This window comes from Ornithorhynchus anatinus, chromosome 11 (genome assembly GCF_004115215.2).
Source record: "Ornithorhynchus anatinus isolate Pmale09 chromosome 11, mOrnAna1.pri.v4, whole genome shotgun sequence".
Classification (NCBI taxonomy): Eukaryota; Metazoa; Chordata; class Mammalia; order Monotremata; family Ornithorhynchidae; genus Ornithorhynchus; species Ornithorhynchus anatinus.
This window is the reverse complement of record NC_041738.1, coordinates 14,940,607-15,063,918: the sequence shown is the minus strand read 5'-3', so window position 1 is coordinate 15,063,918 and position 123,312 is coordinate 14,940,607. Positions and strand designations below refer to the sequence as shown.

Genomic DNA, 123,312 nt, shown 5'->3' with positions numbered 1-123,312 from the left:
TGGTAGTCAGAGGCCATGGGTTCTAATCCCAGTTCCACCATTTGTCAGTTGTGTGACTTTGGGCAAGTTGTTTAACTTCCCTGTGCCTCAGTTGCCTCATCTGTAAAACGGGGATTAAGACTGTGAGCCCCATGTGGGCTGATTACCTTGTACCCAGTGCTTAGAACAGTGTTTGGCACAGAGTAAACGTTTAATAAATACCATTATTATTATTATTTATTGTTCATTCATTCAATCATATTTATTGAGGGCTTACTATGTGCAGAGCACTGATTTAAGTGCTTTGGAAAATACAATATAACAATAAACAGTGACATTCCCTGCACACTATGACCTTACAGTCTAGACGAGGGGAGACAGACATCTATACAAACAAGTAAAATTAGATATATACTTAAGTGCTGAGGGGTTGTGAGGGGGGAAGAGCAAAGGAAACAAGTCAGGGAGATGCAGAAGGGAGTTAGAGATGAGGAAAAGAGATTAGTCTCGGAGGGCCTTTCGGAGGAGATGTGCCTTCAATAAGGCTTTGAAGAGGGGGATAGTAATTATCTGTCGGATTTGAGAAGGGAGGGCATTCCTGGCCAGAGGCAGGACATGGGCTAGGGGTCGGCGGCAAGAGAGGTGAGACCGAGGCACGGTGGGAAGTTTGTCTCTATCTGTTGCCGACTTGTTCATCCCAAGCGCTTAGTACAGTGCTCTGCACATAGTAAGCGCTCAATAAATACTATTGAAAGGAGAGAAGTGTGTGGGCTGGGTTGTAGGAGAGAGGTGAGGTGAGATAGGAGGGGCCAAGGTGATGGAGAGCTTTAAAGCCAGTGGTGAGGACTGTTTGTTTGATGCGGAGGTGGATGGGCAACCACTGGGAGTTTTTTGAGGAGTGGGATGACATGTCCTGAACGTTTCTGTAGAAAAATGATCTGGGCAGCAGAGTGAAATATGGACTGGAGTGGGGAGAGACAGTAGGCTGGGAGGTCAGTAAGGAGGCTGATGCAGTAATCTTGGTGGGATAGGATGAGTGATTGTATTAACATGGAAGCAGTTTGGATGGAGAAGAAAGGGCAGATTTGAGAATTTGAGGAGGAGGGACGTGGGTGAGGAGTTGATGGCAAGATAGATGAGATCGAGGTACAGTGAGAAGGTTAGCGTTAGAGGGGCAAAGTATATGGGTTGTGTTGTAGTAGCAGAGTAGTGAGGTGAGGTAGGAGAGGGCAAGGTGAACGGGTGCTTCAAAGACAATGGTGAGGAGTTTTTGTTTGATGAGGAGTTGGATGGACAACCACTGGAGTTTCTTGAGGAATGGGGAAATGTGTCCTGAACATTGCTGTAGAAAAATGATCCAGATGGGCAGCAGCCCCCTTGCACTTAGTCTAGATAAAACCACTGAGGCACTCTCCCTGGCCCCGAGTGGCAGAGCCTCCCCAGCTCCTCTGAGGGAGACAGAGTTACCCCATTTCCAGTATCAAGGCACCCAGTCTCTTGGGCCCTCCCCAGTTGCAGACAGTTGGTTAGATTGAGGCCGCGGGGGGGGGGGTCTCTGAAATACCGTCAACACCGTCAAAATTCCCTGGGTGCGGAGCACTGTCTAGAGTATTTGCATACCCAGCATAAGACACATCCCTGGTCTCAAGGAGTTTAGGAGACGCAGCATGGCATAGTGGATAGAGCATGGACCAGGGAATCAGAAGGACATGGGTTCTTATCCTGGCTCTGCCACTTGTTTGCTGTGTGACCTTGGGCAAGTCACTTCACTTCTCTGAGCTTCAGATACCTCATCTATAAAATGGGGATTGAGATTATGAGGGATTCATTCATTCAATAGCATTTAGTGAGCGGTTACTGTGTGCACCTCTTGTGTCAACCTGATTGGTTTGTATCCAGCGCTTAGTACAGTGCCTGCCTCACAGTAAGCGCTTAACAAATACCACTATGATTATTATTATTACAGTATAATGTGTAACTATGGCATTGGGGGGCCTGTGTAACTATGGAAGAAGCAGCATGGCTTAGTGGAAAGAGCACGGACTTGGGAGTCAGAAGGTCGTGGGTTCTAATTCCGGCTCCGCCACTTGACTGCTGTACGACCTTGGGGAAGTCACTTAACTTCTCTATGCCTCAGTTACCTCATCTGTAAAAATGGAGATTAAAAAATGTGTGCCCCACGTGGGACAATCTGATTACCCTGTATCTACCCCAGCGCTTAGAACAGTTCTCACTACATAGTAAGTGCTTAATAAATACCATAATTATTATTATTACAGCAGTGGGTGTCTGCTCCCGGGAGCCTGGCTTAGTGTAAAGAGTGCAGGCCTGGGAGTCGGAGGACGTGGGTTCTAATCCTGACTCTGCCACTTGTCTGCTGTGTGACCTTGGGCAAGTCACTTCACTGCTCTGGGCCTCAGTTACCTCATCTGTAAAAAAGGGGATTAAAAAATGTGAGCCCCACGTCAATCTGATTACCCTGTATCTACCCCAGCACTTAGTGCTCACTACATAGTAAGTGCTTAACAAATACCATAATTATTATTATTATGGCAGTGGGGGCCTTCTCCCGGCAGAGAAGCAGCGTGGCTCAGTGGAAAGAGCCCGGGCTTTGGAGTCAGAGGTCATGAGTTCAAATCCCGGCTCTGCCACTTGCCAGCTGACTGTGGGCAAGTCGCTTCACTTCTCTGTGCCTCAGTTACCTCATCTGTAAAATGGGGATGAAGTCTGTGAGCCCCACGTGGGACAACCTGATTCCTCTGTGACTACACCAGCGCTTAGAACAGTGCTCTGCACATAGTAAGCGCTTAACAAATACCATCATTATTATTATTAGCATGACGTAGTGGATAGAGCGTGGGCCTGGGAGTCAGGAGGATGTGGGTTTTAAACCCTGCTCTGCTGTGTGACCTTGGGCAAGTTACTTCCTGCTCTGGGCCTCAGTCACCCCCATCGGTAAAGCGGGGACTGAGACTGTGAGTCCCACGCGGAGGAGGGGCTGTGTCCAACACGATCTGCTTGGATCCGTCCCAGCGTTTAGTACAGTGACCGGCACGGAGTAAGCGCTTAAGAAATACCGTAATTATTATGATATTTCCCCCCCACCCCTGCGCTTTCCTCCTCCACGACGGCCTCGACTAGGCCCGTCCTTCCCTCACTCCCTTCCCGCCCTCGGCCCTCCTTCCCTCGCGCCTGCGCGCTGCGCCCTCGGCCCTCCTCCCCTCGCGCCTGCGCGCTGCGCCCGCGGCCCTCCTCCCCTCGCGCCTGCGCCCTGCCCCCGCGGCCGGTTCGTTTTCCTCCGGCCGGGGCGGGGACCAGCATGGCGGAGGTGAGGAGGGGACGGGAAGGGGAATTGAGGTGAGGAGGGGGCGGGAAGACAGTTCCTTCGGACGCCGCGACCCTGGAGTCTTTCCCGCCGGCGTCTCGGGCGACCCCCCAAGATCGCCCTCACACCCCTTCCGGCTCCATTGGTCCCCCCCCAACCTGCCGGAGGGGCTGGGACGATCGCCCCCTGCCGGCGGCGGCGGGCGGAGCAGCGGCCGCCCCCCCCCCCCCCCCGCCCAGATTGGGGCCCTCGGCCCGTCCTGGGATTTTGGGGGGCCGTTGAGCCCCCCCAAAGAGCCGCCTGCGGGTGTCGCTCAGCAGGTGGAGGCGCTGATGAAGGCTTCGGTGCTGATGAGGAACCCCCAGCGGGTGCGGGACACCATCGCCTCGCTCCGGAGCGGGGGTGTTGACAAGCTGCAGGTGTGTCCTTGGGCCTCTGTGTTCGTGTGTGTGATGTCCTCAGGACGGGGTGACAGTGTGACAGGGCCTGTGCCTCCGCCACACAACGCCCCCCCCCCCCGAAACATAATAATGATGACATTTGTTAAACGCTTACTATGCGCAAAGCACTGTTCTAAGCGCTGGATGCAAGGTGATGGGGTTGTCCCACGTGGGGCTCCCAGTCTTCATCCCCATTTTACAGAAGAGGGAACTGAGGCTCAGAGAAGTGAAGTGACTTGCCCAAGGTCACACAGCTGACAAGTGGTGGAACCGGGATTAATAATAATGTTGGGATTTGTTAAGCGCTGGGGGGATACAAGGTGATCAGGTTGTCCCACATGGGGCTCACAGTCTTCATCCCCATTTTACAGAGGAGGGAACTGAGGCTCAGTGAAGTGACTTGCCCAAGATTACACAGCTGACAAGTGGTGGAGCCAGGATTAATAATAATAATGTTGGTATTTAAGTGCTTACTTAAGCGCTGGGGTAGATACAGGGCAATCAGGTTGTCCCACGTGAGACTCTCAGTTAATCCCCATTTTACAGATGAGGGAACTGAGGCACAGAGAAGTTAAGTGACTTGCCCTAGATCACACAGAAGACAAGTTTGTAGAGCCGGGATTAGAACCCACACCCTCTGACTCCCAAGCCCATGCCCTTTCTGCTGAGCCACACATTTGACAATAGTAGTAATAATCATGGTGACAGTTAAGTGCTTGCTCTGTGCCGAGCACTGTACTGAGCACTGGGGTAGATACAGTGCAGTCAGATCCGAGGCAGAACCTGTCTCACATAGGGCTTAGATTCCAAGTAGGAGGGATAACAGGTATTTAATACAGCTCCTAAAAAGTCATATTGACAACTCGTAGCCATGATGAAAGGAGCTAGGTTTATCGCTCTTATCCTAATGAGAGTATCGGAAAAGAATTTCACGGCAGCAGTAAAAGGACTTTCACCTAGGCTAGTTGTGCGTTCCAAATCCTTGACTCTGTCTTTGCTGAACAGTGCTTGGAGTTCGTCTTGTCATTTTAACTAAAGAAACATCTTGGTTTGAGGCCTAGGGAGTCCTCTGGAGTTTGAACTGAAGGATTAGAAGTCAGAAGGCATGGCCAGTGCATTACAAAGTCCAAACAGCAAACCTTCCTGTGGCCAAAAATGTCTCCATAGTCCTGCAGGCCTAAGCTTGCAAGAAATTAGGTCAATTTAGGCAGGGTGGTGGTTTGGGAGTTGGGGGCAGGAGCAGAGGAGAAGGATAGAAATGAAGAAGAGTTGAAATTTACAGTTTGGCCTCCTCTCTTGCCACCACCATCCTCTGCTGTGGTGAGAGTAGTCGATGCTGTTGATGCCTGCCTACTTGTTTTGTTTTGTTGTCTGTCTCCCCCTTCTAGACTTTGAGCCTGTTACTGGGTAGGGATTGTCTCTATTTGTTTTGAATTGTACTCTCTAGGTGTTTAATACAGTGCTCTGCACACTGTAAGTGCTCAATAAATACGATTGAATGATGAATGAATGAATCCCTGTTTTACAGGTGAGGAAACTGAGGCATAGAGAAGTGAAGTGACTTGCCCGAGGTCACACAGCGGGCAAGTTGACAGGGTGGGATTAGAACCCAGGTCCTCTGACTTCCAGGCCTGGGCACTTTCCACTAGGCCAAGCTGCTTCCCAATAAGAGTAAGAGATATGGCAGAGTGTATGGTCTAATGGGGCGACAGGCCGAGCTGGGATTTATATTCATTCAGTCATTTATTGAGCGCTTACTGTGTGCAGAGCACTGAACTAACTGCTTGGGAGAGTACAATATAGCAATAAACAGACTCATTCCCTGCCCACAAAGAGCTTATAATCCAGGTACAGCAAAAACTTGTCTTCACTGTCTTAAATACCATTATTATCATTATTATGATTATTATTCATGGCACCTCAAATATATCCTTTCCAGCTACTCCGATGCTTGTGCTTGTGCACATTCCAAGCTCACCTAGCTGTGCCTCCATCCCAGCTCTTCAAAACACTCAATACTATGGATTAAGCAGCAACTGAGTGGAGAGCACTGTGTTAAGTAAGCTCTGGGGAGAATATAATAGAATTCACAGTCACGATCCCTGATCTCAAGGAGCATGCAATCAAGCATGGAAGATAGCCACTAAAGTTACAGATAGGAGGAAGTATTAGAGTATAATGAAATGAAAATTAGATGTATGGGGGAGGGTTTAATAGCCCAGGGCTTAAGTGGCCCAGAAGTGCTATAGAGGCAGGTGTGAGGAGATAAGAGATTAATCGGGGAAAACTTCCAGAGAGATGTGATTTTAGAGGAGGCTTGCCAGATGAGAAAGGGGAGGGCGCTCCAAGCAGAAAGGCTTATGTGAGCAAGAGGTCAGTGGCAGGAGAGATGAGAAAGAAGCACAGTGAGCAGGTCGACTTGAGAAGAATGAAATGTTCAAGCCGGGATGTGCCAGGAGAAGTAGGAGGGAGAGAACTGATTGAGTGGCATAAAACCGATGGTCAGGAATCTCCGCTTGATGTGGAGGGGAATGGGCAGTCATTCTAGACTGTAAGCTCGTTGTGGGCAGGGAACGTGCCTACCAACTTGGTTATATTGTACTCCCTCAAGTGCTTAGTACAGTGCTCTGCACACAGTAAGTGCTTCCCGTATTGACTGGAAGTTTTAGGGGGATAGGGAAATAGGTGCAGAACAATATTTAAAAAAAATGATCCAGACAACAGAAGGGTTCCCACTCTGTCATCTCCCCCACTTTCTCTCCTTTCTATGTCACTTATGCACCATGTCACCTATGTAGTTGTACCCCTTAGCCCCTTGATATTCACCCCACCCTCAGCCCCACAGCATTTACCTACATATTCGTAATTTATTTTAATGTCTGTTCCCCCCCCAGCGTGTAAGCCCCTTGTAGACAGGTCTGCCAACTCTGTTGTATTGTACTCGCCCAAGCGGTTAGTACAGAGCTCTGCCCATAATAAGCATTCAGTAAATACCAACGAAGATGATGATGCTGTGCACGCACTAAACACTCAATTCTATTGATTGATTGGACTGTAAGCTCATTGTGGGCAGGGACTGTGTCTACAACTCTTACAGTATATTCTCCCAAGTGTGTGGTACAGTGCTCTGCTCACAGTAAGCGCTCAATAAATACAATTGATTTGACTGATTGGCCTGGAAAGGGGAGAGACCGAGGCAGGGCAGTCAGTGAGGAAGCTGATATAACAGCGAAATCAGAATATGAGAGAGGAGTGCCTGGGCCAGCAGGATGCCTACAAACTCCTTAAGGGCAAGAATTGGATCTACTATTCTATGTACTGTACTCTCCGGAACACTTAGCACAGTATTTTGCGCACAGTAGGCATTCAATAAATACCATTGACTGATTGGATTGGAAAGGGGAGAGACTGAGGCAGGGCAGTCAGTGAGTAAGCTGCGTGGCTCAGTGGAAAGAGCACGGGCTTTGGAGTCAGGGCTCATGAGTTCGAATCCCAGCTCTGCCACTTGTCGGCTGTGTGACTGTGGGCAAGTCACTTAACTTCTCTGTGCCTCAGTTCCCTCATCTGTAAAATGGGGATTAAGACTGTGAGCCCCACGTGGGACAACCTGATTCTCCTATGTCTACCCCAGCGCTTAGAACAGTGCTCGGCACATAGTAAGCGCTTAACAAGTACCAAAAAAAAGCTGCTATAACAGTGAAGCCAGGATATGAGTAGTCTCAGGACCAGCAGGGTGGCAAGCAGCATGGCTTAGTGGAAAGAGCATGAGCTTGGGAGTCAGAGGTTGTGCGTTCTACGGCTCTGCTACCCATCAGCTGTGTGGTTTTGGGCAAGTCATTTAACTTCTCTGGGCCTTACCTCATCTGTAAAATGGGAATTAAGACTGTGGGTCCCACATGAGACAACCTGATAACCTTCTATCTACCTCAGCACTTAGAACAGTGCTTGGTACATAGTAAGTGCTTAACAAATACCATCATCATCATTATTATTATATAAACTCCATAAGGGCAAAAATTGTATCTCCTTCTTTATGAACTGTATTCTCCCAAGTGCTTAGTACAGTTCCCTGCTCATAGTAAGTGCTCAGTACATACCCTTGATTGATCGTCTAATGGATGGAGAGGAAGTGTCAGATTACAGAAATATAGAGGAAGAACTGATGGGATTTCCTAACAGACTGAATATGGGGGTTGAAAGAGAAGTTGGGGTCAAAGATAATGCTGAAGTTCCAGGTTTGAGAGATGGGAAGATGGCAGTATCATCAACTCTGATGGGAAAGTTAGGAGGAGGAAAGGACATGGGAAGGAAGATGAATTCAGTTTCGGGCCTGTTAATCTTGAGGTACTTAGGTGACATACATATGGAAGTTCCCTGGAGGCAGGAGGAAATGTAAAATTGTGGAGAAGAATGAGGTCAATTTGGGAGTCCTCTGCCTAGAGGTGGGGGTGTTGAAGCTATGGGAGTGGATGAGCTGCCCAAGAAAACAAACGTAGATGGAGAAGAGAAGGAACCCCAGAACTGAGGCTGGAGGGGCTTCCTCAGTGAGAGGGGTGGGAGGTAGAGGAAGGGTCAGCCCAAGAGATCGAGAGGTAGAAGGAAAACCAGGAAAGAACTCGTTCAGAAAATACGCATTCGATTGTTTCCCCAAGTAAACCGAAGGATCCCCAGCACTGACGGCAGTGGAGAATTTAAAGAGTTGAGTGGGGTCTTTTAAATTTGTCAAGAAGATCATTGGTGGCTTTGGAGAGAAGTTTAGGAGTTGGAAGAGAGGAGAAACAAGGTTTTAGAGGGTCAAGAAGGGAAATGAAAGAGAGGAAGTGGAGGCGGAATGTGTTTACAACCTAGTCATGGAGTTTGGTCAGGAAGGGGAGGAGGGTGATGGGGTAATGGCAGTGGAATTTAGAGAAGTTTGTTTTTAGGACAGGGGAAACCTGGGAATGTTTAAAAGAGAGAGGAAGAGGCCACTAGAGTGTGAGTGGTTGAAGGTGGCCATCAGTGAGGGAAGAAGAATGGGTGCAGGTGGTTTTAGAGGGGAAGCAGGGGTGGGGTCAGAGGCCCAGATGGACAAGGTGGATTTTGAAAGCAGGGGAGAGATCTTCTCTTGAGAGACATCAGAGAATTAGAGACTAGACGAGTCGGGTGGGAAGGATCTGGAGAAGTGAAAGGGGGAATTTTGGTGGGGAGGTCACGCCTGTGGATTTCCATTTTTTCTACAAAGTAGTCGGCACGGTGAGCAGTTAGACGGGGCAGAGGTGCGGACAGTGGGCATAGGAGTTGAAGGAGAAGTAGCGTTGCTGAGAAGAGGAGGGGGCAGAGTTTTAGCAGGTGAGGATGAATGTGAAACTAGAGTCCTGGAAGACTCCTAAAGCAAAGCGAGGTAGCATGACCTAGAAGAAAGAACCCAGGACAGGGAATCCTAGTCAGCCAGTAATTCATTCATATTTATTGAGCGCTTATTGTGTGCAGAGCACGGTACTAAGTGCTTGAAAGAGTGCATTGTAACAGAAATGTTCCCAGCCTACACTGAGCTTATAGTCTAAAGGGGGAGAAAGGCATTAATATAAATAAATTACAAATTTGTACATATCTGTACTGTGGGGCTGGGAGTCAGTCAATGGTAGTTATTGAGCGCTTACTGTGTGCAGAGCACTGTAGTAAGCACTTGGGAGGGTACAATACAATAATATAACACATTCCCCACTCACAAGGAGCTTTTAGTCTAGTGGGGGAGAGAGACACCAATGTAAATAACTAAATTACAGATATGTACATAAGTGCTGTGGGGCTGGGGTAGGGGGGATGAGTTAAGGGAGCAAGTCAGAAGGGAGTTGAAGAAAAGGAAAAGAGGGCATAGTCAGGGAAGGCCTCCTGAAGGAGATGTCTCTACAATAAGACTTTGAAGGCAGGGAGAGTAGGTATGTGGCGGATTTGAGGAAGGAAGACATTCTAGGCCAGAGGCAGGTTGTGGGCGAGAGGTCTGCGGCAGGATAGACGGGATCGAGGTACAGCCAGGAAGCAGGTTAACATTAGAGGAGCGAAGTGTGTGGGCTGAGTTGTAGTAGAAGAGTAGCGAGTTGAGGCAGGAAGGGGTGAAGTGAGTGCTTTAAAGTTAATGGTGAGGAGTTTCTGTTTGATGCGGAGGTAGAGGGGTAACTACCTGAGTTTCTTGAGGAGTGGGGAGACACGGCCTGAGCGTTTCTGTTGAAAAACGATCTGGGGAACAGTGAAGTATGGGGTGAGACAGGAAGCTGGGAGGTCAAAAAGGAGGCTGATACAGTAATCAAGGCAGGATGGGATAAGTGATTGGATTAGCATGGTAGCCTTGGATGGAGAGGATAGGGCAGATCAAAGGACTCGGGCTCTCATCCTGACTCTGCCATTTGCCTTCTGTCTGCCGGCAAGACACTTCACTTCTCTGGATCTTAGTGCCCTCATTGCAAAATCAGGTTGAATACCTGTTCTCCCTCCCCCTTAGACTATGAGCCCCATATGGGTCAGGGACTGTGTCAGATGTGATTGTATCTAACTCAGTGCTTAGCAGGGTGTTTGGGACATAGCACTTAACAGATGCCATCATTATGATTATTATTGTTATGACAGGTAGAGTTATGTGATTTTAATGGGGAAGGGTTTCCTAGTAGGGAAAGTTGTTAGTGAGGTGGGCGAATAGAGAGCAAGTAAAGCCGAGCCCAAGGAGAACTTGGGAAGAGCCACGAGGGCAAGATGGGGAGAGGTGGGGGCCGGGGAGGGAGTGGAAAGGAAAGGTAGGGAAGACAGCTGGGAGGGGGAAGGGAGAAGCCTGAAGCTGCGGGGTGGGAGTCCCTGTTTACTGTGGAGGAAAATGGAGCCATCCGCAGGGAACCCAGTTGGAGGGGCCATGGCCAGATTGAAGGGGGCATAGCCAGATTGAAGGGGGCCGTGTCTGAAGAAAAGTCTGAACCCAAGTACAGTTGATCTCAGTTGTTGTGGGGCAGGGAACTGGTTTCCAGCCCCAGGCAGGAGAGGCCGGGAGAGGGTAGAGAGTTGCCACATGACACTTTTCTCTTTATTCATTCATATTTATTGAGCCCTTACTGTGTGCAGAGCACTGTTCTAAGTGCTTGGGAGAGTACAATATAACAATAAACAGGCACATTCCCTGCCCAGAGCGAGCTTACAGTCTAGAGGAGGAGACAGACATTAATATAAATTATACATATGGGACTGGGATAGGGGATGAATAAAGGGAGCAAGTCAGGGTGATGCAGAAGGGAGAGGGAGAAGAGAAAAGGAGGGCTTAGTCCGGGAAATTCTCTTGGAAGAGTTTGTGCCTTCAATAAAGTTTTGAAGGTGGGGAGAGTAATTGTTGGCTGCTGATGATCCCCAGGTGATCTCTGATTTCGACATGACCCTGAGCCGGTTTGGATTCCGCGGCCGGCGATGTCCCACGTCCCACAGTAAGGAGCGGGTGGGTGGGCAGTGGTGGTGGGCAGCGGTGGGCAACTGGTAGGGGGCAGGGGGCAGGGAAGGGTAGCTGCTCCTTTATGTTTCCAGATATCCTGGACACCAGCAAGGTCGTCAGCGAGGTTTGCCAGCAACAGGTGGGTCTGCCAGGGGTCAGAGGGCTGGAGGGGGTCAATTGGGGCTGGACACCGTCTATGGAGGGACATTGTGGACAGCAGCCTGGGCCTTTGTGTCCACCTTCAACTCACCATCTGCCTCTCCTCTATGGGCCTCTGATCTCGTCCTTTCTCATCTCCTCAAAACACTTGCATCCCCCTCTCCCTCCCTCCGGCATCTGGCAGACCATAGCTCTCCCCATCTTCAAAGCCCGACTAAAAATCATATCTCCTCTAAAAAGTCTTCCCTGACTAACCTTTCATTTCCCCACCCTATTTGCCTGCCTCTCTGCATCAGCTATGCACTGGGTCTATACTCCTTAAGTTTGTGTCAGCCCCAGCTCCACAGGACTTATACACAAATTCTTATATTCTGCCATTTCCCCTGTTGTATTTTTCTTGTAATATCTGTCTTCCATACTGTAAGCGCCATGGGGGAAGTGATCAACTCTATTGGACTGTACTCTCTCCAGACAAGGGAACATGTCTACCAAGTTGGTTGTCCTGTAGCCCCCAAGTGCTTAGTAGAGTGTTCTGCACATAGTAAGCACTCAGTAAATACCATTGATTTACTTGCTAACCTGACCTCCCTGCCTTCTGTTTCTCCCCACTCCAGTCCATACTACACTCTGCTGCCCAGATCATTTTTCTACAAAAACATTCAGGCCACGTTTCCCTACTTCTCAAGAACCCCCAGTGGTTGCCCATCCACTTCTGTGTCAAACAGAAACTTCTTACTTTCAGCTTTAAAGCACTCGACCACCTTGCCTCCTCTTACCTCACCTCGCTACTCTCCTACTACATCCCAGCCTGCACACTTTGCTCCTCTAATGCCAACCTCCTCAATGTACCTCGATCTCATCTATCTCACCGCCGACCTCTCACCCATGTCCTGCTACTGGTCTGGAACGCCCTCCCTCTTCTTATCCGCCTAACAGTGACTCTCCTCAGCTTCAAAGCCTTTTTGAAGGCACATCTCCTCCCAGAGGCCTTCCCTGACTAAGCCCTCCTTTCCTCTTCTCCCACTCCCTTCTGCGTCACCTTGACTAACTCCCATTATTCATCCCCCACTCCCAATTGTATTTATTGAGTACTTATTATGTGCAGAGCACTGTACCAAGCGTTTGGGAGAGGACAGTATGCCAGAGTAGGTAGAAACATTCCCTGCTCCCTGCCCACAACAAGTTTACAGACTAGAGGATTACCGGGGGTCGGATTGGGCATGTGCTGCCCTCTACCCGCCCCAGTCCCTGAATGGAGCAGGCTGGGCCAGCCGGGGTCTCCCCCTCTCTGCGGCCCAGCTGCCAGCTTCGGAGTGGGTCTCGCCTTGTGAGACCCCGCTGCTGACCCGACCCGGCCTCCCACCACCACACCCTATCCTCGACCCGCCTCCTCTGTCCCGGGAGGTGGCAGCGGCCGTCACCCCTTGCACCTCATTTATGTCCATATCCATGATTTATTTGTTTATATTAATGTCTGTCTCCCCCTCTAAACTGTAAGCCCGTTGTGGGCAGGGAATGTCTGTTATATTGTACTCTCCCAAGTGCTTAGTACAGTGTTCTGCACACTGTAAGCTCTCAGTTAATACAGTTGACAGAATGACTGGCTGACTGACCACTACATTTCTTTGTGGTTTTCTCCTGTCTCCGGCTAGTCCTTCTCAGTCTCTTTCACTGGCTCCTCCTCCTCCTCCTCTTTCTCCTCCTCCTCCTCCTTTCACCCCCTAACTGGTCCTTCAATGGTTTGTCCACTCCTCTCCACATTGAGCAGAAACTCCTGTCCATTGGCATAAAAGCCTCCCGCTACAACTCAGCTCTTTGTTCCACCCCAATCAGCCTCTTCACTGGGCCTGGTTTCCGTCCCTTCTGCTTTCAGTCTCTTGTTCAAGTCCTTACTCCTGTCCGGAGCTCCTTCCCCCCATCAGATCGTGCTATCTACAGCCTCAGAGTTCTTCTGAAGTGCCATCTCTTCCAGGAAGCCTACCCCAATAAATTCTCCTCCTCAGGTCATATCCTACAACCACCTTTGCCTCAACACTCCTTGGCCAGTTACATCTCTCTGTTTTCACATCTACATGTAGCGCTTTTGTGCGTAGTGACTTATGTTTAGTACCATTTGAGCGAGCACGTGTTCACCCACATCTCCTTTCTCTTCTTCCTACAAATTGCTTTGTGTCTTTTTTTTCCCCCTCTACTAACCTAGAGGGCCTACCTGAGGGCAGGGTTCGCATCCTCTGATTCTGTAGTTCCCCCCAAGTGTTTGGCGCAGTGCTCTGCCCACATTCGATGTCCGGTAAATACTGTCAGCCATTTAGTTGAGCCAGCAGAGTGTGGGCCTCAGATCCCTATTTGTGCAGTGGGGCTGGAGTCGGCGAGTGGGTGGACCCAGGTGGTTAGAGCTCCATCTTGGTTGGGTAAGGGGGAGGGAGGGTCCTTCCCTACATCCTGGCCTCGCCGGTCAGCTCTCGGCCTCAGGGACCAAGGTTTCCCCTCTCGCTCTCCATCTATTCGCTATTTCTCTCTGTCTCCACGATCATCCCAGCTGAAGGACCTGCTCCACTTCTACTACCCCATTGAGATTGACCCCAACCGCACTGTGGATGAGAAACTACCTCTCATGGTGGATTGGTGAGCACCCGTGGGGGCCCCGGGGGACAAATGAGGCGGCTTCCCTGTGGGTCACCCAGCTGCAGAGGGTCACCTTCGCGCAGAGGGTCCCCACCCCCATCCAACCTAGCCCATCATGGGAGCTTGCAGGGAGGCTGATTTGGGGTGTGGTCTGGGCCAGGTGGACCAAGGCCCACGGCCTGCTGTGCCAGCAGAAGATCCAGCAGTGCCAGCTCGCCCAGATCGTCCGTGACTCAGATGTGATGCTCAGGTAGCTGTGGCTGGGGTAGGGAGGCAGCCGGGGGGGAGATGGGGCAGGGAGTTCTGCAGGGGCCCTGCCCCGACCCTCTTGATAAGTTGTGGGTGGGGTGGCTCGGGCAGGTAACCAACGGTGGCAGTTGTTGAGGCTCTGCCTTGCAGGGAGGGCTTCGAGACCTTCTTCAACACACTGCACCTCAGCCACGTGCCCCTGTTCATCTTCTCCGCCGGGGTGGGCGACATCGTGGAGGAGATAACCCGGCAGGCCGGGGTCCTCCATCCCAACGTGCAAGTGGTCTCCAACTTCATGGACTTTGATGAAGACGTGAGCCATCAGGGAGGGGCGGGAGGCCTCTGGTGTCGCCCAGCATGGGGGTTTAAGGGTAGGGACGGGGTAGGCTGAAAGGCTGAGGAGGAACAGGGAGGGAGGCTGGGGGGGCATCCTGACTATGGGGTGCAGAGGGCCGGTGCAAGTCTGTCCTGGGAGTGTGGGGGCAAGAAGCTGGTCAAGGGGGGTGGACTGGAGGCTCGGCAGTCTGGCACACCTCTTGGCCCAAAGACCCAATTGGGTCTCCTCTCAGGCTCTCAGCTCTTCAAGCCACTGGGAAGCTGTCCAATCTAGTTGGAGACTTGGGGGGAGCGAGCCTGCAATTGGGCCGGCCAGGCTCAGCTTGCCCGTCACGTCCCACCCACCCTGGCGGTCTAGGGCATTCTATGGAGGTTCAAGGATCCGCTCATCCACACATACAACAAGAACAGCTCGGTGCTAGAAGGCTCGTCAGCACAGCTCCAGGCCCGACCCAACGTCATCCTGCTAGGCGACTCCATGGGGGACCTGACCATGGCAGACAGTGTCCCGGGTCTGAGCATCCTGCTCAAGATAGGCTTCCTGAATGACAAGGTGGGCCTGACAGGGGTTGGGTGGATGGGCAGGTGGGCATTCTGTAGAATCCTCCCCACAGCAGGGCTGCTCTTTCCCTGACCCCCATGGCCGGCGGCAGGATTTGGTTGGTGGGTCCCTCTGATCTGCCCTTCTGCGGGTTGGCACCGGGTATTTGAGTGTTGTGGTCTGGAAGAGTGTGGGGGTGTGGGGTGCTGGGGCAGCAGAAGGGTCAGCAGGTCTCAGCCCCCAGGTCGCAGAAGGGTCAGCAGATCTCAGCCCCCAGGTCCCTGACTTGAGTGCCTCCCACAGGTGGAGGAGCAGCGGGAACGGTACCTGGACGCTTATGACATCGTGTTGGAGAAGGATGAGACGCTGGACGTGGTCATCGGTATCCTGCAACACATACTGCCCGGGAACCGGCCATCCCCGCGGGGCCCGGCTGGTGAGGCTGTCCCCCCTAGCGAGGGGCCGCTCTAGGTGCCCTCTCGACTGGCCACTCACAGCCCCGGTCCAGTCGTTCCGCCCCCTGTGCTGTGCCCCGGACCAGATTTTGAGGGTGCAGGTGACAGTCCAGGACCCATCACCCCTGGTGCCCTGGTGGTGCGATATAGGGGCGTGTGAGCTGGGCAAAGCCTGGAGCAGCCTGGCTCCTTGGGGACTGGCCCTCAGCTGCCACTCAGACTCACCCCCGGCCCTGGGGAGCCAGGCCCAGCTTGGCGGGACCAACTGGATTTGCTCCAGCCACAGAGGGCAACTCTGGGGGGTTGACACAAGATCCTGTGGCTGGTGTGGTCCAGCAGTCCCCGCTGGGGAGGATTAAAGAACTCAGCTGGGAGCAGCTATGGAGAGACTCCAGATTTCCATGTGTTTGTCCCCATCTATGCGTCCCCCCTGCATCCCCCCCCGTGATTTCATGCCCCCTCTTCCACAAAATCCACTGGTCCAGGCCTGAAGGTTCGCTTGTTTATTTGGGGTGAAGAGTGGCAGGCGCCTGCCGGGCTCTTCCCTCTGGAGCAGCATCTCCCTCCCTCCCCCTCAGGATCAACAAGACCGAGCCACCCACCCAAATTTGGGAGGGTCTCTGCCCTGGCCCCTGGGCCTGCTCAGCTGCCAGGCCCAGGGCGGGCAGACGGGGCTGCTGTTGCTGTTTAAATAATACCCTGCCGTCCCTGCACTATCCCCCCCAGCTCAGAGCATCCCTGGGCCCAAGCCCACCCAAGGGCCGGCCTGAACTGGGCCAGAGGCTGGACGGGGCAGTGCATGGCCCCAGGAGGTAGATGAGTGGCAACCGGGCTGGGAGGTGGGGGGATGCTGAGTGGGAGGCATTTGGTAAGGGGTCTCGGGTAGGGGAGCTGCCAGTCATTCTTCTCTTCCCCCAGAACACTTCCTGCTCCATCTCTCTCTTAAACCGCTTGAGAAAAGGAGATGGGGGTGGGCTCACTGGGTTCGGACCCTTGCTGGAATGAAAACTCTAATGGTCCATAAGACAGCCTTACAGATAAATACCAGCCCCCAGACTGGGGAAACGCAGCATTCTCTTGTGGCCCGGCTGGGACTGCCCTACCCCCGGGCCGGCAGCCAGCTGCACGGTCATTCCCCAGCCGCCGTTGCCCGCGCTCCCCTATCAGAGCTCCTCGTGGGTCCTCTCCTGGTCCTCATCCGATTTGAGCTTCAGCTCCGCGCTGGTGATCGTGCCGTCCTGGTTGCGGTCCTGGTTGCGGAACATGTCGCCGATGGTCTTGTCCGGGTCCTGCCCTGGTAGGAGGCGCCCCTTGCCCTCTGCCACCTGAGCCTTGATGAATGTGGAGAACTAGGGGGAGAGGTGGATGGAGAGCATTTATAATTCTGGGGGATCCCTCAGGATGCCCCAGCTGGAGTTGGGGGAGATGAGAGACACGAGGGCTGGCCTGTCTACACCCGGGTCACTCACCTCCTCCAGAGGGATCTGGCCATCCTGGTCTCGGTCCATGTCCTGGTAGAGGCTGCCGGGAGGGTCCCCGTGCCAGACAAACAGGTAGCCCTCTGGGAGCCCTTCCTCCAATGTCACCAATTCCACCTCGAACAGCAGCACGGCGCTACCGGGAACGCCCCGGGCTGGGATTGGGGAGAGGGTGGAGGTTGTGGTCACAGGCATTGAGAAGGGTTTCTGGGTTTGGGGTGTCACCTTCACCCCCATCCCCAACACCTCTTTCATGTCCCTGCCGGCCAGGCCTCGCATGACGGGGCGCTGGTGGGGGCCCCAGGGATGGAAGGGGGGAGGGTGAGTCCTCACCGCCGTGCTCGCCGTGGCCCAGGTGCGGGGGGATGACAAGGCGCCGCTGTTCCCCCACGCACATGCCCTGCAGCCCCGTGTTCAGCCCTTCGATCACCGTGTTGGCCCCCAGCGTCGCCTCCTGGGGCTGCCCGTAGTCATGTCTGAGGACAGAGAGCGAGTCTGCCAATTCTATAGTATTGTACTTTCCCAAGTGCTTAGTACAGTGCTCTGCACACAGTAAGCACTTAATACATACCATTGATTGATGGGGGCTGTTCTGGAAAGAGGGTCCCGCCCCACCCACCATTCAGAAAGCCCTCCAGGGTCCACAGGCTGGTCCACCCCTCTGGTTCACCTGAGCCTCATGTGCGTGATGGCTGCCTGTTTGACCACATAATAATAGTAATAATAATAATGGTATTTGTTGAGCACTTACTCTTCATTCATTCATTCAATCATATTTAGCGCTTACTGTGTGCAGAGCACTGTACTAAGTGCTTCGAATGTGCAATTTGGCAACAGATAGAGACAATCCCTACTATGTGCCACGAACTGTACTCAACACTGGGGTGGCTACAAGCAAATTGGGTTGGACACACTCCCTGTCCCAGGTGGGGCTCATAGTCTCAATCCCCATTTTCCAGATGAGGTAACTGAGGCACAGAGAAGTGAAGTGACTTGCCTAGGTCACACAGCAGACAAATGGCGGAGCTGGGATTAGAATCCATGACCTGACTTCCAGGCCTGTGCTCTATCCACTACACCCCTGCTGCTTCGCATGGGCAGAGCCTGCAGGTCTGCCCTAAGGCGGGGGTCAGGCCCGGCTCTCCCCGGGGGCCCCCGTCAGCTATGTAGGGGATGAGGTGGGCGCAGAACCCAGCAGTGTGTACGGTGGTCAGAGTTGCTGTTTAACAGACCGGCCCCCAACCTGGTGTCCCGTGGTTCCCCCTTGCAGCTGACCCACCCCAGTGCAAGTAGTGGAAGGCTGGCCCTCCCAGCCTGACCCTGGGGGGCACTCACGAAGAAAAGAGCCGGGTGCCATCCATCAGGGAGCAGTTATAGTGATAGCGTACATAATCCCTCAGCCTGGAGGTCTCATTGCAGCTCTCGGGCCGGACCAGGGTCTGCACCTCCACCGGGTCCGCGGGGTTGTGGAAGTCGATGACGTGGACGTCGAAGACGAGGACAGCTGAGCCCGGGATCTTGTCGCCTGAGGCCAGTGAACTTGTTGAGTTTGGGGACAGAGAGGATCCCAGCCTGTCCCCCCTCCCCATGACAGGTTGGAGCAGGGGGCCCAGGTGCCGCCTCCCTCTTCCTCCATCTCAGCTCTGCTGGAAATGCCCCTTGCGGTTAGCTCCCAGCCCTCAATCCCTGTCCTCTCTCCCTTTTTCAGGTTTCTTAAGAATCAAAAGACAAATGAGTGTTCTCCGCTACTGGCCTGAGCCAGCAACCGCTTGCAAAGCTGCTTTAAATGCTTCCTGCTCCCCACTTCTGAGGGAGGAAGCAGGGGGTTCCCACAGCTCCTATACCTTGTGGTCTGGAGATGCTAAGTGGTCCAAGGGAGCTCCAGGGTCCCCTTCCCTCCAGTCAAAGACATAGCAACTCCCACCTCTCCCCAACCTGGAGCCCGGGCCCCGGGATCAGGCCTGCTGAGGTCACGGAGCCTGGCGGTGTGTTCTATCCCATCCCAGGGGGAAGGCTGTGCCCCAAATGTCCTTAGTCTCTTTGGAAGTCATACTAGCCCAGACTTGGGTCCTCTTGGGGGTCAGCATCCTAGCAGGGGAGCTCCGAAAGGGGGACTTGGGGAGGACCCCGGGACCGATGCCCCAATTTGGGTGCTGCTGTCGGCCGCCTGGCTGGCCCAGCCCTACCTGCCCCGTTCTCTCCGTAGGCCAGGTGTGGGGGCACAGTGATTCGCCTCTTCTCCCCGATGCACACTCCCTGCAGGCCCTGGTCCATGCCCGGGATGATGTAGCCCTGCCCGATGTACGTGTTGTACGTGTGGTTGCGTGAGTAGCTGCGGAGGCATACGGAGGAGGATTGGGGCCAGGGTTGAGAGGAGGGGACGGGGGAGCCCTCCTGGCTACTTACCCGGTGGACCAGCCAGGACCCTGCCCTTCCCCACCCCAGAGTTCCAGCCCTTATTCATGATAATCACCATAGTATTTGTTACGAGCTCGCTATCTGCTAAGCGCTGGAGTAGATACAAGACAATCAGATCGGAAACAATCCCTGCCCCACATGGGGTTCACAGTCTCAAGGAGAGGGAGCACAGGCATTTCACCCCTACTTTGCAGATGAGGAAACTGAGGGACCAAGAAGTAAAGTGACTCTCCCAAGGTCACTCAACCAGCAGGCAAGGGGTGGAGCCAGGATTCGGTCCTGGGCTCTTTCCGCTAAGCCACGCTGTTTCTAAGCCAGAGCTGCTGATTCTGCCATCGTCAGGGAAGACAGGCTTGATTGGCATCCATCTCCAACCCCCAGCCCTCCTTTCCCTCTCGGCCCAGAACCCACCCACGCCCCGGTGGCCCGCAGACCTGGAGTCGAAGAGCGTGCCATCCAGGAGGGAGCCGTTGTAGTGGTAGCGGATGAAGTCGCCCGCTACAGCCGTGCGCCCACATTCAGGGGGCTGCACCAGCGTCTCCAGCTGCACCCCATCCTTGGGGTTGTGGAGGTCGACCAGCAGGACGTGGAATACGAGCGAGGCCTGTGGGGGGATCGCTGTCCCTGGGAGATGGGAAAGATGGGGGTGGCTAGTATGACTGGGCGGCGGGAGGGCAGGGGGAAGGACACCCAGGTGTGGAGGCCACCCCAACACCCCAGTGACTTTGGCTCTGCCCCCACAGGAGACTCTGGGCCCTTCTCCCCTGCCCCGGTAGACCCAGGCTCTGCTCCTTCCCCCCAGTGACCCCAACCATCCAGAGGACCCATCCTCAGCTGAGCCCTCACCATAGCCTTTCTCTCCATACGCCAGGAATGGGGGGATGATTATCTTCCGCCGTTCGCCCGCGCAGGTGCCCAACAGCCCCTGGTCCATGCCCTTGATGAGCCAGCCGGAGCCGATGTAGGTGTCATACGTGCTCCCCTTACTGTAGCTGCACAGACCCGAGACCCAAGATGAGGAGCTGGCCAGATGCCTGATTTCTCTCCTGGCCCTGCTAAGCAGGCGGTACCCTCCCTCCTTTCCCCAAGGGCTTCCAGGCCAGGCTCTAGGAAGGATGCCAAGTCTGACACTTTCGGAGAGCTCCGGTGCCATCGCTCTAGGAAGACTTTCTTACCACGCGGGCTCCGGATGCTGGCTGGGCTCTAAGGGGAGATGTCTCGGGGGCGGTGAGTGGGACCCCGCTGCTTTGTTAGGTTTAGTTGGCCAAAAATTCAGCCGCCTCTCAATGATCCTGAAGGTTGGTAGCCAGGCTTGTGGACAATCCAGGCCCTTGAGCTTTTCCGCTCTCCCGCTCGCCACCAGAGAGGGAGCAGGATTAGGACTCAGAACTGCCCTGGAGAAGCTACTTGAACCATCTGCCCGATATCTGTGGGTTTTGATGAACCAGGCCCTTCCCGAATGTGGATAATTGAGTTTCCTGGGTGGAATGTTGCATATCTGGATGAGGGTGATATTACTTGTGGGCTGGTAGCCTGGTTCGAATCTGCATGACTACTGTAAACCCAAGATGAGCAGTTCTGACCATCCTTAACAGGAGGCCCAGGAGGTGGGACCTCTGCCACTTTCCATTCATTCATTCAATAGTATTTATTGAGTGCTTACTATTTCCAGAGGCCCAGCCGTGCCCCCTGACCCTTCCAGGGACCCGGCTGCGCCCCCCTGCCCCCCAGAGCCTCGGAGATCCCGCCCCTCCTACCCGACCTGGAGTCGAAGTGGGTGCCATCCAGCAGTGTCCCGTTGTAGTGGTAGCGGACAAAGTCGGAGTCCTGGACGGTGCGGTTGCAGCTGGGCGGCCGGAACAGCGTGGTGACCTGGGGCTTGTCCTCCTTGTTCCAGATGTCCAGCAGGATCACGTCAAAGTACAGCGTTGCGTCCGGCGGGATCAGCCCAGCTGGGGTATGAGAGGGTCAGAGGCCCCAGCCATGCAGCCCCGGGTGGGAAGCAAGAGGCCCCAGCCATGCAACCCCAAGATGGGGGTCAAAGGGCCCAGCCACACAGCCTCAGGAGGGAGGTCCGAGGCTGCAGCCATGCGGTCCTGGGAGAGGCCAGAGGCCCCAGCCATGCAGCCGAGGGGTGGGGGTAAAGATCTCAGTCATGCAGCCGCAGGTTGAGGATCGGAGACCCTAGCTGTGTAGGCTTGGCCGCCCCCCGGCCACCGGGCCTCCCTTACCAACGCCGATGCTTCCGTAGCCGAGGTGCGGAGGCACGATCAGGTGGCGACGCTCGTTGACACACATGCCCTGCAGCCCCCGATCCATGCCGGTGATCAGCCGGCCCACGCCCACCACGCCAGCCACTGTGGCCCCGCGGTCATAGCTGTGGGAGTGGTGGACGGCAGTGACCTGCACAGCGGGTCACTCACACGCACGCGCGCTCATGGTGGCATGCACACACGAGTCTCGCCTTGCACAAATAGACACACCCATTCACACGCTCCACCTTCCACACATACATTCCCACCCAGACACTCGCAGGGACCCGAACCATAGACTGTCATGGCCCCTAGGGTGGAAAACACACATTCTCCCCCGAACACACATGTAATCTCCCCTGTGGACATGAGGAGCCGGCTCTCCCTCCCTACCTAAGGACACTGCAGCTCCCCCGACCAGACTAAGCCCCAATTTTCCTCAGCTCCCACTCCTTTCCACGTCACCCTGACTCGTTCCCCTTGTTCTTCCTTCCTCTCCCCGCCCCACAGTACTCATAGTAAGCACTTAACAAATATAATTATTATGTGTCTATGTATATATCTATAACTATATTTATTTAAATTGCCTATTTACTTGTACTGATGTCTGGTTCCCCCCTTCTAGACTATGAGCTCGTTGTGAGCAGGGATTGTCTCTATTGCTATATTGTACTTTCCAAGCGCTCAGTACAGTGCTCTCACACAGTAAGTGCTCAATAAATATGACTGAATGAATGAATGGTTGAATTTGGCTGCTTGCTCCAGAAATGGAAGTCAGGGAAATGGGAGCCAGGGAAAGGGCCCTCCCCCTTCCTCTTCTCCTACTCCCTTCTGCATGGCCCTGACTTGCTCCCTTTATTCATCCTCCCTCCGGGCCCCACGGCCCTTATGGACGTATCTGTAATTTAATTCTATTGATGTCTGTCTCCCCTCTAGACTGTAAGCTCGTTGTGGGCAGGTAATGTGTCTGTTTATTGTTATAATGTCCTCTCCCAAGGGTTTAGTACTGTGCACTGCATACAGAAAGTGCTCAATAAACAAATTTAATGAATCAATGAATGACAAGGGGCGCCCGGGGTCGTCTGGGGTGAGGTGATTTTGGCCTGGGGAGGGTTGATGAGGTCTCTGCTCCCCACCCAAGGCAGGCTGGGCTGGGGGCAGATCGGAGTGGGGGTCTGGGAGGTGGACACCAGCAAACTGACGGTGGTCCCCAGCCATTCCAGCCCTGGCTCCAGGCCTGTTTCTTCGGCTCCATGCAGGGCTGCCGCCTCCAGCTCGGGGAAGGGGGCACAGCCCCCAAACTACACGCGAATTCACGCCTCCAAGGTCGACCCCGAGGCCTGACCCCCAAAGTGCTAGGGCTGAGATTTACAGAATAATCTTTTTTCATTCTGTTTGCATCTCATTTGCAAAAGGACTCATTTTTTCTTTGGTGGGGTGGGGGCTTCCAGGACTTTTACCTGGAGAGAAACGGGTCGGGGCGGGGCCACGGGACAAAGGGGACAGACGGTTCCTACCCCAGACCCGCCCCCGGCATCGGGGAGTGGGAGGAGAGGGGGGAGGGAGGGGTGTCCCCGGCGAGGGACTTGGGGGGTACCTGGAGTCGAACTGGCGGCCGTCCTGGAAGGAGCCGTTGTAGTGATAGCGGATAAAGTCTCCGATCTGAACCTCGCGGGGGCAGAGCTTGGGCACGAAGTAGCGGTCGATGACCACGTCCTCCAGGGCCCCGGGGCTGGCCCGGCCCCCGGCCCCGGCCGGCCCCCGCAGGAGCAGGACGAGGGGCAACAACATCGGCGGGAGGAGAAGGTGGCGGCGGCTGGGCCCGGCCGGTCCTGGGCGCGGGACCGGGCGGGACATGGCGCCGGGAGGCCGAGGAGCGGAGAGTGCGAGCCCCGGGCCGACGCCCCCCGCCCCCCAGACCCCGCCCCCCTCAAGGCTGTCAACGTGGACGGGGTCGGGGGGCGGGTGCTGAGCTGGCGCTGGCCGGGGGGGGAGGAAGGGAGGGAGGGAGAGGGGGAGGGGCCCGGGGCTGGGGGCTTTAAGGTCGCCCCCAATTGAGGACCGACCCGGACTCCAACTCAGACTCGACTCCCAAATTAGAACTTTTGTTCCGCCGAGTCTGGACCCCCACCGGTCCTATCCCCGGCCTCTAGCATCATGTCCTTCCCCTGTCCCCGGCCCATTGTTCTTGTCTGTCCGTCTCCCCCGATTAGACTGTAAGCCCGTCAAACGGCAGGGACTGTCTCTATCTGTTGCCGACTTGTTCATCCCAAGCGCTTAGTACAGTGCTCTGCACATAGTAAGCGCTCAATAAATACTATTGAATGAATGAATGAGTCACCGGGCCCGGCCTGGGGTTACCATAGGGTCCTCTTTGCCCCCGTGGAAGTGGGCCCTCACCCCCTACCCCTCTCCTCAGGACCCCACGGATTAATTTAATTAATGACGGTATTTGTTAAGCGCTTACTATGGGCCAAGCGCCGTACTAAGCGCTGGGGCGGATAAAAGCAAACTAAGTTGGACACGGTCCCTGTCCCACGTGGGGCTCTCAGGCTCAATCCCCGTTTTGCAGATGAAGGAACTGAGGCCCAGAGAATAATAATAATAATGGTGTTTGTTAAGCTCTTACTATGTGCTAAGCACTGGTCTAAGCGCTCGGGTAGATGCAAGGTAATCAGGTTGTCCCATGTGGGGTTTACAGTTTTAATCCCCATTTTACAGAGGAGGGAACCAAGGCCTAGAGAATAATAATAATAATGATGATGGAATTTGTTACGCGCTTACTATGTGCCAAGCCCTGTTCTAAGCGCTCGGGTAGATGCAAGGTAATCAGGGTGTGTCAGATGGGGTTTACAATTTTAATCCCCATTTTACAGATGAGAGAACTGAGGCCCAGAGAGTAATAATGACATTTGTTAAGCGCTTACTATGTGCCATGTACTATGCTAAGCGCTGTACTAACTCTAGTATAGTGTACTCTCTCGAACGCTTAGTCCAGGGCTGGGTATGCAATAGGGGGTCGGAGTGGCTTAGTGGAAAGCACCCGGGCTTGGGGATAGGAGGGCATGGTTCTAATGCCGCCTCCTCCGCTTGTCTGCTGTGTGACCTTGGGTTAGTCACTTCATTTCTCTGGGCCTCAGTTCCCTCCTCTGTAAAATGGAGATTAAGACTGTGAGCCCCCCGTGGATCAGCCTGATTACCTCGTATCTACCCCAGCGCTTAAAACAGTGCTTGGCACATAGTAAGCGCTTAACAAATACCAACACTATTATTATTCTCTGGGGCTCATTTCCCTCCTCTGTAGAATGGGGATTTAGCTTGCGAGCCCCCCCGTGGGTCAGCCTGATTACCTCGTATTACCCTAGCACTTGGAAGAGTGCTTGGCACGTAGTAAACGCTTAACAAATACCATAATAATAGTGATAATGTTGGTATTTGCTAAGCGCTTACTATGTGCAGAGCACTGTTCTAAGCGCTGGGGTCGATAGAGGGCCATCAGGTCGTCCCACGTGAGGCTCCCAGTTAATCCCCATTTTCCAGATGAGGTAACCGAGGCCCAGTGAAGTGACTTGCCCACAGTCTCACAGCTAAGGGGCAGAGGCGGGATAATAACTCTCATTCTAAACACCACTAACCGATCAATTGATCGGGGGCGAGGAGGCCGCGGTTGGGAAGTCCTAGCGCCTGGGGGAGGGTCAGTCCCCACCCCCGAGGAGGAGCGTCCGACCCGCACTAAGACCCCGCCAAGCGACCCCGCCCCCCGGCCCTTCCCTCCCCGGGCCGTCCCGGTGCGGGCCGGCGGGGCAGGATGGAGATGCCGGGGCCGGGAGCTCCGCTGCTGCTGCCGTTATTCCTCCTGCTGCTGCGGGGGTGCGGGGTGCGGGGCCAGTACGAGGAGTACAGCTTCCGCGGCTTCCCGCAGGCCGAGCTCCGGCCCCTGCAGGCGGCCTACGCCGCGGCCCTGGAGCGCTACGAGGGCGAGAACTGGCGGGAGAGCGTGCGGGGCCTGGAGGGCGCCCTGCGCCTCCACCGCCTGCTGCGGGACAGCGAGGCCCACTGCCACGCACGCTGCAGCGACCCCCGGCCCGGAGGCCCGGCCTCCCCGCAGCCCCCGCCACCGCCCGGGGAGACCGGCGACCAGTGGGCCCGCGAGCTCGGCCTCTTCGCCCACGTCCTCCACCGCGCAGCCTGCCTGCGGGGCTGCAAGCGGGACCTGCCCGTCTTCCGCCTGCCCTACCCGCCCCGGCAGCTGCTGAGAGACTTCCAGAGCCGCCTGCCCTACCTCTATCTGCACTACGCCCTCTTCAAGGTGGGCCCCCTCCCTGGCCAGCCGGGGATGGACGGGAGACCCCCCCCCCCGTAGGGAAGCCCCCCACCCCGGCTGGAAAGGAGAACCCCTCAGAGCGGGGATCCGGACCTTCCACCCCCCTCGGCTGTGAACAGATGGGGAGAGGGGAACAGATGGGTGGGGGGCCAGGCGGGGCGGGATGTGGGGGTCCGGGGGTGCTGGGGAGGCAGGAGAAGTGGGCCGGCCCCCTCCTTGCACCTCAGATCCAGGAGACGGGCGCAGGAGGGAAGGGCTGGGGCAGGGGGCCGACCCCTGCCCCGTCCCGGGGCTGAGTGGCAGGGAGGGGGACGAGGCCCACCCCAGGCCCCTGGGTGGCTGTACCCCTCCGAAGCCAGTCAACCGTATCCCCCCCGTCCTCCAGACCAACCGGCCAGAGAAGGCCGTGGCTGCGGCCCACACGTTCCTGCAGCGGAATCCCAAGCACGACATGACCCTGAAGTATCTCAACTACTACCGGGGCCTGGTGGACGTGGACGAGTATCTCACGGATCTGGAGGCTCAGCCCTATGAGGTGCCGGAGTGGGGTGGGAAGGGGGCTGGTTGGGGGGTGGGCACCGACTCCAATTGGGTCCCCGACCGCCCACCCCCAGTAGGGCTCCAGCTGCGGTGACGTCAGTGCCAGCCCTCCCCCTGCCAAGCTGGCTCCCCAGCTCTCCCCACCTGGTCTCCCGCCGGATCCGAGAGCGAAGGGACGGGAAGACCCTGAACCCCACCTGCTCACCCTCTCGAAATAAACATAGTAATATAATAATGACCGATTAATAATAATAATAATAATAATAATAATGTTGGTATTTGTTAAGCGCTTACTATGTGCCGAGCACTGTTCTAAGCGCTGGGGTAGACATAGGGGAATCAGGTTGTCCCACGTGGGGCTCACAGTCTTAATCCCCATTTTACAGATGAGGGAACTGAGGCACAGAGAAGTTAAGTGACTTGCCCACAGTCACCCAGCCGACAAGTGGCAGAGCTGGGATTCGAACTCATGAGCCCTGACTCCAAAGCCCGTGCTCTTTCCACTGAGCCACGCTCCTTCTCCAAGACTGATTAGACTGTAAGCCCGTCAAATGGCAGGGACTGTCTCTATCTGTTGCCGACTTGTTCATTCCAAGCGCTTAGTACAGTGCTCTGCACATAGTAAGCGCTCAATAAATAAATACTATTGAATAATGATGGTGGCATTTGATAAGCGTTTGCTATGTGTCGAACACTGGGCTAAGCACTCTCAGCTTCACCCTAGGTCCTTCCAAGCTCCCTCCCCGGCACTCCTAGAGGTCAGGATGGAGAGCAGGAAAGATGGATGTACTAACCACCTCCCTTCCCCACTCCCCAATCCTTTCCCCAGGCGGTGTTCGTGCGAGCCGTTAAACTCTATAACGCAGGGGACTTCCGGCTCAGCGTGGCCGACATGGAGCGGGCCCTGGCGGATTACCTGGCCGGGTTCGGACGCTGCCTAGCCGGCTGCGAGGGAGCCCACGAGCTCAGCACCTTCCGGGATTTCTACCCTGCCATCGCAGGTTCGTACCCTGTCCCCTCCTACCGGTCAGTCGATCGATCAATCGATCAGTGGTATTTCTTGAACGCTTACTTTGTGCCGAGGATTGTATTAAGCACTTGGGAGATGATTAATACTATTGATAGACACGATCCCTGCCCTCGAGGAGCTTACGTTCGAACAGGTGGGACAGGCATTAAAATACAGGTAAAGGAAGCAAATTGACTATTAAGATGTGTAAACGAAATGCTGGGTGTGAGTTCCCCAAGTGCTCATGAGCTGGGACTAAATGCATGGGAGAGGCATTAGGGAGGAAAAATAAGATGCGGGGAATGAGAGGTTAGTCAGGGAAGGCTTGCTAGAAGAGATGTGATTCCAATAGTGTTGAAGATGGGGAGAACTCTGGTCTGTTGGATATAATAATTATGGTATTCTTTAAGTCCTTACTTTGTGCCAAGCACTGTTCTAAGCACTGGGGTAGATACGAGGTAATTGGGTTGTCCCATATGGGGCTCACAGTCTTAGTCTCCATTTTACAGATGAGGTCACTGAAGCTCAGAAAAGTTAAGCGGCTTGCCCAAGATCTCACAGCAGACAAGTGGCGGAGTCCTCTGACTCCCAAGCCCATGTTTTTTCCACTAAACCAGGCTGCGGAGGGAGTTCTAGGTAGAAGAGAGGGCGTGAGCGAGGGATTAACTGGCTGGTGACGTGAGAACACGTGTCAGTGAGTAGATTGCTATTACAGGAATGAAGTCTGTGGGCTGGATTGTGAGGAAAGAGTAGTTGATAAGTAGAGAAGATAAGTAGCAGAGAGAACTGATCTCCTGCCTCCAATCTGATGTTGAAGAGTTTCTGCTGATGCAGAGATGGATGTGTAACCACCAGAGGCACTTGAGGAATGGGGACATGTATGTGGAGTGATTTTACAGAAAAATGATCCAGGCAGCAGAGTGAAATATGGACTGGACAGAGGAGAGGCTGGAAGCAGGGAGGTCAGTGAGGAGGAGGATGCAGTTGTTGAGATGGGATTCGACAGGTGCTTGAAGCATTGTGGTAGCAGGTTGGATGTAGAGGAAGGAGTGAATTGTGGAGTTGTTGTGGAGGTACAATTGACAGTATTTAGTGACTGACCAGATATGTGGGTTGAAGGATAGAGATGGGTCAAGGACACTGCCAAGGAGACAGGGAGGATGGTGGTTTTCTCTACTGTGATGGGAGAGTTGTGAGGAGAGAGTTTGGGTGGAAAGATGAGTTGATTTTTGGACATCACCTATTTGTGCCCCCGCGGCTACTCTGGTCCCTATTCATTCCCCCCTTCCCACAGATCCTGGACCCTTGCCCCCCAATACGATGACCCCTACCCCCTCTGACTCCCTCAGCCGTTCCCTGGAGTCACCGGAGATCTGGGGAGCTGGTGAGGGGCAGAGGGACTGACTCTGCCCCTGCTCCGCCCCCAGACCGCTTGGCCGAAGCCCTGCAGTGCAAGGTGGACTGTGAGGCTGACCTGACCCCCAACGTGGGCGGCTACTTCGTGGACAAGTTCGTGGCCACCATGTATCACTACCTGCAGTTTGCCTACTACAAGCGTGAGCCCGATTTGGAGGGGACCAGGGAGGGGCAGACCAGGAGAGGAGACGGGGAGGCCCCAGGACACCCCCAAAAATCGAGGGGACACGGCGCATGGGGGAGGCGGCTTGGGCGAAGGGCCCTTGGGGCTGGGTCAAGTGCCCTCAGGGGGAGGGGCGGGACCAGATAGGTGGGTGGAAGACGGTCCCCTTGACCCACCCCTCCTTGACCCCGGCCTCCAGTGAACGATGTGAAGCAGGCGGCACGCAGCGTGGCCAGTTACATGCTGTTTGACCCCACGGACAACATCATGCAACAGAACCTGGTGTATTATCGCTTCCACCGTGAGCGCTGGGGCCTACAGGAAGAAGACTTCCAGCCCCGCCCGGTACCTGTCCCCAGCTGCCCCCAAGATACCACCCCTGGGATACCCCTCTTCCCCTCCTCCCATCCCTTCTCTCAGCCCAGGCCTAACATCTCCAGGTACCTGTCCCCTCCTCATTCAGTCATTCATCAATCAGTAATATTTTTTCGATGGACTTTGTTAAGCACTTACTGGGTGCCAGGCATTATACTATGCTAAATGCTGGGGTAGATAGAAGCTAATCAGGTTGGACATAGTCCATGTCTTACATGGGGCTCACAATCTTAATCCCCATTTTACAGATGAGGTAAATGAGGCACATAGAAGTTAAGTTCTTTCTGAAGGTCCCACAGCAGACAAGTGGCGGAGCCAGGATTAGAACCCAGGTCCTCTGGTTCCTGGGCCCATGCTCTTTCCCCTAGGCCAGGCTTCTTTTCCATTTATCGAGCACCTATTTGAGTGCAGAGCTCTGTTCTGGGTACCTCCGGTACCCAGAAATATTTATATATTAAATATATAAATTTAAATTAATATATAAATTTAAATTACATAAATATAGTAGAGTAAAAGCCCAGTCCCCTCTCAGGGTTGCACCTGGAGAGTTTCCAGTACTCTACCTGTCTCGGCTACGGGAGGGAGAGTCAAGCAGAGGCCTACCCATTCCATTCCTAGCTTGGGCAGTGGCTTAGCGAGTGGAAGACAATCTGCTACAAGTCAAAACTCACCCGTCCTGGACAGCAGCGGCATGGGAGAGAGTCGAGGGCAGAGACTCGAGTTTTTGTGCACGGAAGGAGGCGACGGTAAACCCCTTCCCTATTTTTACCAAGAAAACTCTATCTGTTGCCGAAATGTACGTTCCAAGCATATAGTCCAGTGCTCTGCACATAGTAAGCGCTCAATAAATACTACTGAATGAAGGAATGAATATGGATACACTACCAGAACAATCGCAGATGGAGAGCGGGGCGTTCTGGGAGAAATGTGTCCGTGATGTCGCTATGGGTCGGAAACGACTCGACGGCATAAGACAGGATGAAAGCCCAGTCCCTGCCCTCAAGAAAGCTTACAGTCCAATAGGGTGGCCCCTGCCCCTTCCCCTCCCACCCCCTCCATTCTCCAGGCCGGTCAGGGTTGAGCCGGCTTGGGATCCGGCCCCTGACCCTGCCCATCCGTCCAACCCTGTCCCAGGAGGCAGTGCAGTACCACAACCAGACGGCCGAGCTGCGGGAGCTGCTGGATTTCGCCCAGCTCTACCTGCAGATGGACGATGACGAGGTGAGTCCCGCTCCCGAGGGCACTCTCTGCACACCTGCCCCCACCCCAGAGGTGGCTGCAATCGTCCAGGGTGGCTCCGTGGAATTCTGGCACCGGGAAGCTCAGCTCTGCCCCTCCCTCACGTAGATGGAGCTAGAAGAGACCGTGAAGCCGGACAGGCCGGAGCTGCCCTCGGACAGCGAGTTTGAGGGGGACGGAGACTATGAGGAGGGCATCTATGCTGACTGGTGGCAGGAGCCGGATGCCAAGGGTGATGAAGCAGAGGCAGGTCTGTGCCAGGGAGGAGAAGGGCGGGTTCTGCAGCGGGAGGGATGGAGATTGGGTAGTGGGAGGGATGGAAGTCGGGGAGCGGGAGGGATGCAGGTCAGACAGTGGGAGGGATGGAGGTTGGGAGCAGGAGGAACTTCCCCTCGAGGATGGAGTGTCTTCCCCGGGGAGTCAGGGAACTGAGGAATCTGGGGAACATCAAGGGGCAGAAGGGGGACCAGGATCAACCAGTCATGCCATCAATCATCATCATCATCACGTATTGATTGAGCCCGTACTATGTGCATAGCATTCATTCATTCAATCATATTTATTGTGCACTTTCTGTGTGCAGAGCACTGTACTAAGCGCTTGGGAAGTACAATTCAGCAACAGAGACAATCCCCGCCCACAACGGGCTCACAGTCTAGAAGAGGGGAGACAGATATCAAAACAAGTAAACAGGCATCAGTAGCATCATTATAAATAAATAGAATTATAGATATATACACATCATTAATAAAAATAAATAGAATTATAATTATAAATATGTACCTATATACACAACTGCTGTGGTGCGGCGCGGGGGGTAAAGGGAGCGAGTTGGGGTAATGGGTGTGGGGGGATCTGAGGAAAAGGAGGGCTTAGTCTGAGCAGGCCTCCTAGAGGAGGTGAGCTTTCAGTACGGTTTTGAAGGGGGAATTGTGCTATTTTGGTGGATTTGAAGAGGAAGGACATTCCAGGCCAGAGGTAGGGTGTGGGCCGGGGGTCGAAGGTGGGACAGGTGACAGTGAGAAGGTTAGTACCGGAGGAATGGAGTGTGCGGGCTGGGATGTAGAAGGAGCGAAGGTAGGTGAGGTAAGAAGGGGCAAGGTGGAGGGCTTTGAAGCCAATAGTGAGTTTTACTAAGTGCTTGGGAGTTGGTTAGGTACAACCCCTGCCCTCAAGGAGTTTACAGTCTAGTGGGAGAGATAGACATTCAAGTAAATTACAGATAGACAACTGTGCGATTGGGGGTTTTTAAGGAGCCCCCGTCCCCTCCCTCATGACCCCTTGGTTTCCCTTCGGAGACAGTGAATGAAGCTGGGGATGGGAGACCTGGGCGGGACAGAGGGGAATGGGGAAACGGAGGGATGGGAAGCTGAGAGGGCCAAGAGGACGATTGGGAACGTGGACTGGGAGATGAGGGCCTGGAGGGGCACTTGGAAAGGACTGGAAACTTGTGGGGGTGGGGAATAGGGCATGAGGATCCGGACTCCCTAACCGACGGCCTCATCCTTCCCTTGCAGAGTCAGAGCAGCCATGAGTGGCCGTGACCCTCGCCCCCGACGGAGATCTCCGGGGGCCCCCCGACCTTTCCGCCTGCGCATCCAGGGGAGGGGTTCTTCGCCTTCCCTGCGGACTCCGGGCGGGCAGCAGATCTATTTATTAAGAACATTTTTCCGTGCAGCGAGGCGGCCTGCCGCCGGGCGGGGAAGGGGTGGGCGGGCCGTGCCCGTGGATGCCCGCTAGGGGGCAGGGCAGGAACAGGCTGCCTGACTGTCGGCGCATCCCAGTGTCTGCCTTTCTGTGACGGGATGTCCAACTCCGGCCGCCAGGGGGCGCGCGGGAGGCGGCGGCTGCTGGCTCTGGGGAGGAAAGCCTGGCCGGCTGCCCGGAGGCGGGGGCCTGGACGGGGGAAGGGAAGAATTAGGGAGGGACAGGGATGAGCCCAACCCGCTCTTCTCATGTCGTCAGCCTCGTCCCTTCCGCCCTGCGGCGCTCCCGATTCCTTCCTTCCTTTCCCCCACCCTCAGCCGCCTCGTTTCCCCAACTTCCTCCCGCTCCCAGGGGCCTAGGCAGCGGTAATAATAATGATGATGGCATTTGTTAAGCGCTTGCGATGTGCAAAGCACTGTTCTGAGCGCCCGGGAGGATACGAGGTCATCAGGTTGGCCCATGTGGGGCTCACAGTCTGAATCCCCATTTCACAGATGGGGTAACTCGGGCCCAGAGAAGTTAAGTGACTTGCCCCAAGTCACACAGCTGATAAGCGGCTGAGCTGGGATTTGAACCCACGGCCTCTGACTCCCAAGCCCGTGCCCTTTTCATGGAGCTGCGCGCCTTTCTCAGTATTCATTCCTTCGTATATTCAGTTGTATTTATTGAGTCCTTACTGTGTGCAGAGCACTGGACTACACGCTTGGACAGTACAGTAATAAAGAGAGACAGTCCCTGCCCACAACGGGTTTATTAATAATAATAATAATGTTTGTATTTGTTAAGCTCTTACTATGTACCGAGCACTGTTGTAAGCGCTGGGGTAGATACAGGGTCATCAGCTTGTCCTACGTGAGGCTCACAGTCTTTATCCCCATTTTCCAGATGGGGTCACTGAGGCCCAGAGAAGGGAAGTGACTTGCCCAAAGTTACACAGCAGACAAGTGGTGGAGGTGGGATTGGAACCCACGACCTCTGACTCCCAAGGCCATGCTCTTTCCAGTAAGCCATGCTGCTTCTTACAGTCTGGGGGGAGGGGGAGACAGACATCAAAACAAGGAAACAGGCATCAATATAAATAAATATAATTATAGATATAAAAATAAGTGCTGTAGGGCCGGGGAGAGCAGAGGGAACGAGTCGAGGTGATGCGGAAAGGAGATGGAGGTGAGCAAGAGGTAGCTCAGTCTGGGAAGGCCTCTTGGAGGAGGTGTGCCTTCATTAGGGCTTTGACGAGGGGTAGAGTGATCCGGGGAGTATTGGGAAGTGGGACAATAATTGTGATATTCGTTAAGCGCTTACTATGTGCCAAGCACTGTACTAAACGCTGGGGTGGATACAAGCAAATGAGGTTGGACACAGTCCTTGTTCCTTGGAGGGCTCACAGTGTCAATCCCCATTTTGCAGATGAGGGAACTGAGGCCCAGAGAATAATAATGATGATGATGGTATTTAAGTGCTTACTATGTGCCGAGCACTGTTCTAAGCACCAGGGTAGATACAGCGTAATCAGGTTGTCCCTCGTGAGGCTCACAGTCTTAATCCCCATTTCACAGATGAGATAACTGAGGCACAGAGAAGGGAAGTAGTAATAATAATAATTATGGTATTTGTTAAGCACTTACTATGTGCCAGGCACTGTTCTAAGGACTGGGGTAGATACAGGATAATAGGGTTGGACAAATTCCCAGTCCTGCATGGGGCTCACGGTCATCCCCATTTCACAGATGAGGGAACTGAGGCACAGAGAAGTGACTTGCTCAAGGTCCCACAGCAGACAGGTGGCAGAGGTGGCATTGGAACCCACGACCTTCTGACTCCCAGACCCATGATCTATCTACTATCTACAGAGAAGCAGTATGGCTCATTGGAAAGAGCCCGGGCTTGGGATTCAGAGGTCATGGGTTCGAATCCCGACTCTGCCACCTGTCAGCTGTGTGACTGTGGGCAAGTCACTTCACTTCTCTGGGCCTCAGTTCCCTCATCTGTCAAATGGGGATGAAGACTGTGAGCCTCAGGTGGGACAACCTGAGGACCCTGTATCTCCCCCAGCGCTTAGAAGGGTGCTCTGCATATAGTAAGCGCTTAACAAATACCAACCTTATTATTACTAGAGGAGGGACCCCTCTCCACACCCCACCCCCCCAGCCCACCTGACGGGCTGCCCCTCCCCATCCCCGGACAAGGCCCGTCCCCCTTCTCAGCCCTTCCTCTCCCGGGAGTTGAGTCGGTCTCTGGTCCTCACCCGGTCGGGAGACCCCGGGCGACCCCCGCCCTCCTGCCGTCGTGCCAGGCCTGGGGTGGGAGGGGTCTCCCGGTCCGGTCCGGTCCGGCCCGGTCCTGTCCGCCGCCCTTCGCTTGTCCCGCTGGGACGGCGTCCACCCCGCCCCGCCCGGATCCCAAACCGGTGAGACGGACCCGCCGCGGCCGCTTGAGTCACGGCGTGGCCCCCGGGGCGGGACCGGCTCCTCCCGCCCTTCCTTTTTCTGGGGAGGGGTGACATTCGTCCCCAACCGGACCTCAGTCTACAGAGCTGTGGAATGGGTGGGTGAGTTAGCGTCGGAGCCATCCTCGGGCGGGAAATCGGCCGCCAGGACCATCCCGCCCCCTGTCCCTCGGTGGGGCCCGGCCGGGCGAGAGAAGAGGGGAAGGGGGCTGGGCCGGGGCAGGATGCAGAGACAAAGCCCCCGCTGCAGCTGGAGGGAGCGAGGGCGGAAGGAAGGAAGCGGGGGGGGGGGGGGGGGGGGAGGGGGGCGGCCCGTGGGCCCCGGGCAGAAGGCTCCAGGAGTCCCAGGGCCCCGGCGGTGTTGGAAGGCGCAGTTAGCATCTCCGAGTCCCCTCCGAGGGGGCGGGGAGGGAAGGGGAGACGCCTCCCTCTCTAATAATAACAACGATTATTATTATTATAGCATTCGTTAAAGGCTTACTATGTGCCAAGCACTGTTCTCGGTGCAGGGGTAGATGCAGGGTTATCAGGTTGGCCCCCTTGGGGTTCACAGTCTTAAGCTCCATTTTACAGATGAGGTAACCGAGGTGCAGAGAAGTGAAGTGATTTACCCAAGGTCACGCAACAGACTAGTGGCAGAGTCGGGATTAGAACCCACGTCCTCTGACTCCTAACCCCGTGCTCTTGCCATTAGGCCTCACTGCTGCTGGGGTATTGTCTCCTTCCCTCCGGGAAGATGGGGCTAGGCCTCCTCCTCCTCCACCCCTTCCTCTCCGGGGCCACCCCACCAAGGGGAAGGGGCACTGGGAGAGACCCCACATCTGGTTGGAAGTATTGATTCCCAGGCATCCGATTGACCTCAGGGCGGGGCAGATGGGCAGTTAGCTGGGGTGTGGGATTCCCCCCCCCACCCATACCTCCAAGGAGTAGGAGAAGCAGTCACTGGCTGGGACTGAGAAGAGAAGCCCCCTCCACACACCCTTGCTGAACCTGCTCCCTGCCCATCTTGGTCCCAGGTCCCACCTCTCTGGTTGTTCCCCACCCCATGATCTCACCCACCTGGGGCAAGGGAGGAGGGAGTAATTTCCCATTGCACAGATAAGTAAAGTGAGGCTCGGCCACTTCCCTGAGGGCACACAACACATGTCAGTGGCCCAGATAACTGCTCTTCTTCCTGCCTTCAGCCCCTGAGACTGACCAACCTCCAGACCCACCAACGCCCCTACTGCTGGAGGGTAAACTGAGGTTCCACAAGATAGTAGGGAGGTTGGATCCAAAGCTCAGGAAGTGGGCAAAGTGGGGGAGGCCTCCAGCAGCAGCTGACTGAACTTGACCCTGTCATGGCCCAAGGGGATGCCGAGGGAGTGTGAAGGGGTGGGTCTCTGGCAATCTGGAGCCACACACCCCTGGCATCCCCAGGGGCCACCGGCCTGTCTTGCCCAAGTGAATGAGGTGAGAGATTATTGTGATGGTGATTTGGGCCTCCACAAGTTTTATAATGTTGGAAAGACCGGGGTGCTTGCCCATCATTCATTCTTTCATTCAATAATATTTATTGAGCACTTACTAGTGGCTCACTGGAAAGAGCACGGGCTTTGGAGTCAGAGGTCATGGGTTCGAACCCCGGCTCTACCACTTGTCAGCTGTGTGACTGTGGGCAAGTCACTTAACTTCTCGGTGCCTCAGTTACCTCATCTGTAAAATGGGGATTAAGACTGTGAGCCCCACGTGGGACAACCTGATTCCCCTGTGTCTACCCCAGCGCTTAGAACAGTGCTCGGCACATAGTAAGCGCTTAACAAATACCAACATTATTATTATTATTATTACTATTTGCAGAGCACTGTACTAAGCGCTTGGAATGTACAATTCGGCAACAGATAGAGATGATCCATGCCCACTGATGGGCTCACAGTCTAAACAGGGGAGACAGCAAAGCAAAACAGAACAAGACAAAAACAGAACAATATCATCAAGATGAATAGAATCAAGGAGATATACACCGTATTAACAAAATAAATAGTGTGAGCCTGGAAATACCACTCCGTCCACCCCGCTGTTTTGGACCACCTACCTTGTTCATCATTGCCCTTCTGTCCTTCCTAGTGCTGTTTGATCTTCATACCTGCTCGGAGCACCCTCCCACTCCCACCCCCCTTAGACCTTGACCCCCAAAGAACCAGGGACTGGGCCTTATTTGCCCCTATTTTATTCTTCCCCAGAATTTAGTACAGCTGAAAGGTGCTTAATAAATACCACTGAAAGAACAAATGAATAAAATGGAGTTAGCATACATTTGCTCCTGTTTGTATAAAATCTGAGAGGACTTCTTGGAAGAGATGGTTGTGATGAGGGGGGGAAAGGCCTTGGAAGAGGCCACAAGTTTCCCCTTCAGCTCCCTTGTTCCCCAGGCAGCCTGGCTCCCACGCCTTTCCTCCTCCTCCCAGGCCTCAACCCCCGTCCAGCTCTGTCCAGCTGTTGGTTGAGGCCGTAAATTAACCAGGAGTCACCCCTGTGGCCGCTGGGCTGGGAGGGGCAGCTGCCAGGGCCCTAATGAAATATTCAGGTTTGTAGCTCCATGGCAACCTGCTGGCTACCGGAGAGATGAGCAGCCCGGGTGGGAGGGGGACCCTTTAGAGGCTCCCGTGCACCTGACCAGGCTTAGTGGCAGAAAAATTGATTTGTGGGGAGAAGGAAGGGGCCGAAGGCCTTCAATCTTTCTCCCCTCCAGCGGCAGCCAGAGACCTGGGTGAAAGCCGGAGAGCGGGGGTTGGTGGCTAGGCAGGGGGAGGGTGGCACAGACTGTAAACTCATTTTGGGCAGGGAAGGCATCTAACAACTCTAAGGCATCTTCTCAAGTGATTTAGTAGAGTGCTCTGCACACAGTAAGCGTTCAATAAATACCACTGAATGATCTGGTGACACACAACAGCAGCACAGCATATCCAACTTCCTCTTTCATTCATTCATTTAATCAAATTTATTGAGTGCTTACTGTGTGCAGAGCACTGTACTAAGCGCTTGGAAAATATAATTCAGCAATAGAGACAATCCCTGCCCACAAGGGGCTTACAGTCTAGAAGCGGGGGGGACAGACATCAAAACAAGTAAACAGGCATCAAATAGCATCAATATAAGTAGCACCCAGTGTGTGCATGGGGCCAGAGAGGGAGCAGCATGGCATAGTGGATAAAGCGCAGGCCTGGGAATCAGAAGGTCATGGATTCTAATCCTAGCTCCGCCACTGGTCTGCTGTGTGACCTTGGGCAAGCCACTTAACTTCCCTGAACCTCAGTTACCTCATCTGTAAAATGTGAATTGAGACTGTGAGCCCTATGTGGGACAAGGGACTGTGTCCATCGATTTGCTCGTGTCCGCCCCAGCATGTAGCATAGTGCCTGGCACATAGTAAGCGCTTAACCAATACCATAGTTATTATGAATGCCAGGAACCAGGTCCAGCACACCAGGAGCCTCCACCTCCCCTCCATCCTGGGTCCCCTGGGTCTTCTGAACGCCCGGGCGAGACCCGCAGGGACTGGGGCTGGGCTGAGACTGACTGTGGCGACATGCTGGAACAGGCTTCCCAGGGCCGGGCCCGCCTGCCGCCTCCAGCCTCTCCCAGAGAGGGTTGAGGGTCGCTGAGTCAGCAAGATGCAAACACAGGGGTAGACACAGGAGAGGGACCAGGGGCGGGGGGTAAAGGCCCCTCCTTTCTCCCTGTTCCCACAGAGGGGGGAGACCCCTCCATCACAGCAGCACCCCTGGCTGGCCGGGGAAGGAGGAAACAGATGTGGCCGTTTCCTGTCAGACCCCACCGGCCCGGCTGGGAAGGCCTCAGTTGCAGGAAAATCAGTATCGGTGAAAACACAAAGTCCCCGGATCCACCCATTTCCAGAGACGGTGCTATTCACCAACTGCGGGGTTGGAGGGGAAGGGGGTGGGGGTAGTTTGTGAGCACATGTGGACGTGACCATCTGTGAACCCGCCTGAGGGTGACTGTATGAGAGTGGTGGAAGCAGGTGACTGGGCGAATGCAAGTCCTGCTAGACTGTAAACTCCCTGAGGGCAGAGGATCATGTCTACTCACTCTTCTGTCTCTCCCAGGCACTTAGTACAGTCATTTCATATGGTGACTGCTCAGTAATAGTACTGACTGACTGACAGAGAAAGAAAGTGTTCTCTGCGTGTAATTGTGGCTCTGTGGGTCTGTCTGTCTGTCTTTCCCACCAATCGATCAGTGTTATTAACTGAGCACTTACTGTGTGCGCTGTACAAGCTCCCATATGTATGCACCCTTTACCATCAGGTGTGTAAATAATCGAACCCCTCCTGTCCCTTCCCTTAAGCAGAAGCAGCATAGCCTAGTGGATAGAACACAGGCCTGAGAATTGGGTGGATCTGGGTTCTAATCCCAGGTCTGCTACTTGTCCGCTGTGTGATCTTGGGCAAGTCACTTCACCTCTCTGTGCTTCGGTTACCTCATCTGGAAAATGGGGATTAAGGCTGGGAGCCCCAAGGGGGACAGGGACAGAATCCAACTTGATTAGTTTATACCTACCCCAGACCTTAGTACAGTGCCTGGCACATAGTAAGAGCTTAATACCATAAAAAAACAACAGTGAAAACCCCTCGATTCCAGTGCCTATGGATGGGGGCTGCCTGAGGCTGCACTCCCTCGGGACCCTCGATTGGTCAGACCCTCTAAGGGTCATTCCCGTTCCCTTTCCACCACCTGATGGGTCCCCTCTGTGTGACCATCCCCGGGAAGTCCCTCCTACTGTCTGACTTCCATCCTTCCGGTTTTAGTCACGACTTTTCCTTGGTCCTTCCCTAGGGGAAGGCCGATCTCAGAGTCCAACCCTAACTTGGGGAGCGGGGCAATCTCTGGCCCCAGTGCCCTCGGACCCCTTCCTGCCCCTCCCTCCACACACTCCCATGCCAGACTCCTGGAGTCTGTCTCTGAGAGATCCATGAATAATTTAGAACTCTCATTGTGCAGGGACCCCTCCCTCCCCTCACCGCCCCCCACCCCCACCTCCGGCCTTGACAATGGGAGCTTTTAGAGCCGACAAAGCCTCAGTCCCTGCGACTGTCCGGCTGCTGACCGACCATACAGTGCCAATGCCAGAGCAGCGCCAGCTCCCACCCACCCTCCCGCCCCACCCTGCTTCCTGGTGGCTTGAAGGGTCTCCCCCTCCAGGCCCTCCTTTGGGGGAGTCTCAGCATCCTGGGCACTTTCCCGTATGTGTGGCGGGGGAGGGTGCTCTGTGGCCAGGACTCTGCGGGCCTGGCAGGATCAAGACCCCCAACTTCCCCAGACCTGGGAGAGAGAGCAGGGTGTAGGAGGTTGGGCATTTAGGAATGAGAATTGGAGCCAATAGCAGCTGTGCAGTGAGAGGGGATGGGCTGATGACCATCCAGGGAGCAGGCTGGTAGAGGTTTTTGGAATTATCTGCAAGGATGCAGTAAATAGAGGATCCATGCTTCCCAGTCCTGTCCATCAAACCCATCCTCTACCCACCTCCCTCCCTAGTATAAAGAGCGTGGGCTTGGGAGTCAGAGGACATGGGTTCTAATGCCGGCTCTGCCGCTTGTCTGCTGTGTGACCTTGGGCAAGCCACTTAACTTCTGTGTGCCTCAGTTACCTCATCTGTAAAATGGGGATTAAGACTGGGAGCTCCACCTGGGACAACCTGATTGCCTTGTATCTTCCCTTGTGCTTAGAACAGTGCTTGGCATATAGTAAGTGCTTAACAAGTACCATTATTATATTATTATTATTATTATTAATAAAACCTCCACCCCGTCCTCTCCCTGTCTTTCCCAACACTGTAGACAGCATCATCATCCTTTCCATCTCACAAACCCATAACCTTGGTGTTATCCTTGTTTCCTCTCTCTCATTCAACTCAGATATTCAATCCTAGAGAAGTAGCGTGGTTTAGTGGAAAGAGCATGGACTTGGAAATTAGAGGTCATGGGTTCTAATCCTGACTCTGCCACTTATGAGCTGTGTGATTTGGGACAAGTCACTTAACTTCTCTGTGCCTCAGTTACCTCAACTGTAAAATGGGGATTAGGTCTGTGAGCCCCATGTGGGACAACCTGATTACTTTGAAACTACCCCAGTGCTTAGAACAGTGCTTGGCACATAGTAAGCACTTAATAATAATAATGTTGGTATTTGTTAAGTGCTCACTATGTGCAGAACACCGTTCTAAACGCTGGGGTAGATACAGGGTAATCAGGTTGTCCCACGTGAGGCTCACAGTTAATCCCCATTTTACAGATGAGGGAACTGAGACACAGAGAAGTGAAGTGACTTGCCCACAGTCACACAGCTGACAAGTGGCAGAGCCAGGAGTCGAACCCATGACCTCTGACTCCGAAGCCCAGGTTCTTTCCACTGAGCCACGCTGCTTCCCAAATAACTCACTTAACAAATAGCATTATTATTATTATTATTTTTATTATCCATCACTAAATCCTGTCAGTCCCACCTTCACAAAATCACTAAAATCCACCCTTTCCTGTCCATCCAAACTGCTACCTTGTTAATACAATCACTCATCCTAACCAGCCTAGATTACTGCATTGGCCTCCTTGCTGACTTCCCCAACTCCAGTCCATACTTCACTTCGCTGCCTGGATCATCTTCAAAAATCTCCAGTGATTACCTATCCACCTCTGTCTCAAACAAAAAGTCCTCATCATTGGCTTTAAACCACTCCATCACCTTGTCCCTTTCTACCTCACCTCGCTTCTCTCCTTCTGCAACCCAGCCTGCATACTTTGCTCCTCTAATGCTAACGTTCTTAATGTGCCTCGATCTCGCCTGTCTCGCCACCGACCCCGACCCATGTCCTGCCTCTGCCCTGGAATGTCCTCCTTCCTCAAATCTGGCGGACAATTACTCTCTCCCCCTTTAAAGCCTTACTGAAGGCACATCTCCTCCAAGAGGCCTTCCCAGACTAAGCCCCACTTTTCCTCATCTTCCACTCCCTTCTCCATCGCCCTGACTTGCTCCCTTTACTCCTCCTCTACCTCCCTGCCCTGCAGCACTTATGTATATATCTGTAATTTTACTTATTTGTATTGATGTCAGTCTCTCCTATCCAGACTGTGAGTTTGTTGTGGGCAGGGAATGTCACTGTTTATTGTTGTATTGTACTTTCCCAACTGCTTAGTACAGTGCTCTGCACAGAGTAGGTGCTTAATAAGTACGATTGGATGAATGAATGGAAAGCCTTCCTGGATTCACTTCCCCTTCCACTCTCCAGCTTGTTAGCATGGTAGTTAGGCCCGCCCGGGCTGCTGGGCTGCTGGGCTGCTGACCTGTGGGCCTGAGGGGGCTGTGTACTGCTCTGCTCTGCCAAATTGGGGGCCCCTGAGGGCGAAGGTGGGGTCTCCTCTCTCCCATGGAGCCGTGGACGGTGCCCAGTGTAGCCTGAGGCAGCGGGGCAGGGGGAAGTGGGGGTGGGCCAGGCAGCTGGCAGGCACTTGGGAGCTTAGGGGTGCCACCAGCCGGAAACATTGGAGCTAAAACAGCCACAGGGGCGCCAAGCGAGTGGCGGGGTGGGGGAGGGGGGCAGTTGAACCAGCTGAGCCTGGGCCCTGGTGCAGCCAGCTGGGGCAGGGCAGGGGAGGGGATGGGGCAGCCAGGGAGGAGCTGGAGTTTTGCTAAGCGGCTTGTGGGCGTCAGTCAGAGAAGACTGGCGGGGGTGGGAGCCGGGGGCCAAGGGTAGGCCTGGAATTCTCTCTTCCAGGTCTGGCAGGAGGGTCTACGTGGGCAGGAAGTCTCCCCAGCTTGGGTCCCTCTATCTGGCCCCAGATTGGCCCAGCCTTCCACCAGCTGTGGCCTGAATGAGCCAGCTGGTCTCCCCCTACCCCCCGGCCACTGTGGATATCTTAAGGGAGTCCCCAGGCCAGTGCCAACCAGACCAGGCCAGCGTCAGGTCTGCCCAGCAGTGGGGCAGGGAAACGGGGAGGGAATGTGATTTGTGTGGGAAGGAAGGGATTATCTTCCACTAGGCCTGCAGCCGCCCCAGGGTCTCGCGCCAGTCAGGTCTGAGGCACCACTTCATCCCGCCCCCTGCTTCTGCGTAGGTAGACCCTTGTTTCAGCACCTGGCTGGTCTGGGATGCCCAGTCTTGCCAGCTTGTACTCCATGAAGGAGATGAGGCCCCGCACCTTCAGGGGCCTACTCTCCTCCTCTTCAAAGCCTTATTGAATACCCATCTCCTCCAAGAGGCCTTCCCAGACTAAGTCCCTCTTTTCCTCATCTCCCACTCCCTTCTGCTTCACCTTGACTTGCTCTCTATTTGCTCTTCTCCCCTTTCCTTGCCCCACAGCAGTTATGCACATATCTGTAATATTATTTATTTATTTATATTGATGTTTGTTTCTTCCTCTTGATGTCGGTCTCCCCCCCTCTAGATAGTGAGCTTGTTGTGGGCAGGGATTGTCACTCTTTACTGATGTATGGTACTTTCCCAAGCGCTTAGTACAGTGCTCTGCACACAGTAAGTGGTTAATAAATGCGATTGAATGAATGAATGAAAAAGCTTCTCCTAGAGGAGCTGCGTGGCCTAGTGGATAGAGCATGGGCCTGAGAGTCAGAGGACCTAGGTTCTAATCTCAGCTCCACTACTTGCCTGATGTGTGACCTTGGCCAAGTCACTTAAATTCTCTATGCCTCAGTTATCTTATCTGTAAAATGGGGATTAAGACTGTAAACCCCATATGGGACAGGGACTGTGTCCAAACTGATTAGTTGGTGCCTTGGGACAGTGCCTGGCACAGAGTAAGGGTTTAACAAATACCATTTATAAAAACCAGGGGGGCGTCCTGTTCCCACACTTTGCAGCTCCGGGCTGGGGGAGTCTCAGGGTCCTCTGAGGAGGCAGAGACAGAGTCATTAGACAGAGCAGGGTGGGACAGTTGGACTTTCTACCTTGTCTAGGTGTGCCTGGCTCTGCCCAGACCCAGCCTCCACCTCCCAGGGAATAACAGGGGTGGAGATTGGAGAGGGGAGGCAGAATTAGACCTAGCCCCTACCCTCAAATAGTTTAGTTTCATTTAAAGCTTTTGAGATTATCTTCACCCTGGAGCTTCAGGTTACCCACAGAGGTGAGTTAGGGCTAGTCTCGAAGTCACTCTGTCCTTTCCCCTACCTCCATACCCTATGATCCCTCCCTCAGTCAGGAAGGGCCCCAGGAAGGAGGGGCCACAGCTTTCCATAGCCCCAGCCTGGTGGCTGGGAAGTTCTTCCTGTTGTCTAACCATCAGTCCTCCTGCTGCAGTGCTGCCCAGATGTCCGTGTCATTTCTAAAGAGTTTGTTCAGTCTCATCCCCTTCCCTGCCTTCCCAGCCTCTTCCAAGTCTTGCCTCCCTGCTGGGGTTCTGTTCTTTTTCTACCCTCTCCCTGTCCCAGGTCCCAGGTCAGAGGCTGCTGCGGTGGCTGGGGCTGCCTCATGACTCGAGCCTCTCTGCCCCCAAGCTCCATCGTTATCCCTCTGTGCTGCCCAGCTGGGCATCTTGCCCCACTCCTGCCAGGGACCAGATGGTTCTAGGGCCTGATATTGACCTCTGAGCCTCCTGCCACCCTAGCCAGGCACTCTGACACATAAGCCACTGACTCTATGAGGTCACCCAGTCTATCCCCCTGCCTCTAGCATGCTCTGCTCTTACTTGCCTGTCCCTTTGTTTTATGGTATTTGTTAAGCGCTTACTATGGGCCAGGCACTGACCCTTCCCCTGGGGGTCTCTGGAGTCCAGGACTCCGAGTGTCCTTCAGCAACACACCCCAGGCTCTCTGGATCTTGGCAGTTGGGGATTCTGCACTTTAAACACTTGATATTCAGCCCACCCTCAGCTCCACAGCACTTACACATCCATAAATTAGTTTAATATCGGTCTCTCCCTCTAGACTATAAACTCCTGGTGGGCAGGGAACTTGTCATCCAACTCTGCTATATTGTACTCTCCCAAGCACTTATACAGTGCTTGACACACAGTAAGTGCTTAATAAATACCAATTATTATTATATTTGTTAAACGCTTACTGTGTGTCAGGCAGTGTTTTAAACACTGGGGTAGATACAAGTTTATTCAATCATTCATTCATATTTATTGAGCGTTTACTGTGTGCTTTACTTCAGGTTGGTCAAAGCCCCTCTCTCACAGGGGGCTCACAATTTAAGTAGGAAGGAGAACAGGTATTTAATCCCCATTTTACAGATGAGGAAACTGAGGGACAGAGAAGTGCAAGGGCTTGCCCAAGGTCACGCAGGAGGTAACTGGCAGATCCAGGATTGGAGCCCAGCTCCTCTGACTCCCAGGCCTTCGCTCTTTCCACTAGCCATCCCTCCCACCGCAGTCCCAGGCCCCAGCGGCTTCAGGCTCGAAGATTTCCCGCCAGTTGGATCTGAGGTTCCATTTCATTAATTAATGTTGGTATTTGTTAAGCGCTTACTATGTGCCGAGCACTGTTCTAAGCGCTGGGGTAAACACAGGGGAATCAGGTTGTCCCACGTGGGGCTCACAGTCTTAATCCTCATTTTACAGTTGAGGTAACTGAGGCCCAGAGAAGTTAAGTGACTTGCCCACAGTCACACAGCTGACAAGTGGCAGAGCTGGGATTCGAACTCCTGAGCCCTGACTCCAAAGCCCGTGCTCTTTCCACTGCGCCACGCTGCTTCTCCCAAATTTCATCCCGCCCTCCCGGCCCCCCCTGCGTGGGTAGGCCCCCATTCAGGATCAGGCTGGCATGGAGGTGCCCAGCCTGGGAAAGAGGAAGCTGTTGCTCCAGACCCCAAGACTATCTCTTCTGTCTCCCCACTCTAGACTGTGAGCTCATGTGGGCAGGGAATGTCACCATTCACTGTTGTATTGGACTTTCCCAAGTGCTTAGTACAGTGCTTAATAAGTACGATTGAATGAATGAATGCACGTGTGTGTGTGTGAGCACGCGTGTAGTGGGTGAGGAAGGTCCTCTCCTTTGTATTCCAGTTTCAGGCACACTCTCCCCAGCCCGGCAGCACCACGCACCAGGCCTCTGCCTGCGGCGATGCTGCCAACCCGGGCTTGTGTCCACAGGCCTGGCGTGTTGGTGCATGTGGCAGAGTGAGGCTCACACAGAAACACGCGCACACATACACACACACGGAGCATTGTCAGGAAGAGATCCCGTCCCGCCCTCCTCCACCCCATCCCGGCCCAGCCCTGCCTCCCTTCCCTCGCTGAAAAACCAGGGTGCTGAAGTCATGAGAAACTTCAGGCGAGACGGCCAACTTTGAAGGGGGAAGGAGGGGCCGGGGCGGGGACGAGGGGGCCGTGAAAACCGAGGCAGGCAAATAAGCTGAGTGACTGATGAATGGGTTTCAGCCTTAGGAGAGAGAGACATACACACAGAGAGGAGAGAGACCGTAAGCTCATCGTGGGCAGGGAATGTGTCTGTTTATTGCTATATTGTACAGTCTGGAGACAGAGACAGTGAGTGAGCGAGAGGGAGAATGAATGTGTGTGTGTTTGTGTAGGACAGGAAGCTGGATTCCTTTTTGGGAATCCAACCACACCCCTCTCTCCTGATCTGTCTCCTCCACCAAACCCAGGGAACCCCCCAAAGGCAAACTGGCACGGTTTAGCTGGACTTTGAAGGCAGCTGCCTAACTTGGGGCACGGTGTGGCTGGCCGGCCTAACTTTTTCCCCCTCCGCTGCCTGGTTAACAAGGGTGGATCTCCTTGATTCTATTTATCTTGATGATGTTGTCTTGTTTTCGTTTTGTTCTGTTTTGCTCTGCCGTCTGTCTCCCCCGTTCAGCCTGTGAACCCGTCACTGGGCAGGGATGGTCTCTCTCTGTTGCCAAATTGTCCGTTCCAAGCGCTTGGTACAGTGCTCTGTCCATAGTAAGCGCTCAAAAATGGCTCAGTTGAAGAGCCCGGGCTTGGGAGTGAGAGGTCATTCATTCATTCAATAGTATTTATTGAGCGTTTACTATGTGCAGAGCACTGTACTAAGCCCTTGGAATGTACAAATCGGCAACAGAATGGGTTCGACTCCCAGCTCCGCCACCTGTCAGCTGTGTGGCTGTGGGCAAGTCACTTCACTTCTCTTTGCCTCAGTCCCCTCATCTGTAAAATGGGGATGAAGACTGTGAGCCTCACGTGGGACAACCTGATGACCCCGTAGCTACTCCAGCGCTTAGAACAGTGCTCTGCACATAGTAAGCGCTTAACAAATACCAACATTATTATTATGACGATTGAATGAACGATTGGTTTCCATGGGGCCCAGCCGACGGGAAAGGAGGCCCCTCCCCAGGTGAGCCACTGACTCACCGGTAGGACCGGCTGGGCGGAGGCCTCCTACCTGCGCAGGGAGTGGGCGGGGCCTGGGACACGCCCTCGCCTCCTCATTGGCTACCCTCCCTCGTTACTGACAGCGTCTCGTCCAATCCCCGGGAGCCCACCCACCTCCCGCCTATCGGTGCGTAGGTGGAGCCCGGCCCCGGGGAGGGGGGCGGGCCTCGTGTCTGACTGTCACCCCCCGGGACCAATGGGAGGGCGGTGGGCAGAAGAGGGGGCAGGACGGACAGGAGAGCGGACCAATGGGAGGGCGGGGCGTGGCTCGGGGGGCGGGGCTTGGCTGTCAGGTCTCTTCGCCTTTTGTTCGTTTAGGGAGTTGCAGGCGCTGCCAGTGTCCGGAGTAGCCGCGCCCCAGCCGAGCCGAAGCCCGTCTGCAGGTCAGCGGGGCGGGGAGGGCGTAGTGCAGCGCGGGGAGGGGGCGATCGGCCGGACCCCATCCCACCCCCTGCCCTTCTCCCCTCTGCCCCGACCCCGGGGGTCCAGGGGGTCCGTGGGGGGGGCGCCGGTCAGCTGGCCCTCCGCGGCTATCAGAGCTCAAGCTTTGGGGTGCCTCTCTCTGCGTGCGTGTCTCTCGCACATACACTCCAGCGCTTAGAACAGTGCTTTGTGCACGTAGGAAGCGCTTAAATAATAATTATTATTATCCTCCCCCCGCCTGGAGAAATCCGGGCGCACTTCCAGGAGGAGGCAGTGCCCCTTAGTGGGGCAGCTGGCTCCTATTATTATTATTAATAATAGTATTTATGGAGAGCTTACTGTGTGCAAAGCACTGTACTAAGCGCTGGGGAGTGTACACTGGAACACCAAACACATTCCCCGACCCCAACGAGCTCCCAAATTGGCTCCGGGGAACCAATTCATTATTATGGTATTTGTGGAGCGCTTATTATACGCGAAGGACCGGTGGCCCGGTCGCCACCCACCCTTCCGATAGTCTGTTGGGTCGTCACTGGGCAGGGATCGTCTCTATCTGTTGCCGAATTGTCCATTCCAAGCGCTTAGTACAGTGCCCTGCACATAGTAAGCGCTCAATAAAGACTATTGAGTGAATGAGTGAAAGGGTTAAACCTGGTGCCCTGGGGCCGGGGAAGGGCGGGGGAATGGGAACTGCCCGGCCTCTCTCCGCCCAAGGTCCAAACAACAAGCGGTCGTGTTTATCGAGAGCACATTGGGTGCAGAACACTGTGCTGAGCGCTTTTTTAAATCGGTATTTGTTAAGCCCTTACTGTGGGCCAGAAGTAGATACGACCTAGTCAGGTTGGACAGGCCACGGCCCACGTGGGGCTCGTAGTCTTAATCCCCATTTTATGGATGAGGTGACTGAGGCACAGGGAATCCAAGTGACTTGCCCAAGCGGCGAGTGGAGGAGTCGGGATTAGAATCCAGGTCCCCTGACTCCCAGGCCCGTTCTGGTTTTCGGTAGGCCACCCCGCTTGAGATTTTTTTTGGGGGTGTGTGTCCGGGACTCGGATTGGGGATGGCTGGAACTGCAGCAGGAGTTACGGGGGGTTAGACATCAGGGAGAACCTCCCTGGGAGACAGGAGTTGGGAGTGGCTCCAACTGGATTCCACCCTATTGAGCGCTTGCTGGCCTGGCTTGGGGGAGGTGCCCCAGTGGGGTGGGGCAGTTCTGGGAGAAGCCCAGCTTCACCTCCCTCCAGGCCCACCACCCTGCACGGAATGGCTAGGAGGAGCCCTAGGCCCTGGGACTTGTGCCCTGCCCCTCTCCCTGGCACCCCTCCCCATCCCGAGGGGGCGGTCCGGCCGAGGCATTTGCTTCCTCCTCCCTTTGGGGAGGGGGTGGTAACCCCTCCACCTTCCTTCTCCCGTGCAGGAAGGTCCCTCCCCCAGCCCTCTATTCAGAATTTCTGGGAAGGTATCCGCAGGTCCTGACTCCTCCTCTCCCCAGCCTCAGTGGGCGTCAGATGGGACCCAGGACCTCGGATCCCAGTGGGGTGGGGGCTCACCAGGAGATTACGGATTGGAATAATAATGGCCTTGTAACAATAATGGTTTTGAGGCCCTCCTGAGGCCACTCAATCAATGGTATTTATTATGCAATTAGCTAGAGTAGAGCACTCTACTAAGTGTTTGGGAGGGTGTCCTAAAGTAAACATGATCCTTGTCCTCAAGGATCTTATAGTCCAGATCGGGAGACAGACATTAAAATAAGTTGCTAGTAAGGGGAGCAAGCATATAAATGGTGAACTGAATATACATAGTAACCTGTAATCTATTTGTAGTTCTGTATCCCCTCTCTAGTCTGGAAGCTCCTTGTGGGTAGGGATAATGTCTACCAACTCTACTGAATTACAATTCTTGACCTTGGGCAAGTCGCTGAACTTCTCTGTGTCTCAGTTACCTCATCTGTAAAAAATGGGGATAAGAATGTGAGCCTCATGTGGGACAGGGACCATGTACAACCTAATTAACTTGTATCTTTGTCAGCGTTTTGAACAGTGCTTGGCACAAAGTAAGCATTTAAGTACCATTATTATTATTATTATTACTCTCCCAAGGGCTTTAGTGCAGTGTTCTGCACCCAGTAAGTGATTAATAAATACAACTGATTAATAGTGTTTATTAACTGTTTGTGAAGTACCACATGAGCATAAAATAGGGGGATTGAGAGGGAGGGGCTGCTGGCCCACATTTTGATCTCTGGATTGAGGCCCATTCTGGGACAGCTGTCCTGGCCCGAGAGAAGTGTGTGTGTATGGGGGGGGGGGGTGGTCATTGTGTGGAAGGGCTTTCTGACAGTGCCCCCTCTCCACTAAATGGTCAATGGTTGGAGTGCTGAACTCTCCTGAGGTTGGGAGTCTTCTATTCCAGCCCCCGCCTCCTGTTTTCCCTTTCCTTAAAGGCCCACTTCCCAGCAAGCCAGGCCGCGTAACTGGGAGAAGAGAAGGGTGAGGGCAGTCTTCAAAAAGCCGATCGAGGAGAGCCTCTGCCCTGCTGGGACAGACAGGAGGCAATGCAGTGGCAGGGATGGAGGTCAGACTCAAGGGTGTTTAGCCTCCTGGGATCGAGGGGAAGGACTGTAGATGGATTTTAGCTCATCAGTGGTTTTGGAGAGTTTGAATAGGGAGCGGAGGAAGATGTGAAGACTTTGCCCTACACTACCAACCCTTTGGGTGTGGCCCAGCCACTCCCTCCCTCTCCCCCAACTTTGGTTTTTTGACTTTTGAAGGTGTAGGGTGGAGACTGAAGGCAACTGACAGCTAAATCAGGGTGACTGGGTCTGCAGGGTGGCAGTGGCCAGCTGTTTTCCGCTTGCTGGTGGGCAGTTCCCAGTGTGGCCCAATAGTTGTCCTTTTAAGAATCCCTACTGCTGAGTTCCTCCTGCTCTAGGCCTGGCTCTTCTCCTCCGCTTTTGGGCCCTCTCTTGGCAGCGGCGGATGGAAAGGGTCCAAGGAGAGCAGGTGGGGTGGATTCCTTCTCATGCCCCTCCCGTGACCAGGGCCCTGGGCTGCGACACCTGGGCCCCTGATGTATCACAAGAGTTTTCTTAGCAGGGCGATTGATTTGAAGAGAGGGAAGTGGGTCCGTGGAACAGCCTTGCATATGTGAACAGTGTTCCTGTCCGAGAGGAGTTCATCAGTATTAAGCTCTTGAGCTGCTCTCCCCAGTGCCCATCCTGGGCCTTTAGCTTTATACAAAGTTGGTAAAGGGGGAGTGGGTGGGCCCCTGGGGCTGGGGAGCCCCCTGCAAGAATAGGTAGGGCTGATTTCTCTTTTTGGTGCATGGCTGGGCTCTGCTGACAAAAACCAGGCACTGTCCTGGATTCTTGGAAAGCTTCTTGCTTTGGAGCTGTCTGGCTGCCAATTGGATGTGTGAGAGAGAGAGAGAGAGAGAGAAAGAGAGAATATTTCCCCTGCCGTGTCAGTAGTTTCAGCTGCTTTGGTTCCAATCTGGTACCAGAAGCTTTTCTTGTTCAGTTTTTAATTCTTGGTGCTGACCCTTCCCCCATCATGGCTCTGAACACTGTGCCCGACCTGGAAGAGGAATTCAGAGTCTCTGGAGCAAGTTGGAGGTTCAGGGGTCTCTCAGGAGATAATGCTGTAGGGTCAGCCAACTGCATGCTTCTGCAAAATGGCACCCATGACATCATCACGTTATACACCCATTATGGAGGATACATCTTCTTGTTTGGTGGGTGGGAGGGTGGTGGGAAAAGGTCTGTGGCCCAAGTGGGAGTCAGGGGTGGGAATTTTGTGGATCTGTGTTGGCTCCGTGCCACCCCACCCCCGCCGGTCATAACTTTGTGGCCCAGATTTGTGCCATGGATGAGGTACCCAGCTGCCCCCTTGCCATTGGGAGGCATGGGGTGGGACCTGCAGGGTGATGACCACTCGGCTCAGCTGTCCTCCTGAGTCTCTTGAGGCCTGTGCTGCCTTGAGACCCTTGGTCCCTCCCTTCCCTCCTGCCTCAGCTTCCTCCTGTGAAATCGCCCAACTTCCCTGTCTCATGGGACTGTGAACTCCTTAGCTGCTTCCTACTGGCGCTGCCTGGGCTAGTTTATGCTTCATGCAACCACATCCTGCTGTGCCTGGCCTGCCATACCAGTCTCTCTCCCCACCCCCGGCCCTTCCCCTAGTCTCCTCCCCTCAGCCAGTGGCTTCGGTGCCCACACTAGCCAAAGAACTGCAGGGAGCCCTGCCCCAGGGAGCTGGCTCTCGTAATGGGAACGCGTGACCAGGGCTCAGGTCTGTGCCTTCCCACATCACCCTCCCCTTTGCATTGTGGGGATGTGGATGGGGCAGGGAGGGGGCTCCGGTACCTCCCCCTTTTCCCAAACATTGGGCCCAAACTGCCATCATGAGCTGGTCCTGGGCCTGGAATGTTAACTGGCTATCTTGATCTGCTTACGTGGGCTGAGGCGGTGGTCCCGAGACCCTGGGTTACGCTCTGGTTGGGCCTGAGGCCAGGAGGTCTAGGTGGTGCCCACGTCTGTCTTGCCCCTCTCTCACTTGAGCCAGGAGTTGCCTTTAGGAGACCCTGGCTCCTTCAGCTCAGGCTATCAGCGTTGGAACCCACAACCAAACAGAGCCCTTGCTGGTCCATCTCGGGGGACCCCTGGGCAGGTCCAGGAGAGTTGATCTATCTTTAGAGCTGGCTTGTCCCAGGAGGGACAGAGAGGTTCAAGAGCAGGGACACAGTCTTCCTAGTTGACAGAACCCAGCTGGCAGCCAGGGAATTTTGAAATTGAAGTGGGGAGGGGGGAGTGCTGGTGCCGGTCACTTCTTCTGTTTGGCCCCGAGTTCTGGCTTGGTAGGGGGGGCGGGGAGGGAGCAGGTGGTCAGAGAGGTTCGGCCCTGGGATCAGGGGCTGAGCCAGACTCTCCCCTTAGACAGCCTTGCAAGTATAAAACAGCTGGGAGGCAGGGGCAGAGTGTGGGCAGAAGATCCCTTGGGCTGGGCCCTGCCTCCAGCTGGGCCTGTAGCTATTTCCCGGAGGAAGACCGGTGGCTGTGCCAGGGGACCCGGGCTTTGGGCATGAAGGACCCTCAGCCCTGCCGAAGGGGTCAACTGACCAGAAACCCTCCGTCCAGTAGTTTGGGGGGCGGGGGCGGAAGGTGGGATGCAGGAAGGCTTGAGCGTGTGAGTGCCCACCGAGCTCGGCAGGCGGGTGGGAGAGAAATCAGGGTCCCCATCTTGACCCTGCACCCCCTTTCCTGTCTCCCAGCGGCTCATCCCCGCCCCCATCCCTCCCATCCCACCACCACCACCAGGTTCGCAGCTGGGCAGGGGAGTGGACAGGGCGGTCAGCCCCGGGGGCCAGAGTCCTTGACCTTGCAGGGGCTCGGCCGGCCCAGTGGGTCGACCCCTCGTCGTCCACCGCTCCCTCCCCCTCCCCCTCCCCCCCGGGTCCCGGGACCCCCAGGCCGGCCGGCGCCGGGCCTGGAGGAGGGGGCTCCTGGGTGTCTGTCGGTGGGGCCCGCCCTGCCGGCCTTATCAGGCTGAAACTGTGAGTCACCGCGGGCGGAGGGAGGGAGGGAGGGAGGGAGGGAGGCCCACTCCTGCCTCGGCCTGCCAGGGAAGGGGGTTGGCAAGGGGATGGGGCTGGGCCGGGGGCGGGTCCAGCCCGTATAAGGCAGCAGAGGCCGGCCTCCCTCCCCGTGGAGTCCCGGGGCGCTTTGGCTGCCGAACCCGTCCGACCCGCCTAGCCCGGCCCGGCCCCGAGGCTCCTTGAAGCTTCTTCCTGGGGTCCCCCCAAAATGGGCTAAATAGTAATAATGATGGTATTCGTTAAGAGCTTACCCTGTGCCGAGCGCTCTTCTAAGCGCTGGTGTATCTACGAGGCAATGAGGTTGACCCACGAGGGGCTCACAGTCTTAATCCCCAGTTGACAGATGAGGGAACTGAAACACAGAGAAGTTAAGTGATTACTTGATTCTATTTAGTTGCCATTGTTTTTAGGAGATGTTCTTCCCCTTGACTCTATTTATTGCCATTGTTCTTGTCCGTCTGTCTCCCCCGATTAGACTGTAAGCCCGTCAGACGGCAGGGACTGCCTCTATCTGTTGCCGACTTGTTCATTCCAAGCGCTTAGTACAGTGCTCTGCACATAGTAAGCGCTCAATAAATACTACTGAATGAATGATGAAAGTGGCTTGAGCAAGGTCACACAGAGCCGGGATTAGAACCCATGTCCTCTGACTCCCAAGCCCAGGCTCTTTCCACAGAGCCACGTTTTAGGCCACAGACCCTTTAACCAGCAGGGACTGGGTCTAATCTACTCCAGTGTTTAGCATGGTGCTTGGCACATATTAAACACATAATAAATCACCTGGTACATACTAAGCATATAATCCCCAGGGCAGGGCAGACCCTCTCCCAGTGTGGATGGAGGGGTCTCCCCTCTCCCCAGTTCTTTGCTGGGAGGATTGGTCTGTTCCTTCCCCGCTGACGCACCCCCCCCCCCCCCCCCCCCCCCGCCTCCGCCCGCAGCTGCCTGTCACCATGGAGGTGATGAACCTGATCGAGCAGCCCATCAAGGTGACGGAATGGCAGCAGACGTACACTTATGACTCGGGCATCCAATCCGGGGCCAACACATGCGTGCCCTCGCTCAGCGGCAAGGGCCTGCTGGAGGAGGAGGATCCTTGTAGCAAGCAGTACACCATCAAGACCACCACCTACTCCCAGGCGCCTACCCAGGCCCAGGGTCAGTATGGGAGGAGGAGGGCCGGGGCGGGGATGCCAGGGGATGGACGTGGGCTGGGGAGGGAGGGTGCCCACAGCAAGCAGTACACCATGACAAAGACCACCAGCTACTCCCAGGCACCTATCCGGGCCTAGGGTCAGTGCTTGGGGGGCAGGGATGACTGGGATCAGACGTTGGGGTTGGGGAGGTCACGCGAGCTCCCTGTCGTCAGTACCCTCTGGAATGCCAGGAGCCAGGACTACCCTCTTCCCACACCTGTGGGTGGCTGGCGAGCCCAGCTGGCAGCTTTGGGAGCAGCCCTGGCCGCGGGGCCGGGCCAGGACCCAAGTCGTCTCCTTGTCTGGGCCTAATTAGAGACCGAAGCTGTTCAGTTCTCAGCCAGCATGGGCGGGGGCCGGCCTACTCACCTGCCTGCCTCTCTCGAGGGGTGGCGCTGGAGTCCACTTCCCCGCTCTGCTATTGGCTGTGTGACCCGGGGATGACTGTTCACCCTCTCTGGGCTCCCCTCCCCTCTCCTGCCTGGGGGTGACAGCCCTCGACTTCCTCCCCCTGGGGCGCCGTCGGGGCCCCAGCTGATCATCCCTCTGCCTTCAGGGGACCTGGAGTGCCAGCTGGCCATGACGCGGGCCCAGCGGGTACGGGCGGCCATGTACCCCGAGACGGTGGAGGACCGGACGCTGCTGCTGACCACTCAGGTGGACGGTCAGGCCACCAACGTGCAGCGGCTGGCCGAGCCATCCCAGATGCTCAAGTCGGCCATCGTGCACCTCATCAACTACCAGGACGACGCCGAGCTGGCCACCCGTGCCATCCCGGAACTGACCAAGCTGCTGAATGACGAGGACCCGGTGAGGGCCGGCCGGGGAGGGGGCGGGGCGGAAGTCTGGTTCTAGTCGGACTCCTGGTTGCTGACCCTTCCCGGTCGCTCCGGCCCCTAGGTGGTGGTGAGCAAGGCGGCCATGATCGTGAACCAGCTGTCCAAGAAGGAGGCCTCGCGTCGGGCGCTGTTGCAGTCGCCCCAGATTGTGGCGGCTGTGGTCCGCACCATGCAGGGCACCAGCGACCTGGACACGGCCCGCTGCACCACCAGCGTCCTGCACAACCTGTCCCACCACCGTGAGGGCCTGCTGGCCATCTTCAAGTCTGGTGGCATCCCCGCTCTCGTCCGCATGCTCAGGTGCCTCCCCCGCCACCCCTCGGAGTCTCCCATCCTCCTCCCTCTCCACCACCTGGGATCTCCTGACCTCCCCCCGAGGTCCGACCTCCATCTGCCTGAGGTCTGCCCTCAGTGCCTGCGGTCTTCCGTAGGTGCCTCGGGTCTCCTATCCTCCCTCTCTGTACCATCTGGGGTCTCCTGTCTTCCCCCAACCCTCCCTCACCTCCTGAAATTAGGCCCCTTCTGCCTGAGATTTTCTCCCACTGCCTGGGGTCTCCCATCTTCTTTCCCCCAACCACCTGGTGTCTCCTATCCTCCTCCCAACCCTCCCCCACCTCCCTTCTGCCTGAGGTCCCTCACCCCCCGTTACCTGAAGTCCTCCCCGCCATCTGGAGCAGGCAACCCCAGGGGAAGGGGGTGGCAGTGCCGTGGGACCCTTGGTCCTGTGTGACCCCGAGCTCCCGCAGCTCCCCAGTGGAGTCGGTGCTGTTCTACGCCATCACCACGCTGCACAACCTGCTGCTGTACCAGGAAGGCGCCAAGATGGCCGTGCGTCTGGCTGATGGGCTGCAGAAGATGGTGCCTCTTCTCAACAAGAACAACCCCAAGTTCTTGGCCATCACCACCGACTGCCTGCAACTTCTCGCCTACGGCAACCAAGAGAGCAAGGTAGGGTCACCCGGCTGGCCCCCGAACTCCATATGGGTAACCCCATCCTTCTGTGTTGCTGGGCCTCTGTTCCTGCCCACCTGGCTGGGATGGGTCCCCCACTGTCTAGCCTCCATCCCTCATGCTACGGGGCTGGCCTGTTCCATCTCACCCTGGGCGTGGTGGCCCTGAACGCCTCCTCCTATCTCCCGCCCCTCTCCACCAGGATCCCTTAAGCTTTAGAAAGTCCTGGTGGAAGGCTGTGGGATTTGGGGGGGCTTCTTACCCCGTCTCATCCCTCGTCCCCCACCTCAGCTTATCATCCTGGCCAATGGAGGCCCCCAGGCCTTGGTGCAGATCATGCGCAACTACAGCTACGAGAAGCTGCTCTGGACCACCAGCCGAGTGCTCAAGGTGCTGTCTGTCTGTCCCAGCAACAAGCCCGCCATCGTGGAGGCTGGTGAGTGCTGGGGCCGGTGTTGCCCCGGGGATTACCAGCCTGGGGGACTCCTCAGAGCACCTCCACGCACACCCACACACCCTGTAATGAACCTTAATGAACCTTGGAATGTTTGGAGGGAATGGAGCAGTGGGGTTTGGAAAAGAAGCAAAAGGGTATGGTGGGCATTTCCAGATCGGGGAACAGGATGGGCGATGGTATGGTGACAGGACTGAGTGCAAGGATGATGGGCAGACATGGACTGGGGGTACAGTTGGTAGGAAGCTCAGGTGGTTTGTTGCCTGAGGTTGGGAGCTCAGATTTGATGAGATGATTTGTAGGGGTCCACAACAGGGAGCGGTGCTAAACCAGACCCCACTGATGGTCCCTTTCCCGGCCCCTGGCAGGCGGGATGCAGGCCCTGGGCAAGCACCTGACCAGCAACAGCCCCCGGCTGGTCCAGAACTGCCTGTGGACCCTGCGCAACCTCTCCGATGTGGCCACCAAGCAGGTAAGACCTCCTCACCTTCTCCCTCCTCCTTCCTTTTGTCTCCTCCCCCTCCTCCGTCTGTCTCCAGCCCTCCCAACGAACCAAACAATCCGGAATGAATGAATCAATTGAACACTTGCTGTGTGCAGAGCACTATGGGGAAGCAGCGTGGCCTAGTGGAAAGAGCCCGGGTCTGGGAGTCAGAAGACGAGCGTTCTAATCCTGACTCCACTACTCATCTGCTGTGTGGTCTTGGGCAAGTCACTTCACTTCTCTGTGCCGCAGTTCCCTCATCTGCAAAATGGAGATTGAATATCCATGTTCCCTCCGTCTTAGAATGTGAACCCCATGTGGGACCTGATTATTTTGTATCTACCCTAGCGCTTAGTACAGTGCTTGGCATATAATAAGTGTGTAATAAGTACCATTATTATTAATATTATTGCTAAGTGCTTGGGAGAGTACAATACAACAGAGTTGGTAGACACGTTCCCTGCCTACAAATAACTTGAACACTCTCATAATCTCCTTGCGGGCAGGGCCTGTGTCTTTTTACTCTAGTGTCCTCTCCCAGCAGTTTAGTACAGTTCTCTGCACACAGTAGAAACAGGGAGCTTAGAGTGTCTAGTGAAGAAGTTGGCAAAAATGACTCCCAAAGAGTGGGAGCAGGAGGCAGAATAAGGTTACAGTGGTAATAGCTTCTTCCTCACCGCTTTCAAATATACTCCTGTCTCCCCTCTCCTAAAAAAACCCTCTCTTGACCTCACGGCTTCCTCCAGTTATCACCCTATCTTCCTCCTACCATTCCTTTCCAAACTCCTCGAGTGACTTGTCTACACCTGCTGCCTTAAGTTCCTCTCCAGCGTGGCTTAGTGGAAAGAGCACCGGCTAGCAAGTCAGAGGTCGTGGGTTCTAATCCCGGCTCTGCCACTTTTCAGCCATGTGATTTTGGGTAAGTCACTTTGCTTTTCTGTGCCTCAGTTACCTCATCTGTAAAATGGGGATTAAGACTGTGAGCCTCACATGGGACAGCCTGATTACCTTGTATCTACCTCAACACTTAGAACGGTGCCTGGCAGATAGTAAGCCTTTAAAAAATACTATCATTATTATTATTATTATTGTCCCCCTCCAATCTGGCTTCTGTCCCCTTCACTCCACAGAAACCGCCCTCTCAAGAGCCACAAATGATCTCCTTGCCAAATCCAGTGGCCTCTACTCGATCCTAATCCTTCTTGACCTCTCGGTTGCTTTTGATACTATTGACCATCCCCATCTCCTGGAAACATTATCCAGGAGAAGGAGATGATTCCTCAGTCTACATCTCCAGCCCTGGTCTGTCTCCCTCTCTGCAGTCTCACATTTCCTCATGCCTTCAAGACATCTCTACTTGGATGTCCTGCCATCATCTGAATCTTAACATGTCCAAAACAGAACTCCTTATCTTCCCATGCAAATTCTGTCCTCCCCTGATTTTCCCATCATTGTAGACAGCACCACGGTCCTTCTTGTCTCACAAGCTTGTAACCTTGGCATTTTCCTGGACTCATCTCTCTCATTCAACTCACATATTCAGTCTCACCAAATTCTGTCAATTCAACCAATCAGCCCTTTCCTCTCTATTCAAACTGCTACCACGTTAATCCAAGCACTTGTCCTATTCCGCTTTGATTATTATGTCAGCCTCCTTGCTGACCTCCCTGCCTCCTGTCTCTCCCCACTCCAGTCCATACTTCACTCTCTTGCCCAGATCATTTTCAGCCCATGTTTTCCCCACTCCTCAAGAACCTCCAGTGGTTGCCCGTCCACCTTCACATCAAACAGGAACTCAGGAACTCCTTACCGTCAGCTATAAAGCACTCAATCAGTTTGCTCCCTCCTACCTTTATCTCCCTGATTTCCTTTTACAACCCAGCCTACACACTTCGCTCCTCTAATGCCAACCTACTCACTGTACCTTGGTCTCATCTACCTCGCTTCCAACCCCTTTCCCATATCCTCCCTCTGGCCTAATATACCCTCCCTCTTCATGTCTGATAATTACTCTCCCCCTCTTCAAGGCCTTATCAAAGGCTTTTCCTCCAAGAGGTCTTCCCTGACTAGGCCCTCATTTCCACTTCTCCCACTCCCTTCTGTGTCTCTCAGATTTGCTTCCTTTGTTCCCCTTTCTACTTTCCCTGAGTTCCACAGCACCTATGTAAAAATCTGAAATTTATTTATTTATATTAATATCTTCCTCCCCCTCTCCTCCTCTAGGCTGTAAGCTTGATGTGGGCAGGGAATAATATGTCTACCAACTCTGCTATATTATCATATCATACTCTCCTAAGCACTTAATAGAGTTCTCTACACTTAGCAAGCTCTCAGTAAATACAGTGGATAAATAGTAGATCTAATGTAGCAGGATCAACTTGCTGAGGAAGTGATTGAATACACAAATAAGTATATTCCCTTATTGACAGTAAGCTCCCTGTGGGCAGGGATCGTATCTACCAACTCTGTTGTAATAATAATAATACTAATTTATGATATTAAGTGCTTATTGTGACAGGCACTGTACTAAGTGCTGGGGTAGATACAAGCAACTCAGGTTGGGCACAGTCCTGATCCCACATGGAGCTCACAATTTCAATCTTTATTTTATAAATGAGGCAACTGAGGCCCAGAGAAGTGAAGTGACTTGGCCAAGGTCACATAGCAGATAGGTGATGGAGCTGGGATTAGAACCCATGACCTTCTGACTCCCAGGCCTGTGCTCTACCCACTAAACCATGCTGCTCCTCTACACCATGCTGCATGTAGCTTCCCAAGCACTTAGTTCCATGCTCTGCACACAGGTGCTCAATAAATACCATTGATTCATTGACTGAAGTATACACATGGACCTAGACTAGTAGAAGTACTGGTATTTGGCAGCCTGCTGTGTGCTGAACCAGTCAGTCAGTTGTATTTATTGAGCACGTACGGTGTGCAGAGCATTGTTCAGAGCCTTGTAGTAAAGTGCTGGGATGAACACAAAATAAGCAAAATGAAACACGGTTCTTGACCTACAGAGAGCTCGCTGTCTCAGTGGGAGAGGGCAGACACTTGGAAAAGAAATAAATTAGGAAAACAGTACAGTTCACAAGCACTAGGGAGGGGTCTTCTAATTTATTCAGGGAAGGCTTCCTGGAGGAGGTGGACTCTCCAGAGGACTTTGAAGACTGGGAGAGCTGTAGTTTGGCAGATTTGTGGTTGAGGGAGTTCTGGACTGGGGAAACAGTGGGAGAGGATGGAGGTGGGAGAGTTGGGAGCAAAGAGTTGAGTTTGGGAAGAGTGAAGAGTACGAATTAGAGAACAGCAGAAAAAGAGAGCTCAACTAGTCGGGGAGACTTCTGTACAGAGTCATAATGTATTTCAGTGACTTATTCATGTCATTGACAATCATTTATTGAACGCTTCTGTGTGCAGAGCACTTGGGAGAGTACATTGAAATGGAGTTACTAGACAGGTTCCCCACCCACAATGAGCTTGCTGTCTAGGGGAACCGTAAACGCCTCTCTACCTCCTTCTCTATCCTCTTGAGTTTTCTGTTTGCCCATGTCTGATTGTAATAATAATAATAACTGTGGTATTTGTTAAGGGCTTACTGTGTGCCAAGAACTGTTCTAAGCACTGGGTTGGATACAAGTAAATTGGGTTGGACACAGTCCCTGTCCCACATGGGGCTCACAGTCTTCTACAGATGAGGTAACTGAGACTTGGAGAAGTGAAGTGATTTGCCCAGGGTCCTGCAGCAGACAAGTGGCAGAGCCGGGATTAGAACCCGGGTGCTTCTGACTCCCAGGCCCATGCTCTATCCACCATACTGCTTCCCTGATGGAGTTGTTGCCCCCATAGGCTTGGCCAGCGGGGCCACAGCCCTCGACCGACCCCACCCCCTCCCCGGGCTGACCCTCCCTCCCTGGCCTCCCGCAGGAAGGTCTGGACAGCGTGCTGAAGATCCTGGTGAACCAGCTGAGCCTGGACGATGTCAACGTCCTGACCTGTGCCACGGGGACCCTCTCCAACCTGACCTGCAACAACAGCAAGAACAAGACTCTGGTGACGCAGTCGAGCGGTGTGGAGGCGCTGATCCACACCATCCTCCGCGCCGGGGACAAGGACGACATCACGGAGCCGGCCGTCTGTGCCCTGCGCCACCTCACCAGCCGCCACCCCGAGGCCGAGATGGCCCAGAATTCCGTGCGCCTCAACTACGGCATCCCCGCCGTCGTCAAACTGCTCAGCCAGCCCAACCAGTGGCCTCTGGTCAAGGTAGCATGGCCGATGCTGGGGGCGGGATGGGGAGGGGGATCACGCTGCAGAGGTAGCGTCGAGGTGGTGGCCGTGATCTCCCATGGGGAGGGTGGGTGGTGTGGGCTGGTGGAGGCAAGGGGATGGCTGGAATGGCCCGGATGGATTGGGATCATGGGATTAGATGTCTGGGGGAAATTCTGTGCTCAGGAATGCCCAGGCTCACTTCCCCCATGGTTCTGCCCTCCCCCTGTTACCCCAGGCAACCATCGGACTGATCCGGAATCTGGCCCTGTGCCCTGCCAACCACGCCCCCCTGCAGGAGGCAGCAGTCATTCCTCGCCTGGTCCAGCTGCTGGTCAAGGCTCACCAGGATGCCCAGCGCCACGTGGCTGCGGGCACGCAACAGCCCTACACGGTGGGTGTCGGCCTGGAGGGAGAGAAGGGGCAGGAGGAGACCCTGTCTTGGCCACTGAGGGGCTGTCAATCTGACAGGACCACAGGCATACACACACACACACACGGCTGGAGCACCAATTTCCCGGTGGGCTAATCAGAGAAGGCTTCCCAGAGAAGAGGGATGGATGCGCTGTGGGGAAGTGGCGCTGTCGGGGGCAACTGTCCAGGTGCAGATCGGGGCTGGGTTCATGCCCGCTGACTGCTCCCGGCTCTGATGTGCCCCTCTTGCCCCCTGCTGCCAGCAGGACGGTGTGAAGATGGAGGAGATCGTAGAGGGCTGCACGGGTGCCCTGCACATCCTGGCCCGGGACCCCATGAATCGCATGGAGATTTTCCGGCTCAACACCATTCCGCTGTTTGTGCAGGTGCCACAAAGGTCCCACCCTGGGTGTTGGGGTGCTAGCTGCCCCCCCGGCCCCGTCTTCCCTTGGCTCCTGGGAAGACCTCTGTTCCCCCTCTGTGCTGCAGCATCCTGGTGACCAGGGGTGGACACCCCCGGCCCCGCTCCACCTCCTCCTGGGTGGGTCCAAGCTGGGAGGGCTGTTGAGCTTACGTGGTGGAGGCTGGGTGGGGATCCTGGAGGTGCCCATCCTGGCTTGACGCCAGCTGCCCCCCTCAGCTGCTGTACTCACCCGTGGAGAACATCCAGCGTGTGGCGGCCGGTGTGCTATGCGAGCTGGCCCAGGACAAGGAGGCAGCTGACTCCATCGACGCCGAGGGAGCTTCGGCCCCCCTCATGGAGCTGCTGCACTCGCACAACGAGGGCACCGGTGAGGAGCAGTTCCGGCCTGGCTCGTTAACCCCAACCACTCCATGGGGACCTGGGGTGGCTGAGCTGGGGGAAAGGGAGGGGGACTCTACTAGCCAACCTCCCTGACCCACTGCCCCCTCTTCCAGCCACCTACGCTGCTGCCGTGCTGTTCCGCATCTCTGAGGACAAGAACCCCGATTACCGCAAGCGAGTCTCCGTGGAGCTGACCAACTCCCTGTTCAAGCATGATCCAGCGGCCTGGGAGGCTGTAGGTGTTCCCGCGGGATGCTGGCCTCCCTTCCCTTCCTTCTCTCAATCAGTCGTATTTATTAAGCACTTACTATGTGCGGAGCACTGTTCTGAGTGCTTGGGAGAGTACAACATAACAGTTGGTAGATATGTTCCTTGCCCACAATGAGCTTACAATCTAGAGGAGACTGTGGAGACCCCCCCTTCATGTGCAGAGCCTGGACTAGGCTGAGTGTTGGTTTTCTGGGGAGAGGTCTTGGGGACTCCAAAGTGACCCCATGTGTGGAGGGAGACATTGGGTCCTCTGTCTCTTCTCCTCTGCCCTCAGGCCCAGAGCATGATTCCCCTCAACGAACCATATACAGATGGTGAGTACAGGGATAGAGGCCAGAGGCGGTGACTGGGGGTAGGGGGGTGGGAGAGAGAGAGAATATGTGTGTGAGTGTGTTGGGGGGGGTGGAGAAGGCTGGTCCTTGTGTGTGTGTTGGCAAACTGAATCATTGCGGTTGGTTGCAAGGGTCCCTCTGGGCCTGTAGCAGGGCTGGACAACCCCTAAAAATAACTGTGGGGCCTTGTGTGGGGGCTCTGGGCTCTGGCCAGGCTGGGGAAAAGGAAGCCAAGGCCTGTGGGGGTTGGGGCGTGGGAAGGGGGGGGTGGGGGTGTGTGTGTGTGTGTGTGTGTGTGTGTGTGTGTTTATGGATGGGCCCTGTCCTGATCCCCTTTCCCCCTGCCCCCTTCCGTTCCTATCCCTCCCGACAGAGCTGGACGCCACATACCGCCCCATGTACTCGAGCGACGGCCCCATGGACATGCACATGGACATGGATTGCGACTACCCCATCGACACCTATAGTGACGGCATCCGCGCCCCCTACAACGCGGACCACATGATGGCCTAACCCCTTTCCCCCAACCTGCCACACTGCCTGCGGTAAGGCCTGCCCAGTCAATCACTGGGAATTATAGTTGGGGGCTCGCTGGGAGCATGTGCTGTGCTAAGTGGTTAGGACAGTGCAGCATAATAGAAATGGTAGGCAGGGTCTCTGCCCTCAAGGGAGCATACAGTCTAGTCTTGCCAGCCCGATCTTCCCCTCCCCCTCCCTCCGTGACCACCGTCCTCCCTATGGGAATAGCTACCCTTCCTTGCTCCCCTGAGCCCTTTCCACCCAACCCCAGGGGAGGGTGGCACTGGTCCCCTAGGGCCTTTCTGACCATCCCTCTGCCTCGATGCCCAACTTATCCCCGCCATGCCAAGTCGTGGATGATTTATGTTCTCCCTGACATATGTTTCCTCCATCCCTCCTGCTGTAGTTTTGAGCCATGTAGTTTAGTCTTGCCTTCTGAGATGCAGAGAAGGGAAGCAGAGGTTCAGACGGGGGGCCGGAGACAGGGAAACACCCCCCTGCTCGCTCAACATGACTGTGGGCCTGTCGTTGTCCATAGGTGCTCACCGATCAAGAGGGGCCTGCGGCCACGCGGGCCGAGATGCTGCAGCGGAGCGGCAGGCCTAGCGACACAAGTGCCTGAGTCACTGTTGGGTGGCGTGTGCGTGGATCCCTTCCCCGTTTCTGGTCTTTGTTTTGGGCGGAGGCAGGGGCAGCGCCCTGACCCCATCCTCTGAAGCTTCAGTAAGAAATAACTGTCCTGTTCTGCCCCGCCCCAACCCCCGCCTGGCACAGCCTTCCTCTAGCCACTCTGCCCCCAACCCCAGAGGCCTTGGGGCAGGGAGCAGGCCGGGGCCCAGTTCTCTGCTGGATACTGTTCCTGGTTTCAGCCCCTTCCCACCCCCCAACCCATCCTTCTCCTTCCCACCTCCCCCTCTGCTAAGGCCTTTGTGAGCTCCAGCCCCTCCCAGGTGGTGAAAGGACTTTAACAAGCAGCAGAAACCCCTCCCCACCCTGGTTCTCTCCGGGCAGTGGCCAAGCGTGGGGCCTCCCTTTCCCCCGTCCCCCTCCCCCAACTCTCCCCGGTGTGGTGAGGGGTCTCCAGCTAGGGGCGGCAGCTGGTCCGCGGTGGGGGTCGGGAGGGGGGAGCCGCCGGGTGCTCTGAGGTTTGGGTTTAGGGTTTGTATCGACCAAAGCGAACAATAAAAACGACAAAACTCTCTGCCCTTGAGGGAAAGGGGAGGGTCTCTTTGTCACCTTGTCTGTCTGTGGGGAGGGGGAGGAGAGTTGGGCAGGGTTCCTCACACTATCTTTGTTCCTTTGGGCCTTGTGGAGGCACAGGGACCCAAGCGCCGACAGGCTCCTTCTGTCCTGGAAGTTGTGGCCATTCAGGCCGGCACCCAGAAGTGGTGGCCACCTATGGCTAGGACCTTCACTGTGTTCTCCCAGCCCTCACTCTGCTTCCCGCATCCCTGCTTTCCCCGCACACCCCCAGCAGCGTGCCTATAAGGACTCCTGGCCTGCAGTGGTGTGCCATCCCCAACTCTTGGACACAGTAGGCCGTTGGTTGCAGATGGGTTACGGTGAGGTTTGCTTGCCAGCGACTGGCCCTCGTGAACCGTCCCCTCCTTGGATGGGCAACTGGAGGCTGGAAGGAGAGAAGAGAAGGGCAACAACAGAGTAAGAAAAGTAGCGAGGCCTAGCGGAAGGAGCCCAGGCCTAGGAGTCAGAGTATCTGAGTTCTAATCCCAGCTCCACCACTCGTCTGCTGGGTGACCTTGGCCAAGTCATATGGCTTTGCTGTACCTCAGTTCCCTCATCTGCAAAATTGGGATTCAATACCTGCTACTTAAACCGTGGGCTCCATGTGGGAACTATTTATCTTGTATTTACCCTAGTTCTTAGTGCAGCGCTTGGCACATAGTGAGCACTTTACAAGTAACGTTATTATTGTTATTATTATTATTATTATTAAAGAGTCCCAGTTCAAGAAAGTGAGCCTGGCTCAGCCTCCTACCTTTATCCAGCTGTTGCCTGAAACAGAAGCAGCGTGGGCTGGTGGATAGAGCATGGACCTGGGAGTCAGAAGGATCTGCGTTCTAATCCCGGCTCTGCCACTTATCTGCTGTGTGACCTTGAGCAAGTCATTTCTCTGTGCCTCAGTTCCCTCATCCTGTAAAATGGGGATTAAGAGCATGAGCCTTTGTGGGACAGGGACTGGGTCCAACCGATTAGCTTGTTTCTACTCCAGCGCTTAGCACAGTGCCTGGCACATAGTAAGTGCTTAACAAATATCACAATAATTATTGTTGTTGTTATTGTTATCATTATTTGAGCTGCCTGAACTGGCTACTTCACATCTTGTCACTCTGCCTATCGTCTTGTCCCATCCCTCCAGCCGGTCTCCTGCAGGAAGAGCCTCAATGACGTCAGGCATTCGTGCCTCAGGGGATGGTGTTGACTCCTCAAGAACTCTCCACCCAGGTCTTTCACACGCTGGGCCTGGAGTTCATAGTTCTTGGGGAGGGGCAGGGTGCCTCCAGAAGGAATGATTGAGTCATCAACTCCCTGCTGACTCTTTGCTCTTGGGAGGGTGGGGCTTTATCCCAGTCCTGGTTAGAACCACTGGGTTCTAACCCCGGCTCTGCCACTTGTCTGTTGGGTGGCTTTGGGGAAGTCATTTAACTTCTCTGGGCCTCAGTTACCTCATTTGTAAAAGGAGTGAAACTGTGAGCCCCACTTGGTAAAGGAACTGTGCCCAACCCGATTTGCTTGTATCCACCCTGAACACTTAGTATTCATTCAATCGTATTTATTCATTCATTCATTCAATAGTATTTATTGAGCGCTTACTATGTGCAGAGCACTGTACTAAGCGCTTGGGATGAACAAGTCGGCAACAGATACAGTCCCTGCCGTTTGACGGGCTTACAGTCTAATCGGGGGAGACGGACAGACGAGAACAATGGCAATAAATAGAGTCAAGGGGAAGAACATCTCGTAAAAACCGATGGCAACTAAATAGAATCAAGGCGATGTACAATTCATTAGCAAAATAAATAGGGTAATGAAAATATATACAGTTGAGCGGACGAGTACAGTGCTGTGGGGATGGGAAGGGAGAGGTGGAGGAGCAGAGGGAAAAGGGGAAAAAGAGGGTTAAGCTGCGGAGAGGTAAAGGGGGGATGGCAGAGGGAGTAGAGGGAGAAGAGGAGCTCAGTCTGGGAACGCCTCTTGGAGGAGGTGAGTTTTAAGTAGGGTTTTGAAGAGGGAAAGAGAATCAGTTTGGCGGAGGTGAGAAGGGAGGGCGTTCCGGGACCGCGGGAGGACGTGACCCAGGGGTCGACGGCGGGATAGGCGAGACCGAGGGACGGCGAGGAGGTGGGCGGCGGAGGAGTGGAGCGTGCGGGGTGGGCGGTAGAAAGAGAAGGGAGGAGAGGTAGGAAGGGGCAAGGTGATGGAGAGGAAGGGGCAAGGTGATGGAGAGCCTTGAAGACTAGAGTGAGGAGTTTTTGTTTGGAGCGGAGGTTGTTAGGCAACCACTGGAGTTGTTTAAGAAGGGGAGTGACATTCCCAGATCGTTTCTGCAGGAAGATAAGCCGGGCAGCGGAGTGAAGAATAGACCGGAGCGGGGCAAGAGAGGAGGAAGGGAGGTCAGAGAGAAGGCCGACACAGTAGTCTAGCCGGGATATAACGAGAGCCCGTAACAGTAAGGTAGCCGTTTGGGTGGAGAGGAAAGGGCGGATCTTGGCGATATTGTAGAGGTGAAACCGGCAGGCCTCGGTAACGGATAGGATGCGTGGGGTGAACGAGAGAGACGAGTCAAGGATGACACCGAGATTGCAGGCCCGAGAGACGGGAAGGACGGTCGTGCCATCCACGGTGATAGAGAAGTCTGGGAGAGGACCGGGTTTGGGAGGGAAGATGAGGAGCTCAGTCTCGCTCATGTTGAGTTGTAGGTGGCGGGCCGACATCCAGGTGGAGACGTCCCGGAGGCAGGAGGAGATGCAAGCCTGAAGGGAGGGGGAGAGGACAGGGGCGGAGATGTAGATCTGCGTGTCATCTGCGTAGAGATGGTAGTCAAAGCCATGAGAGCGAATGAGTTCACCGAGGGAGTGAGTGTAAATGGAGAACAGAAGAGGGCCAAGAACTGACCCTTGAGGAACTCCAACAGTTAAAGGATGGGAGGGGGAGGAGGCTCCAGCGAAGGAGACCGAGAATAACCGGCCAGAGAGGTAAGAGGAGAACCAGGAGAGGACAGAGTCCGTGAAGCCAAGGTGAGATAAGGTATGGAGGAGGAGGGGATGGTCGACAGTGTCAAAGGCAGCAGAGAGGTCAAGGAGGATCAGAATGGAGTAGGAGCCATTGGATTTGGCAAGAAGGAGGTCATGGGTGACCTTAGAGAGAGCAGTCTCGGTAGAGTGGAGGGGACGGAAGCCAGATTGGAGGGGATCTAGGAGAGAATGGGAGTTAAGGAATTCTAAGCATCGATTGTAGACGACTCGTTCTAGGATTTTGGAAAGGAAGGGTAGTAGGGAGATATTATTGAGAGCTTACTGTGTGCAGAGCACTGTACTAAGCGCTTACAGTGCCTTGCACGTAGTAAGTGCTTAACAAATACGACTATTATTATCACAGGCCCTAAGGGCATCCCCAGGTGTTAGCAGGTACTTTTTTAGCGGCCCATGGCTGGTTCTGGGGTCTTCACGGGGTCTGTTTTTAGCCTGTCTTTCCCTTTTCTGATGAAAGCAGGGGTGGTGTGTGCGTGTGTTCGCACACACTCACTCACTCTTAGATTGTGAGCCTTGAGAGGGACAGAGACCATGTCTAACTCCCACCTGTGTATTCTCTGAGGGCTTAGTACAGTGCTCTGTACATACTAAGCTTATTAAGATATTATTACCCATCCTCCCTGAAGGCAGTTTATAGCATCCTTTGAGCTCAGCCCTATCCCATAGGTCCCCACCCCTCATGCTGCCCCCTCCCTAGCCCCCATGGAAATGTGGCCTGTGGCTCCATGGTGACCTTACTCCCCTTCATCTTAGGTCTCTGCCTAACCCAGTCCTTGGTTCCCCTTACCACTGATACCTAGCTCATATTAGATAATAATAATTACGGTATTTGTTAAGCACTTACTATCTGCCAAACACTGTTCTAAGTGCTGGGGTAGATACAAGGTAATCAGGTTGTCCCACATAGGGCTCACAGTCTTAATCTCCATTTTACAGATAATTCATTCATTCATTCAATAGTATTTATTGAGCGCTTACTATGTGCAGAGCACTGTACTAAGCGCTTGGGATGAACAAGTCGGCAACAGATAGAGACAGTCCCTGCCGTTTGACGGGCTTACAGTCTAATCGGGGGAGACGGACAGACAAGAACAATGGCAATAAACAGAGTCAAGGGGAAGAACATCTCGTAAAAACAATGGCAACTAAATAGAATCAAGAATAGATAGAATAGAATAGATAAGATAACTAAGGCACAGAGAAGTTAAATGACTTGCTCAAGGTCACACAGCAGACCGGGACAGAGCTGGGATTAGAACTCACATCCTCTGAGTCCCAAGCCCGTGCTCTTGCCACTAGGCTATGCTGCCATGCTCTCCCCTGACAATCCTAAGCGGGAGAGGAGGAGGGGAGCTTCATATCTGCCTCGCTCCTTTTTGTACCATCCCACCTCCTCCAACCTTCACCTCTTCCTTTGAAGCCCTCATCAACAATTGCCCTTGACTCCACTTCCAGTCTTCAGAGCAATTTTGACTCATTTTACTTCTCTCCTCCCACCCACCGCCCCCTACACTGAGGAGACTTTGAAATCCTCATGCAGGTGCCTGATGAACTTCAGGTGCCCACTTCCTCTTATAATAATTGTGGTATTTATTAAGTGCTTACTATGTGCCAAGCACTGTTCCTAGCCCTGGGATAGATACAGGATCATCAGGTCCCACTTTAGGGCTCACTGTCTAAGTAAGATGGAGAACAGGTATTGAATCCTGTGAGCCCCACGTGGGACAACCTGATTCCCCTGTGTCTCCCCCAGCGCTTAGAACAGTGCTCGGCACATAGTAAGCACTTAATAAATACCAACATTATTATTATTATTATTAATCCCCATTTTGCAGTTGAGGGAACTGAGGCACAGTGAAGTGACTGGCCCAAGGTCACACAGCAGGTAAGTGGGAGAATTGGGATTAGAATTCCAATCCTCTGACTCCCAGGCCCTTGCTCTTTCCACTAAAACACGCTCCTTCTCTCACTCTTTAACTTCACTGATCTCCACCTGCTACTCACCCATGTGGATACACTGTCACCAGTCCTTGGTAAGCTCTGAATCTCCAACCTGAACCTCCTTATTTGCTTTCTTTTCCACACCCAGCCTCACCACCAAACTCTTCTTTCCCCCCACAGAGACTACCATTTTCCTGTTTTCCCATCCCCAAACATTCTTATCCCAGGCCCTAATGCCCGTTTGGACTCGTCACCCAACCTCCACAACCTCAATTCCATCTTCTCTGCCAAACTCAATTCCTTTGCCTCCCTGTCACTCCATCGATCTAGCATCACTGACCCACAGTCTTGGATCACCTCCACAATCTGCTTCCTCCATTTGTGCTCGAAGCTGTGGAGCACTGCTGGTGGAAATGCAGACATCAGGCTGCCTTGGGCCATCTCCAATTCATCCTTATTTTCTGTAGCTCTGCCCTCTCTTTCGATCAGCAACACGCCTCCCTCTTCAACTCACATGCCCAGTGGCCCCAATCAATCAGTGATATTTTTTGAGGGCTTTCTGGTTGCAGAGCACTGAATTTAAGTGCTTGAGAACTCATTTCTGCTAATTCTGTTGTAGTCTCTCAACCGTTTAGTGCAGTTCTCTGTACATAGCATTTACTAAATACATTGGTATAATACATAATTGATATAATACATTGGTAGTAATAGTATTTATCTGTACTAAGCACTGGGAAAGAGTACACAGGTAGGGAAATAGGCACAAACCCTGACCTTTGAGAGACTTTTGATTAAGAGAATCTACCATTAAGTTTTTTTCTTTCTTTTTTTAACGGAATTAAAGGGCTTACTATGTGCCATGCTCCTAAGTGAGCTCCTAAGTGAGGGGGTAGATACTAGCTAAACAGATTGGACACAGTCCGTGTCCCACATGGGTCTCACAGTTTTAATCTCCTTTTTACAGATGTGGTAACTAAGACACAAAGAAGTTAAATGACTTGGCTAAGGTCTCACAGCAGACATGTGGCAGAGCCAGAATTAAAGCCCAAGTCGTTCAGACTCCCAGGGCCGTGATCTTTCTGCTAGGCTATGCTGCTTTTAGAGTTGGGAGACATGATCCCTGCTCTCTCTAATTAACTCCCTCCTGACAACCCCAGTAAGCCTCACACCTCACAGTGCTTGTTCCTGATGACCTTGTCAATGGCAGTCGATCATTGAAAGCAGTTGCGAGCTGCCCAAAACCTTTCCCCTGCTTCCCAGTACTCTCCACTCCACACCCACCCTTCTCCTCAGCCATGTCTGAAGAGATCTCCTAAGTGCTTGAGAAGCAGTGTGGCCTAATGGAAAGAGTATAGTCCTAGGAGTCGGAGCACCTGGGTTCTAATTCCGACTCTGCCGCTCTTCTGCTGTGTGACCTTGGGCAAGTCACTTAACTTCTCTGTGCCTCAGTTACCTCATCTGTAAAATGGGGATTAAATTCTCCCTCCCTCTGATTTAGGCTGTGAACCCTATGTGGGCAGGGACTTTGTCCAACCTGACTATCTTGTATCTACCCCAGCGCTCAGAACGATATTTGACACATAGGTGCTTAACAAATACCATAAAAAAGAGAGAAATTGGCCTGCTCTCAAAATCTACCCCCTCCACCTGCCCCAGCAACCCAATCACCTCCGAAACGCCTTACAACCTTTCATCTTCTAATTAACTTGTTTCAACTGTGTCACTTAGAACAGTGCTTTACACTCAGTAGGTGCTTAACAAATAATCAAATTTATTGAGCACTTACTGTGCGCAGAGCATTGTACTAAGCACTTGGGAGAGTACAACAGAGTTGGTAGACACCTTCCTTGCTCACAGTCTAAAGGGGGAGATGGAGATTAATATAAATAAGTTATGGATATTTACATAAGTGCTGTGGGGTTGAAAGAGGAGTAAGTAAAAGGAGCAAGTCAGGGTGATGCAGAAGGGAGTGAACAAAGAGACGGGGGGCTTAGTCAGGGGAAGTCTCTTGGAGGAGATGTACCTTCAATAAGGCTTTGAAGTGGAGGGGAGAGTAAATGTCTACTGGGAGGATGTCCCAGACCAGAGGTCAGTGGTGAGATAGATGAGATCAAGGTGCAGTGAGTAGGTTGGCATTAGAGGAGCGAAGAGAGTGGGCTAGATTGTAGGAGACCAGTGAGGTGAGGTAGGAGGGGGCAAGGTGATTGAGTGATGAGGACTTTCTGTTTGATGCAGAGGGGGCTGGGCAAACAGTGGAGGTTCTTGAGTGGAGAAACATGGGCTGAATGTTTTTTAGAAAAGTGATCTGGGCAGCAGAGTGAAGTATGGACTGGAGTAGGGAGAGACAAGAGGCAGGAAGGTCAACAAGGAGGCTGATACAGTAATCAAAGCGGGATAGAATAAGTGCTTGGGTTAACATGATAGCAGTTTGAATGGAGAGGAAAGGATTGATTTTAACAACATTGTGAAGGGTGAATTGACAGGATTTAGGATAGATTGCACATGTGGGTTGAATGAGGGAGATGAGTGGTGGACAACACCAAAGTTACAGACTTACAAGACAAGAAGGATTGTGGTGCTGTCTACAGAGATGGGAATAATAATAATAATAATAATGTTGGTATTTGTTAAGCGCTTACTATGTGCCGAGCACTGTTCTAAGTGCTGGGGTAGACATAGGGGAATCAGGTTGTCCCACGTGGGGCTCACAGTCTTAATCCCCATTTTACAGATGAGGGAACTGAGGCACAGAGAAGTTAAGTGACTTGCCCACAGTCACACAGCCGACAAGTGGCAGAGCTGGGATTCGAACTCATGAGCCCTGACTCCAAAGCCCATGCTCTTTCCACAGAGCCACGCTGCAGGTGGAGGACAGGGTCTGGGTGGGAAGAGAAGAGGAGTTCTGTTTCGGACACGTTAAATTTGAGGAGTCGGAGGGACATCCAAGTAGACATGTCTTGAAAGCAGGAGGAAATGTGAGACTGCAGAGAGCGGGAGAGATCTGGGCTGGAGGTGCAGATTTAGAAATCGTCCACATAGAGGTGGTAGTTGAAGCCCTGGGAGTGAATGAGTTCTCCAAGGGAGTTGGGGTAGATGGAGAATTGAAGTGGACCCAGAACTGCACCTTGAGAGACTCCCACATTAGAGGATGGGAGGCAGAGGTGGAGCCAGCAAAAGAGATTGAGAATGAGTGGTCAGGGAGATAGGAGAACAAGGAGAAGAGAGTATGAGTGAAGCTGAGGATGGATAATGTTTCCAGGAGAAAGGGGTGGTCGACAGTGTCGAAAGCAGTTGAGAGGTCAAAGAGGATTAGGATAGAGGAGAGGCAACTGGATTTGGCAAGAAGGAGATCATTTGTGACCTTTAAGAGGGTGGTTCCCATGGAGCAAAGGGAAAGGAAACCAGATTGGGGGGTGTCAAGGAGAGAATTGGAGGAACTTGAGATAGTGGGTGTAGGCATATTATTCGCTCTCTGACTGCCATCTTCAGCTGCTCACTCTGATGGCTTCTCCCCCCTGCCTTCAAGCATGCCCATGTCTCTCCTGTCTTAAAAAAACAACAAAAAAATCCCCTTTCTGGACCTCTCAGCACCATCCAGCTCCAAGTCTTATTTTTGTTGTATTTGTCAGGCACTTAGTATGTATCAAGCACTGTTCTAAGTGCTGGGGTAGATACAAATTAACCGTATTGGATACTGTCCCTGTCCCACAAGCTGCTTCCGGTCTGAGTTATCGGCCCATCTCCCTTCCTCCTTTCCTGTCCAAACTCCTCTAGCTGCTTGGACTTTCTGCCTCTACTTTCCCTTCTCCAACTATCTTCTTGGCTCTCTTCAGTCCAGTTTCCGCCCTCTTCACTCCACTGAGACCACTCTCTCCAAGGCCATTAATGACGTCCTGCCTGCCTGATGTAACAGACTTTATCTTAATCATCCTCAATCTCTTGGCTGCCTTAAACATGCCCTCAATAATGATAATAATAGCAATAAGGCTTAGAGGAGAGCACGGGCCTGGGAGTCAGGGGTCTTGGCTCTGCTACTTCCCTGCTATATCAGTTTGGGCAAATCCCTTTTTTATGGTATTGGTTAAGCACTTACTATGTTCCAAGCACTCTACTAATGCTGGGGTACAAACTGATCAGGTTGGATACAGTCCCTGTCCCACATGGGGCTCATGGTTTTAATCCCCAATTCAGAGATAAGGTAATTGAGGCATCCCTCTCTCAGGATCGCACCTGGAGAATTTCCAGTATTCTACCAATCTCACCTATGGGAAGGAGAGTCAAGTAGAGGCCTACCCATTCCATTCCTAGCTTGGGAAGTGGCTAATGAGTAGAAGGCAATCTACTACAAGTTCAAATTCACCTGTGCTGGGCAACAGTGGCATGGGAGAGAGTCAATGGTAAATTACTTCCATATTTTTATCAAGAAAACCCACTACCAGAGCGACTGCAGGTGGAGGTGGGGTGTGCTGGGAGAGATATGTCCATGGAGTCACTCTGGGTCGGAAACGACTCGACAGCGTAAGACATGACAATTGAGGCACAGAGAAGTGAAGTGATTTGTCCAAGATCACACAGTTGCTTCATTTCTCTAGGCTTCAGTTTCCTCATATGTCAAATGGGATTAGATATCATTTTTACCCACCTTTTAGCCTTTTGAATGTCACATTTGCTTTAAGAGGCCTTCCTCAATGAAGCTTTCTTTTCCCCAACTCCCTCTCTCTTCTACGTTATAAATTTCTGTTATATTGTACTCTCCCAAGCACTTAGTACAGTTCTCTGCACACATTAGTGCTCAATAAATATCATTGTTTGATTGATTGACTTAGACTGTGAGCTCCATGTGGGGCAGGGACTGTATCTGAACTTATATCCACCCCAAAAGTTTAGTACAGTGCTTGACACAAATGACTTGACAACCACAATTACAATTTCTTATTACGCTGTCAGGAGAACACCCTGATTAGTGACTCTCCTCGATACTTTAGTTTGATAGGCAGTTGTCCCAGATGGGTTTCAGGAAAGTTTAGTTGTCAGCTAGTGAAAAGCACATTTTTTTTATGACCCTTTGGTCCTGTGTCATTCAAAAACTCAGCAGAGGCACCTTATATCTTTGCCCTTTGTGGACCCAGACCTTTACACCACCCTGTGTCCCTGCTCCCGGGGAATGAATCAGTGGTATTTATTGAGCGTTTACTGAGTCCAGAACACTAAACTAGGCACCTGAGAAAGTACAACAGAGTTGGTAAACAGTCTAAAGAGGTCTGGAAGCAGCATGACGTAACGGATAGAGGACAGGGCTGGAAGTCAGAAAGTCGTGGGTTCCAGTCCCGGTTCCACCACTTGTCAGCTGTGTGATCTTGGACAAGTCTCTTAAATTCTCTATGCCTCAGTTATCTCATCTGTTAAATGGGGATTGAGACTGTGAGAGAAGCAGCGTGGCTCAGTGGAAAGAGCTAGGGCTTGGGAGTCAGAAGTCATGGGTTCAAATCCAGGGTCTGCCACCTGTCAGCTGTGTGACTGTGGGCAAGTCACTTAACTTCTCTCTAAGGCCCAGGGAAGTGAAGTGACTTGCCCAGGGCCACACAGTAAACAAGTGGCGGAGCCAGGATTAGACCCCAAATCCACTGACTCCCAAGCCCATGCTCTTGCCACCAGGCCATGCTCTTCTCGAAATTTTCTAGAATTTGCTACAGTTTACATAAAATAAATAAATAAATGATGGTATTTGTTAAGCACTTACTATGTGCCAAGCACTGTTCTAAGCACTGAATGCTCATGGCCACATGTGCGCAGGCATGTTGTATGTGGGGGCTCTGGATGCCATGATGCCATGATGAGAAGCAGGCAGGGATTCCTAGGGGGATTCCTAGGAGAGGAGAAGTGACAGCTGAGTGTGGCATCAGGAAAATGATCTGCCAGCAACATGGAAGAGAGATGATCTGGGCAGCAGCATGGAGGAGAGGCTGGAGGCAGAGAAACCAGTGATAAGGTTGCTGGAGTAGTCTGGCCACAATCTGCACAGTTCTTGGACCATCCCCATCATCCATGGAACTTAATAACTGTGGTATTTGTTAAACACTTTACTACATGCCAAGCACCGTACTAAGCGCTGGGATAGATACGAGATCATCAAGTAAGATCCAGTCCCTCCCACACGGGAGAGAGAAATGGCACTGAATCCCCCATTTTAGAGACGAAGAACCTGAGTCAAAGATAAATTGAGTGACTTGCCCAAGGTCAATCAGTAGGGAGAGCCGGGATTAGAATCCAGCCCTCTGACTCCCAGGCCTGGGTCATTTCCACTAGGCCACGTGAACGCCTACTGACTGTGCAGCAGTGTACCAAACATTTGGGAGAGTATGCCAAAATCCAAACATGTGATCAATGATCTCCAGGACTTTACAACCTAATGTGGGAGAGAGACAAAACTTATTTACAAATAATGGCTGCAGGAGGAAGAACAAGGCTATCACAGGAAGCGATACAGGATGGTGACTGTTTGGATGGAGAGGAAGAGATGGGCCTTCACTCCCTGCTCTCTCACGCCAATGGCATAGCTGCCCAGGCCTGAAGTACCACAGGGTGACCTCCACTCAGCCCTTCCCCTCTCCTCCCACCGCCCTCTCGGAGTTCTTAGGCTAAATCTCACAACCTCCGCAACTTTAATTCCTTGGGGATCAATATATCCATCAGTGAGATTTATTGAGTGCTTACTGTGTGCAGAGCACTGTACAAAGTTCTTGGGACTATAACAACAGAGTTGACAGAGACGTTCCCTGCCCATGACGAGCTTCCAGTTTAGAGCAGCAGACACCAGGGAATGAGGCCTGGAAGCCGACTGCCTTGAGATTCCAGGACTTCACCATGACGTCACTCACCCTTCCTTCTGCTTGCACACATCTCTCCACTCCCCTGCCCCCATCAAACCACTCATCCCCTGTAACATACCCCATCAGGTTCACCTCCTCCCTTCCTGGCGTCCCCTCTCCCATGCCTACACAATCCTACTACCCCCTGGTAAATTTGTGGACAAACTCACCTTCATCCTTGACCAGTCCCTTTCCCTGTCACCCCTCCTCCTTACCACCAAGATCCGGCTCCCCGTCAGACACTGTGGTCTTCTCTGTCTCTCTCGGGAAGGAGATTCCTCTTCTGTCTCTTCCCCCAACTCACGGAGAAAGTGTGGGGGGTTCCTTGGCCCCCAGTGCTGTTTTTGCATCATCCCTCCCTTCCCCACCATCCTTCTCTTCTCTACCACCGAAGCCACACCCTCCACTTCTCCCACCTACCGCTGAAGTAACTCTCTTCAAGAACTCCAGTGATGTCCTTCTCATCAGATCTACTGGATTCAACTCCCTCTTTATCCTCCTCCATCTCTCAGCTGCCTCCAGCACTCTGGGCTGAGCTTTTTTTTTTTTTACAGTATTTGTTAAATGCTTACTATGTGTCAAGCACTGTTCTAAGCACTGGGGTAACCAGGTCAGACACAGTCCCTTTCCCACATGGGGCTCACAGTTTAAGTAGGAGGGAGAACAGGTATAGAATCTCCACTTTGCAGTTGAGGAAACTGAGGCATGAGAAGTGGAGTGATTTGCATAAAGTCAAAGCAGAAAAGTGGTGGAGTGGGGATTAGAATCCAGGTCCTCTGGCTCCCAGGCCTGTGCTTTATCCACTATGCCACCCTGTTTCTTCCCTTCCTCCTTGGAAATTCCTCTTATTAATAATAACAACAACAGTAATAATAACGGTATTTGTTAAGCGCTTACTATGTGTCAGGCACTGTATTGAGCGCTGGGGTGGATACAAGCTCATCAGTTTGGACAGAGTACTGGTCCCACAAAGGGACCACAGTTTTAATCCTCATTTTGTAGATGAGGTAACAGGCACAGAGAAGTTAAGTGACTTTCCCAAGGTCACACAGCAGACATGTGGCAGAACCAGGATTAGAACCGAGGTCCTTCCGACTCCTAGGCCCACGCTCTATCCACTAGGCCATGCTGTTTCCCCTAGGCTCACAGGGTCTGTTCTGGGTTCCTTTGTTTCCTCACTCTACACTTACTTTGTTGGGGAATTCTTCCACTCCCATGGCTTCAACTACCACCTCTATGTGGATGGTTTCGAAATCTACCTTGCTTGCCCTGACCTCTGTCCTTCTTTGCACGCTCTCATTTCCTTCTGCCTCCAGGATATCTTTACCTAGTTGTCCCACTCAGTGTGTCAAAAACTGAACTCCTCATCTCCCCTCCCAAATCCTCTCCTCCACCTAGCTTTCCCATCACTGTTGTCAACGCCCCGTTTCCCCAGTGTCTAAAAGCTCCCAGCCTTATGGCATTTTCTCCAACTCTTCCCTCTCTTTCAAGCCCCAGATTCATACTGTTGGTAAAACCTATTGTTTTTTCCTCTAGGATCTGCCTCTTCCTCTCCTTCTAAATGGCCACCACCACGCTTATGCTCAGGCACTTATAATATCCTGGATTGCCTATGCATCAGACTCCTTACAATAAACACACACATTCATTCATTCAGTAGTATTCAATAGTATTTATTGAGCACTTACTATGTGCAGAGCACTGCCCATTCCCTGCCCATGATGAGCTTACAGTCTAGAAAGGGGGAGACGGACATTAATATAAATAAATTACAGATATGTACATAAATGCTGTGGGATTATGGGGGGAGAACAAAGGGAGTAAATCAGGGCGACAGAGAGGGGAGTGGGAAAAGAGGAAAGGGGAGCTTAGGGAAGGTTTCTTGGAGATGTGCCTTCAATAAATCTTCTAAGCGGGGAGAGTAATTGTCTGTCAGATTTGAGGAGGAAGGGCGTTCCAGGCCAGAGGCAGGACGAAGAGGGGTCAGCAGCGAGATATATGAGAAGAAGGCACAGTGAGAGGAGTGAAGTGTGTGGGCTGGGTTGTAGTAGGAGAATAGCGAGGTGAGGTAGGAGGGGGCAAGGTGATTGAAAGCTCTAAAGTCAATGGTGAAGAGTTTTTGTTTGATGTGGAGGTTGATGGGCAACCACTGGAATTTTTTTGAGGAGTGGGGAGACATGTCCTGAAACTTTCTGTAGAAAAATGATCTGGGCCACAGAGTGAAGTGTGGACTGGAGTTGGGGAAGACAAGAGGCTGGAAGGTCAGCAAGGAGGTTGAAGCAGTAATCCAGGTGGGATAGGAGGAGTGATTGAATTAATGTGGTAGCAGTTTGGATGGAGAGGAAAGGACGGATTTTAGCGATGTTGTAAAAGTGAGATCGACAGGATTTAGCACTGAATTTAATATATGGGTTGATTAAAAGAGAGGAGCAAGGACAATGCCAAGTTATGGGCTTGTGAGATAGGAAGGATGGTGGTGCCATCTACAGTGATGGGAAAGTCAGGAAGAAGACAGGGTTTGGCTGGGAAGATAAGGAGTTCTGTTTCGGAGATGTTAAGCTTGAGGTGTCAGGAGGATATCCAAGTAGAGATGTCTTGAAGACAAGAGAAAATGCAAGACTGCAGAGAAGGAGAGAGATCAGGCCTGAAGACATAGATTTGGGTAATATCTGCATAGAGGTGGTAGTTAAGCCACGGGAGTGAATGAGTTCTCCAAGAGAGCGGGTGTAGATGGAGAATAGAAGGGGACCCAGAACTGAACCTGGAGGGACCCCCACAGTTAGAGGGTGGGTGGCAGAGGAGGAGCCCATAAAGGACACTGAGAATGAATGGCCAGAGAGATATGAGGAGGACCAGGAGAGGACAGTGTCAGTGAAGCCAAGGTTAGATAATGTTTCCAGAAGAAGGGGGTGGTCGACAGTGTTGAAGACAGCTGAGAGCTTGCTTAGGACTAGGAAGGAGTAGAGGCTGTTGGATTTGGCAAGAAGGAGATCATTGGTGACCTTTGAGAGGGTGGTTTATGTAGAGTAAAGGGGACAGAAGCCAGATTGGAGGAGGTCAAGGAGAAAATAGGAGGAGAGGAGTTTAAGCCAGCAGGTGTAGACAACTCACTCAAGGAGTTTGGAGAAGAATGTCAGGAGGGAGATGGGGCAATAAATGGAAGGAGCTGTCAAGTCAAGGGAGGGTTTTTTAGGGTAGGGGAGACATAGGCATATTTGAAAGCAGCAGGGAAGAAGCCATTGGAGAGTGAACAGGTGAAGATAGCTGTTAGGGAGGGAAGAACGAAGGGGTCAAGAGTTTTGATACGGTACAAAAGAATGAGGTTGGAAGAGCAGGTGGAGGGGGTGGACTTTGAGAGGAGGTAGGAAATCTCCTGTAGAGATATTGCTGGGAAATGTGGGAGAGTTGAAGATGGGACTGGAATAATAATAATAATGTTGGTATTTGTTAAGTGCTTACTATGTGCTGAGCACTGTTCTAAGTGCTGGGTAGACACAGGGGAATCAGGTTGTCCCACGTGGGGGTCACAGTCTTCATCCCCATTTTACAGATGAGGTAACTGAGGCACCGAGAAGTTAAGTGACTTGCCCAAAGTCACACAGCTGACAAGTGGCCGAGGCGGGATTCGAACCCATGACCTCTGACTCCAAAGCCCGTGCTCTTTCTGCTGAGCCACGCTGCTTCTCACTGGAAGGGGGAGGGAATGAGGAGGGGCAGGAGAGATTTTAGGGAACTCAAATCTGAGTGTCAATTTTCTTCATAAAGTAGGTTGCCAGGTTACTGGGGGGGCAGGGGGCCTGACGAGGGAGCAGTCAATCATATTTATTGACCATTTACTGTGTGTAGAACACAGTACTAAGTGCTTTGGGAGAGTACAGTGTAACAATATAACAGAGTTGGTAGACATGTTCCCTGCCTACAGTGAATTTACAGTCTAGAGGGGGAGACAGATATTAATGTAAATAAATAAATAGATTATTATAATAATGGTATTTGTTAAGCACTTACTATGTGCCAAGCACTGTTACTTTGGTTGTGAGCCCCATGTGGGACCTGATTATCCTAGCCTTTGGCACATAGTAAGCACTTTATAATTATTATTATTAATAATAATTATAGTAATATTATTAGAGAAGCAGCATGGCTCAGAGAAGCAGTGTGGCTCAGTGGAAAGAGCACGGGCTTGGGAGTCAGAGGTCATGGGTTCGAATCCTGACTCTGCCACTTGTCATCTGTGTGACTGTGGACAAGTCACTTAACTTCTTTGTGCCTCATTTACCGCATCTGTAAAATTGGGATGGAGACTGTGAGCCTCACAAGGGACAACCTGATTACCCTGTCTCTACCCCAGCGCTTAGAACAGTGCTCTGCACAAAGTAAGCACTTAACAAATACCAACATTATTATTATTAATAATATCTCCTCCCCTCCCCTGCAACTTCTCCACATTCCTCTCCCACTACAACTCAGCTTGCACACTTCACTCCTCAAAATCCACCCTGCTCACTCTTGCTCATGCCCTCTCTCCGGTATGAAACTCCCTCTCACTTCACATCCTGCAAAACACTATCCTCCTCATCTTCAAAGCCCATTTTAACTCACATCTCCTCCAGGAGGCCTTCCCTGATTAATCACTTACTTCCCCATTCGATTTCTCCCCTACTACCATTTCAGTGCAGCAATCATTTTTATTGAGTGTTTACTCTATGCAGAGCACTCTACTAAATGAGAAGGTCGTCGTGGATGTTGTTGGCAGGGGAGGTAGGGAGAGTAAATCTGGGAAGACTTCACTGAGGTGATGGGGACTTCACTGTCCAAGGAGGGAGAGGTGGGGAAATGCCGGGTTGGAAGAGGCCTAGTGGATAGAGCCTGGGCCTGGGAGTCAGAAGGATCTGGATTCTGATCCCATCTCTGCCACTTGTTTGCTGAGTGACCATGGGCAAATCACTTCACTTCTCTGGGCCTCAGTTACTTCTTCTGCAAAATGGGGTTTAAGACTGTGAGCCCCACGTGGGACCTGGACTGTGTCCAACCCAATTTGCTTCTATCTACCCCAGTGCTTATTACAGTGTCTGGCCCATAGTAAGTGCTTAACAAATACCACAATTATTATTAGTCCTGGCCCCGCCACTTGTCTGCTGTGTTACTTTGGGCAGGTTACTTTGTTTCTCTGTGCCTTAGTTAACATCATCGGTAAAATGGGGATAAAGACTAAGAGCCCCACATGGGACACGGACTGTGTCCATCCTGACTGTCTCAAGTCTACCCCGGTACTTAGGGCGGTGGCTGGCACATAGTAACCCCTTAACAAATGCCATTAAAAAAACAACAACCAATAGGCTGGGTTTAGGAGCCGGCGGGAGGGGGCTGGCCGGGTTGAAGGCCAGGGCTGTCCAGGCCAGACCAAGCAGCGCAGCTCAGTGGAAAGAACCCGAGCTTGGGAGTCAGAGGTCATGGGTTCGAATCCCGGCTCTGCCGCTTGCCAGCTGTGTGACTCTGGGCAAGTCACTTAACTTCTCTGTGCCTCAGTTATCTCACCTGTAAAATGGGGATTAAGACTGTGAGCCTGATCACCTTGTATCCCCCCAGCGCTTAGAACAGTGCTTTGCCCCTAGTAAGCGCTTAACAAATACCACCATTATTATTATTATTATTATTCAGCGGGTTAATTATAAGGTGGCAGTGCCCACCGCCACACTGACCCCGTGCCCTGCTCTAGGCCAGGGCCTCCCAATATGGGGCGCCAGTGCCTCCTGCTGGTGCCCTGGAGCATGGCACCCTCCCGGCCAGGTGTTGGGGGGCTGATGCACCCCTCCACCCCACTTCGTGCCCCCCGTCCTTCCTGTTCCCCGAGCCCCTGCTGAGACCCCCCATCCCCTCACCCTCGTTCATTCATTCATTCATTCATTCATTCATTCATTCATTCATTCATTCATTCATTCATATTTATTGAGCGCTTACTGTGTGCAGAGCACTGTACTAAGCGCTTGGAAGGTACGAGTCAGCCACAGAGAGAGACAATCCCTGCCCCACAACGGTCTCACAGTCTAGAAGGGGGAGACGGACAACAAAACAAGTAGTCAGGTATCAACAAGTAGTCAGGCATCAACAAGTGGGTTCCAACCCCTCGTTTCCTCACTCCTAGCTCCCCAGAGTCCCCCAGACTGAGATTGACTGTTAGGCGTTTAGTACAGTGCTCTGCACACAGTAAGCGCTTAATAAATCCGATTGAATGAAAAGTCTAGGCTAGGCCACCCCCAAAAGAGGAGGGGGAGAGGAAAGAGAGAAGCGGCGTGGCTTAGTGGAAAAAGCATGGTCTTGAGAGGCACAGGGCGTGGGTTCTAATCTCGTCTCCGCTACTTGCCAGCTGTGTGACTTTGGGCAAGTCACTTCACTTCTCTGTGCTTCAATTACCTCATCTGTAAAATGAGGATTAAGACCGTGTGCCCCATGTGGGACAACCTGATTACCTTGTATCTACCCCAGTGCTTGGAATAGTACTTGGCACATAGCAAGTGCTTCACAAAAACCATTATTATTATCCGTTTTGGGGGTGAACCAGGAACCCAAGCAGAAAGACCACCTCCCCCCGCCCCACGCCATAGAGTTGGGGTCCTTGATTGGCCTCCGGTAATATCTGCTTCGGGGGGCGGGGGGACGAGAGGTAAGGGAAGTGGGGAGGGGCAGAGGAGGGGTAAGAGAGGTAGTGGGAAGCTGGAGAGGGGATAAGGGGAAGGGAGAGAGTAAATTAATAATAATAATAATAATAATAATAATAATGGTATTTGTTAAACGCTTACCATGTGTCAAACACTGTTCTAGGCGCTGGGGGAGATACAAGGTAATCAAGTTGTCCCACGTGGGACTCACAGTCTTAATCCCCATTTTACAGGTGAGATAGCAGGCACGGAGAAGTGAAGTGACTTGCCCAAAGTCACACAGCTGACAAGCGGCGGAGTCGGAATTAGAACCCACGACCTCTGACTCCCCAGGCAGGGTTCTTTCCACTGCGCCACGCTGCATCTCTAAATTGGGGAGGTAGGGGGTGTGTGTGCAGTGGAGGGGTAAGGGCGACAGTGGGGGACAGTGGAAGGGAAGAGGGGCAGTGGAGGGGAAGTGGGAGAGTCAGGCCGGGGAGGAGAGGGAGGTGCTGAGAGTCTGGCTCTCCGCCCCGGGGTGCGGCGGGTTAATCATTGCGGGAGGGAGGGAGGGAGCGGGGAGGAGGGGAGGGGAAGGGAGGGAAGAGGGCTCCAGGCAGGGGGGACTCTAGTCCGGGCTTCGAGTCGGCGGTGGAGCCGGAGCGGAATCAGAGCCCCTTCAGAGAGAGTGAGTCCCCCGCCCCTCATCATCTTGCCCCCCATCTTCCTGCCCTCCTCCAGGAGCCCAAGTAACAAGGCCTGCTCTTCCAGGGGCTGGGGGACGGGGCGGCCCTATCCGGCCCTGGGAGGGTTAATGTACGCGGCAGGTTTGGAGGGGGTGTTCAAGAAGGGGACACCGGTCTGGGAACCGGAATTCAGAGGTCCTGAGGAAGGATGTGGCTTCTGACCCGGAATGAGGGGGGATTCAGTCCAGCCGTTCGGTGGGGGAGGGGAGGGGCGAGGAAGTGTCCCTGAAGCCTGGACCACTCTGCGGGGGTCTCTGCAACCTGGGTCTCTGTAGGGTCTCTCCAGCATTGGCATGTCTGTCCCCCTTTGCCCACCCAGCCTGCATCTTGGGGGCTGGTCCCCAGGTATGTGGGCCGGGTCTTCTCTCAGAACTGCTCTGAGCGGGGGCTGAGCCTGGGCAGGGGGACTCCCCTCACCCTCCCACTCCCCAGGCCCTGGATCACCATGAGCCCCTGGCCTGCAGTAAGCTGTGCCCCGGAGGGTCCGACCCCCTCGCCCCACCGCCAACCCTGAGAAGATGCCTATTTCTCTGAGCTCCCTCAACCCTATACCCCCAGGCCGCCCTGTACCCAGTCCGTGGTTGGAGGGTCAAAGAGTTGGGATTGCTCACATCCAGGTGCCCAGATTGGATGCCTGCCGGGCACTGCCCCGTCCTCTGACGGTACTTGCTGATCTGCCCTGCCCGGCCCCTCCCACCTCTGCAAGGTGAGCCAGCAAGTTGGGGCCCGGAGCCCCAACCTCAGCCGTGCCCAAGGCCCTGGCCCATTCACTTCCTGTTGAGTTCAGGCAGCAGGGACGTTGTCCCCTGGAGTTCGGGGCACAGCACTGTGCCCGCCCCAGCCTGCCCGGGCACGGCTCCTCCACCGCCGTTCCGCTCCCTCCAGCAGCAGCATGGGGGGTGGGAGGAAAGTCGGCTGGCAGCCCTGAGCAGGGAGTGGCTCTTTCCCCCCTCCTTCTCTAGTCTGGCTCTAGGGCCCCAGGCCCATCTCCTCCTCCTCCTGTCTGCCCCTCCATCCTGTTGGATTCTGAGCTGGAAGGGGGAGGGCCAAAGGGAAGGCTGGGGTGCAGCGTCCCTCTATTCCCTGCCAGGATCCCCCTCCTCAGGGGCGCAGCCAAGCCCTCTCTCGGCAGGGAGACAGCTGACTCACAGGTCTTCTGTCTGGCTCCCGTGCCCGGTTCCCCGTCGGCTGGGCCGTGGCTGCAGACCAGAATCCTGGGCAGGGAGCAGGTCTGAGCCGAACTGGTCCAGGCTGCCATCCAGGGGGCTCTGGGTCTGTGGCTGGGATGGGAACGGTGGGGAGGTGGGGCCCAGTTGCAGAGACCCCCGGAGGGAGAGGGAGCGGGATGGATGGAGGGGTGTGAGAGGTGAACTGTCCATAGCTATCCCATGCCCACCCATGGTACTGCCAGGAAAGAGGGAGGTTGCATTGAATAATAATAATAATAATGCTGGTTTTTGTTAAGCGCTTACTCTGTGCAGAGCACTGTTCTAAGCGCTGAGGTAGATACAGGGTAATCAAGTTGTCCCATGTGAGGCTCACAGTTAATCCCCATTTTACAGATGAGGGAATTTAGGCCCAGAGAAGTTAAGTGACTTACCCACAGTCACACAGCTGACAAGTGGCAGAGCTGGGATTCGAACCCATGACCTCTGACTCCCAAGCTCGGGCTCTTTCCACTGAGCCACGCTCCTTCCCAAGAGTTGGGGGGTAGGGAATGTGCCCAACTGGAAAGAGCATAGGCCTGGGAGTCAGAGGATCTGGGTTCTGATCCTAGTTTGACCACTTGTAATAATAATAATAATAATTCTAATACTTGTTAAGTGCTTACTATGTGCCAAGCACTTTTCTAAGCGCTGGGGTAGATTCAAGTCAATCAGCTTGGACATAGTCTGCTGTGTGACCTTGGGCAAGCCACATAACTTCTCAGGGTCTCAGTTACCTCATCTGTAAAATAGGGATTAAGAATGTGAACCCCATGTTGGACATGGACTGTGTCCAACCTGATTAGCTTGTATCTATCCCGGCACTAAGAAGAGCGCCTGGCACATAGTAAGTGCATAACAAATACCACTATAAAAAGGGGGGTGGGTAGGCATCAGGGAGCCTGACACCAGGTTCTGGGTAAGGATGGGTAGCCTGGTCCTCCTCTGCCCTGGCCAGAAATGTAGCAAGTCCATGGATGCCTCTGTTCTCAGGCCCGGGTTTAGGTGGGAGTTAGGGTGGAAGGCGAGGGGGCCACACAGAGAGGAGACTGCCTGGGGGCTAAGTTTCCTCCCTGCTCTCCCCCTCTCAGCCCCTTCTCCCCACACCTCACCCAAGCCCCGGTTTCCTGCCCCTCCGCCCAGCTCCCCGAGTTGCCCTCCCGGAAGTCTGGCTTTATGGCACCTGTGACGGCAAGTGTACCTGGCAACATGCGAGTCTTGCAGCCGTCCGGCCGGTGGCCCGGCTTCATGGTGCTCCTGCCCGAGAGGCAGGGAGGAGCAAAGGTCAAGGAGGCCCGAGCAAGAGCGGGGTGCGGCCAAGCTGCTCTTTCACCGGCCCGTGACCTGGTTTGGGTAGTCACCCACGGGGGCAGGCAAGACGGGGGGCGGTAGGCCGAGAGTTTGAAATATTTATTTATTTATATTAATGTCTGTCTCCCTCTCTATACTGTAAGCTTGTTGAAGGCAGGGAAGATGTCTATTCATTGTTATACTGTACTTGCCTAAATGCTTAGTACAGTGCTCTATACACTGTAGACGCTCAATAAATACATTTGACTGACTGTCTAGAACCAAGGCGTAGAGGAATAGACAGGGGAATATGGGACTGTTAACACTTTACTCATCTCTGGCCTGGACACAGGTTCCCCCTATCCTGGACTACGGACATAATAGAGAGCCCACCCCCTAGAGAAGCAGCGTGGCTCGGTGGAAAAGAGCCCGGGCTTGGGAGTCAGAGGTCATGCGTTCAAATCCTGGCTCTTCCACTTGTTAGCTGTGTGACTCTGGGCAAGTCACTTAACTTTTCTGTGCCTCAGTTACCTCATCTGTAAAATGGGGATTAACTGTGAGCCGCACGTGGGTCAACCTGATTACCCTGTATCTACCCAGCGCTTAGAACAGTGCTATGCACATAGTAAGTGCTTAACAAATACAAACATTACTATTATGACCCCTGAGGGGGCTCCCCAGTCTCTGCCAGCTCGCCAGCGATAGGGTTCCCCTGGCACCTCTCCTATGGTTCTAGTTTCCCTGAATAGCTGAGATTCCCCCATCACCGTTGGCACAGCCTGGCACTGCCTCCTGGTGGTCAAATCCTACAGATCGACGGGCCCGAGTGGGGCCACAGCCGGCTCCTCCTTGGCTCTGAGCGGGCACTGCCAATCAATCAATCAATCAATCAATCGTATTTCTTCATTCAATCGTGTTTATCGAGTGCAGATGCCAGATCCTCTCAGTGCCCCCGGCCGCCACCCAGGCTCACATCCCAGTTTCCCGCCAGCCACCGGGTCCAGGAACCAGGGATAGATAAAGCTAAATCCTTGACGCTAGATAATCACAGTAGCCATTTCACACGGAGCTCACGGTCTAAATAGGAGGGTGAACAGGGATTTTTTAATGGTATATGTTAAGTGCTTAGTCTGTGCCAGGCACTGGACTAAGTTCTAGTCCCAGCTCTGCCTCTTGAGAAGCAGCATGGCGTAGTGGATAGAGCACGGGCCTGGGACACAGAAAGCCACTGGTTTTAATCTCGGCTCTGCCACTCGCCTGCTGTGTGACCATAGGCAAGTCATTTCACTTCTCTGTGCCTCAGTGACCTCATCTGGAAAATGGGGTTTTGAGTCTGTGAGCCCCATGTGGGACAGGGACCGTGTCTAACCAGGTTTGCTTGTATCCTCCCCAGTGCTTAATACAGTGCTTGGCACATAGTAAGCACTTAAATACCACAATTATTATTATTATTATTCGTCTGCTGTGATCCTGGGCAAGTCACTTCACTTCTCTGTGCCTCAGCTACCTCATCTGTAAAATGGGGGATAGGGACTGTGTCCAACCTGATTGTCTTACATCAACCCCAGCACTCAGAGCAGAGCCTGACATATAGTAAAGCACTTAACAAATACCACAATCATCATCGTCATCATCATCAGGGACAGATGGCATGATGACCCAGTGCTTAGAACAGTGCTTGGCACATAGTAAGTGCTTAACAAATACTATTATTATTATTATCTGGGCCGGTGCCTCACCATCCTGGGCCAGTAGGGATAGGACAGAGCCCTTGGGTTGCCCTTCTAACCACCCTGCCCTCTACTCCTCTGGCCACAGGGAGCAGAACCCGAGCACTTGCCAGCCACACCCTACCTTGTGCCCACCTTGGGCACCTTGACCCCTCCACTCATGGCCACCAGCTGCCAGCTCTGAGCACAGCCAAACTGGACTCTGAGAACCCCTGTGAGGGACGCTCCAGCCCGACCCCTGACATCCCGGACTTGCCTGGAGCTGCTGCTGCTGCCCTCCAAGATGCAACCACCATCACTGGTGGGTGAAGCTGAAGGCTGGGGATGGGGGAGGCTTGGGAGTGTGGTTGGGGAGGGGAGCAGGGGCTCAGGAACTGGGAGGGAGCGGCAGGGGCCTGGGCCCTGGTGGGAAGGGGGGAGAGGAGCAGGGACACCAGGAGAGAAGGGCAGGGTTTGGGGACTTGAGAAAGAGGGGCATTGATGGGGCACTGGGAGAGAGAGAAAGGGACAGAGGCAAGACACGGGAATGGGAAAGTCAGGGGCCTGTGGGAGAAGGGAAGGGGCCCAAACTTTGGGGAGAGGGAGAAGGGCAGGGGCCTGGGCACTGAGAGAGAGGGGCAGGGGCTGGAGGACTGGAGGGAGAGGAGCATAGGTCTGGACACAGAGGGGCAGGAGCTGGGGAGACTGGAGGGAGAGGGACAGTGGCAGGTACCAGGGGAAGTGCCAGGGGGAAGCTGTGACATGGCAGGAGGTACTGGATGCCCGATGGGCTTCCCTCCCTCCCCACCAGCAAGGGCCCTCCCCTCCCCACCCCTGCCGGCCCGGGCCCACCCCTCCCCTGCCCCGGCAGAGCTGTGCGCCAACGTGCCCGAGGTGGAGATCATCAGCCTCCTGGAAGAGCAGCTGCCCCGCTACACACTGCGTGCGGACTCCGTCTTCGGCTACGGCCACGGTGACTGGCTGCACACGCCCCTGCTCCCTCCTGGGACTGCTGAGTGCCTGACACCCATCCAGGTGCGGGAGACACTGCAGTATTTCTGTGAGTGCCCAGGGGCTGCGCTGGGGACTGGGGGCTAGGGGCTGGGAGCATGGGGTCCCTCACCTGCCTGGTACCCTTTGGGCAGAGCCCTGGATTGGACACTGAGAGAAACAGCGTGGCCCAGTGGAGTCATGGACCCGGGAGTCAGAAGAACCAGGGTTCTAATCCCAGCTCCGCCACTTGTCTGCTGTGTGATTTAGGGCATGTCCCTTCACTTTTCTGTGTCTTAGATACTTAATCTGTAAAATGGGGATTAAGGCTGTGAGCTCCATCTGGGACATATATTGTGTTCAATCTGATTAGTTTGTATCTACCCCAGCGCATAGTACAATGCCTAACAAATAGTGTGTGTGTGTGTGTGTGTGTGTGTGTGTGTGTGTGTGTGTGTAAAAGAGTAATGAAATAGGTGGAAAGTAAGAAGAGGATGAGGAAAAGAGGATACAAGGCCCCCGTCCTCAAGAAGCTGCCAGTCTGAAGGGTGGGCAGATTAGGGCAGATAAGATCCCCCAAGAACTGAGGCAGATACCATCAAAGAAGCCAGCAGAGGAAAGCACCACCCTCTTCCCCCCCCCCCCCTCCCCCCGCACACACTGAGACATACAGGCTGCAAAGAACTGGAATGGCTGGAAACAAATGCGATCGATCACAGACAAATGTGAGAAGCGGCGTGACCTAGTGGTTAGAGAACAGGCCTGGTTCTAATCCTGGCTCCGCTATTTGTCTGCTGTGTGACGTTGTGCACTTCACTGCTCTGTGCCTCTATTATCTCATCTGTAAAATGGGGATTGATTGTGAGCCCCATGTGGGACATGGACCGTGTCTCACCGAATTAGCTTATGTCTACCCAAGGCTTAGTACAGTGCTGGCACATAGTAAGTGCTTAACAAATACCATTTTAAAAATCTGGGAAGGCTTCCTGGAGGGGTGGGTTTCAATAGAGCTGTGGAGGGTCAAGATTTGATGAGAAAGAGGAAGAGCATTGTAGGTGTGCGGATTGGCCTAGAGATAGGTTGTGGACAGAGTCAGGGTGCGGTGAGGGCGGGGAGGCAATGGGGGTTGTGGGAAGGGGATGAAAGACTCCAGAGGCCATCGCAGGAATCCAGGAATGGGTGACATATGCAGAGGAAACAGTTGAGCTGGGGCAGCAGAAAGGAATGATCCTTTGTTTTCCTCCTCTCTCCATGGGCCGGTGAAACTACCCTGTGGGCTGGCAGTGTTCTAACCTTATTGGCAAAGCTTCTTCCTCCTAGACTCCCACCCTTGTGACTAAGGACAAATATTCAACACCCTTTACTTTCCCCTTTCCATCCCTCACTGTCTCGGGAATCTTTGGCTAAATCCCTCTCTTGCCCCATTTTTGGCTGCAGGGCGGGGTCTGCAGTAGCCAGGATTTCCTGACCTGAAAGGCCACTGAGATCTCAGAGTCCCCAGCCTCCCCAGTAGGGACTTTCCCTAGCTGAACTCCCTGAATTTGTTCACCCCAGCCACTAAGCTGTCACTCATCCCAGCCACCAGGCTGTCATACACCCTAGCCACTGAAGCAGCATGGCGTAGTGGATAGAGCACGGGCCTGGGAGTCAGAAGGTCATGGGTTCTAAACCCTGCTCTGCCATTTGTCTACTGGGTGGCCTTGAGCAAGTCACTTCACTTGTCTGTGCCTCAGTTCCCTCATCTGTAAAACAGGATTGAGATGGTGAGCCCCATGTGGGTCAGGGACTGTGTCCAACCCAATATGTTGATACCCACCCCAGTGTTTAGTACAGTGCCTGGCATATAGTAAGCACTTAACAAATACCATAATTATTATTTTTATATTCTAACCACCAGGCTATCACATTATTATTATTATATTATAGCCACCAGGCTGTCACTCAAGAAGTGTGAAGGATATTTGGGTTTTGCCATCAGGATTTGCTGGCTGGGCTCCCTGCCCCACTCTAGCTATGCCCCTGCCCTGGGATGATGGCAGAAGTGGGTGGAAGGGGGATGGGGAGAGCTGAGGTCTGACCCTTCCTGATCATGAGTGTCTAGAGGGATGGACGAGGGGGCCAGGATGAAGTATACCCACACAGATTTTCCGCTGCCTGTGAGGAAAAGAGCAAATGGGATTCACTAGTGCTAGAGAAGCAGCATGGCGTAGTGGATAGAACACGAGCCTGGGAGTCATGGGTTCTAATCCTAGCTGTGCCACTTTTCTGCTGTGTGATCTTGGGCAAACCACTTCACTTCCCTGGGCCTCGGTTACCTCATTTGTAAAATAGGGATTGAGACAGTGAGCCCCTCGGGGGACAGGCACTGTGTCCAACTCAATTTGCCTGAATCCACCCCAGCGCTTGGTTCAGTGCTTGGCACCTAGTAAGTGCTTAACAAATACCATTGTTATTATTACAATTATTGTTATTATTATTAAGAAAAGGGAGGCCCAGGAGCTATCAGACAGGCACACGCAATTGCCGGAGCTCAAGCTACAGGGGAGGACTCTGTGACACCAGCACAAAGTCACGGGGCATAAATCCCACCCAATCCCAAATGACCCACTGGACCTGTCTTCTGCAGGAGCTGGAATCTGGTTCCTGCCTCTCCAAACAGCTCCCCGGGCCCGAATTCTTGATGGTTCGCTGTCGGGGTCAAAGCCCACCCATCTCAGGGTTTGGCCCCTCTGCTCCCCGGCCAGCGTGGGCTCGACCGGTCCCATCGTCGGTCTGTCGGAGTGACCGCAGCCGGCGGGTCAGGGGGTCAGTGTGGCCACACGGCCCCTAAGCCGATTGGCCAGAGGGGAGCCAAACTGGGGAGCAGAAATCCAGGGGGATTAAGGGAGGGGGCCTCTTCTCCAGTGTCCTTGGCCACTGCCCTCCTGCCAGCCCGCCAAGGCCCCAACTCCCAATCCCCCCTCACTAGTCCCGCAGGTGTCCAAAGCTCATTTGCATTTTATTTGCATCTCATTACTATGCTTTCCCGTGAAGCTCCAGTGGACCGAGACCTCCCCCATTTCTCGCCCCTTCCACCCCGTGTCTCCGACCCTCCCCTGAAAAGTGAGCCCCTTGTTGGGCAGGGATTGCAGTGCTCTGCACACAGTAAGCGCTCAATAAACACGATTGAATGAATGAAAAGGCCGGGGTCCAGGACGGAAAAGGAAGGTGGGGAGGGGGAGCAGGGGTGTGTGCGTGTTGCGGTTTGTATGCGTGGGTTTGGGGGGTGCCAGGGCTGCCCGCAACCACCGACCACGTGCCTCGCTTTTGGCCTGAACCACTCGCCGCCTCCGGAGGGGGGAACCGACTCCTCCTTCAACCGCTCGTCCCGCCCAGTGTCGGAGTCCGGTCCGGTCCGGCCCGACCCGGTGGTTTGTGAGTTCTGACGACCTCGGGGCAGGGGTCGCCTCGCCCCTCGTCGCCGCGGTTCGGGAGTTGTCCCACTGCGGTTCTGGGGTCCTCCCCCCTCGGGGGACGTGGGCTCGTCCGACCAGGTGCACAGAAATAAGGAGAGCCTATAAATAAGGAGGCGGCTGCAGTGTCCGGCAGGACTGGACGGCGGGGGGAGTGGGCGATCCGCGTCTTCGACAGCCAGGACTTGCTGGCCGGGATGGACGGCCCGGTGACCTTAGAGGTCTGGAGCAGCCCGGCTCCCTACGCCGAAGTGTCCGGTAGCTCCGGACTGGCCAACGCCGCCGACTTTCTCAGCCGGGAGCTGGAGGAAGGTAGCGGCAGGGGAGCCCCGCGGAGGGTGGGGTCCTGGACGCCCCATCCCGGAGCGGACCCCTGCCCCTCCTACCTCGCTGGGCTCCAAATTGCCGTTGCAGGTTCCGGCCAGCCACTGATAATAATAATAATGTTGGCATTTGTTAAGCGCTTACTATGTGCAAAGCACTGTTCTAAGCGCTGGGGAGGGTACAAGGTGATTTGGGGGTGGGGGGTTGCTGGGATCCCGGGGACGGAGCTGGGGGGGGGTGACCGGAGTTGGGCTGTTGTGATTTCGGGAAGGAGAGTGGGAGGTGAAGGATGACAGGCTGGGAAAGGGCTTCTGTGAGCTCCGGAAAAGGGGGGAAGGCTGCTGTGATTCCTGTTAGGAGAGTATTAGGTGTGTGTGTGTGTGTTTGGGGGGCTCTTGGGTCCCAGGGCTAGGGTCGCCCAAATTTGCTCAGGGCACTGCTTGGAGCCTGGTAGGAGAAAGGGGCCGAGCCACGGTTGTCATTTAGGTCAGAGCTGCTGTCTGTGATCAGAGGGTGGCCTCTTCCTCTGTGCAGTCCGTGGAGACGGGTCCGTCTTCCAGGCCAGACCTGATTCCATTTCCTGACTGTCCCCAAACCTACCCGGCCCCCGGCTGGAACTGTGGGGCCTGCTGCCGCCCCAGCCCCTGGGGAGGGGTCTGCCTCCAGAGGGTCCATCCATTGGGGAGGGGGGAAAAGGGAGAGGGACTGTGGCTGGAGGCGAAGCTCACGCTCCAATTAGAGCAATTAGGGCCACAGAACTGATGAGAGGAGTGACAGGCCCGGGTGGACGGGGAGAGCAGGGTTGGGGTGGCGGGGGGGCTATCAGGTGGACGTGCCAGACTGCACGCAGCCTGTAAGGCTCACGAGGTGGGAGGGGAGAGGATGGGGGGGTTGCTCTCAAGAAACTACCCCTCCCACATGCCAAGAGCTTTCCACCCGCTGCCCAGCTTTGGGGGAATCTGGGGGGACGGATTAGCCAAAGCCTCATCCTTTGCATTTGCCATCCTGGCCCAGGGACCCTGCCTCCTCCCCTCTCCCCGGGGTTGATTCCCTGAGGTTGGTCAGTTAGAGTGGTATTTATTGAATGTCAGCGGTGGGCAGAGTACTGGGCTAAACGCTCGGGAGAGTACAGTATAACAGAGTTGGTCCACCCTGGGAAGCAGCATCCCCACCCCCAAGGCAGAGGACTCTCTCCTCCCCCACAGCTCCGGAGAAACTGGGTCAAGTCAGCCTTCCATGGGGAGAGGGATGGGGTCCTGAAGAGGCCTCTAGCTGGCATCGCTCTCCTTGTGGGGTGAGGGTCTTTGGAGGCCAGCCCGCTCCCCCCTCATCTCTGGGTCTGGATGAGGCAGATATATCGGAGGGCAGGACAAACAGGGACCACCTTTCTCCCCGCCCCCTCAACGTACTCCTCTGTAGTCTGGACTTGAGGCTGCTGTTGTGGGGGGCGGGGTTGATAATGCCATCCCTGGTGGGCACCCCTAACTGGCACCACCCTGCTCTATCCCCCCCTGCAGTGCTCTGCTCCGAACGGGTGGGCCGGATCACCCAGACCTATCATGACATCGACGCCGTCACCAGCCTCTTAGAGGAGGTAGGTGCCCCCTGCTCCACCCTCAACCACCTTGGACAAATCTGGACATCGTCTGCTGGGTCCGAGCTGCCCCCCTAAGGGCAAGGGGCAGCCTTTGCGTGGGCTTGAAGGTGGGGCGGGGACGGGGGAATCTGCCAGGGTGGGAATTCTGGTTATCCCCAAATTCTGGGTGGTGATGCCTGGGCTCTCTTCCGTCACCCCCAGAAAGAGCGGGACTTGGAGCTGGCAGCCTGCATCGGGCAGTCGCTACTGAAGCAGAATTCTTCCCTGACCGAACGCAATGAACAGCTGGAGGAACAGCTGGAGCAGGCCAAGGAGGAGGTGGGGCCCGGGGCTAGCAGACAGAGGATCACATTGGAGACAGGGGAAGGCTTAGGGGGAGGACGGGGGGGAGGAGAGAGGAACAGTGGCTCCAGAGGGAGGCAGGGAGGGATTGAGTGAGGTTTGCTGCAGGCGGGAGCCCTTTGGAGGCCTCAGTAACACTCTGCTTTCCCTATCCTCTTCATACAAATGGATTGACAACAAGGGTCTGGAAGTCAGAGGGACCTGGGTTCTAATTCTGGCTCTGCCACTTGTCTGCTGTGTGTCTTTGGGCAAGTCACTTAACTTCTCTGAGCCCCAGTTACCTGGGCTGAAAAATGAGGATTAAGACTGTGAGCCCCATATGGGACCATGGACTATGTCCAACGTGACTAGCTTCTATCAGTCCCCTCATTTAGTACAATGGCTAGCACAAAGTGCTTAACAGATACCATAAGCACCCCTTCAAAACACACTTGTCATATTGTGATTTGATTTCTGAATTAACCTCCTTTCTGATCTCCCTGCTTCAAGTCTCTCCCTTTTCCAGACCTCACTTCACTCCCTTGCTTGTATCTTTCTAAAATGGCATTTTTGCACCAGTCTCCTTCCTCTCCAGACACCTCCAATGTTTATCTGTTCTCCTCTCCATCATAGGGAAGCTCCTGGAGATTAGCTTTAAAGTATTCCATTAGCTTTCCCTCTTGCCCACACTGTCCCGCTACACCTCAGTTTGAATTCTCCATATCCCCCAAGTTCATTTTCTTGTCTTGTCCTCTATTCTCTCACCCCTGACTTCTTACTCACCCCCTTCCTCCTTCCTGAAACTCCCTCCCCCTTCAAATCCTCCAGGCTTCAGCTCTCCCCATTTTCAGAGTCCTCCCCAAAGCCCACCTCCTCCACTGTGATTTTCCAGATGCATTTTTCTCATCTCCAGGCCACATGCTCTCAACTCACACCCCAGTTATTTTGCACCACCTCTGTTTATGCGCTCCCAACCCCTTCTGTACATGTCGATTTACATATTCCATTATTTAAGCACTCATCTAATAATTGTAGTATTTGTTGAACGCTTACTGTGTGCCAGGCACTGTACTAAACTCTGAGGTACATACAAAATAATTGGGTTGGGCACAGTCCCTGTCCCACATGGGCCTCACAGTCTTAATCCCCATGTTACAGATGAGGTTACTGAGGCACAGAGAAGTGAAGTGACTTACCCGAAGTCATAGAGCAGGGAAGTGGTGGAGCTGGGATTAGAACTCAGGTCCTTCTTACTCCCAGGCCTATGCTCTTTCCACTAGGCCATGCTGCTTCTAATTGATTATCAGATTGGTCTTCTGATCAGTTAGCATTTATTGAGCAGCTTCTATGCTCAGAGCACCTTTCTATCTAGATCCATAATCAATAATCCTATTAGGCTGTAAACTTCTCCAGGGCTGGTACTGCATACAAATTCTATTGTATTTTCCTCTCCCAGTCAATTTGAATTTGAGTGCTTACTGTCTGCATAGCACTTACTAAGTGCTTGGAGGAGATTAATACAATAGAACTGGTAGACCCGATCCCTGCCAACAAGAAGCTCAAAATCTAGAGGGGGAGACAGACCTTAAAAAGGAATTATGAGTATGAACGTAAGTGCCAAGGTTGCACTCAATAAATATGATTGAATGAATGAATATTATGGCTTAAAGTGCCAAATGCAGAAATGATGCAGAAGGTGAGGGAGTAGGAGAGATGAGGACTTAGTCAGGGAATGCTTTTTGGAGGAGGTGTGATTTTTCAAGTTTCCCTGATTGATATCCATCTTTCCATTGTTACTTCCTATCTGGAATCATTTTTTGAATGTAGGGATGGAGTAGGGTAGGGATTGAGTCTTCAAACTTAATTTAACCCCCACCTCCCCCATCCTCCCGACAGCCGAGGAGGAATATTCCCACTCCCTCATCAACCAAAGCCTCCAGTTCATCATCATCAATCGTATTTATTGAGTGCTTACTATGAGCAGAACACTGTGCTAAGCGCTTGGGAGAGTAGACTGTAAGCTAGTTTTGGGCAGGGGACAGATGTGCTAATTCTGTTGTACTCTCCCAAGTGTTTAGTACAGTGCTCTGAGCAGAGTAAGCGCTCAAATACCATGGATTGATTACAACACAACAGAGTTGGCAGACATGTTCCCTGCCCATGACGGGCTTACGGTCTAGTGTGGAGCGCTCAGTCCTTGGGAGGAGGCTGCAAGACTGTAAGCTCGTTGTGGCAGAGAATATGTCTGTTTATTGTTATATTGTGCTCTCCCAAGTGCTTAGTACAGTGCTCTGCGCACAGTGCTCAAAAAATCAGATTGAATGAATGAATATGAGCCACTGACTGACCGCTCTCTCTCACCCGCTGTAGATCGCCCAGTTGCGGCATGAGGTGGCCATGCGCGATGACCTCCTCCACCTGTACACCAACACCACGGAGGACAGCGATCCTCCCAGCGCCACCGCCACCCCGTGAGTGTCTGGCCCTGCCCCCACCCTCAGGGCAGCTCACGGGCGACCCGGGAACTCCTGCCGGGGCCACCGGGGTCTCAGTTTCCCCAGCAAGGGTGGGGGACCCACCGCTCTCCTTCTAACCCATCCCCCCGCAGGTTACGGCGCAATGACTCATCGCTGTCCCTCCAGCACAGCGTCCAGCTGGAGGTGCTGCAGCAGAAGCTCAGGGGGCTGGAGGAGGAGAACGAGCAGCTGAGGTTTGAGGTGAGGTTCGAGGGGGGCGGGGGGGGAGGGGGGCAGGGGAAAAAGGCCTAGCTGGGATCCAAGGCCAAGGTCCGACATTGTCCCTCCTCCAACATCCCAGGCCACCAGCATCGCCACGGAGACTTCCCACTATGAGGATCAGGAGCAGCAGCTGATGTTGGATTGTGTGGAGCAGTTCTGTATGTGGGCCAGCTTTTGGGAGGGAGGGGACAAAGGGGGCTTGTTGTGGGGGAGGGAGGAGGTCGATGGGGCAGTCAAAAGGGCCTGGGAGTCAGAGTCTCGGTTCTAATCCCCGCTCTGCCACTTACCTGCTGGGTGATCTTGGGCAAGTTATTTAATTTGTCTCAGTTCCCTTGTAGGCAGAATGGGGATTCAATACCTGTTCTCCTCCCTACTTGGAACATGAGCCTCGTGTGGGTCCTGATTAACTTGTATCTACCCTTACTGTGTGTCAAGCACTGTGCTAAGTGCTTAACAAATACTATCTTTATTATTATTATTATCGGGGGGAGAGTTTGAGGGGGAATCTGGGAGAAGAGGTCGAAGGGCCTCTGGAGCGGGGAGGAGAGTTTCAGGTGGGGAAGAGTGGAGGTCCTGGAGGTGTTCGAAGGGGATCTGGGGTGACAAAGGCGAGAGCAGTGTGGCCTAGTGGATGGAGCACAGGCCTTGGAGTCAGAAGGACCTGGGTTCTAGTCCTGGCTCCCCCACGTGTCTGCTGTGTGATTTTGGCAAGTCACTTCACTTCCCTGTGCCTCCGTTACCTCATCCGTAAAATGGAGATTGAGAATGTGAACTCCATGAGGGACAGGGACTGTGTCCAACCCGATTTGCTTGTATCCACCCCAGAGCTCAGTACAGTGACTGGCACATAGTAAGTCCTTAATAAATACCATTATTATTAGTATCTACTCCAGTGCTTGGATCAGTGGCTGACACACAGTAAGCAATTAACTAATACAAAAAAAAAAAAAGGTTCCCAGTGGTGAGGGGAGTTTGGGATGGGGAACTTGTGTTGGGGGGTTTGTGACCGTGGTGTCCACCCCAGCGGAGGCGAGCCGCCAGGTGACCGCTCTGTCGGAGGAGCTGTCCCGGAGGGTGGAGGAGCAGGCGCGGCAGCAGGAAGAGATCAGCCAGCTCCTGGGCCAGATTGCAGGGCTGCAGAGCCGCTGCCGGGCGGTGAGCGATCCCCCAGACCACGCCCTCAGGCCACCCCTAGGGACGATGCCCTGGGAGGTGACGGGTAACGTGGGCTGGTGGAATGTGAGATCACTGGTGGGCGTTGGGTAACGTGGGCCGGCATCGGGGAGATCCCGGGGAGGAGGGGGTTACAGGGGGCCGGTGGGAGGTGGGATCCCTGGGGGGCACGGTGAGAAATGTGGGCCTGCGGGGGTCTCTGCAGTTTGGGACAGAGAGGGACGAATTGCAGCAGCACCTGGCGGCATCACGAGAAGTCCAGCAGCAGCTCCGCACTGAGGTCCGTCCCATCCCTCCCTGGTTCAGTCAATTGTATTGATTGAGTGCCTACACTGTGCAGAACACTGAATTAAGCGCTTGGCAAAGTACAATATAAAAATATAACAGAGGCGCGTGGATAGAGCACAGGCCTGGGAGTCAGAAGAACCTGGGTTCTAATGTGGCTCCGCCATTTGTTGACTGTGTGACCTTGGGCCGGGCACTTCACTTGTCTGGGCCTCAGTTTCCTCATCTGTAAAATGAGGATTAAGACTTTGAGCCCCATGAGAGACAGGGACCATGCTCAACATGATTATCTTGTATCTACCCCAGCACTTAGACCAGTGCTTGACATATAATATGTGCTTAACAAGTACTGTCATCATCAGCATTCCCTGCCCACAAGGAGCTTACGCTCCTTGTGGAAGCACTTGTGGAAGAAGGAGGCACTTTCCCATACCCAGACCCGAGTGCAGCCCCAGAGATTTAGGATTGTTCCCGGGCTGGGAGGAGGGGTTGTCGGAAGATGCCCATCTGAGGGTGACTGGCTGGTGTTGCCTGTAGCTTCAGGATCTGCAGGAGAAGTATGCTGAGTGCGGGGCCATGCTGACCGAGGCCCAGGAGGAGCTGAGAAACCAGCGGAACCGCGACCTCCCCAGCAGCACCGTCAACCACTACAGCAATCTGCACGCTCTGCCCCTGGTGAGCCCAGGACCCGCTCCCCGCAGCCTCCGGGACCCGCCCCCACTCCCGCGGTCTCTCTGACCCCAGGTCTCCTGCTTCCAGGACTCTCTGGCTGCAGAGATCAAGGGGACAATGAAGAAACGCTCTGGAAGCCAGCTGTCCGAGCATGGGTGAGGAGCAGGGGCTCGGGTCAGGGATAAGGCGGGAAGGGAGGTGCAAGTGGGAGTGCATTCGTTCTCCGCTGCTCCCCGAGCCTGCTCTGTGTCACTTTCTGGTCTGGGGGGGCCCACGCCTGCAGCTACTGGTTTGACTGCCCTTCTCTCCTCTCCTGGCTGCCAGCACCTTGCGCCGGGCCTTCGAGACCGTCAAAGCAGTGAACCAGAGCAGCCGAGCCGGCTCAGTCGCCGGGACTCCTCAGCACCTCTCTGAATCAGTCCCCGGGACCCCCCAGCACCTCTCTGGCTCCCTGCAGCGCAGCCAGCCCGGAACCCCGCACTCCGTCTTGGACTCTGTTAGCAGTGCCTCTGGGGACCCCCTGTGAGTGAAAGGGGGAGGGAGGGCTGATTGGGTGATAGAAGCGAAGTGGGTGGGCATCACAAGGGGCTGCACAAGTCCTGCGAACCCACCTCTACACAGTTGGAGCCATGGGGGTGGGTGTTGGGCAACTAGGACTCAAAAGCTCCCTCCCCACTTTCCAGGAGTGAAGTGACCACCAAGGAGGAGGCGGCGGGCACCCCTGGTGGCAAGACCCTGGAGCAGGTGCTGCGGCGCCTGGAGGCCTGGCAGGTGACCCAGGGGGCAGAGCGGGTACCGAGGACGCCCATCAGGGATGAAGATGGCTTCAGTGTGCTCCCCGGGTCCGACTGCTATGAGCTCCCAGGCCCTGGGCCGTCCCTAGGCTCGCTGGTCTACCTGCCTGAGAAGCTGCAGATCGTGAAGCCCCTGGAAGGTAGGGGGTGTTGGTTATGTCAACTGGGAGGGGCGTCACCAATGGGGAGGGGAACCAATAAGGCAACAGTATTGAGGGCCTGCTGATGCCTGTACCTCATGAAGGCTTGGGAGAGTTCAGCAGGAGGAAGACACCCGTCTTCTGCCCTCAAGGAATTTACACTTCAGTAGGGGAGAGAGACAGATAAATTATTTCGAAACAGAGCAGGAGGAAGAACAAGGACCAGGCAGGTAGCAGGCTAAGTGGGTTGGGATGAAATAACTGAATGGTATACACATGCATGCAGCATGTTAGCTAGACTATCAGTTCACTGTGGGCAGGGAATGTGTCTGTGTATTATATTGTACTCTCACAAGCCCTTTGCACACAGTAAGTGCTCAATAAATATGAATGAATGAAGCAAATGCTAAGGATGGGTGTAAATACTATGGGTTAAGGGTAACTGTTGTGAATTAATCAGGGAAGGCTTCAGGGAGAAGTTGGGATTTCAGAAATGGTTTGATGGAGAGACCAGAGATCTGCCAGAAGTGAATGGGAATGGAGTTTTAGGTAGGTGGGGTAGAAATAATTGAAGCTGATGATGGGAAGGAGTTTCTGTTTGATGCAGGGAGGAGTAGGCAACCATTGGGAGGGATTTAAAGAGTGGAGAGATGTGCAGAATGATTTTTTTAGAAAAATGATCTGGGCAGCACAGCGAAATATGGACTGGACAGGGGAGAGTGTGGAGGCAGGGAGGTCAGTGAGGAGACTGATTCATTCATTCAGTCAGTCACTTATTAAGTGCTTACTGTGTGCAGAGCAAATAAACAGGCACGTTCCCTGCCCACAATGAGCTTAAAGTCTCTAGAGGATTTAGTAATCAGGTTGTGATGCGACAAGTGACCAGACAAGTGGCAGTTTGGATGGAGAGGAAGGGCTGGATTTCAAAGAAAGAACTAGTAGGGTTTAGTGACTGACCTAATATGGGGATTGAAAGAAAGAGAGGAGTCAAGGATAATGCCGTGGTTGATTTGGAAGGCAGGGTGAATGTTGGTGTTTTCATCAAAGTCGGAAAAGTTAAGGCTTTCTTTGATTAAATTTTAATACAGACAAGTTATTCGAATGTATCGTAAGGTGGACAGAGGAGCGGATTTGGGAGGAAGGATAAGGAGTTCATTTTTGGAGCGATTGAGCTTGAAGTGCTGCTGAGAATCTGTGCAGAGTTGTCCTGGAAGCAGGAGGAGATGCGTGACTGCAGTAGAGGGAAGAGGTCAGGAGAGTGGATTGCAGAAAGGGGAGAGGAAGATTTGGGAGTCATTCACCTAGAGGTAACAGTGGGAGCTGTGAGGGTGGATGGGAGTGGGTGTAGATAGAGAACAGAAAGGGACCTGGAACTGAACATTGAGGGCCCCCTACATTTAGGTAGGAGACCCAGAAAGAGCCGACAAAAGAGCGAGCGTCCAGAGAGATGGGAAAATGAGGAGAGAACAGTGCCAGTGAAGCCAAGGATAGGTAGTGTTTCCTGGAGAAGAGGGTGGCCAATAGTGTCAGAGACTGCTGAGAGGCGGAGAAGGGTTAGATTGAAGTAGAGTCTGTTAGATTTGGCGAGGGGGAAACTGTTGGCGACCTTGGCATGGGGGAGGGAGTGTCAGGCTGGGCAACAGTGGAAAAGAGGAAATGGAGAAGCAGTGTGGCCTAGTGGAAAGAGTGCGGGCCTGCGAGTCAGAGAACCTGGAACCTAAATCTGGATCTACCACTTGCCACTTCTCTGTGCCTCAGCTTCCTCATTGGTAAAATGGGGATTAAGTAAATCATACTCCTACTTAGACTGTGAGTGCCATGAGGGACAGGAACTGTCCACCCTCATTACCTTGTATCTACCCCAGTGTTTGGTACAGTACCTGTCACAAAGCACTTAACAAATGCCACTACTACTATTACTGTTATTACTATATTAGTAATTAATAATGGAGGTGGGAGAGAAGCAAGGTAGGTATACAGTGAGGTGAGTTTGGGAGGAGTGAAGAGAGCGAGCTGGGGAGTCAGGGTCAAGAGTCCATATGTAAGATGGGAATAGCTGGTGGGAGAGCCGCAAAACCAAATGGGAGATGTTTCTGCTTGCTGCGGTGGGAAGTGGGCCAATGTTGGTAAGCGCTCAATAAACACCATTAATTGATTGGTAGCTTTTTAAGAGAGGGAAGATGTTCGCAAGCAATGTTGCAGGAAGGTGATCCAGGCGGCAGTGTGGCGAATCAACCTAGGAGGAGGAGGAGACAGGGAGGCTAGTGAGGAGGCCAGTGCTGTGCTTTAGCCAGGATGTGATGAATGCCCAAACTCGAGTGCAGGAGAGGAAGGGGAGGGGGCGGATCTGTAGAATATTGTGGAGAAAGAAGCCCGGGGGAGGGGTTCCTGGGGTTGGTCAGTATCTGGGAGGGCTGACCTTGGGGTTCTCCCCCAACACTTCTGCAAGGGGCTCAGTCTCCCTGTCCTGTGGGGTTGGGCAGGGGCAGCTGGTTGGAGTGGGGAGGGGGAATCTCATGTTCAGGCGGTGGACTCAGGTACCTCTCCTTTTCATACAGGTTCAGTGACCCTGCACCATTGGCAGCAGCTGGCACAGCCCCACCTGGCTGGCATCCTGGACCCACGGCCTGGCGTCCTGACCAAGGACTTCCGGAGGCTGGAGGTGGATGCAGAGGAGGTTTACAACCTTCAGGACCTGGAGGAGGATGAGGTGGATGCTGTGGTCAAGGGCCGTCCTCCAGGTGAGCCCATCCAGGTCTGGGGTGTAGAGAGAGGGGTCCCTGAGGAGATATGTTCTACTCTCCCGTCACAGCCCCACCTCCACTCTGCTTTTCTGCCCGTCTCTGGTCGTGTGTCAGGAAGTCTTCCTCCCGCTTCTCCTCTGGGCACACACTGTCTGGCCCTTCCTCTGTCTGCCTGTCTCCCCAACCCTCTCCCACCCCAGGCCTTCCTCTGCCTGTTCCCTTCCCCCTCCTCCCCGCCCCCACCCCTTCTTTTGCTTGCTGCCCGCCCTCCCCCCCCGACCCCCCGGCTGGACCCTCCTCCCTTTTTAATAATGTTGGTATTTGTTAAGCGCTTACTATGTGCTGAGCACTGTTCTAAGCGCTGGGGTAGACACAGGGGAATCAGGTTGTCCCACGTGGGGCTCACAGTCTTAATCCCCATTTTACAGATGAGGGAACTGAGGCACCGAGAAGTTAAGTGACTTGCCCAAAGTCACACAGCTGACAAGTGGTAGAGCCGGGGTTCGAACCCATGACCTCTGACTCCAAAGCCCGTGCTCTTTCCAGTGAGCCACGCTGCTTCAGTTTTTGACAGAGGGGCAGACAGTCATCTCAGAGGGTCAGACAATCATATATATTGAACATCTCCTATTTGTAGAACATTGTACTGAATGCTTGGAAGAGTACGACAGAGTTAGAAGATGTAATCCCTGCCTTCAAAGAGTTTAAAGGGGAGGTAGACGCAAAATAAATAATATACTGTTAGGTGGAAGAAAGAGTTTGGAAAGATGGAAAGAGACAGTATCTGAGCAGTGGAGTATGTAAATTGATGCATACAAAATGTGGCAGATGACTGAAGTGCTGAAAGTTGTAGAAGGGAGATTATGATCTTGGGGTGAAGAAAATTAGAGAAGGCCTCTCGGTGGAGGTGGGGTTTCAAGAGGGCTTGAAGATGGGGAGAGCTGGGGCCTGGCTGATTTGAAGGGGGAGAGAGTTCCAGGCTGAAGGTAGGACATGAGCAGAAAGGTAGAGTTTGGGAATGTCAAGAACAAGGTATGAGAGTATGAGGTATGAGCTTGAATGGAAGGAAGAATGTAAGCTGGGGTGTAGTGAGAGGCAAGAGTAGCTAGGTAAGAGGAAGTGAACTGATGGAATGTCTGGAAGCTTGGGGTTAGGAATCTTTGAGGAATGGGTAAGGAAAGGAATTGGTAATTATCAGAGGCTTTAAAGGAGTGGAGAGAAAGATGAGCTGGGCAGCAGACTGAAGTATGGACTAGAGAGGAGGGGGATTACCCGGGAGAGTACCAGTGAGGAGCCTGATGAAATAGGTAAGCTAGAATATAACCAGTGTCCAGACCAGGGTGGTGGCCATTTGGTGGATAAAGAGGAAGGGGCAAATCCAGGGAATGTTGTGGAGGAAAAGCTGACAGGATTTAATGAACTACTCGGTGTGAGAGTTGAGAGAGGGGGAAGAATCAAGGATAATGCCAAGATTTGTGGGCTTGTGAGACAGAGGTGGTGATGGTGTTAACTGTGATGGGAAAATTGTGAGGAGAGGGTTTGGGAGGGAAGATGAGTTCAGTTTTCTACATGTTGAGGTTAAGGTGGTAGTGGGGCATCCATGAGGAGATGTTCCGGAGATAAGAGGAAGGAGGAGAGTGGTTAGGGTTAGTGAGAGAGATCTGGGAGTTATCAAAGGAGAAGGGTAGGGGACCGAGAGCTGAGCTTTGAGGAACCCCCACAAATATGGGGTGAGAGGCAGAAGAAAAGCCAGTAAAAGAGGCAGAGAGGGAGAGGTAGAAGGCACAGCCCCACTTGGCTGGCATCCTGGACCCACAGCCTGGCGTCCTGACCAAGGACTTCCGGAGGAAGTACTTACTCCGGGTAAATTACACTAATATCTGTCTCCCTCTCTAAACTGTAAGCTTGTTATGGGCAGGGAACGTATCAGCTAATTCTGTTGCTTTTTCCCAAGTGCTTAGTACAGTGCTCTGCAAATAGTAAGCGCTCACCTAATACCGTTGATTGATTGTGTGGTCCACGGTGTTTAAGGAACCAAGAATTTGAGGAGGATTAGGCTACAGTGGAGTCCATTAGACTTGGCAAGGAAGGAGGAGATCATAACTTTGGAGAGAGCAGTCTAGGTGGAGTGTAGAGGATGGAAACCAGATTGGAGTAGGTCAAGAGTTGGAGGAAAGTGGAGGTAATAGGAGCTTAAAAGCTGTCTGAGGAGTTTGGATAGGAATGAGAGGAGGAATGTGGGGCAATAGTGGTAGTCAGAGGAGGTTATTTTTAGGATAAGGGATTCATTTATTTATAATATCTATCCTCCCTCCAGCCCCTCACCCCCCTACCCCAGACTGTAAGCTCATTGTGGTCAGGGAATATGTCTACCAACTTTGTTATACTGTACTCTTTCAAGCACTTAGTACAGTGCTCTGCACACAGTAAGCACTCAATAAATATGATTGATAGGGGAGATATGGGTATGTTTGAAGGTTGAGGGAAAAGAGTCATGAGAGAGAGAGCAGTTGAAGATGGTGGTTGGACAGAGAGAAAGAGTGAGTGTCCTTCTTGAAGCTGTTTGTTGTGGGTAGGGAACATGTCTACCAACTCTGTTGTACTCTCCCAAGTGCTTAGTACAGTGCTCTGCATTTAGTAATCGCTCAGTAAATACCATTGACTGAGTGTCAGTGTTATTAGGTGAGAGGAATGGGGTAAAGATGGGGTAGAATTTGAAAGCCAGAAAGAGCATCCCGTGGGAGATGCCTGGGAAGAATAAGAGATTGGATGTAAGGGTGGGTAGAAGTTAGGGAAGTGAAGGGAAGATTTTGGGGGAGCCTACACCTGATGGCTTCAGTTTTGTCAGCAAAATATTGGCCAGGTCATCAGGGGCAAGAGTAGGTCGGTGGGAGCACTGGGGGGGGGCGGTGAGTTTCATCATCAGTGGCATTTATTGAGCACTTACTCTGTGCAGAGCACTATATTAAGTATTTGGGAGAGGACAGTATAACAAAATTGGTAGTTGCTTTCCTGCACCACAGAAGCAAGTTAGAGGTATGAAATAGTTGCTGGGGGTTGGGGGCAATGGGCATGGGACTCGATGAGGGAGAAGTATTATTAATAGTAATTGTGGTATTTGTTCAGGTGTTTACTATGAGCCAAGCAGTAGGAGAGGTACAAGATAATCAGATCGCAGTCCCTGTCCCACATGGGGCTCATAGTCTAGCGGGGAGGGAGAACAGGTAATGAATTCCCATTTTAATCCATCAGTCAGACTTATTGAGTGCTTACTATGTTCAGAGCACTGTACCATGTGCTTGAGAGAGTACAATGTAACAAAGTCGGAAGACATGTTCCCTGCCAAAAAGGAACTTTCAGTCTAGAGCACGTTTTACAGATGAGGAAACTGAGGCCCCGAGAAATTGTGACCTACCAAGATCACTGGCCAAGGATATGAAGAGAAGGTCCAGAGGTCTGTCCTTCTGTTCTATCTTATCTCCTTTCTTCTCCTCTCCCTGCATCTCCCCCACTCACTGTACCCCCCCGCTCTCCCGGCCCAGTGCCTTCAGCCTGGTCCCTGGTTGCCTGCTCCTGGTTATGCCTCTTCCTCTCCTTTCGTCCCATCCTCCTCCCTCCCTCCTGCCTGCCCTTCCCTCCCATGATGGTGTCCTCCCCTGTTAACCTCGTGTTTCCTGTCCCGTTCCAGTGTTGCACCCTAACAATCTCCCCCAGACCCCGGCCACCCACACCATTACCACCTGCCGCCCTGCCCGCCCCACTTCCTCCGACGTCACCTCAGTCACCCACAGGTAAGGTGTCGTGACCCCCTCCCTCCACCCTGACCTCCAGTGCCCTTGCCATTCTCCCTTGCCCTCCACAGCCCAGGCTTGAGCTGTCTCTTCCCTCCCCAGCACCCCCCGGCGCCAGGGGCCGGTCTTGGGGCTCGGCAGTGTTTGTGGAGCCACCAGCACAAGGAGGCAGAAAGCGGGCTGGGCCTGGAGGGGGAGGGGCGTGCCAGGGGTGTGCCTGGTTCTTGGGAGATGAGAGTGTGGGGTCCCCTCCTGCCCCTCCTTTCTAAGGCTAAGGGAGAAGGGAATAAAGGTCCTAATGATAATAATGGTATTTGTTAAGCACTTACTATGTGCCAAGTACTGTTCTAAGCACCAGAGTAGATACCAGGTAATCAGGTTGTCCCACGTGAGACTCACAGTTTTAATCCCCATTTTTACAGATGAGGTAATTGAAGCACGGAGGAGTTTAGTGATTTGCCCAAAGTCACACAGCTGACGAGTGGCAGAGCTGGGATTAGAACCCACGACCTCTGACTCCCAAGCTCGGTCTCTTTCCTCTAAGCCATGCTGCTTCTCTATTGTGGGCAGCTTTGCCTCAACCAGGGTTTAGGAGGTGGAAGAGATGGGGCGTTTGGCCCTTCCAGTCCCCCCATGTACGGCCAGGGCTGGCACCAAGTCACTGAGGCGCTGATGACCCCCCTCTTCGCAGCAGTTTCCAGGGGATTTAGCCCTTATGTCAGTCAGTAAATCGGATTTATTGAGCATTTACTGTGTGCAGATTGCACATTGGAAAGTACAAAATAGACACATTCCCTACCACAACAAGCTTGCAGTCTAGAGGGGGAGACAGTCATTAATGGATTGGGGGGAGGGCGGGAGACAGGGAGGATGCTATAGTGTGGTATTGCCCTTTTGCCCATTTGAATATTTTACCATTCGTTGGAACCCTAATCCTGGAAGGAGGCTTAAGAAAGATCCTTTGATCCAGTCCCCTCCCTCCAGGCGGGTGCCGCCTGAACCCTTTTTGTTGGGTGTATAGGGTTAGACATGGAGGGGTCAGTTGCCCTAAGCTGGTTATAGTGTAGTGAATAGAGCACAGGCCTGGGAGTCAGAAGGTCGTGGATTCTAATCGCGGTAATGCCATTTGTCTGCTGTGTGACCTTAGGCAAGTGGTTTCACTTCTCTGGGCCTCACCTCATCCGTAAAATGGATATTGAGACTGAGCCCCACATGGGACAGGGACTGGGTCCAACCTGATTTGTTTGTATCCCCCCCCAACAGGGCTGCTTTAGTACAGTGCCTGGCACATAATAAGCACTTAACAAATATCACAATTATCATTTTTATTATTACTCTCCCAAGTTCTTAGTACAGTGCTCTGCACACAGTAAACACCAATAAATATGATTGAGTGAACTGGACACTCTCCTTTCAGAGTCCTGTCCTGGGGCTCCACCTCGTCAGAACTAGCCTGCCAGGGCAGGAGAGGAGGCACTGAAGAGGGGGACTGGTGGGGAAGTGGGGGTGAAGGAGTGTGCTGTGTAGGGCACAGTCCAGGAGCTTGGCACTGTTGTCCTGGTGTCTGCCGAGTGCAGGATATGGTACTAAGTGCTTAGGAGAGTCCTCTAGACTGTGAGCTCGTTGTGGGCAGGGAATGTGTCTGTTTGTCTTATGGTACTCTCCCCAGCATGTAGAACAGTGCTTTGCACTCAGTAAGTGCTCAATGAATCTGATTGAATGAATGAATGAGTGAGGAGAGCATAACAGAAGCCAAAATATTGTTCCCTACCCTCATGGGGCCTACATTCTAATCGGGGAGAGAGAGAAAATATTTTCATATAGTGGGGGCACAAGGAAGAATAAGGACGGCCCTGGGAGGAGTAAAAGTGGAAAGCTGAAATTAGGTGAGTAAATAGGGCACATACTTAAATGCATGTTTTTATTTCAATAAGTAGATAAAATTGGGTACAGAGATTGATCTTTACAGTTGACAGGTCGATTGATAGGAACTTAGGTGCTGAGGAAGTGGATAGGAGTGCTATGATCTGGGGGTGGTGGGAGATAATCGGGGAAGGCTTCCTGGAGGAAGTGGGGCTTTAGGAGAGTTGTGAAGATAGGGAGAGCAGTAGTCTAACCCCTCCTCCAGTCTCTTCCTGGAATATTAATAATTGTCGTATTAGCTAAGTGCTTACTGGATAGGGAGAGCAGTCATCTACCCCCTCCTCCAGTCTCTTCCTGGAATATTAATAATTGTCGCTTACTCTGTGAAAAGTACCGTACTAAGCACTGAAGCAAGTACAAGATAACTTGGTTGGACATAGTCTCTGTCCCTCAAGGGGCTCATATAAGAAGGAGAACAGGTTTTGAACCCCCAGTTTGCAGAAATGAAAACTGAGGTTTAGAGAACTAGTGACCTGTCCAAGGTCACCGGGCAGGTGGGATTAGAAGCTCTGGGAGCTGCTGCGGCCCATCCGGAACCCTGAGGATCTTGGGGTAGCCAAGGGGGGTGGCCAGCCGGGGCCTTGGGTTTCACCTCTGTCCTCCCTCTGCCGTGGACCAGTGGGGGCAGAATGTCCCTGGGCAACATCCATCTACCCCATCCCCTCACCAGCTCCTTCCCCCTCTCTCTTTCAGCCTTTGCCATACCATCGTTCCCTCCTGTGGCCCCTCAGAGAAGCTGAACCACTTCCCCACGTCGACCCCCTCCCTGCTGCTGACCCCGACCCTGCCACCGCCTTCATGCCCGGCTGCCCCCTCCAGCCCCGCCTTCTGCCACCTGCTCCCCCTCCTGACTCAGCATGGCATCTCGGCGGCCACCCCCCTGGACTCCCCGACCCCAGCTTGGAGCAGTCGCCCGATGGGCAGCTTTGGCCTCGCCCGAGCCCTCCTGAGAGACGTGAGGGACGCTGGCGAGGGGCACGGGGAGCCCCGCGGCTTCAGTCTCAACCTGGTGCGGAAACTGAGGCAGCTGGGGCTGCATCGGGTGGTCGCGCGGGGGAGCGGGGTGGGGCGAGGGAAGACCCCGGAGCCCCCAGGGACCGGGCCCTGACCCCAGGGGTGGGAAGACCGGGGGAGCAAGAAGGGAAGCCAGGGGGGACGGAGGGGCCTGGTTCCCTCCTCTCCTGCCACCTGCCCAGCCTGGGCCCTCTGGACTGACCTGTTGACCCCCAGCCCAGCCTGCGATATGCACTTTAATCCCTGTTCCACTTCCCTGCCACCCTCTCCCTTCATCTCCCTCAGGGCTGGCGGAGGGTGGGGATGGGAAGGGAGAGGGAGAAGCCCCTAGCACTCCCATCCACCAGAACTTAGTTGGTCTCGTCTGTAAATAAGAGGTTAATATATTTGCACCCCTGCCTCAGCCTCCACCTCGCAGCCCTGGATGGTTTTAATAAACCAGTGTTTTAGGAGTGGATTTTCTCTTTCAACTGTTCATCTTCTCTACCTGGGGGGTGCCCAGGGCCTCTGCATCTCTCCCCAACATGCTCCCTCATTCGAGCCCTCACTGCCTCCTTCCCGCTCCTCCATCCTCCCCGGGCCAGACCGGAGCTGGGGCCCACGGCCTGCTGCAATATCAGGTAAAATTGGTAAAATTCTTGGTAAAGTTCAGCACTTATGGGGATGAGGAGGGAGAGAGCACTGGCCTAGGGAGGGGCTTAGTAAGCAGGGACCTCTCCTCCCCCTCCTGTCTACAGCTTGACCTAGTGGAAAGAGCATGGGCTTGAGAGGCAAAGGTTGTGGGTTCTAATCCTGGCTCTGCCACCTGTCAGCTGTGTGACTTCGGGCAAGTCACTTAACTTCTCTGTGCCTGTTACCTTATCTGTAAAATGGGGATTAAGACTTTGAGCCCCACATGGGATAACCTGATTACCTTGTATTTACCCTACTGCTTAGAACAGTGCTTGGTACATAGCAAGCGCTGAACAATTACCATTATTATTATTATTATTATTATTTACTGAGAGTGGGAGCAGGAGAAAGAACAAGCAGTGTGGCCTAGTGGAAAGAGCACGAGCCTGGGAGTCAGAGAACCTGTGTTCTAATCCCAACTGTACCACATAATAATAAATAATGATGGCATTTGTTAAGCACTTACTATGTGTCAAGCACTGTTCTAAGCACTAAATAATAATAATGATATTTGTTAAGCACTTACTATGTGCCAAAGCACTGTTCTAAGCACTGGGGTAGATAGAAGGTAATCAGACTGTCCCACACGGGGCTCATAGTCTTATTCTCCATTTTCCACGTCTGCTGTGTAAACTTGGGCAAGTCACTAAACTTTTCTTTGTCTCAGTTACCTCATCTGTAAAATGGAATTCAATCCTACTCCCTCGTACTTAGACTGTGAGCCCTATGTGGGATGGGGACTGTGTTCAACTTGATTGATTTGTATCAACTATATCTAATGCTTAGAGCAGTGGTTGACACATAGTAAGTGCTTAACAAATACCATAAAAAAAGTATAACAGGAAGTGGTGCATACGTATTGCTCAGGTTTAACTATCAGCATGAATCACTGGATATTTAAAAAAAAAACCCATCCTAATGAAAGTACACATATACACGTAAGTGCTGAGGAAGAGAATAAAATAAATTCATAAGAATTAAGAGCAGTTGCCGGATTGACCCGATTGAAATAGGTTAAATTAATCAGGGAAGGCTTTCTGGAGAGGGTGGGTTTGGTTTTTTTTTTTTCTGTGTGTGTGTGTTGAGGTCTCATATGGTAGAGTGGAGGCAGTTCCAGGCTGAGGAACTGGGTAAATAAGGGGTTGGATATGGACCTTGACCCCTCCTACCTCACCTCGCTACTCTCCTACTACACCCCAGCCTGTGCACTTTGCTCCTCTAATGGTAACTTTCTCATTGTACCTTGATCTCATCTATCTTCCTCGCCCACGTCCTGCCTATGGCCTGGAACACCCTCCCTCCTCATATCTGACAGACAGTGACATTCCTCTCCTTCAAATCTGACAGACAGTGACATTCTCCTCCTTCAAAGCTTTACTGAAGGCACTTTCCTCCAAAAGGCCTTCCCTGACTTTCTTCTCCTCTTCTCCCACTCCCTTTGGAATTGCCCTGTCATGCTCCCTTTATTCATCCCTCCTCTAAGCCCCACAGCACTTATGTACATATCTGTAATTTATATTAATGTTTTCTCCCCCTCTAGACTGCAAGCTCGTTGTGGGCAGGGAATGTATTGTACTCTCCCAAGCACTTAGTACAGTGTTCTGCACACAATAAGTGCTCTCAGCTGCCTTTGACACTGGGGACGATCCCCTTCTCCTCAATACGTTATCCAACCTCGGCTTCAAGGACTCTGTCCTCCCCTGGTTCTCCTCTTATCTCTCTGGCTGCTCATTCTCAGTCTTCTCCGTGGGGTCCTCCTCCCCGTCCCATCCCCTAACTGTAGTTAGGAACTGTAGAACTCAGTGGCAGTTCTCGGTCCCCTTCTGTTCTCCATCTACGCTCACTCCCTTGGTGAACTTATTCGCTCCTACGGCTTCAACTATCATCTCTATTCGGATGACACCCAAATCTACATCTCCTCTCCTTCTTCTTTCTCCCTTCCTCCAGGCTTGCATTTCCTCCTGCCTTCAGGATATCTCTACTTGGATGTCCTCCCATCACCTCAAACTCAACCTATCCAAGACAGAACTCCTAATCTTCCCTCCCAAACCCTGTCCTCTCCCTGACTTTCCCATCACTGTGGATGGCACAACCATCCTTCCCGTCTCTCAAGCCCGCAACCTTGGTGTCCTCCTTGACTCCGCTCTCTCATTCAGCCCATGTATCCAATCCATTTCCAAAGCCTGCCAGATTCAGCCCACATATTCAATCCGTCACCAAAGCCTGCCAGTCTTACCTTCACATTACCACCAACATCCTCCCTTTCCTCTCCATCCAAACTCTTACTACATTAGTACAGTCACTTATCCTATCCTGACTTAATTACTGCATCAGCCTTCTTTCTGACCTCCCAATCTCCTGTCTCTCCCCACTTCAGCCCATATTTCACTCTGCTGCCTGGATTATCTTTCTACAGAAACATTCTGGGCACGTCACCTTCCTCCTCAAAAATCTCCAGTGGCTGCCTATCAACCTCTGGATCAGTCAAAACCTCACTATTGGCTTCAAAGCTCTCCATCACCTTGCCCTCTCTTACCTCCCTTCCCCTTCTACATCCCAGCCTGCAGACTCCGCTCCTCTGGTACTAACCTTTTCACTTTGCCTCGTTCTCACCTGGCCCACTGTCGACCCCTGGCCCACGTCCTACCTTTGGCCTGGAATACCCTCCCTCCTCAAATCTGCCAGTCACACTTCCCCCCTACAAAGCCCTATTGAAGGCTCACCTCCTCCATGAGGTCTTCCAGACTAAGCCCCCCTTTTCCTCAGCTCCCCCTCCCCTGTGTTTACTTGTTTTGATGTCCGTCTCCCCTCCTTCTAGACTGTAAGCCGGGTGTGGACAGGGATTGTCTCTGTTGCTGAATTGTACTTTCCAAACGCTTAGTACTGTGCTCTGCACACAGTAAGGGCTCAGTAAATACTATTGAATGAGTAAATACGACTGCCCAACTGACTGACAGAGTTGAGGGTGAAGGTGTAGTTAGAAGATGAGCTTGGGCTGAGTGAAGAAAGCCAGCTAGGGAATTGCAAGTTAAGAGAGTTGATAAGAGGAAGCTTGGAAGTCAGTGGACAGGACCTTCTGCTTGACCATAAACTGGGGGCTCCTCCTTTGTAGCCGAACCCTCCCTGACCCCTGTCGCAGGAATGTTCCAGAAGGAATTGGTGCACCCTCGCAGCTAAGTTTGAATGGGTTTGAATGGGTCATGGGTTTGAATCCCAGCTCTGCCACTTGTCAGCTGTGTGACTGTGGGCAAGTCACTTAATTTCTCTGTGCCTCAGTTACCTCATCTGTAAAATGGGGATTAACTGTGAGCCTCATGTGGGTCAACCTGATTACCCTGTATCTACCCCAGCGCTTAGAACAGTGCTCTGCACATAGTAAGCGCTTAAATACCAACATTATTATTATTATTATTAATAAATTGCAGACTTCATTCATTCGTATTTATTCATCCAATTGTATTTACTGAGCTCTTACTGTATGCAAAGCACTGTACTAAGCACTTGGGAGAGTGCAATATAACAACAAACTGATACATTCCTACCCACAGTGGGCTCACTGAGCACTTACTGTGTGCAGAGCACTGTACTAAGCACGTGGGAGAGTACAATATAACAGACACATTCTCTGCCATAACGAGCTCACAGTCGAGAGGAGGAGACAAACAGTATAAATAAATTACAGATATGTACATAAGGGCTGTGGGGCTGGGAGGGGGTGTGTGAATGAAGGGAGCAAGTCAGGGTGATGCCAAAGGGAATGGGAGAAGAGGAAAGGGGGTACTTAGGGAAGACCTCTGGAGGAGATGTCCTTTAATAAGGCTTTGAAAGTGGGGCAAGTAATGGCTCCTCTACTTGTCCTTCCATTCCCACCTCTCATTCCTGTCCCAGGCCCCTGACAGCGTGTCATCTTGGGAGCCCAGTTCCTTTTGGCCCCAGCTTCTGCCCTGACCTGCTCTGTCCTGCCGAATGCTCCCACAGGCCTTGATCCAACCCCTCTCTCCCATCTTGAGAAGCAGCGTCGCTTAGTGGATAGAGCACGGGCCTGGGAGTCAGAAGGTCATGGGTTCTAATCCCGGCTCCACCACATGTCCACCTGTCTGCTCAGTGACCTTGATCAAGTCATTTCACTTCTCTGGACCTCAAATACCTCATCTGTAAATGGGGATCTGAGACTGTGAACCCCATATAGGATAGGGACTGTGTCCAACCCAATTTGCTTGTATCTCCCCCCAGTGATTAGTACAGTGTTTGGGACATAGTAAGTGCTTAACAAATACCACAGTTATTCTTAATGATCACTCAACACCCCCCTAACTCCTGTCCACTTTTGACTCCTCACAGTGCTCCAGCATGGACCACCCACCACCCCTAATTCTCTCCTCTCCATCTCTGACTCTCCCTTAAATTTTCAGCATGGACCATCCAACACTACTAACTCTGCTCTTTCCATTCTCGACTCTCCCCCAAAGATCCAGCACGGACCACCCAATACCACTAACTCTTCTCTGTCAATTCCCAGCTCAGATCATCCCTCCCCCAGAAACTCTCACCTCTTCATCCCTGACTCCCAGTCAGTGCCCAAGGTAGGACCTCTGATCATGGATTTGTCCAAAACCCAGAACCTGCAGTCATTTTCCCATAAGAGCAGATTTCCCCATGCATCCCCTCCCATTGGAAAAGATTTCCTCCTTTTTCCCTAATCGCTGCCCTTATTCAGCTCCAGCAACCAGTAATGGGATCAGGGAATGGCTATTCCAGTTTCACCTTGCCCCCAGTCCAGCCTCTAGCCTTCATGCCCGCTCTGCTGAGTAAGCGATGGGACAGATGGTCACTGAGGATAATGAGACCCTATTGACTTTATTGAACCGCGACAGAAAGCTTTAATCTTGGCAGGGGGAGCAGGGAGAATGGGAGAAGAATAGAGCCCCTGCCCCCACCCTCCCCTGTGCCCGCCGTTACCTGGTGCTGCCTCAGTGGGGGTGGAAACCCCCATCTGGTTCATGGGTTCTAATCCCCGCTCCTTCACTTGTCTGCTGTTTGACTTTGGGCAAGTCACTTAACTTCTCTGGGCCTCAGTTACCTCATCTCTGAAAAGTGGGGATTAAGATTGTGAGCCCAATTTGGGACAGAGACTGTGTCCAACCTGATTAACTTGTATCTACCCCAGTGCTTAGAACAGTGCTTGGCACATAGTAAGCATTTAACAAGTACCATAATTATTAGTATTATCTGGTTGTGTCCAGCAGCGAGCCTGGAGCCAGGGTCCCGTGAGCTGTCCAGGTAAGAGCAAAGCAGGGGGCGGTCCCCGGCGGAGTGGGAAAGGGGAGCACTGTGAGCGATACTCCAGTCCCCACATAAGGCATCTCCCAGAGCTGGGCCTAGCAGGTCCGCATGAACCCATTTTTGGGGAGAGCTCAGCCGACGAGGGGGTGGTCCCTAGCCATTCTGGTGGGCTTGGCTCAGACTCTAGAGGTTCAAAAGGGAAAGAAATATGCCACCACCAGCAGGACATGGGCAGGAATTGTTTCTGCAAACACTGACAAAAATACAGCCCCCCCCCATGCAGACACACATAAGCAGATATGCACGCTACCACGTGTGATAATAATTCTGGTATTTCTTAAATACTTACTCTGTGCCCTGGCACCATTCTAAGCACTGGGGTGGGTACAAGGAAATCAGTTTGGACACAGTCCCTGTCCTGCATAAGGCTCAGAGTCTTAATCCCATTTTACAGATGAGATAACAGGCCCAGAGAAGTCGTGACTTACATAAAGCCACACAGCAGACAAGCAGCAGAGTTGGGATTAGAACCCATGACCTTCTGATTCCCTCATCCGTGCTCTATCCACTATGCCATGCTGCTTCCCATATTTGTCTACCCACCTGTATATATATACACAAAAAGTGCAGGCACGCCCAGGCCCACAAACTGACTCATGCACACTGTATGCAGATATATACATTGGCTAGCTGACATGTATACACATACATACTGAAGTGATGATGTGTACATATCAATCAATAATATTCATTTCCCGCATGCTGCATGCAAAGCACTGTCCTAAGGACTTAGAAGAGTACAATAGCTTTGAAGACCTAATTCCTTTATTATTATTATTATTTTGATGGTATTTGTAAATGCTTACTATGTGCCAGGCCCTGAGGTAGATACTAGCTAATTAGGTTGGATACAGTGCATATCCCACATGCTGTTCACTGTCTTAATCCTCATTTAACAGATGAGGTAGCTGAGGCACAGAGAAGTTCACTGACTCGCCCAAGGTCACAAAGCAGGCAAGTGACAGGGCAAGAATTAGAACCTGTGTCCTCTGACTCCCAGGCCCTCTGCCCTTTCCAACAAGTCACATTGCTGCAGCCAAGGAGCTTACAATCGAGCAGGGGAGGCAGACAAAATCAGTTGTTGATAGGAAGAAAGAGGAGAATGGAAAGATGGGCATGGGAATGAGTTAAGTACTTAGAAAGTGCTAGACAGTAAATACTCTAGTCCGCAAGCTTGCTGTGGGCAGGAATGTGACTATCCACTCAGTTGGCAGAGTACGCTCCCAAACACTTAGTATGGTACTCTGCACAGTAAGCGCTTAATAAATACCATCGATGATGATAATACTCTCCCTAAACACTTAGTACAGTGCTCTAAACAGTAAGTGCTTAATAAATACCATTGATTTACTGACTGGGGGAAGGGGTCAGGGATCTGGGAAATGTGGAGGAAAACCCAGCAAGTTTTAGTAAATATCTGTGAAAGTTGAGAGACAGAAGAATAATATCACAGGCTTTGGAGAAGGGGGTGATGGTGGTGGTGGTAGTGACTGTGATGGGGAAGTGAGGTGGTGGAAAGGGTTTGGGAGGGAAGATGAGGAATTTGGACACGTGGAGGTAGAGGGGCTATTGGGAGAACTGCCAAAGTTACATTTAGAGCTGTCCTGGAGGCAGGAGATGCATGATTGCAGAGAAGGGGAGAGATTAGGGCTAGTAAGGTAGATAGGACTTGGGTTCTAATTTTGGCTCTGCCATTTGTCTGCTGTGTGACCTTGGGCAAGTCAATGAACTTCTCTGTGCCTCAGTTCCCTCACCTGTAAAATGGGGATTAAGTCTGTGAGCTCTGTGTGGGACACACAGTCTGACCTAATTACCTTGTATCTACTCCAGCGCTTAGTATAGTGTCTGGCACACAGTAAGCACCTTAACAAATACCCCAATTCGTAATTATTATTAGGTATTAAGAATTTCCCAAATGTCATGGTTGGAGCACAGGGGTGGTTCTGGAGTCAAGTCAGGACTTATACAGTGCTCTGCACATTGTAAATAGTCAATAAATACCATTGATTGATTGAGAAGCAGCGTGGCTTAGTGGATAGAGCACAGTCCTGGGAGTCAGAAGGACCTGGGTTCTGCCGGCTCTGCCAAGTGCCTGCTGTGTGACCTTGGGCAAGTCACGTAACTTCTCTGGCCCTCAGTTTCCTCATCTGTAAAATGGGGATTGAGACGGTGAGTCCTGTGTGGCAAAGGGACTGTGTCCAACCTGATTAACTTGTATTCATTCAATCGTATTTATTGTGCGCTTACTTTGTGCAGAGCGCTGTATTAAGCGCTTGGAATGTCCAATTCGGCAACAGATAGAGACCATCTCTGCCCAACATAGGGCTCACGGTCTAAACGGGGGAGACAGGTATTCTGCCGTCAATATCATCAAGATAAATAGAATCATAGCGCTTAGAACAGTGCTTGGCACATAGTAAGCGCTTCATAAGTACCATAATTATTATTATTGTTATTGATTCCTAAGGTCGAAAGTCAGCCCTACCCAGAGAGAGGGGAAAGGACCTGTTGAATGCTCTACCGTGGCTCAGTGGAAAGAGCATGGGCTTTGAAGTCAGAGATCATGGGTTCGAATTCCCCTCTGCCACTTGTCAGCTGGGTGACTTTGGGCAAGTTACTTAACTTCTCTGGGCCTCAGTTACCTCATCTCTAAAATGGGGATTAAGACTGTGAGCCCCATGTGGGACAACCTGATTCCCTTGTGTCTACCCCAGCGCTTAGAACAGTGCTCTACACATAGTAAGCGCTTAACAAATACCAACCTTACTATTATTATTACCGTCTCCGTATAACGCGGAAAAGATGGGGGGTGGCGCCCTCTAGTGTCCTCAAAGGAGAACTGCCAAGCTTACGCATCTGGACCTGTTGGCCGATGGGGGAATAATAATAATAATAATGTTGGTATTTGTTAAGCGCTTACTATATGCCGAGCACTGTTCTAAGCGCTGGGGTAGACATAGGGGAATCAGGTTGTCCCACGTGGGGCTCACAGTCTTAATCCCCATTTTACAGATGAGGGAACTGAGGCACAAAGAAGTTAAGTGACTTGCCCATAGTCACACAGCCGACAAGTGGCAGAGCTGGGATTCGAACTCATGAGCCCTGACTCCAAAGCCCATGCTCTTTCCACTGAGCCACGCTGTCAACTGTTTTTAAAATAATAATAATAATGTTGGTATTTAAGGGCTTACTCTGTGCAGAGCACTTTTCTAAGCGCTGGGGGAGATACAGGATCATCAGATTGTCCCACGTGAGGCTCACAGTCTTCATCCCCATTTGACAGATGAGGGAACTGAGGCACAGAGAAGTGAAGTGACTTGCCCACAGTCACACAGCTGACAATAATAATAATAATAATGTTGGTATTTGTTAAGCGCTTACTATGTGCCGAGCACTGTTCTAAGCGCTGGGGTAGACACAGGGGAATCAGGTTGTCCCACATGGGGCTCACAGTCTTCATCCCCATTTTACAGATGAGGTAACTGAGGCACCAAGAAGTGAAGTGACTTGCCCACAGTCACACAGCTGGCAAGTGGCTGAGCCGGGATTCAAACCCATGACCTCTGACTCCAAAGCCCGTGCTCTTTCCACTGAGCCACGCTGCTTGTCTGTATTTAAGTGCTTACTGTGTGCCAAGCACTGTACTAAACCCTTGGGGAGATACAAGGTAATCAAGTTGGACACAGTCCCTGACCCACACGGGGCTCACTGTCTTAATCCCCATTTTGCACATGAGGTCACTGAGGCACAGAGACGTGAAGTGATTCGCCCAAGGTCATACAGCAGTCAAATGGCGGAGCTGGGATTGGACTCCGGTCCTTCTGACACCCATGCCTGTGCTCTCTCCGCTGGGCCAGACCGCTTCACAGCCTCCATCTCCAGCAGTTGCCCGCTGGAGGTGGTATTTTCGGAGCTGAGACGTTGGGGCACGGAGAAGTGAAGTGACTTGCCCAAGGTCACACAGCAGACAAGTGGCAGAGCCAGCATTAGAACCCATGACCTTCTGACTCCCAGGCTCATGCTCTATTCACTACGCCATTCTGTGCCTTTCCTACCCCCCAATTATCAAGCCAGGCCAGTCACCTAATTAGCCACTTGCTAGACACTTGTATTGTGGGGAAAAAAGGCTTGTGCCCACGTCTCCACTCAGTGCCAGGCCCTACCATCCTTCCCTAGTGCCAGAGCCTGTCTGAGCGGTGGGTGGCACTGGGAGAGGGTGGTCCTAGGTCAAGGGGAACCAAAGTGCTGCCAAGGGTGACTGATCCTCCCCGCCCTTGGCCCTCGTTACTGGAGCTCTAATTGATTCTTGGTGCCACTTAGCCAGGCTGCCCACGGAAGAGCACTCACCCAGGCCCTGGCAACACCTCCCTGGCTGGTGGCAGGAGAACAACGACGCTGCTGTTGTGGTGTCCAAGTCAACAACTCCATGCCTGGGATTGGGGGGGAGGGGCATTTGCCCCATAGGTGTGCCCTCTCAGTGCCTGGCCTGCAGAGATGTTGCACAGGGGGATGGGGCACCCGTTTGTGCCCACCTGGGGCTTCTACGTGTCTCCCTCCCCTTTTAGCTGAAGCAACCGCTGGCTCTGAACTGGATAAGACTGTGCTGGTGGGGCCAGGGGATGGGTTGAGGGGGTCTTGGTACGCATGCGCCGGGGTTTCTGGCTACCCCTGGCCAGAGTTTTTAAGCCCCACTGCTTGGGACAACATTGGGCGAAATCCCTCCCAGATTGGCCCATGTTGGTCCTGGGTCAGGTTGGATTGGGTTTCGGTTGTACTCTCCCTAGCGCTTAGTCCAGTGTTCTGCACACAGTATTGATAAATATGATTGACTGACTGACCGACTGAGGAAAGCAGCATGGCGTAGTGAATAGAGCATGAGCCTGGTAGTCAGAAGGTCATGGGTTCTAATCCCAGCTCTGCCACTTGTCTGCTGTGTGACCTTGGGCAAGTTACTTCACTTCTCTGTGCCTCAGTGACCTCACCTGTAAAATGGGGATTGAGACCGTGAGCCCCATGTGGGACAGGATTATGTCCAATCTGATTATTTTGTATCTACCCCAGTGCTTAGTAGAGTGCCTGGCACATAGTAAGCACTTAACAAATACCGTAATTATTATTATTACTGAGGTGGACTCTGAGACGATGGTCAAGAGCCTGTTTCGGAGGGGCCAGAAGTGGCAGGCGGCAGGCCGGAGGGGAAGGTAGCGGAAGCCAACCCTGCTCTGACAGGCTCGGCTGGGCTGGAGGCGGGGGGTAAGGAGGGCAGAGGGGCTGGGTGGGCAACCTCCGGCCCAGGCAAAATCCATCCTAGGGAAGAGTCTAGTCATGGCAGATAATAACAACAATAATTGGATATTTGTAAAGAGCTACTGTACTAAGCGCTGGGGTGGATACAAACAAGTGGCAGAGCCGGGATTAGAACCCATGACATTTTGATTCCTAGGCTTGTGCTCTACCTACTACATCATGCTACTTTCTTGGCAGGGAGTGGCTGCCCAGCACAGTCTAAACTGTGGGCAAGAGAGCAGGGGGGCACAGGCCTGGGCAAGTCTCTGTCAAAACGGAATGACTGGGGCCCTGCTAGCCCACCCCCTGGTAGGGGCACAAACTCACCAAGAGTTTGGCATTTCAGACAATAAGGCTGGCTTTAGTGCCCTTCCAGTGGAGTGAATTCTGGCTCAGCTGGTCAGAGGGTCAAAGGTGGCAGATTCATTCATTCAATCGTATTTACTGAGCACTTAATATCAATATCAAGTTAGTGAGGCAGCAATCAGTCGTACTTATTGAGCACTTACTGTGTGCAGAGTCCTGTACTAAGGGCTTGGGAGAGTACAATATAACAATAAACAGAATCATTCCCTGCGCACAGTGAGCTTACATCTAGAGTGGGAGACAGACATTAATATAAATAAATAAATTACAGATATGTACTTTAGTGCCGTGGGGCTGGGAGAGGGGATGAATAAAGGATGACACAGAAGGGAGTGGAAAAAGAGGAAGGAGGGCTTGGTCAGGGAAGGCTTCTTGGAGGAGGTAGGCTGTCACTCTAGATTGTAAGATCCTTGCAGGCAGGGATCATGTCTACCAACGGTTATACTGTACTCTTCCAAGCGTTTAGTATAGTGCTCTGCACACAGTAAATGCTCAATAAGTACGATTGTTGCTGCCTCGCTTATTTCTTAATACAACCCACTTGGCTCCTCTAATGCCAATCTACTCACCGTACCTCGATCTCATCTCTTTTGCCGCTGACCCCTTGCCCATGACTTCCCTCTGGCTTGGAACTCCCCCTCACCACCCCCATATCTGACAGACCACCACTCTTCCCAACTCCAAAACCTGATTCAAATCATATTTCCTTCAAGAGGCCTTCCCCGACTAGGCCCTCAACTCCCTTACTCCCTCTCCCTTCTGCATCCCACTGGCACTTGGATTTGTACCCTTTAAGCACTTGATATTCACCCCACCCTCAGTTCTACAGCACTTATGTTCATAGCTGCATAATAATATTTACATAATATAATAATAAGTACATATTCTTTCCTGGCTCTTAATACAGTGCTCTGTACACAATAAACCATTAACAGGTCACTTAACTTCTCGGTGCCTCAATTACCTCATCTGTAAAATGGAGATTAACTGTGAGCCTCACGCGGGACAACCTGATGACCCTGTATCTACCCCTGCGCTTAGAACAGTGCTCGGCACATAGTAAGTGCTTAACAAATACCAGCATTATTATTAATACAATTACTTACTACTCATTCACCTGCCTGCCATGATGTCATTAGAAAAGAAGGTCCTCTCTGTCCCATAACCAATGATCCTGGTTTCTGGGCTCTG

At 53.2% G+C, this 123,312-nt stretch overlaps 5 protein-coding genes and 1 non-coding gene across 8 annotated transcripts; 5 read left to right on the top strand and 1 right to left on the bottom strand.

Annotated features, from left to right (window-relative positions):
- The first annotated feature begins 3,238 nt into the window (after nucleotides 1-3,238).
- NT5C3B (5'-nucleotidase, cytosolic IIIB) lies at nucleotides 3,239-15,949 on the top strand. 2 transcript variants are annotated; one of them, XM_029075321.2, is made up of 9 exons: nucleotides 3,239-3,307; nucleotides 3,625-3,723; nucleotides 11,114-11,183; nucleotides 11,281-11,327; nucleotides 13,887-13,972; nucleotides 14,133-14,222; nucleotides 14,372-14,534; nucleotides 14,916-15,110; nucleotides 15,402-15,949. In XM_029075321.2, exons 1-9 carry the CDS (start codon nucleotides 3,299-3,301, stop codon nucleotides 15,567-15,569), a joined length of 927 nt encoding a protein of 308 aa, XP_028931154.1. In that variant the 5' UTR covers nucleotides 3,239-3,298; the 3' UTR covers nucleotides 15,570-15,949. The 2 variants fall into 2 exon arrangements, with proteins under 2 accessions (XP_028931154.1, XP_028931153.1); XM_029075320.1 differs by having other exon boundaries at nucleotides 3,243-3,307; nucleotides 3,622-3,723.
- A 92-nt stretch (nucleotides 15,950-16,041) lies between these two features.
- On the bottom strand, nucleotides 16,042-23,579 carry FKBP10 (FKBP prolyl isomerase 10). The gene is made up of 10 exons (XM_029075319.1): nucleotides 23,299-23,579; nucleotides 21,681-21,826; nucleotides 21,212-21,401; nucleotides 20,296-20,441; nucleotides 19,884-20,073; nucleotides 19,218-19,363; nucleotides 18,367-18,556; nucleotides 17,365-17,507; nucleotides 17,023-17,186; nucleotides 16,042-16,902 (listed from the first exon to the last, which is right to left on the bottom strand). Exons 1-10 carry the CDS (start codon nucleotides 23,556-23,558, stop codon nucleotides 16,717-16,719), a joined length of 1,761 nt encoding a protein of 586 aa, XP_028931152.1. The 5' UTR covers nucleotides 23,559-23,579; the 3' UTR covers nucleotides 16,042-16,716.
- Nucleotides 23,580-25,471: 1,892 nt separating this feature from the next.
- Nucleotides 25,472-32,550, top strand: P3H4 (prolyl 3-hydroxylase family member 4 (inactive)). Its single transcript, XM_029074441.2, has 8 exons — nucleotides 25,472-26,010; nucleotides 26,411-26,560; nucleotides 27,395-27,566; nucleotides 29,002-29,130; nucleotides 29,353-29,498; nucleotides 30,663-30,749; nucleotides 30,876-31,017; nucleotides 32,285-32,550. The coding sequence occupies exons 1-8, from the start codon at nucleotides 25,510-25,512 to the stop codon at nucleotides 32,299-32,301; spliced, it is 1,344 nt and encodes a 447-aa protein (XP_028930274.1). The 5' UTR covers nucleotides 25,472-25,509; the 3' UTR covers nucleotides 32,302-32,550.
- LOC114815393 lies at nucleotides 30,051-30,189 on the top strand. The gene has a single exon (XR_003763156.1). It is a non-coding gene; the product is annotated as a small nucleolar RNA SNORA7 (small nucleolar RNA).
- A 15,034-nt stretch (nucleotides 32,551-47,584) lies between the features above and the next one.
- On the top strand, nucleotides 47,585-65,051 carry LOC100086720 (junction plakoglobin). Of its 2 annotated transcripts, none has more exons than XM_029075884.2 (15): nucleotides 47,585-47,665; nucleotides 54,239-54,455; nucleotides 55,050-55,303; nucleotides 55,394-55,632; nucleotides 56,079-56,280; nucleotides 56,575-56,719; nucleotides 57,106-57,209; nucleotides 61,146-61,484; nucleotides 61,726-61,881; nucleotides 62,168-62,287; nucleotides 62,542-62,692; nucleotides 62,820-62,941; nucleotides 63,251-63,290; nucleotides 63,682-63,853; nucleotides 64,366-65,051. In XM_029075884.2, exons 2-14 carry the CDS (start codon nucleotides 54,251-54,253, stop codon nucleotides 63,819-63,821), a joined length of 2,217 nt encoding a protein of 738 aa, XP_028931717.1. In that variant the 5' UTR covers nucleotides 47,585-47,665; nucleotides 54,239-54,250; the 3' UTR covers nucleotides 63,822-63,853; nucleotides 64,366-65,051. The 2 variants fall into 2 exon arrangements, with proteins under 2 accessions (XP_028931717.1, XP_028931716.1); XM_029075883.2 differs by having other exon boundaries at nucleotides 62,165-62,287.
- Nucleotides 65,052-82,643: 17,592 nt separating this feature from the next.
- Nucleotides 82,644-110,911, top strand: HAP1 (huntingtin associated protein 1). Its single transcript, XM_029075276.1, has 18 exons — nucleotides 82,644-82,698; nucleotides 84,163-84,234; nucleotides 88,606-88,818; nucleotides 89,308-89,556; nucleotides 94,780-94,856; nucleotides 95,061-95,177; nucleotides 97,551-97,651; nucleotides 97,789-97,897; nucleotides 97,998-98,076; nucleotides 98,943-99,073; nucleotides 99,297-99,371; nucleotides 99,914-100,051; nucleotides 100,136-100,203; nucleotides 100,373-100,570; nucleotides 100,732-100,982; nucleotides 103,541-103,723; nucleotides 107,415-107,517; nucleotides 110,134-110,911. Exons 1-18 carry the CDS (start codon nucleotides 82,644-82,646, stop codon nucleotides 110,546-110,548), a joined length of 2,634 nt encoding a protein of 877 aa, XP_028931109.1. The 3' UTR covers nucleotides 110,549-110,911.
- The last annotated feature ends 12,401 nt before the right edge of the window (nucleotides 110,912-123,312 follow it).

Excerpts from the sequence above, each read along its gene's own strand:
- NT5C3B (XM_029075320.1), top strand. Across the intron at positions 14,223-14,371 it reads GACTCAGATGTGATGCTCAG|GGAGGGCTTCGAGACCTTCT; the intron begins GTAGCTGTGGCT and ends TCTGCCTTGCAG. Across the intron at positions 14,535-14,915 it reads TCATGGACTTTGATGAAGAC|GGCATTCTATGGAGGTTCAA; the intron begins GTGAGCCATCAG and ends CTGGCGGTCTAG.
- FKBP10 (XM_029075319.1), bottom strand. The coding sequence starts at position 23,558 with ATGTCCCGCCCGGTCCCGCGCCCAGGACCGGCCGGGCCCAGCCGCCGC. Across the intron at positions 20,442-21,211 it reads GGCACCCACTTCGACTCCAG|CTACAGTAAGGGGAGCACGT; the intron begins GTCGGGTAGGAG and ends GGGTCTGTGCAG. Across the intron at positions 18,557-19,217 it reads CTACGGAGAGAACGGGGCAG|GCGACAAGATCCCGGGCTCA; the intron begins GTAGGGCTGGGC and ends CACTGGCCTCAG.
- P3H4 (XM_029074441.2), top strand. The coding sequence starts at position 25,510 with ATGGAGATGCCGGGGCCGGGAGCTCCGCTGCTGCTGCCGTTATTCCTC. Across the intron at positions 29,499-30,662 it reads AAGACTTCCAGCCCCGCCCG|GAGGCAGTGCAGTACCACAA; the intron begins GTACCTGTCCCC and ends ACCCTGTCCCAG. Across the intron at positions 30,750-30,875 it reads TGCAGATGGACGATGACGAG|ATGGAGCTAGAAGAGACCGT; the intron begins GTGAGTCCCGCT and ends TCCCTCACGTAG.
- LOC100086720 (XM_029075883.2), top strand. The coding sequence starts at position 54,251 with ATGGAGGTGATGAACCTGATCGAGCAGCCCATCAAGGTGACGGAATGG. Across the intron at positions 55,633-56,078 it reads GCTCTCGTCCGCATGCTCAG|CTCCCCAGTGGAGTCGGTGC; the intron begins GTGCCTCCCCCG and ends GAGCTCCCGCAG. Across the intron at positions 56,281-56,574 it reads ACGGCAACCAAGAGAGCAAG|CTTATCATCCTGGCCAATGG; the intron begins GTAGGGTCACCC and ends CCCCCACCTCAG.
- HAP1 (XM_029075276.1), top strand. The coding sequence starts at position 82,644 with ATGGGGCGCCAGTGCCTCCTGCTGGTGCCCTGGAGCATGGCACCCTCC. Across the intron at positions 89,557-94,779 it reads GGAGACACTGCAGTATTTCT|TGCTCTGCTCCGAACGGGTG; the intron begins GTGAGTGCCCAG and ends CCCCCCCTGCAG. Across the intron at positions 103,724-107,414 it reads GGTCAAGGGCCGTCCTCCAG|TGTTGCACCCTAACAATCTC; the intron begins GTGAGCCCATCC and ends GTCCCGTTCCAG.